Source organism: Vulpes vulpes, chromosome 6 (genome assembly GCF_048418805.1).
Source record: "Vulpes vulpes isolate BD-2025 chromosome 6, VulVul3, whole genome shotgun sequence".
Taxonomy (NCBI): Eukaryota; Metazoa; Chordata; class Mammalia; order Carnivora; family Canidae; genus Vulpes; species Vulpes vulpes.
In genome coordinates, this window is record NC_132785.1 from 4,531,445 (window position 1) to 4,653,518 (window position 122,074).

Below are 122,074 nucleotides of genomic sequence, written 5' to 3' on the forward strand. Positions count from 1 at the left end.
CCTAGACCAAGTACAGTGATGAAGGGAATTGGCTCCCGAATCAGGCTAGCTAAGTTCTGTGCTCACTCCACAAGTCAGCAGGCCATAGAAATAGACCCATCAGAACCCCGGGTTTGCAAGAGCAGTTTCCTCACTGAAAGAGAGATGCTAGGTAGACAAAAGCAACATATGTCTATCTTTCATGATTAATTCTGTTTCAACTTGGAAAAGATGGTAAAACAAAAAACCAACAACCTTGTGAAAGTAATCTACCAGTTTAAAATACAAATATTATATTTTATGCTATTCTAATCTACTTCTAGTTATATTTTTGTTGTATTTTAATTCCCATCTTATTCCACCTTACATTTAATGCGATTATAGTTTTATTTTCCCTTAGCACTTCCAACTCCCTTGCTATAGAACTTTTTCCATAAGCATACAAAGATAATGGAGAATTTTCCATCAGAAACAGGCCCCCTGAAGCCTCATATTCTTCTCCAGCCCCCACACTATTTCTCTGCTCCTCTTTATGGCAAAAGTCAAGATTAAGTATCTCTTCTTTTTACCTTTCGTGTTATTCTTAATCTATCCCCATCAGACTTTCATCCCACTCACTTCCTCAAACCTTTAGTCAACAAAGTCATGAAGTGGCATCTCTTTAAGTCTCATAACCAACTATCAGTCTTCTCTTTGTTCATTGTCCAGCAACATTTGACACAGTCTGGTGATCTAGGAAGACTTCCTTCTGTTAGATTTCACAATATTTTCCTTTCCTTAGTGTCCTCTTATTTCAGTGGCTGCTTCCCCCATTTCCTTGGCAGCTCTTCTTGACTTCTACACCTCTATCTCAGAGCTCAGTCTTTCACCATCTTTTGCTCATCTGTTTGCTCTTTAGGCAAGTTCTCCAATCCCATAGCTTCAAAGGCTGTGTAGAACTTATGAACTCTCAAACTTATATACAGTCCCAATCCCAATTCCAGGTTCATATATCCAACTAGATAGATAGATAGATAGATAGATAGATAGATAGATAGATGATAGATAGATAGATGTGAATAGAGTGGAATATATATTATATATATGTATAGTAGAATATATTTCTCTCTACATATAGATAGTATATATATAGATAGTATATTTCTCTCTATATATATAGATAGATATCTATATAGTATTACAATTTGTGTATCTAAGGGGCACCTCAAGTTTAACATTGCCCTCCACCCAAAAATATGTTTCCCTTATCTTTCACATCTCAGTAAATGGTAACTGTAGTGTATTGCTTAGGTCAAAAACCAGAGCTGTCCTTGACTCCTGTCTTTCTCTCACACTCCACATTCAATCCATCAGCAAGTTCTACTGGGTCTACTTTCACAACATATCTCCAACCCAGTGGGTTTTTTTTTTTTTCAGTTTCAAATTTTATTTCATTAACTAGACGTTGAAGAAAATGTGTATTTCGAATCTTTAATTAAACTCATTCATCTAAAACATGTTTACACACAGGACTGATACAGGATTTCAAGTAACTTATGGTAGAGTTCACTGTCCTTTTAAAAGTACGCTTCTTTCTTCCACAAATACTGCGTTGAAAAGCAAACAAAATTTTCTTTTATACTGCGTAAGAGCTAGATGCAAAGTTCTGATGCAAATTTACTTCACTGTCAATTCTGATGCTGAAGCTGAGAGGCAGAGATGTCCATAGTTCGGTTAAATGATGCAAATAAAAGGCTTCTGTTTCTCTTAAATTAGAAGCCTTCGTTCATGGTCTCTCTCAGTAGTACCAGACGTGGCTCCCATATGAGGATACATTCAAGCTTGGTTACAAAAATAAAACCTGCATCATTTTTCATTTGCCAACCAAGCACAAAGTTATTTTATACTGACTGTATATTTTAAAGTATACTCTCAGATATGGCCTCTTACAGTATTTAAGATATAGCAAGGACATGGCTGATTTTTTTAATAAAAAATTGGCACTAATAAGTGGGTTTGTTGGTCTTTTCTAATTGTATAATTTAATTTAGTACAAAGTTTGTAAAATATCAGAGGATATATATATATTGTTTCTATGACACGGTATTGCATTTATATCTTTTTACTACAGTGACCTGTGACAGCAGCAGCTTCATGTATTTTTTTTACTGAAATTGTAAAATATCCATCTTAAAGGCATCAACTATTCTCAAGATTGTGTACAGGATATTCCTTTAGTGGTGGAATTAAAATGTACGAATATTTGCTTTTTCAAAAAAATGTATTTTCTGTTAAAGGTTTAAAGATTTTTGCTATATATTATGGAAGAAAATGTAATCGTAAATACAAATGTTGTACCTATATTGTGCAATACTTGAAAAAACGGTATAAAAGTATTTTGAGTCAGTGTCTTACATGTTAAGAGGGACTGAAATAGTTTATATTAAGTTTGTATTAAAATTCTTTAAAATTAAAAAAAAAAAAACTTTCACCAAAATCAGGTAGTCCAAACCTAGATTATTTTAACAGTTGCCATCTGGACTTCCTTCTATCCCTCCTACTTCCTACAATTTCTACCCAACTGCTAAACACACTTGAGTTCTAAAGTCTCAAGCTGCTTACCATGACCTGTGCAGCACTACATACTCTGGTAGTTGCCTATTTCTTCAACCTCCTTACCTATCTGCCTTTCATTTTCTCCACTGTTTGCTGGATATTATGTTGTTCCTCAAATATCCCAAATCCATCTCAAAGGGTATTTGCTTTTCTATCTGCCTGGGGATCCCTTTTCCCAGTTCTCAGAGATGGATTCCCCTTGTTATTCAGGTCTTAGCTATAATCTTAAAAACCTATCTAAAGTCCTCCCCACCCCACCTCCCTGTCTTCTTATACTGACATTGTCCTTGGCACTCACCATCGCCAGGCCAAATATTATATATTAATTAGTATACTGTGATCTATCTTCCCAAGGAGAATGGAATCTCTGTAAAGGAGAAATATTCTATTCACATCTATATACCCAGCATCTAGTACACTTCCCGGAAAAAAAAAAAAATGGTAGGCCCAAAATAAATAATTAATGAGTGAGGCAAATGCCAGAGGCCTTTTGAGAAAAATGGGGAAAATGGTAACTGTCAGGGTAACTGGAACTGGAAAGAGATTAGAGAAAACATCTTTCTGTTCAATTAGAGAGTTTTTATTAGAGACAGAACATCACTAACCCAATTATGTTTGCAGGAATCTAAGTGATTTTTAAATACTGTTAAAAAGGTACAAACACTGAGAATGTCAAACTTATGACAGGAAAATGACAGCTGAAATTTGTTAGGAATATGTAATGAACATCTTCTGACTGAGTAGGCTATGATTAATAAATTGCACCTTTGAGCTAATATGTTTAAGTAATGCATATGAAATTCGATAGTTTCCAGTTATCTTTGTAAATTCATGTTGTGTGGTATTTCTTCATTTAATATTAAAGGCTATTAATATCTATGATTTATTTATAATTTAAATTTTGTCTCAATCTAAAATATTCAGTCCATTTTCTTATAACCATTCATATTTAATTTGCTCATCTATACACAGTTTTCAGACTGTCCAAGTGTTGATAAACTGGCTTCTTTTCTCACAAATGGAACACAATTTTAAAAAAGGTAATGGGGATTTTTTGTTTTGATTTTAAAGATTTAATTTATTAGAGAGAGACAGTGAGTGAGAGAGAGCAGAGCACAAGCTGAGGAAGGGGCCGAGGGAGAGAGAGGAACAGACTCTCCACTGAGCAGGGAGCCTGATGTGGGACTGGTTCCTAGGACGCTGGGATCATGACCTGAACTGAAGGCATGATCAGACTGAGCCTCCCAGGCACCCAAAGGGAATGGCGTCTTAAAACCTTAAGAAACTATACAATAACCATCTCCCAGAACATCAACCAATCCATATTCCCCTTTCATAGGTTCTGCTTCCATCATCCCAACTGAGCAGGTACTAAGTCCACAGCGCTGCTGTTCTCCCATATAAAGAGAGAAGTGGGTAACTGCCCCTAACTGAGCCATTCAGGTGGTCTTTAATTCTGAGATAGTCTTCAAAATCCTCCAGCAAGAGAAATTCAGTTTCCAGGAATAAAGTAGAGACATATTTTTCCCTATTCTTTTCACTGAATCGAACTACAAACCCTAGATGTTTGCATGTAAAATCAAAGTGAGGCATTGTGAATGGTGGAAAGGAAGCAGACCAGCTAGGTTCATTTGAACCCAAGGAACAACACAGTGGTGAATTCCTTGGGTTTTCTTTTGGCCTCCTATATTTCAGACTGGATTCTAGAGAGGATAGAAACCTGGAAGTACCAATAGGATTAGATAAGAAAAACCCCTCTCTAGCCAAAGGAAAGGGGCAGTGTAGAAGGATCAGTGATTTTTTTTAATAATAACTGCTCCACTCTAACAAAACATCAAAAAATTAAACTATGGTCACATCTAGCAAGAGCAGAGTGGAAAGCCTAGACTTCCACTCTTGCCAGACACCTAATGGACCTACCGAAGCTGTTATTAGAGAAGGCTGAGTAGGTTGCTAGAACACTTATCTCTGAATGATAAGCAGCTCTAACTCAATTTGAGTGGCAACCGTACGGAGAACACGGACTTCTAATGTCCACATGGCAGTAACAAAGAGGCACTCTCCTCCACTTCCCTATAAAAGCAGGTATCAGGGGAAGTCACTAAAACAGAAGGTTTAAGTAAGATCCAGAATATCTTAAAGTAGCCAAATGTCAGATTTCAGTTGAAAAAAATCACACAAAGTGACAAGATCTAAAATTGAAAAGAAATAATCAATAGGTATCAACACTCAGACAATAGGCATATTAGAAATTTGACTGATTTTCAAGTAACTATCACAAAAATACTCCAAGAAACACAGTTGCAACAAATGAAAAGCAGCGTCAGAAAAGAGAACAAAGAACCAAATGAAAAAATTTTATAACTGAAAATTAAAAGATTTTAAACCCTGAATGGGTTCAACAGCATAGTAGAGAGGATATGGCCGGGTGTGTGTGTATGGGGGGGGGGGGGGGACAGTAAACAGAGAGAAAAGAAATTAGCCAGTCTGAACACAGAAATCTGTAACATTAAAGTCATAGGTTGTAAATAAGGAAAAGTCTCACATCAATAATCAAAATTCCCACATCAAGGATCCAGAGAAAGGACCTGGATGGCTCGGTGTTGTAACATCTGCCTTTGGTTCAGGGTGTGATCCTGAGGTCCTGGGATCGAGTCCCACATTGGGCTCTGCATGGACCCTGCTTCTCCCTCTGCCTGTGTCTCTGCCTCTCTCTGTGTGTCTCTCGTGAATAAATAAATAAAATCTTAAAAAAAAAAAGAATCCAGAAAAAGAGCAAAAATAAACTATAAGAAAAGAATGAAGCAATGAAATAAAGGGCATAATCAAGAAAATTGAGAAGCAAAATTGAGAAAAAAAGAAAATCAATGAAAGAACTGATTCTTTGAGGAGAAAAAAATTTTACAATCCTCCATTAAAATGGAAAACAGACAAGACACAAAATTATCAATATCAAGGGGGAAAAATCCAGGATATTACTAAAACCCCGCAATCATAAAAAAAAGTATTTACTATGAACAAGTTGATGCACATAAATTTGACAATTTAGATAAACCAGTGAGTTGAAAAATACAAGCTACCGTAATTCACCCAATACAAAATAGGTAATAGTTAATAGGCTTTAAAAATTAAGTTAGGGATGCCTGGGTAAGTCAGTCCGTTAAAGATTTGGCTCTTGATTTTGGCTCTGGTCCTGATCTCGGGGTTGTGGGATTGAGCCTCGTGTTGGGCTCTGCACTTAGTGGGGAGTCGGCTGGAGATTCTCTCTTCCTTTCCCTCTGCTCTTCCTCCTGTTCACTGTTTCCTCATGTGCACACTCGCATGCCCACCCTCTTCCTCTCTAAAATAAATAAATCTTTAAAAATATTTGATTGAATTCTTAATTCTTTAACTGCTCAAAAAGTAATCTCTAGCCCCAATTGTTTGCACTATGGAATTCTACCAAACCCTAAGAATTATTATACCATCTCTTCCAGACAAAACAGGAAGAAAGAACATCCCATTGTCTTTTCTGCAACTATTATCCTGATACCAAAACCAAACAAAAACAGTAGGAAAAAAAAATTAGAACTACCAACCTATACCCCTCATTTATTGCAAAATTCTTAACCAAACATTAGAAAATAGATTCTAGCAGTAAAGAAAAAAAATCATATACTATAACCACATAGGGATTATTCCAGTAATGCAAAGCTGGTTTAAAATCTGAAGGAAAAAAAAATACACATAATCCATTTTATTAACAGGCTAAAGTAAGAATATCATGAGATCATATCAATTGATGCAAAAAAAGCCATTTAACCAAAAAAATAAAAGGAATTTGTGGGGTGTGTGGTGGGTAAGGGTGTGGGGCCTCAACTTGATAAAGACCACCTGTAAAATACCCACAGCTAACATACTCCATGGTGACCCTGGGGTCACGCCCTGAGCCTAAGGCAGATGCTCAACTGCTGAGCTACTCTGGTGTCCCAGGTAAAGAGTTTTTAAACTTGGCATCAAAGTAACCCATGGAAGGAAAACTATTTAAATTGGATTTCATCAAAATTAAAATTTTTTTCTTCGTGAAAGAGTTAAGGTGATGAAAAAACTGTCTATGGGAGAAAAGGTTTGCAAGCCACATATGTGATAAAGGACCAGTTTGCCAAATACGTAAAGAATCCTCAGAACTCAAACAGTAACATTCTAAAATTACAATTAAAATTTTAAAGCCCCACATCACTAAACCGGAAATGGGCAAAAGATATCTGCCGTCACTTCACTGAAAAGGATATACAGATGGCAAATAAGCAGTGGAAAAGATACTATCACGAACAATTAGGGAGCTCAAATTAAAACAATGAGATCACTACACGCCTGTCAAAACTAAATAAAGAATAGTGACAGCACCAAATGCTAGCAAGGACACACAGAAATCAACCACTCACACCTTTCTAGATGAACTTTTAGAGCTATTGTCAGTGTTAGTTTGGCACTTTCTTAAAAATCTAAACATGCCACCACCTTGCAACCCAGCAGTAGTGTTACCAGACATTTATCCCCTGTTAGTTCGTGTTGGCACAAATACCTGTATATCAATGTTTATAACTGATCTGAAGTAGCAAAAAAGTAGACACCAGATGTACAGCAGATAAATGAGTAAACTGTGGCACATCTATACCACAGAACACTATCCCAAGATAAAATGCAACTGCTGATACACATAAGATCCTGGCTATATCTACAGAGAATTAGCTGAGTTGGAAGAAAAACCCTTTTCAGTACATTACATTTTGCATAATTTCACTTATACACCATTTTTGAAATAACAAGATTATACTGAAGAACGGAGTAGTAGTTGTCAGGGGATAAAGAGGGAGTGGAGGCAGGAGAAATTGGGTATAGCTCTAAAATTGATAAGGCAAGGGATCCTTGTGGTGGTGGAAAGGTTCTATATCCTGACTGTGTCCGTGTCAATATCCTGGAAATACTGCACTATTGTCTCGCAAGGTGTTACCATTGGGGGAAAATAAGTGTATACAGGACCTGTTAAGTCTTACAACTACATGTAAATCTACAATTTTCTCAAGATTTAAAAAAAAAAAAATACCAGCAAGTCTATTGGGAGCTTGAGCTGAGAGGATCTAAATGGAGGCTGGGAGACAAGGTTGGACCAGGTAACGCAGAAAACCAAGTTTGCAGTGAGTGAGTTGAGAATCAAGCAAACAGCAGGTAAGAGTGAGCAACTAGAAAAAAGTAGCCTTCTAAACAGCTGCCTTGATTTCTCCTGACAGTTGAGTTCTTGGTTCCACGTTACTGGAAGGCATAGCAGCACTTCCCACCTTTGCGATGCGTACGACAGGTGTCCTTGTGTCTTTCCAGCTGAAGTTCCTTTGGGCTTAAACTGGGGTGGATGGGGTCTATGACTCACTGCCCAACAATTCCTAACAAGACTGTCATGTTCAAATTACCTCAACTCTCGGGGGGCACTTGGCGGGATGAGCGCTGGGTGTTGTGCTCTATGTTGGCAAATTGAACTCCAATAAAAAAGTATACAAAAAAAATTACCTCAAACTCTCAAAACAAAGAAATGTAAAAAGCAAGCAAGGGTATACATGATAGATTTCTTTTTGTTTTCTTGCACCAGGACACTAAATTTTTAAGGCTAATATAATATGCAGTAGTAAGTGCATAGAAACACTGATATTACTAATATTGATTGTAACCGTGAACAGGCACCTGCCAAGACTAACTCATACGTTAGGATAGATGTCCTTTATGCCCCATTGCAATGAGAAAATTTCCAGTTATTTTTTTTTTTTTAGTAGTAAAACCAAGCTGTTCTGATCCTACCTCTTTTTCTCCTTGAATTAGCTCATTTTCAATAGTTTTTAAAACAAAGGAATGTTTAAGAGAAACAATTGTTTGCAGGACGTCTTCCAATCTGGATAGTGTAAGTGATCAATGTATACTACTGGGTTGTGTGCACTATTAGTGAAACATAATTATGTTGATGTTCTTTTTTATGCTTTTAATGCCCCCCCCCCCCAATTCAATGCAACATGTGATCCGGATCCCTTCTTAGAAAGCAGAGGAATAAGTCAAGTAATTCTCTGAGAAGCATGTGTCTCAGATTTCTTTAAAATAACAATTACCCTTTCATCTCCTAAAAATCAGAATTAGGACGGTTAGCTGTAACTGTTCCAGAACACATTATAATGAGCATCACTCACCCACACGTTTATCTATTTGACACAATTATGGTTCTCAGTATTATACAATGAGCCAGATTTACCGAATAAAGACAGCTTTAAAGACCCCCATAGACCCCATCGGGGGACATCTGAACTGCAGGATATCTCAAGATTTGATGTAAGCGTACCGGGTACGTGCAAAAAAAGTCAACAGAAATTAGTCCAAAGTAAAATTAGTGAGTTTGTACTTATGATTTTGTGTTTAAAATCTCATCACATTATGAAGTTGAACATGGAGCCTCAGAGGACCTGTCTCATACATTGTTCAGAGGCAAGTAAAGGTAAGGTGGAGACTTTACAAATTATCAGAAACTGTTTCTAAGAAGAATGACAAACGCAAACCAAAAATCAAAGTTGTATTTTAGAAATTAGGTATCTTTGACCTGAAAAAGCACTTCTGGATAAGGATATATGAATGAAGTAAAATGCATTACGCCCACACAAGCTATGGCTGCAAGGATGAAACTTCATTTTATCTCTGGCAGTAAAAGAGGTCTTAGACCCCAGAAAAATATACCTTCAGGCAGCTTGGCATATTTTTAACTCCGTAAAATTACAAAAACATTATCCATTTCATTTTCTGTGAATGAGACCAGCTTTTAACTTGCTTCTTTTCATGTGGAAATGGGATTAAAATAAGGTGAACAAAGCTGCCTGATAGTAAAATGTGAAGCACCTTCCTTACCTTGATTCCTTTTCAAACAAAGCACTTATTAACAACTATCATAATTATAATCCTATTTGTTCAATGTATTGAGCATCTGTTCCACGCCAGGCACCATAGTTAGCACTCTCCTAACTGTATTTAATCCTCACAACCACCTAAGGCATTACCACCCCCATTGTATAATGGAAGAAATCGAGGCTCGGAATGTTTTGGCTAGCCCAAGACTACAGACCGGGCTACCATATTGGCAACCAACATCCAACACACCACATGTGTGCTTATAAAAGGGAAGATGATGGTTGCTTCTGGGATGGTTGCTTCTCTGAGCCTGGGAAGTGGAGACTGAACAACAACAAAAAAAATTGTGTGTATCTACTGTTTGTTGTTTTTAAAAAAAAAAAAAAAACAAGGAGAATGGATTTCTTTTATAATAAAAGCTACTGAATTCCTTGATCTGATAAAACACCTGCTGTATGAAAAACTTCAAATTCCTGGAGAGCTCAACACACAGCAGGCATGGAGTCAACACTGGATAGAACTGAAGTGGGTTAAAACTGATTATTCCTTTAAAAATGAAAGGTACACAGCAATTAAAATGTATTTCTGTCATTAACAAAGTATCATTAGGACTATACATGAATATACATAAACCGTTATTCTTCAGTTACCTTATCAATATTTTATATATATTAACATTGCCCTCCCGTAAATATGAATGATTCTCGACTTCTACTGTAGAAGTGTATTTCCATGGAGTTTGTTTTACTGAAGAAAATTTGGCCTCACTCCTGAATCTAATCTAAGGTAGAATTTTGAAACAAAACAAAACAGAAACACCTCCAGATATTTGTTTGCAAGGACCAGCAATAGAAGCCCTACTAAATAAAACTTGTTCAAAACAGTAACTCAGCAATTCCTCCTCCTAGGCCTATGCTGGATAGAAAACCGTTGACCGAGACACATGTAGTAGATTAACAGCACAATTCATAATGGCCCCAAATTAGAAGCTAGCCAAAGGCCTAGTGAGAGAATAAAAAAATAATAATAATAAATAAATTTTAAAAAAGCTATACACTGTGGAATGCTATAAAGCAGTCAAAGGCTCCGTGCAATAAGGATGAAGGTCACAAGATGTTGACAACAGCCAGACACAAAGAACTGCACACTGTGCAATTCCACTAATATAAAATGCAGAAACAGATGAAACTCATTTTTGCTGTTGGAAGTCTAGATAGCAGTTACCTTTAGGTGGGGAAGAGGAGCGGGGGAGTGAAAGGAAGAGTAAGGAGGATTTCTTGTATGATGCTATTCTGTGCGTCTGGTCAGATGGGTACATTCAGTTAAGGGAGATTAATCATGTGGTACACATGCGTGAGCTTTGCTTTATTACACAGCATGATGATAAATCTAAGATGTCCATCGGGGCACCTGGGGGGCTCAGTTGGTCAAGTGGCTGCCTTCAGCTCAGGTCATGATCCCAGGGGCCTGGGATCGAGTTCTGCATTGGGCTCTCTGCCCATCTGAGAATCTGCTTCTCCCTCTTCCTCTGCTGCTCCCCCTGCTTGTGCTTGCTCTGTCTAATAAAGAAAATCTTTAAGATAAAAATAAATAAAAAGAAAATGTGTATCAAATAGTTATTTGGCAGTTTGAAATTTAAAAACCAAGGAGATCCCTGGGTGGCTCAGTGGTTTAGCACCTGCCTTTGATTCAGGGAGTGATCCTGGGGTCCTGGGATTGAGTCCCATGTCAGGATCCCAGCATGGAGCCTGCTTCTCCCTCTGCCTGTGTGTCTCTAACTCTCTTTTTTTCTCTATCATGAATAAATAAATAATTTTTTTAAAAGTTATTAAAAATTTAAAAACCAAGAATATAGGGGCCTGGGTGGCTCAGTGGTTGAGCATCTGTCTGCCTTTGGCTCAGGTTGTGATCCTGGGGTTGTGGGATCGAGTCCCACATTGGGCTCCCTGCACCGAGCCTGCTTCTCCTTCTACCTATGTCTCTGCCTCTCTCTGTGTGTCTCTCATGAATAAATGAATAAAATCTTTAATAAAAAAAACTAAATTAAGTTTAAGAAAGACATAATTTAAAATATACAAAGAATGAATGAATGAGAGTGAATGATAGGGGTTGAGATCCCAACAGGAGCACTGGCCAAGGAGATTTAATTTCAATCTCATCCTTAAACTTCCCAAGGCCATCTGTGTCACATATTATTTCACCTCTTGAAATGTTGTCAGGATTATGTAACATTAACTAAAGCTTAATAGTTGGCGCACAGTTTACAGTAAGCATTCGTTTCTCTCCCTTCCTGGATTTTAGAACAAAATGCATGTTTCATAATGAAGTAGCTTATTATTCTTAAATGTAATATCAAATGCAGGTAATTTTACCAAGAAATGTTTAAGCCAGTTCAGAAGTAGGTAATTCCAGAGGATTTTTTAGATACTTCTAATTTTCCTGATTTTCTGGGGTGGGATAGCAAATGGTAGGTGGTGACTAAGCTACCACACTGACATCTCCAGCAGCCATAGCGATGTGGTGTGTACGACGTCTGAAAGAGCACTGGCTGCGATAGTTTTCAACAACCAGGAGCTGTGATTCTAACTCAGTGGGATATCACTAAAATGTGTCATTGAAAGAAAAAATGATCAAATTCCAGCAGCCAAATTCAAACACAGCAGAAAAAAAATATCATATCTGGGTATTGAAGGATTCCAAGCTGAATGGCTGTCAGCATGGTTTAAAAGGCCAATTCTCAGATGCAGCAAAAATTGGCACATGATTAGTCATAGCACATTGACCGAACGCTTGCTGTATATTGGGCCACCGACCTCACCACCCAGTTCTCACTGGGGCTACAGAGGAGTTTTGAAGAGGATTAAGAAGGGCCAGGGTTGATAACGAGGACAAATATGCACAACTTAAAACTGACCAACATTATTTACAAAAAGAAGAGAAAAAAAATCAAGAGACAATTCAACAATCTATATTTGAATCAAAAGATCAAGGATTAAGGAGGAAAATTAGATGTTGTCAACAAAATCAAATCCATTCATCACTCAACCTTCCTGCGTGTTTTTAGCACCCTGCTGGTCCCTTTCTGCTTCCCCAGGCAAAAATGATGCTTTGTTTTTACAGTAATACATACAGTCAGGATATAATCACTGCAACTTCTAATTACAATTATATAACCATGCCTAGAAATGGAGGAAATAGAATGGAAGAGAGAAAGGAGTGGCTGGGTCAATAAAGTGGTTTTATATTCCACCATCATGATGTTACTTGGTTACTAGGGGTCAATTGCAAATGGCTCTACAAGTCCTGAAATGTGACCATCCCCAAAATAGATACTATCAAAAACGGGGGGAGTTATGGCATGTCATACAGCCATGAAAGATTGAGCTATTATATGACAGATTCTTGAATATTGTTAAAAAAGGACGACTAAAGACAACAGCAAAAAAATATCCTAACTTCGCTCTTTACCTTTAAATCTTTAAAGATCTAATTTTCTGCGCCCCCCCCCCCCCTCAAAGAAAAAGTAAATTTGATGGCTCACAAAAATGAAATCAGGCCTACGGCTGAGAAATCCGTGAAGAGGTGTGTTTACCTGCCAAACTTTCACATGCTGGATAGGACATGAAAAAAGGAAGTCTGACTTATTCTTAGAGTGACTATAATGTGGGGGGGGGGGGAGAATTTGACAATTATAAGGTGATAGAGAATCAGTTCTGAAGTAAGGGGTCAGCAGTTTTCTTTTTCTGTAAAAAGACAGATAAACAGTTGAGAGTATGTAAGCAAAATGGTTGGTTGCAACTACTCTGTGGCTGCATTGGAAGAAGTCATAGCCTATATGTAAGAAGGAACATGGTCATTTTCTAATAAACCTTGATTAAAACAACAGGCAGGGGACAGTATTCAGCCCGAGGGCCACAGATTGACAACCACTGCTTTTGAGACTATTAGGATGTAGTTTCCACAGAGGAGGGGGGTTAGCACAGACTGATGTATGGAAGTGCTGAATCACTATATCGTACACCTGAAACTAATATAACACACTGCAAGTCAAATAATGAGAATAAAAATTTAAAAATTTAAAAAGTTTTTAGACTTTTTAAACCGTGGTAGAAAAGAGCAAACCACCCTTTCACTCAATCTGGCCATGAGCAGATAACCTGACCAGCCAAAAGCTTGAGCATGCATATTGTGGAAGACAAAGTTCTTCAAGGCTCCCTACAGTGAGAAAAATCAGAAGACCTTCTCTTCAAGTTTCAACACACATTTCCCCTGTTTCCCTTAGCTTCGCAATTAAAGTATCAAAACCTTAAAATGAATGAAACGTAAGGCTTTGACACACAGAATTGGTAGGAAAAGAAAGTCAGACTCAATTCTGACTCACACAGAATTCACCCAGTGCAACAAGACGACTCTAAAATGCATACTTAAGACAATTTTGCCGCGTTGTCTTTTCAATGGCACCATAAAAAACACCAAGGGGTGCCTGGATGGCTCAGCATTGAGTGTCTGCCTTTGGCTCAGGTCATGATCCTGGGGCCCTGGGATGGAGTCCCTGCATCAGGCTCCCCGCAGGGAGCCTGCTTCTCCCTCTGCCTGTGTCTCTCCCTCTGTCTGTCTCACATGGATAAATAAAGAAAATCTTTAAAATAGTTAATAAATAAGTAAATACATAAATAAATACATAAATAAATAGAAATACCAAGAGTTAGAAACAAATGTAGGCTTTACAGCCTACTGCAAACTTGAACAAAAAATAAAATCAAGTAAAATAAAATAAAATAAAATAAAATAATAATAAAGGCTGCCAAATTCAGGAGAAAAGTGGTGTGGGAAATGCCAAAAGATGATGCTTGTGGCTACAGATTTCAAAGCTGGAAGTATCCGTTTTTCCAGGAGATGGCCAAATCTGAGAGAGAGGACCAACAAGCCCTTTTTTGTAATATACAGGATAGAATAAGGATGTTGTTAACAGCAGCTTTCCTAACCCCATTTGGGATAGAGAAGGCGGGGCTGAATGAGAAATCAGCAAGTAGCAGCCTGTCAGGGAGGCAGGGAGTCTACAGCAAATATTTGCCTCACCGTCCTGCAGTACCCATCTCTAAATGGCTAGAGAGGAGTAAAGCTGTAAATCTCACACACAATGTGTGATCAAGAACTTAAGCAAACAATATGTAAATTGCACTAGACCTATGGAGAATTTCTAAAAAAGAAAAAAAAAAAAAAAGAAAGTCTATAATGAGGGGGAGGAGGATGGGGACAACTAGCACACAGACTCCTTGCCCCTCTCAAAACATTTCCATGGAGAAAATTAAAATTTTGACCAAACATAGGTCATGAATGTGTAGGTCTCAATAAAGCTATCACCTATATAAACAACAGCTCGAAGCTGTGATTCTAAGATCTCAGGCAATCTCAGTAAGTTAACAGGGACATCCAGAGATAAAGCAGGAGCTGGCTCACGGCAGCATAAAATACAACGTAGTTACAGAAATGTAGAGCATATTGAAAATAGCAAAAATAGACACTGCCAAATCAAAAAGACAAAAGATTAAGTGAATAAAATGAAATATAAATAAAGCATTAGTATGAAAATGATGGCCATTAAGAGAAATTAAACCAATAGGACAAACACCTAGTTGGTATCCCTAAGGACAATTAAATACCAAGAAAATGTTTAAAGGGTTCTCTCCAGGAGACTTTGGAAGGATCATGGCCCTGCCAAAACCTTCGTTTTATGCATCTGGCTTCCAGAACTCTAAGAAAATGTATTGTTTTAAACCACACAAAAAAATTTGAGATATAATTCAAGAAAACTTCAGAGGAATTTAATCTACACATTAAAAGGGCACACTATATGATGTACTGTATGTTGGTTAATTCAATTTAATTTTTTTAAAAAAAGGAAAAAGCACACTATGTTCCAAGAAAAACTGTCAATGATCTGAATGATCATTAGCAGTACATTTCCAGGTAAAATTACTGGACAGCAAAAGTTTAAAAAAAAAAAAGTCCATTGAGCATTAGAATGAACAGAAGGAATAAGACACTTAAAATGGTAAAAAAAAAAAAAAAAAAAATCAAAGAGGGTGAGAATATACATGGTTTCCCTTTATTGGCCATAGCCAAGACATGGAAGAAGGCTAATTGTCCACTGATGGATAATTGGATTAAGAAAATGTGATATATACACAATGGAATATTATTCAGCTTTAAAGGAAATCCTGCCATTTGGGATAGGTGGACCTGGAAGGCAAGGTGCTAAATGAAACCAGCAGACACAGGACAAATTCTAGGTGATACCATTTATGTGAGCAAATCTAAAATAGTCAAACACAGAAGCAGAGAGCAGAATGATGGATGCCAGGAGCAGGGGCAGGGGAGCATGGAGGGAGGGGGGAGGAAAACAGGGAGTTGTTACAGGGTACAAACTTTCAGTTGTGCAAAATAAGTCCTAGAGATCTATGATATGGCATAGTGCCTCTAGCTGATAGCACATTGCATACTTCAAGATTTGCTGAGAGGGTAGATCTTATGTTAAGTGTTCTTATCACACAAAGAAAACAGAGGGAGGGAGGAAACTTTTGAGGGTGACAGGCTTATGACAAATTGTTTTGATAGCTTCATCAATATGCACTTCTCTCCAAAGTTATCAAGCTGTATACATTAAATATGTACACTTTTTATATATCATATCTGAATAAAGTGGTTAAAGAATTTATGTACAATATTCAAGAGAAGGATAAGAATCTTTGATGAAATGTTAAAAAAGCATGTCTGTATTTATGCTTTAACTTTTAACACTCAGGGAATATAGTTCCATGAGTCACTTTTGAAGAAACTGCTAGAGAACAATCTTCAATCAACCAAGAGATACCAACATTTATTTTGCCATAGTTGTCTGGTTAAGCATTCATCCTAGCAAACTGTAGGATTAAGCCTAAAACAGATGTGGGGATTATGGTCACAAGATATGATCCAACATTAGAAGCCTCAGAAATTCTTAGAAATGATATTAACAAAACCAGAAGGAAAAACAGAAAAAAAAAAAAACCACACCAAAAAGAAAAGCAGCTCATAGTAATAGGAACGTGCTGATTTTTACCTTCTTTATATCTTATTATTTAAAGCTCTTTAGTAAAAGTATACGTATATACTTAGGATATATACATATTAGAAGTCACAAGAGATGTAAAAAACCTTGATCACAGGTACAGATCTGTGGGTCTTGGGTGCTAAATTCTCACAATACATTACTAGGTAAAGTATTTTCTCCTAACAGCCTTTGATTTTAGTTTATGGCAAATGATTTAGACAAAGACATTTGATCTTTGAGAAGCTACCTGGAACCAAGTCATTAAAATAGTTAAAGTTCACACTGATGGAAATGGTAAATGAGAATCTCAAACTAAGGAATAAAGATATTCCAAGTGAATGTTGGGATTTCTAGCCATTACAAAGGTGGTGGGTTCCAAAAATTGCTACATTTTTAAGCCTTGAAAGTTTCTACAAATTGAAAACAACTTCACAAATATTTATAATTATAAATTTTACTTATATTTTGATTTATAGTGAGGCACAATTTTGTTTAACGACTGGTTGTTCATAAGATGTAAAATATTAGAGCTGTGAATTTAAAGAACCTTATGTTTTGGTCAATTTTATTCTACATTTAGAAAGTTAATACCTATTCTTCTCAAATTATTGCCAAAAAAAGGAAGAGAAAGGAATACTTCCAAGTTTATTCTTCAGAGCTTACCCTGATACCACAACCAAAGATACCATAACAAAAAATTGCAGACCAACAGCTCTGATCATAGATGCAAAATCCTCATTAAAATATTAGCAAATCTGGGGTGCCTCAGTCAGTTAATCATCTGCCTTCAGCTAGATCATGATCCCAGGGTCCTGAGCTGGAGCCCCAGGTCAGGCTCCCTGCTCAGTGGGAAGTCTGCTTCTCCCCCTCCCTCTGCAGTTCCCCCTGCCAGTGGCTCTCTGTCAAATAAATAAAACCCTTAAAAATATATATTAGCAAATCAAATTCAATCCATTAAAAAGATCATTTAGCACAATCAAGAGGAATTTCAGAAATGCAAGGATAGTTTGATATCCCTTAATCAATACAATACACATTAACAAAATATAAGATAAAAATAGTATGATTTCAATAGATTCAGAGAAAGCTTTTGACAAAATTCAACATCTGTTCCTGAGTAAAACTCTCAAAGTCAACTTAAAGATAACATCTCAACATAATAAGAGCTATCTATGACAAACTCACAGCTAACATACTAACAATGGTGAAAGACAGAACTTTTCCTCTAGGACAGGTGATAAAACAAGTAGGTCCACTCTTACCCCTTTTATTTAATATAATACTAGAAGTCCTACCGATAGCAGTCAGATGAAACAAAGGCATCCAAATTATTAAGAAAGTCAAATTGCCCCATTTGCAGGTAATATTCTATATATCAAAAACTCTGAAGAATTCAGAGAATTAGAATAAATGCATTCAGTAAAGAGGCAAAATATAAAAAGAATCAATACACAAAAATCTGTTGTATTTCTCTATATGTGTAAACTGGCAGAGACAGAAATTAAGATAACACTCCTATTTTTTTAGCTGCATCAAGAATACTGAGGAATAAATTTAAGCAGGAGGCAAAAGACCTACACTCTGAATGAAAAGAAATATGAATGAAAAGAAATTAAGGATGAGCAGAAATGGAAAATATGGCATGCTATTGAATTAGAAGAATGTTAAAATATCCATTTTTAAAGATTTATTTATTTATTTATGATAGACATAGAGAGAGAGAGAGAGGCAGAGACACAGGAGGAGGGAGAAGCAGGCTCCATGCCGGGAGCCCGACGCGGGACTCGATCCCAGGACTCCAGGATGGCGCCCTGGGCCAAAGGCAGGCGCTAAACCGCTGAGCCACCCAGGGATCCCCTAAAATATCCATTTTAACCATCCAAAGGAATATACAAATTCAATGTGATCTCTATCAAATCCCAATAGCATTTTTCACAGAATGAAAATAATCCTACAATTTGTAAGGAACAACAAAAGCCCCCAAGTAGCCAAAGCTATCTTGCAAAAGAAGAACCAAACTGAAGGCACAACACTCCCACATTCATGATCGTAACAGTTTTACCTTGAAACTGGAAGATACTGAAAATTGGTTATATGAGGATGGAGAAGACCAGCCAAAGCAAGTTTATGTCGATAAATTGGCGGAATTAAAAAATCTAGGTCAACCTATTAAGATGCGATTCCAGGAATCTGAAGAAAGACCAAAATTATTTGAAGAACTAGGGAAACAAATCCAACAGTATATGAAAGTAATCAGCTCTTTCAAAAACAAGGAGGACCAGTATGACCATTTGGATGCTGCTGACATGCTGAAGGTAGAAAAAAGCACGAATGAGGCCATGGAGTGGATGAATAACAAACTGAATCTGCAGAACAAGCAGAGTCTGACTGTGGATCCAGTTGTCAAGGCAAAAGAAATTGAAGCTAAAATTAAGGAGCTGATGAGTGTCTGTGGCCCTATAATTTCAAAGCCCAAACCCAAAGTGGAACCTCCAAAAGAGGACCAAAAAAATGCAGAGCAGAATGGACCAGTGGACGGACAAGGAGACAGCCCAGGCCCTCAGGCTGCTGAGCAGGGTACAGATACAGCTGTGCCTTCGGATTCAGACAAGAAGCTTCCTGAAATGGACATTGATTGATTCCAACAATTGTTTATATTAAAACAGACTATTATAAAGCAAAAAAAAAAAAAAAAAAGAAAAAAGAAAAAAAAACGGAATTAGGAAGAAATAGAAAATCCAAACACAATAATTACTGGTAACAAAATTAAATCTGTAAACAAAAAAACTACCAAAAAAATAAATGTCCATGACCAGATGACTTCAAAGGTGATTTCTATCAAACATTTAAAGAAGAGTTACCTTGGGGCAGCGGCTGGCTCAGTCAGAAGAGCATGTGACTGTTGATCTCTGAGTCAAGAGTTTGAGCCACCATGTTGGGTGTAGAGGTTACTTAAATAAATAAAACTTTTTTAAAAAGCTACCTATTCTCTTCAAACTATGTCTAAACCAGACACAAAACAAGAAAACTACAGGCAAATATCCCTGATGAACATAAATGCAAAAATCCTTAAAATATTAGCAAATCACATTCCAAAATACATTCAAAGATCATGCACCATGATTAAGGGGGATTTATTCCATAGATTCAAGGATTTCACTTGTATTTGGAATTTAAGAAACAAAACCAATGAGCAAAGGGGGAAAAAAAGACTGTTTCTTGCTTTGACTCAAACTATAGAAAACAAACTGATGGTTACCAGAGGGGAGATGGGTGGGTGGCTGGGTTAAAAGGTCATGGGGATTAAGGAGCTTGTTGCAATGAGCACCAGCTGATGCATGGAAGTGTTGATTCACTATATTGTACACCTGAAACTAATATTGTAGGTTGGTTGATTTTAAAACTTAAAAATAAACACACTATAAAAAATAAGAAGTGGCCTCATGAAGGTGAAAATTTGGCTTTTCTGATATACAGTTCTACTCCTGAGGAAGCCAACACTTCCTATTCATGTTGACTATGTTAATCTATGGTTATTAAACCCACTGGAATATAGAAGAACCAAATATATGGTCTACTCATTTTATTCTGACAAAATTCAAGAGGAAGAGCTCCAACGTGGGTACAGACCAAGGGCACAATCAGGCCACAGTGCTAAAAGATTGAACCTTCACTGAAAGAAGTGAAGACATTCAAAATCTACCCTCTGAGAAGTGAGCTCTCATATGCTTTTTTTTTTTTTTTTTTTTTGATGCATTTCCTCCCATAGGCTGCTTTTCTCTTAGCGCTCGTTCAGTAAAATTGGCCCAAAGCGTTTTTCTCCCTTGGAAATTACTTCAACTATCAGTTTCCTCATTCCCTACTATTCCCCTACCAGTGTTCAGTTGGAAATGGATTGGGGCACAGAGGAGAGGCTTGATGACTGTTAGGTATGACTCTCATCACTCAAATAGAACTCTCAGATCCCATTCTGGATCACTAAATGCCCTAGTTAGGAATAAGTGTATTTGCCAGGAATAATCGCCAGCACACATCACAGACAGCTACCAGGATGGCTGTACCCACAGTTGGTGCCAGAAAAAAAATTGGGATCCTGCCTAAGTATCTTTGAGATACACCCAATAGGCATCTGCAAAATTTTATGAGGTAATTCTTTGGGATCAGCAAATATATTTGTCTCTATTAGTTCTGCATCATATACACACACACACACACATGCACACACCTATATATTTATATATATATTTTTATGTATATATATATATTTTAAACATTTACTCATTTTTTAAAAAGTGAAAAAGAGAGCACATGCATGAATAGGGGGAGAAGCAGAGTAAAGAGAGAAGCAGACTCCCTGCTGAGCATGGAGCCCCACACTGGCCAATCCCATGATCCCAAAATCATGACCTGAGCTGAAATCAAGAGTCTGATGCCCAACCAATTGATTCCAAGTGCCCCTGTGCTTTTCTTATAAGAAGTTATCCTCTCACCCTATATTAGTCTAAAAATATATTTGTTTATCCCAAACCTATGTCACATCTGGTAGTAAATTAGGTATTTCAGGAAATGCACCTAGTAAGAATATATCAAGTGGCCTCCTGGTGACTTGAAACAAAGGTAATATCCCTTGACGCACCTTAGTATGACTCAAGCACCACATCCAATCTGACCAAATAAACAGGGCAAAAAAAAAAAAAAAATAGGTCAATCAAGTACTACATTTCACTAATAGACTAGATTGTGATTTTACTAGTCTGGGTAGAAATCCTCATTTAGAAAGGCATCCATTCCAAATAGTTCCAATGAGGTCATTAACAACATTGCCCTGATCTCTCTCTCTCTCTCTCTCTCTCTCTCTCTCTCTCTCTATATATATATATATATATATATATATATATATATATATATATAGGACGGGCAGGTGGCAGGACCCAGACTGGCCAGTTGAAGTACTCCATTCTTCCAGCCACCATGATTGGTTCAGAGATGGGCATATGAACATCAGGTCCACTTTCCTTGTGTATGATAAAGAGAGATCATAGTTAAATCCTTTTTTATAAGTTTCAATTATGGAAAAAATGACACCATCAACAGCCATCTTTCCCAGCTATGTGAAGGAAGTTGTGTGCAGTGAAAAGAAAACCAAGTCAGCCCAAAGAAGAGCTAATTCTTGAGATAGAAATACAGTCTGAATCTTTTTAGCCCCTAGATCTTGCCATGCCTGAAGTACCAGTTCTATTATTGGACTTATTAATTACATGTGACTCTTCTTTCGAAGCTTCTTTGACTTACATGTATGCCACCTGCTGATAAAATCTTGAATGCTACAACTGCTGTGCCTTAAGAGAACAAGCTATTTTTTTTTTAATCTCACCTTCAAGCCAGTGAATCCCAATCATCATAAGTATATAAGATCATCCCTGGCTCTTTTCCTATGACCTTTAATCATTAAGTGATAAGTAATTATCGTGTTATGACCTTCACATGTACATGGCTCAGAAAACTTATAAAACCCAAAATGACCAAAACTCTTTTGCCCAGATTGTTGTGATCATTTTAATCTGTTTCCTTTCAGTTTGAAAAAGACATACAGGTTCCTAAAGGTAAGATAATATTCCAAGGGGTCTTTCTATTCTACTCTAATTGAACATTAACTTGTGAGTAATTTTCCAGATAAGGAAATACTTTAAGTCTATGATTCTTGAAAGTTTCACAGTTGTTCATTTGCTATCTCAAGAAAACAAGTCCATCTACAATTATACCTTGGAATAAGCTTGACCAAAGAGGTGCATGACCTATACTCTGAAAACCAAACCACTGATAAATTGAAGACACAAATGGAAAGATATTCTATGCACATGGATTAGAAGAACACTACTAAAATGTCCATACTACCCAAAGCAATCTACAGATTCAATGCGATTCCAACAGCATTTTTCACAGAACTAGAGTACTAAAGCTTGTATGGAACCACAAAAGACCCCAACTAGGCAAGCAATCTTAAGAAAGCTGGAAGTGGGGATCCCTGGGTGGCTCAGTGGTTTAGTGCCTGCCTTTGGCCCACGGCGTGATCCTGGAGTCCCAAGTACCAGGATCGAGTCCCACGTCAGGCTCCCTACATGGAGCCGCCTTCTGTCTCTGCCTGTGTCTCTGCCCCTCTCTCTCTCTCTCTCTCATTACTAAATAAATAAAATCTTAAAAAAAAAAAAAAGAAAGCTGGAGGTATCACAATTTCAGATTTCAAGTCATATTACAAAGCTTTAGTAATAAAAACAGTTTGGTACTGGCACAAAAGAGCAGACATATGGATCAATAGAACAGAATAGAGAACCCAGAAGTAAACCTGTGCTTATTTGATTAATTAAGACAAAGGAGGCAAGTGGGGAAAAAACAGTCTCTTCAATAAATGATACTGGGGACCCTGGACGGCTAACATGCATAAGAATAAGACGCAACCAGTTTCTTACACCATACACAAAAATAAACTCAAAATGGATTAAAGACCTGAAACCATACGGCTTCTTGAAAAAATAATCCCTTGGACACCAACCACAGAAACATTTTTCAATAATAATAAAATAATAAATAATAATAATAAAATAATAAAAAATAATCCCTTGGACACCAACCATGGAAACATTTTTCTAAGTGTCTCCTAAGACAAGGGAAATAAAAGCAAAAATCAACTATTGGGACTATACCAAAATTGAAAGCTTTTGTACAGTGAAGAAAAATATCAACAAACTAAGAGTAACATAGTGAATGGAATATATTGACAAATGACATATGTGATAAGGAGTTAACACCTAAGTATACCAAGAACTCCTACAACCCAACACCAAAAAGACAAATAATCCAATTAAAAGCTGGGCAGAGCACCTGAACAGACCTTTTACCACAAAGATACAGACGGCCAACAGACACATGAAAACATGGTCAACATCACTTGTCATCAGGGAAATGTACATTCAAACAACGAGATATCAGCTCACACCTGTCAGAATGACTTAGCATTCAAAAGACAAGAAGTAACAAGTGTTGGTGAGGACGTTTAGAAAAAGGAGCACTCACGCACGGCTGGTAGGAATGCAGCTTCGTACAGCCACTCTGGAAAACAGTATGGAGGTTCCTCAAGAAATTAAAAATAGGAATACCGTATGATCCAGTAATTCCCACTACTGGATATCTACCCCCCAAAAATGCAGACGCTAGTTTGAGAAGATCTGTGTACCCCTATATTTATTGTAGCATTAGTAAGAATAGCCAACAAGTGGAAGCAACTCAAGTGTCTAACAATAGTTGAATGGATAGTGTTACATACACATACAAAGGAATATCACTCAGCCATAAAACAATGAGATCTTGCATTTTCAACATGGGTGGACCTAAAGGGTATAATGGTAAGTGAAGTAAGTCAGATCAAGAAAAACAAATACCATAGGACTTCACTCATATGTGGAACCTCAGAAACAAAAACAAAAAGACAAAAAGACCGTTAAATACGAAGAACAAACTGGTGGTTACCAGAGGGGAAATGGGTAGGGGGTAGGGCTGGGTGAAACAGATAAAGGAGATTAAGAGCACACTTACCAGGATGAGCACTAGGTAACAGAGAATTCTTAAATCTTTATGTTGTACACTGTATGTTATACTCTGATGTAAATAAAATTTTGTAAATGTTTTATTTTTTTGGCTCCCAAGACACCACATTCTCTGCTTTTTCTCCTTCCTCATCCTCCCCTCCCCAGTGTCCTTTGCAGGTTCTTCCTCACTTCCCTTACTTTGAAATGTTGAGGTAGCTCTGGATTCAGTTCTTGGGCTGCTTCTTACTCTCCTTAGATGGGATGAGATTTCTTAAATATTTCATGATTTTCAATACCCATCTATATACTCACAATATCCTAATTTATATCTGCAGCCTGGACCTCCCCATTCTCCTCCAGATCCTTATATTCAACTGACATAGTTATCGGTTCTATCTCCAGTTTAACATGCCCAAAACTGATCTGACATTTATCCAAAACATGTACCTCCCAAAGCCTTCCCCACTTCAGTTAAGGACAACTCCATCATCCCAGTTGCTCAGATCTGAAACCCGAGTCATCTTTGACACTTGTTTTTCTCACATGCCCACATCCTGTCCTTCCACTTCCCACTCTCAGAAGCTCCTCCCCACCCCCAATACCCCATGTTGCTCTTGTATATTTTAAGATTTTCAGTGAAACTGCTTTTAGGGTCACCACCAAACCCATGTTCCTAAATCTAATGGACTCATGTATACTTTCATCTTAATGGACAACCCAATGCTATTAGGCTTCTTAGGTTTTTTCTTGAAAACACTTTCTTCTGTTGGGCTCCAGATGTAAGACCAGATGTCTCACATTTCTCAAAGGAATTTTTTGTTCAATCTTCTACCTCCTTCAAACCTTTAAAATCTATTCCTTCTCTCCAAATCTCGGTCATTCCAATAATTAGCTCCTCCTTCTATTGCATTGTGAATGTCTCCCTTTCTTCTGGATCATTCCCATCACCACAAAAATGTATCCTATCTTGAAAAAAAAAATCCTCTTTGCCTCTTATCCCATCAATTACAACTCCATTTTTATTTTCCAAGAATATACTGTCTATACTACTTAATAGGAAAAAAATAGAGAAGAAGAACTGGTATCTATGCAGTTGGGCTCTTATCGCAACTGCTCCAAACAGTTCCAATCAAAGCCAAAAGCTTCCATATCTACAAACATGATGGTCATTTCTTATTTCTTATCCTCAGCTAATCAGGAGCCCTAGACTGTTCAGTACTCACCTTCCTTCACTGTCTTTTCTCTACTTGACTTCTGGGATCCCACTCTGTGCCCCTCTTTACTCACTGGCTGCTCCTTCTCATTCTGCTTGAGTAGTTTCCTCTGGACTTCCCCAACCTCAAAAAACTGGAGTAATCCAGAGCCCATTCCCAAACCTCTTTCCCTTTCTCTATTTCCACTCAACCCCCCTAGATGATCTCACCCAGTTTCATACCGTATGTATGACCAACATGCCGTTGATCGCCAAGTTCATACCTTTTCCCTACACCCCTATGCTCCTACTTGCTCCACCAACTACTTAAGTATAGGAATTAAGACAGGAACCTTATCTTCAATGCTATACTCAACAGTACAACAGTGCCTGACATAGCACTCAAAGGTTATCTGTTATTTTTATGAGTATTGTTAAACTAAATTCCCTTGTGAGAAGATTTCAAAGATAGGGAAGAGTTATTAGCTAATTCCAAGCAGTTGCTGCTTTTGAATCAACACAATGGTATGAGAGAAAGGCAATTAAAAGACCTTAATGCTTTTTTCCAAGCATGCAGTGATCAAGCAGTTTGGTTTGTTCCAAACTTGAGAACTGGCACATCCAAAGGAAGGAATGGATTATGTATCATTCAGGAAATCTGTGAAAATTTGTTCTCATTCTCAGACTATTAGTAAGACTTGGATAGCTTAAATCTCAGGGACATATTCTTAAGAACGAACGTGGAGTTAAAGAATTCTGTGCAGCCATCTCAAAATCAAATCAGATATAGTCCACTGAGCAGAGGTAAAGGTTTGCACAGTCTTGAAAAGAAACCTGAAAAGAAACCTGAAAAGATCCTAAAAAGGCTCTAGTCCGTGTTTCTTTGAACAAGAGAAAATAAAGGATTTCCCAAATATCCAGGCCACGTAACAGTTTTTCAAACTATAATCTACAGAACGTCTATGCATTGCAACATGGATAAATCTCACAAACATACTGTTGAGCAGAAGAACCCAGAACCAAAATGAGTCTATCCTACATGCATCCACTTAAATCAGTTTTAGATGAACATGAGAGAACTTTCACAAGCGATGGGAATGGTGGCTATCTTGGTTTGGAAGATGGTTATACAGGTGCATAGTTGTCAAAATTTGAACTATTTACTTAAGATCTTTACAATTTAATTTGGGTTGCATTTTACATGCATTAAATTAATAAAAGGGTCCTGAAATCAGAGTTCTGGGGCATAGACGGGGAGTGAGAAAGTTAAGGTAAACAGATTTCGTCACTGCACCACCTCTCACTACATTTAATATGTTGCTATGCACTGTAGATGTCTAAGAGAAGGCTATAGGATGCATTATGTTCCAAGTCTACTTGCTCAAGGAATTTCCCACACACATACACTAATATCTATAAGCCACTAACTTAACTGGAAAAAAATTAAGAGCTACAAATACCACCACAGCCATTAAAAAAAAAAAATTTTTTTTAAGGATACCTGATTTAAGTAATCATCTTCTAGCAAACACTTCCCAGAATAAACTGGTTGCAAAACATATCCCTAAATAAAGTCCAGTTAGGTACTCAAATTCTGCCCCAAATAAGTTTCCTGTTGGGGTTGTTGACCTTAAATTCCTTATGAAAGTAGTTAAATAGTCAAGCCAGCTGTCTATCAAAGAACTTCTAGTGTATGAGAAGAATCTACTCATCAACACACAATTTTTTTGTTTTGCTTTCCGTTAGACATTAAACTCATCCGGGGTGGCACCGAAGCATTAAAACACAGGTTTAAATATGTAGGCCTTAGGTTCCCCAGGAAGCCAACTCCGACAGACTTGTGTGTGGGAGATTGATTGCTGAGAGCTCTCGATCAATACCTGCAGGGGGGTGAGTGGGGGCAGGACAAGGCAGAGAGAGGAGATTAACTGTCATGCCGTCCCAGCAAAGGCCTCAGCAGATCCCATGGAAGCTCTGAAGGGTGGTCCTTCAGCATTGTCCAGCCTTGAAGCAAAGAAGCCAAACTTCTGCATCCTCACAACCGGACCAGTTGTACGCTGGCTGGCCTAGAGGAGAGGCATGACTAAGGGCAAGGTGGCCTCTTTGGCTGAGGGTAATTTTCACAGTGACAATCAACTGAGAGCCATCAGTCACCAACACGTCCACAGCAGGGGGGAGAAAGGAATCTCTGTCCCCAAGGGGGGGTGAGCTACACACCAGTGTTCACTACAGCAGCCAATGTACACCCCTCTTCAAAATTCAAAGGTGTTTGACGTCCAAGAAACCATTCCTACCAAATCTAACTCCCACGCTATTAATAGGCTCTGCTTGAGTAGTAGCCAGGGGTCTGATTTTTGAACATACTGCTTTGTCTTGGACAAGTGTTCATAAAACTCCAAATAATCTCCAATGGCTGCTAACAAAATTATTTCACAGTATAAGCCTCACACCGAGGAATTCATTTAGTAGCTTTGCCATGATAGGAAACCTAGCTGTCCATGAAAACATGAAGCCTGAGAACATCAGATTTCTCTAAGAAACACAGCAATTCATGAAATGAAATTTATCAAAAAGCTTTAGTTTTCTTTTTTTTTAAGACTTTATTTATTTATTCATGAGAGACACAGACAGAGGGAGAAGCTGGCTCCCCGTGGGGAGCCTGATGTGGGACTCAATCCCGAGGCCCCAGGGCCCCGGGGTCACGGCCTGAAGGCAGATGCTCAACCACTGAGCCACCCAGGTACCCCCAAAAGCCTTAATTTTCTAAGAAAATATTTTTAATCACGTCTCCCTTTGCCTGTCTAATATAGTTAAATTAGTATCCCATGGCACCAAGTAACAAAAAAGGAATTAGAGATCCTTTGCCTCTCCCTGGTCATGCTTTTTAATAAAGGCCATCGACTCATTTATCCTTTCAGAATGCATTGACCGAGGACCTTCCATTAGGAGATACCATGCTTGGTCTTGGAGGTAAAGAGATGTCTAAGAAGTTCACCATCTAATACGGAAATACATGTGAACAGGTAAATTATCAGTGACACATTTCATTCAACAAACAGATCTAAGCACTACGTGTGTGACAAACGTGGTCTTCACCCACAGGCAAGCTGAGACTTGATAGAACAGAAAGCTTCTGAAGGTGCCACAGTCTTTGCCTTCCCCGGGGAAGGAGAGCGGTGGAAAGCTTGATCACTGTAAACCAATGATTAGCCTTGTTTTTCTTTTTGGGTTTTTTTTTTTTTACGATTTTATTTATTTATTCATGAAGAGACACAGACAGAGGGAGAAGCAGGCTCCATGCAAGGAGCCCAACGCGGGACTCGACCTCGGGACTCCAGGATTAGGCCCTGAGCCAAAGGCAGGCGCTCCATTTCTGAGCCACCCAGGGGTCCTGATTAGCCTTAGTTTTAATGCTCAAATGCCTGGTATGTTTTAACTCTCAATCAATCCTCTACGCTAGGTATTATTTTTCCCTATTTACAAAGAAGGAAATTAAGGCACTGGGATTCAGCAGCGTAGTCAAGGTCACCCAGGTAGTGAGTGGCAGCAGTGGGATTCAGGGGACTTACCTTCTGAACTGAGGCCTGACAACCGAGTAGGAATTGCCAGGTGGATACTAAGAGGGGGTGAGAGCATTCCAGACACAGGGAACTGCAAAGCCAAATGCTTTAAAACGATCAACCCGCGAGTTCCCGCGAGTTCCTCTGCATGTAGGCTGCTTGCAGAAGAAATCAGGAGTCCAGGCCTGGGGAAGTGGGAGCATAGGGGACAAAGAGGGGAGTTGGGTCCTACCAGGGAGAGGCTGAAGGAATGGAAGCACAGTTGATGGGAGCGATGTCCCTTTTGTCTTAAGGACACCAAACAGGAGGCTTAGTAGAAGCCTCACTAACTTGAAGAACATTAGTTGGGTTAAGCACGTTGGGTTAAATATTTAACGCCCTCATTTTAGCTTGACAACCATCCTGAGGGAGGTACCCCTATTATCCATTTACAGGTGAAAACACAGAGTCTTTTTTTTTTAAGATTTTATTTATTCATGAGAGACACACACACACAGAGAGAGAGGGAGGGGCAGAGACACAGGCAGAGGGAGGAGCAGGCTCCATGCAGGGAGCCCGACTGGGACTCTCCATCCTGGAACCCCGGGGTCATGCCCTGGGCCAAAGGCAGGCGCTCAATGACTCACCCAGGAGGCCCCTGAGAACACAGAGGCTCCGGGAGGACTAAGGACCAGGGTCTACTGTTTGACTTGCAGAGCTGGGTTTCAAGACTAAGGAGCCCGGGCTCCCAGCGCACAGCTGGAGGGGAGGGGGGAGGGGCACGGGGCGGATCCTCACCCTCACCCCACCCCCGGGAGGGAGGCGCTGCAGCCCAGAAGGCAGCTGGGACCTGGGCTAGAGGACGGGAAACCCGAGTGCACGCAAGTGGCAGTGGACACTAGGCCCCCGCAGGTGAAGGAGGGGGTGCGGCTGGAGCCACCTGAGTGCACCCACCCAGGGAGGGGTGGAGAGATGCCCCAGGGCCCGGGCAGGTGGGGGGGCGGGGGGGATGCGGAGGCCCCAGGTAGGCAGCTGGGTATGTAGAGGGGAGCGGAGAGGAGTCACCAGGACGGGCCCAGCTTGGTGCAGAGACGCGGCGAAGCACGCAGGGAGCAGATCTGGGGCAGCCCTAAACCCCCGCCACGGGGGCGACACTCCTCAGTGGGGTCGGAACAGCCCCGGAGGCCCGGTGTCCGCACCTGCACCCGCGGGCGCAGCTCCCGGTCCCAGCAGGGCAGGAGGGGGCCGCAGAGCCTCTGGGAACCCCCACGTGGAGGCTCCGAAGGAACGAGCTCCCGGGCGAGGCGCTCCCAGGGGAGACCGCTCCGTGGCACGGCACACGCTTTTCATAAGTTCCCAAACAGCAAAAACCAGCCCTGGTGCCCATAGTCAGGGGGGCGCCCCGGGTGCCCGAGCGCCCAGCCCCGCCCCCGACCCCCCCCCCTGCGCCCCCGCCCCCCCCGCACCTGCGCCCCCGCCCCCCCGCACCTGCGCCCCCGCCCCCCCCCGCACCTGCGCCCCCGCCCCCCCCGCACCTGCGCCCCCGCCCCCCCGCACCTGCGCCCCCGCCCCCCCCCCGCACCTGCGCCCCCGCCCCCCCCCGCAGCGCACCGGCCCCGCCTCCGCGTCAATCGCCGACTCTCCAGCGTCTCACATTAAATAAAAAAACCCACAAACTTCCCAGGTTAGCGTGGAGCGGAAAAGAGAAACAAGGGTGGGGGTGGGGGTGGGGGTGGGGGTGGGGTGGGGGCGGGGTGGGATGAAAACCACCAACCCCGCGGGGCCCGCCGCCCCGGCTGTGGCCGCCCCCGCCGTCTGACCCGCGGACCGAGGGGGGGCCCGGGCGGCCTCCTGGGCATCCCCCCCCCGCGGCCACGGGGTCCCGCGCTGGGCTCGCGTCCGCGTGCTGGGAGGGGCTCCGGGGGGGTCCCGGGGGCTTCTCTGCCGAGCCCACGGGGGCGGAGGGGGGCGCCCGGCTGGGCCCACGGGGGGGGTCACCGGGCCGAGCCCACGGGGGGGGAGGGGGGGGTCACCCGGCTAAGCCCTGGGGGCGAAGGGGGCGCCCAACTGAGCCCGGGAGAGGGGTCATGGGGCTGAGCCCACGGGAGGGGAGGGGGGGCGCCCGGCTGAGCCCACTGGAGGGGCGGACGGGGGGCGCCGGGCTGAGCCCTGGGGGTGGTACCGAACTGAGCCCTCGGGCGGGGAGGGGGGAGTGGACACCCGGCTAAGCCCTGGGGGGAGGGGGCGCCCAACTGAGCCCGGGGGGGGGTCACGGGGCTGAGCCCACGGGAGGGGCGGACGGGGGGCGCCCTGCTGAGCCCTGGGGGGTCGCTGGTTTGAGCCCAGCGGGGGAGGGGGCTACCGGGCTGAGCCCACGGGGGTGGAGGGGGGAGTGGTCACCCGGCCGAGCCCTGGGGGGGAGGGGGCGCCCAACCGAGCCGGGGGGTGGGGGGGTCACGGGGCTCAGCCCACGGGAGGGGAGGGGAGGGGCGCGCCCTGCTGAGCCCTGGGGGTCGCCGGGCTGAGCCCACGGGAAGGGAGGGGAGGGGGGCGCCCTGCTGAGCCCTGGGGGTCGCTGGGTTGAGTCCAGCGAGGGAGGGGGGTCGCCGGGCCGAGCCCACGGGCGGGGGTGGGGGTGGGGGTGGGGGGCGGGGGGGCGGGAGCCCGCACGCCCAGACCGCGCAGGGCTGCAAGCGGCTCCCCTCGCGCACGCGGTTTTGAAGTCAGCAGAACAGAAACCCGATTACCGCCCCATTATGCTGCGCGACGCGGGAGGAGCAGGGCCCCGGGAGCAGGGCAGCTGCCGCGAGCCGCGGGACGGCGGGGCCGGGCTCAGGTGCGGCCCCCGGGGACCGACCTAGTGCCCGCCGCGTGGCAGCGCCGAGCGCACCTGCTCCGGGGTCGGGCCGGCGCGCGGCCAGGCGGTCCCGGTGTCCAGGAGCATCTCCCCGCGGGCAGTCGCCGCCCCTGGCTGCTCCCGGCGGCTGCTCTGCTGCTCTCCTCCTGCGCGGGGCGCGGGGCGCGGGGCGCGGGGCAGCTCCGACGGCGGCCGCGGCGGGTGAGCCCGAGGCTGGGGACCGCGGCCCCGCGCACCTGCCGCGCCCCGGGGCGTCCGACCTGCGGGTCCCCCGCCCGCCCCGCCCCGCCCCGCCGGGGAGCGCACGCCGCGGCCGGACTGCGGAGGCCCAGCCGCGGGGCCAGCGTCACCCGCAGACCCAGGCAGGGCCCATGGGACGCCCGGGAACCACAAAACTTTTCTTTTCCGGCCGGGATCCCAGCCTGCTCCCTGAATGCTCCAAACTCTGCAACGTCTGTGCTAAAAAGTTCAGTCTGCTGTTTTTGACCTTGCTTTGAAGGAAAACCAAAAAAGGGGAAAAAAAGAGGAAAAAAAAAAAAAAGAAGAAGAAGAAGAAGAAGGAAAGAAGTGAAACCCAACAAGGCTCCACTAACGTTGTGAAGGAAGGAGATCCAGAGTCACTGCAGCTCAGCTCCCGGGGGGACAATGGGAGAAAGGAGGCGACCGCAGGAGCCCAGCAGGTGCACCCGCTGCCGTGTCACAGAGACAGGGGACAGGGAGATGCATGGGCAGCCGAGGCTCTAACTTGTTACTTTCTCTGGACTTGGTGTGCTACGGACCTGCTGAGACATGGATGTGCTCTTTGAGGATAATGCCCCTTGGAGCCCAACCACCAGCTCCTTAATGCCATCAAATGGGGACCCAAGGCTCTACGGCAACGACCTGACCGCTGGAGACACGAACACTTCGGATGCATTTAACTGGACAGTGGATGCAGAAAACCGAACCAACCTCTCCTGCGAGGGCTGTCTCTCGCCACCATGCTTCTCCCTACTTCATCTCCAGGAAAAAAACTGGTCGGCTCTGTTGACAGCGGTCGTGATTATTCTGACCATTGCTGGAAACATACTCGTCATCATGGCAGTGTCCCTAGAGAAAAAGCTGCAGAACGCCACCAACTATTTCCTGATGTCACTTGCCATAGCTGATATGCTGCTGGGTTTCCTTGTCATGCCCGTGTCCATGCTAACCATCCTATATGGTGAGTGGCAGCAGCCTCCCAGCTGTACCCGCCGGGTGCACGCAGCATGTGCATGCTCCGAGCAGATGAGCCGGGCCCAGGGGCCCAGCTGACCACCAGGGTTTATTTATAGACCAGGGGCTCCCCTGTTACACTCCTCCAATCTCAAAGTGAGCTTGCACGTTCGAAAAGCTCAGACAACCTATTATCACCGGAGAGTGTTGTGCTTTGGGACAAGGACACTGTAATGTAGTCACTTTAAGTGCCCCCGACAGAGTCGTCCGGCAGTAATTTATCTGTCATCCTGAAGCCACTTGCTTTCCGCCTCTATGTATGCCCAGATCTTCCAGCCTTCAGGACAGAACAGGTGGTTGTTGTTGTTGCTGCTGTTGTTGTTGTGTCTTTGTCACACACAGTTTTCAGCACTTCTAACGGAGTGGGTAAGACCTTCCCAGGTCCCTGGGAACACTAGTGGGACAGAGTTGGGTTTAATGCTAAGATATGCACCCTCTGCCTTAGAGTGAATGAATTATTCTGGTTTCTGCTGTCCCACCCCCCACCCCCCTACTCCACCCCCCCCCCCCAGTAGCTAATTTGGAAGTTTGCCTTTGAATGACCCCCTCAACTCCTGGAGAATAACCATCTCCTGTCAACTCCCCGCAGTGTGTTTGGGAGGAGGGTGGAAACCGGTGGGGAAGGCACTGATGAGTCCTGCGCTCTCCACCAGCCCGGGGACAGTCAGACCCCTCGGCGGGGAGCAGAATGCCATGCTCTTTTCCAATTATGAGCAACACAGCCGGATTTCTTTCAAAAAGAACATTTAGGGAAGGAAAAAAATATATATTTAGGCTGCTGACACAGGCCCGTAGCCGTCCCCCGGAGCTAGAAATGCTTTGTAAGAGCTGGGTCTTGGGGGGCTCAGAATACACAGGTGTATGCATCACCCCAGTGCGCGGAGAGGAGGAGGGGGGTGCAGGGGGGGAAGGAGAGGGGCCAGGGGGAGCAGGTGCCGGAGTGCACGGGGTGGAAAGCGCTCCCGGCAAGGCCAGCCCCCCTCCCTGCTGCACCGCTCAGCCGTCACCCCAGAATGATTCCATCAAATTCGCCTGTGGTTCCCAGACACGCCTCCTAGACCCCACCGCCGCCGCGTCCAAGGCAAAGCGCGGGAGTGGGGCCTGGGTCCCAGGGGTCCCGGAAGGGCACCCAGCCCGCTGCAGGGGGGATGGGGGGCCGGGCCGCGGGGGGCAGGGGGGGCGCGACCCCGGGGCAGGTGAGGAGCGGAGGCGGCGAGGCCCGCTCGGGGTGCAACGGCGCCCCCTAGCGGCGGGCGCTCGGCAAGCGGCGAGTGGCAGCGGGAGCCGCGCCCCCTCCCGGGACCGCCCCCCACCCCCACCCCCAGCCCGACTCCCGCAGACCTGAGCCCCAGGGCCGACCTGGGCTGCGAGCTCAGCGAGGGCGGCGAGGCTCTCGTTTCAGCTCAAGTTTGTGCGTGTGGGTGGGTGTGCGCGTGCAAACAGAATCAGAGAGAAGGGCTTAGGCTGGGACAGCGTGCAGGATGCAAGCCTAAGCCTAGCTGGGGGCGCTCGGGAGATGGGCTTGCAAACGCAGGGGTCGTCCAGCCTCCTGGGCCTGGGCTTGTGCAAAGAAACGGCGACGCTCTGTGACCTGCCTGCCCTGTCACAGGTGCTCGGTGCAGCACGCTCGCTGGCGCGGCCACCAAAACACCTAGGGCTTGTGGGACCCCTGATGCCCCTCTACATCAACGACAGGGCACGTAGCATATGCATCGTGCACCCGCCTCCGGTGGTGCTTCGCCTGTTGGCATCCTCGGGGAGCTTTGGATCACTGGGGCCAGCTCTGCCCCCCTCCTGAGCACCGGAGGAAAAGCGCTCCCGCTGATTCCAGTGTTACCCGGGCCAGCAGCCCCACCCGCAAACGTGTTAGAAATGACTCTCTCCTGCCCCCGGCACAGTCCAGAATCACAACCTCGGGGGGGGGGGGGGGGGGGGGGCAGCAGCACCATTTTATTTTATTCTATTTTTTAAAATTTTATTATTATTTTATTTTATTTTATTAATTATTTCATTTTACTTCATTTTATTTTTACTTTATTTTGTTTGTATTTTATTTTTTATTTTTTTTATTTTACTTTTACTTTATTTTATTTTTTATTTTATTTTATTTTTATTTTTTATTTTATTTTACTTTTACTTTATTTGATTTTTTATTTTATTTTATTTTTATTTTTATTTTATTTTACTTTTACTTTATTTTTTATTTTATTTCATTTATTTTATTTTATTTTTTATTTTATTTAACTTTTACTTTATTTTATTTTATTTTTTATTTTATTTTACTTTTACTTTATTTTATTTTTTATTTTATTTTATTTTTATTTTTACTTTATGTTATTTTTTATTTTTTATTTTATTTTACTTTTACTTTATTTTATTTTTTATTTTATTTTATTTTTATTTTTTATTTTTATTTTATTTTACTTCTATTTTATTTTATTTTATTTTTATTTTATTTATTTTATTTTTTATTTATTTTTTATTTTTGTTTTATTTTACTTTTACTTTATCTTATTTTTTATTTTATTTTATTTTTATTTTATTTTTTATTTTATTTTATTTTATTTTTTATTTTAATTTTTTTTCTTTTAATAATACATTTATTTTTTTATTAGTGTTCAATTTGCCAACATACAGAATAACACCCAGTGCTTATCCCGTCAAGTATCCCCCTCAGTGCCCGCCACCCAGTCACCCCCACCCCTAACCCTCCTCCCCTTCCACCACCCCTCATTCGTTTCCCAGAGTTAGGAGTCTCTCATGTTCTGTCTCCCTTTCTGATATTTTCTACCCATTTCTTCTCCCTTCCCCTCTATTCCCTTTCACTATTATTTATATTCCCCAAATGAATGAGACCATATAATGTTTGTCCTTCTCCGATTGACTTATTTCACTCAGCATAATACCCTCCAGTTCCATCCACGTCAAAGCAAATGGCGGGTATTTGTCATTTTTATTTTACTTTATTTTATTTTTTCATTTTATTTCATTTTATTTTTATTTTTTATTTCATTTTTATATTACTTTATTTTATTTTTATTTTACTTTATTTTTCATTTTATTTTATATATTTTTTATTTTATTTTATTTTATTTTATTCTACTTTGTTTTATTATTTTCCAGCATCACCATTTTAAGACCCTGTCTAGGACCCTCTGAGATTTGCTAAAGTTTGAGAACCACTGCTCTTGAACACTTATGACGACAAGAGCACCCTACTTTTCTGCGTGGGTTACACACACACACACAGACACACACACACACACACACCGAAATCTGAGCTGAGTACCTAAAGCTTTATGTAATTATTTTTCCAAATAAAAATATTCCCAATCTGGACTTTTTAATCATTTATTTATTCACACCAACAGCATTTGAGAGACCATCAAATGACATCCCCGTGTGCGCAGTTCTAATGAGGAAGAGGTGGGCTGAACCCCAGGGAACCCAAAGTACATCAAATATGTGAATTGAGTACAGGCGCTGCCCTGCAAGAGGCACTGTAATAGAGGGGCTCGAAAGACAGCGGGACTTCTAACTCATTAAAAACAAAGAGAAGAGGTAGGTGCTAGGGGGCACAGGAAGAGAAATCCCACAGACAGCCCAATTTTTATTTAGCACAACACACTGGCTTAATTCCAGCCACCAGAAATTTCTTAAACCCTGTGTTCTTCAGCGAGTGTGATCTTACCATACTTAGGTACAATTGTTTTAGGCTCTTTAAAATATTGAAGAGTCTCGTGTTGCCCTTTGCCACCCCCTGCGCCTGCCCCCCCATGGAAACCCTCCTGGCAGGGTGGGCTCCCCACACCGTGGGCCACCCCAGGTCCCTCACTGACGCTAACCTTCCGCATCACAGGTTACCGGTGGCCTCTGCCTAGCAAACTGTGCGCCGTGTGGATCTACCTGGACGTGCTCTTCTCCACGGCCTCCATCATGCACCTGTGCGCCATCTCGCTAGACCGCTACGTTGCCATCCAGAACCCCATCCACCATAGCCGATTCAACTCCAGGACTAAGGCATTTCTGAAGATCATCGCTGTCTGGACCATATCAGTGGGTAAGTGGGGACAGAACTGCAACGGGGGGCGGGGGGAAAGGCCATTTGCGCCTTCCAAAGAGACTCGTTCTGTTTTGTGGCACTCAAACCTGACACGGTGACTATGGGGGTTTTGTGGTCGTTGCCGCAAGGTAGGTTGTACTGTGGCAATTACCAGATTTGCTGTAGGAAGAAAAAGTCTATGAAGGTCCCTGGCCCGCAATGTAAGTCTGCACAGTGAAGAACAGGTACACCTACGGAGCCAACCTGGGGAGTGTCTGTGCTGGGGCCACTTCCAAATGCTCTGCGCCCCCATCTCACACCTTCAGATTCACCACTCTAACCCCTGAGCTCCCCCAGGGACCTCCTCGTTTATCATCACTGGACTTGTTGTCAATTCGAGACAGCAGATCCCCATGCTGGAGGATACACAGCTTCTGGAGGCCAGAGAAGGTACCAGGTGCCGTGACGCAGAGGGAGAAGGTGAGGACGGAGGGGCAAGGCCCCCACAGGCATTTCCGCCTGCCCAGTACCTCCTCCTGTTATGTCACCACACCCCAGAAGCTTCCAGCACACTTCACTTACTGAGTTCACATCCACCTCTCACCAGGATTGACCTTCTGTCAATATTGCTTGTCACCCAACAAGCAGGAAAGCCCAGGTCATGGAAGCCAAAGGGACAGCTCCCAGGTAGCTAAGTCAATGGCACCTGTCACCTCCGGAGGCTTGGTTTATAACCAAAAGTTCCCTGGGGTTTCTTCTCAAGCTGCAAAGCTTTTTGGCCAACAACACTGCACCTGCTTATGACCACAGAGATACCAGCATCTACTGACAGGACAGATCGCAGGAGTTGACACCAAAAACGGAGTCCACCCCCAGCTTTGTAATAAAAATCCAAGTTAACAACAGACACACTAGGACATTTGGTGTGTTTCAGTTCCTGTTGTTTGCCTTGCTGCTGAAGAGAGACTCTGTGGAGTCGGTAGCTCCATTTTTTTTAAAGATTTTATTTATTTACTCATGAGAGACACAGAGAGAGAGGCAGAGACACAGGCAGAGGGAGAAGCAGGCTCCATGCGGGGAGCCCGACTAGATCCCGGGTCTCCAGGATCACACCCTGGGCTGAAGGAGGCGCTAAACCGCTGAGCCACCCAGGTTGCCCAATAACCCAAGTAATTTTTATGGATGAGCCACAAGTGAAATGGGGTCCGGCCAGTGAAATGACCTCCTCAAGACCCCACAGCTTGGAAATAGGACAGTGCTGATTTTATGACGGAAATGCTAGTGGTTGGAAGACCTTATGCTTATTTGATCGGTTAGAGAACCAAAGCATAGAGAGGTCTTGCGGCTTGCGGATCAGCTCTCCAACCAGTGGCAGGGCCAGGACCCCAAACCTCCGGCACCAAGTTCTAACTGCTGACTGACCGCCTACTTTAGGAAACCATCTCTGCTATACACACACACACACACACACACACACACACACACACACCCTCATGGTTTCAGGGCCTGGGCGATCTTGGGCTCATTCTAGTAGGAGCGAGAGAATGAAGGCCCCGTGGCTCTCAATCCCAGCCACACCAAAGAATCCTTGGGGAGCATTCTGATTTAGTTGGTCCATGGTAAGGTGACCAAGGTGCAACCAGCAGTAAGGACCACCTCAACACATGTGCTTAGCAAAGGTGGGCAATCATGCAAATGAAGCAAACCATGCCATTGTCAGGTGGCTTCTAGTTTTACGCTTTTACGCTCTCCTGTTGGTGAGACAGACCGTGGGAGAGTCACCCATCTTTGACCTTCCGTCTATCAGTAGACGGAAGAGGAGAAACTGGTATTTCGTTTTCTTGATAGATTTAAATTTGAACGGACCTTGCCTTCCTGAAATATATTCATAAATTAAATTAGTTTGGGATTACGTTGTTAGTTGGGTTATTATTCTTACAAAGTTTCTTTCCCTAGCTATAGTAAATAAATTTGGGTCATTACTGGTTTTTTTTTCCCCCACTGTGGTCTACAAATATTTAAGTAGGAATGTTCTTTTAAAGGTTGTGTAGAACTTAGTTCTAAGTCTCTGTCCTCCTGGTACCTTTTCAAATATTATCTTTAATTGCAACTCTAGGCTTTCTTCGGTTGCTATTTGCATCTTGTAGCTTATCTTGGGTTATTAGCTACGTACAAAGTTGAAATTATCTTTTATATTGATTCATCGTTATTAAATGTAATTCTTGGGATCCCTGGGTGGCGCAGCGGTTTGGCGCCTTCCGTTGGCCCAGGGCGCGATCCTGGAGACCCGGGATCGAATCCCACGTCGGGCTCCCGGTGCATGGAGCCTGCTTCTCCTCCCTCTGCCTGTGTCTCTGCCTCTCTCTCTCTGACTATCATAAATAAAATAAAATTAAATTTAAAAAAAAAAGATTAAATGTAATTCTTCTTGCCTTAATGTCTACTTCATCCGATATTAGTAGAGCTATGCTTTGGGTTATCATTCTCTGAATATATCTTATTCTATCTTATTACTGTCATTTCTTTCTGATTTAGTATTTAAAGTATATTGCTTATAAACAGTGCAAGTTTGTTTTAATCCAATCTTTATCTTTTAATTGGAAAATTTTTACTCCATTTATATTTAATGGAGCCCAGGTACATAGTATTCGGATTTATAAATTCTATTATTCTTTCTATTGTCCCATTTATTCTATACTCTAGTTTCTATCCTTGCCTTTTTGTGGTGTGATCAAGAATTCATTGGTCTCCTTTATAAGCTTGTTATTCATTCTTTTAAAGTCTCGTAGTGATTTTTTTTTTTTACTTAATAGTCTAACACGAATTACTTTTAACATTTCTTAGACAATGGAAAACTGTCGACTATATTAACTTCATTTACCCACGTCTTTCGTGTTTTTTCCTATTGTCTAATTTTAAGTACCCTTCTAAAACCCGTAGGACCTAAGTGTTCTAGTCACTATTTCCCACCTATTGACCCTTCCTGTTGCCATTCGTTGCTTTTGTCATTTCCATGATTCTGCCTGAGTTCAATACTCCTTACTTCTGAAGAATTTTAGAATAACCAGGTAGTTTGCTTTCAGTTTGCTGTTCTAAACATCTTTATTTTTGCCTTCATTTTAAGCAAACTTTTGCTTAATACACAATTCAAGGCTTCTACTTCTCCAACTATTTTTTTAAAGATTTTATTTATTTATTCATGAAAGACACACAGAGAGAGAGAGAGGCAGAGACAGGCAGAGGGAGAAGCAGGCTCCATGCAGGGAGCCTGATGTGGGACTCGATCTGGGGACTCCAGGATCATGCCCTGGGGCAAAGAGAGGCGCTAAAACCTCTGAGCCACCCAGGGATTCCCCTTCTCCAACAATTTAGAAGTGTTATTCCAAAGTTCTAGCTTATAGAATTTTGTTTGATTGTGAGGACTCAGCTGTCAGACTTACCAGTGTCCCTTAGAAATCACCATCTCTTGCCACCCTCTGCTGCTTTAGGATTTCTTCTTTGTATCTTAGCAACTTTAATGTGATGTGCATAGATGTGCATTAGCTTTGGTTTTGCCCTGCGTGATGTTTATATCCATCCTTTGCTATTCAATGTTTTTGGTTAATTTAGCAACATTCTTGGCCGTTATCTTTTGCAGTATTACTTCTTCCACCTTCTCCCTCCCTGACACGTTTCTTGGACTCCAGTTTCACAGAGGGGAGAAATCTTACCCATGGTTATGCCTCAAGCAACTTTTCTACATTTTTTCATCTTTAAGCCTTTAGTCCATCCAAGTAGTTTTATTCCTTTTTCTTCTGGATTAATTATCCTCACCCCACCTACTTATAATTTGCCGCTCAACAAATGCATTATAGCCTTAATAAGTCACTGTATTTCCAGTTTTAAAATGCCCATTTGATTGTATTTAGTTCTCTGGAATGATTCTCCATGTTTTCACCTGTTTTCTTAAATGTTAATCACAGGTGTCTGGATAGCTAATCACCTGGGATATTCTATTTTCTGGGGTCCTTTTCATTTTGGCTATTAGTACCCCTTGTATTTTTTTATTGAATACTGGACACTGTTTTTTAAAAAATGTGAATATTCTTGCTCAGAAAGAGGTGCTTTGGCGTTAGCAGGCAGTTACAATAAATGCCCTTAACCCAATCAAGGATGGAGTTCATTTAAGGCTGGCTTTTCATAAACACTGGTGTTTAGTTTATCCTTACACCTAGGGTATATTCCTTCATGACCTCAGATGAAAGCCTGAGGTGTTCTCAGCACTACGAGACTGCTACTAACTCTTTAGCTACTCAGCCTTTCAGTCTATCCCCCTAACGACTGATAGATGACTAACTGGGAAATAGTCTAATACCTTCTTTCTCAATTCCCTTCACTCCAGAATCTTAATTCCTGAAATCCTGGCTAAGTATCCGGAACTCCAAATTTTGATCTTTCTAAATCCTGGAGACAAGGTTTTGGGCCTTGAGCTCTGCTTTATTCGAAACTACTATTACAGACCTCTTCCTCATTTGAGATTCTTCATTGCATCTTTTCTCATCTTATTTTTCTCCCATCTTTGTTCCTTTCATATTTTTACATTTTTAAAACACAATCTTCCTACCTCTGCCTTTTGAGAAAGAAATTCAGCCTGTCTATGTCAACTGTCATGATTGACAAAAATCACTTTTATTCTTCCCGTCTTCTACTTCAAAGATTTTCTCTGTAACAGTTCATTTTCCTTATTTCATGTGTTTACTGACTTGTATAAGGTCATCCTTTCCCTTCACCCCATGCTAATAAGTTTGAATTATTTGGCTTTTCTGTTCATTATTGCAGTTCCATCCCAAATCATTGCACTGATATCTCTATTAAAAGATCATAAAGAACCAACGAGGCTGTTTTTTTTTCCTCATTCACCCTGAGTCTCAATTTAGACTTCTGTGTAATTTTAAGATAACTTAGTAGTACAATAGCTTTTTAAGTAAATCAAAGAAATGGACAAACTATAAAGACATTGCTGACTACATAAGAAAGAATTTTATGACTAAAAATAGAAGCAAAATCAAAAGAAAAATTTCAGTGCATGAACAGACCAAGGGTTGATATTCCTAACCTACAAAGAGGACCTACATTCCAATCCACAAAAAGACAACCCAATAGGGAAAGAAATATGAATATGAACAGAAACATGAAATGGACAATATATGGAAAAGTGGACAACAGATGGATTGGAGAATGCTCAGTTTCTTCAACAGTCATGGAAATGTAAGACGATGTATTACCATTGTTCACCTAATTAGGCAAAATTAAAATAAGTGGAAACACCCAGAGTGATACCCTGTGTATGCTCATATCCTACTTGTGTGAATATAAATTGTCCTTGGACAATCTAGCCAAAGTTGTTATCATTTGACCTACCAGTCCTACTTCAGACCGTCTTTCCTACAGAAAAACAGAAGTACATGTAAGGACCTTTAATGCAGTCATCTCAGAAATTAGCAGAAAAGTAAGAAGGTTGGATTATGGTTTGCTGTACTGGCTCTATCCTATTTACACAGCATTTCACAGCTCTTAAGCATATTGAGATAGAGTTATTGGATATTTGACTAGAAAAACATCCATGACCGTAAGTGCAAAATGCAAGATTTCAGGGAGGTATGGATGATCTGAGCCTAGTCTGGTTAAATAGGAATGATTTATAGAAATCTTATTAGCAGGAAGAATCTGAGGACTTTACATTTGTCAAGAAGGGGAAATTAGGAAGAAGGAAAAAAAAAAAAAACAGCAGGATGGTTGCTTTTTCCCTGTAACCTTCTGTATAGTTTTGTCGCAAATACTGTCAATGTTTCATTCTTAATCATCATAACATCTGTGCCGTGGGAGGGAAGGCTTCATGGAGCAGCTGGCTGACCCTCCAAGTTGGCTAGGACCTAACAAATGGCAACCTTGGGAACCACAGCCCAGATGACTCAAGTTTTCCTGCACTTGGTATTTGAGGTTTGCCGCTGCGTACCCCCCCCCGCTTACTGCTACCAGCTTGGTCATTTTACTGTTGCCAAGGCTTTCATCCAATTCTGAGGAAAATGAACGCAATTACAAATCAATTGCACTTGCTATTTGTGAGCTTTCAGCGAAGAACTGATGACAGAAAAGATTGACGCATTAGATTAAGAATGACCCTAGGATTCTCTGGATTTCATCATCCTTCCACAAACCCAATTCCCATGATCAGAGGTGACCGTGGCTTCGCTGCGGCATATAAGACGAGCAAACCCTTTCTTCGCAACAATTGACTTGCTAACACCGTGTGAGAAGAGAAAATGCTTTATTCCCTGACTCTCTTTAGCAGGTAAAGGTACAGGTTAGATAGATAAAGGACGATTTTTCACTTCGTCATATGATGGCAAAGACCCCAAATCAGAAATCTGTTTGCAGGTCATGGAATAATTTTGAGCTATCGTGGGTCCAAATAGAATGGATTTTTTTTCCTTCCCCCTCAAGGTTTCCATAGCTACTGTGCTCTTCATTACTATTACTTTGCTAATAGAAGAAAGATCAGCTGTTTCATTAATTCAGAACCGATGTCCTCACAACAGACAGCTTCGCATAAACCCTCGATTGAAAGCTTGGGCCACCAGGTACAACCCCTTGCCTTTAGGCTGGTCAGAAATTTACCTTCTTAGTACAGATTTATCAAGAAACTTTGGGGGACCGTGAAAATAATAGCTCAGTGTAGTTTTATTTTTTTAATGGACAATTCGAGCATTTTTTTTTTTTTGTCTATGAACAAATTTCCATCTTGTATAGTTGGCTGGACATAGATCTTGGTTATAAGCTAAAAGTCTGGAGTCAGACAATCTGGTCTGTTCTTCCTAAGCTGTGTGACAAGTTACTACTTTCTCTGCACCTTAGGTTTCCAATGAATAAATTATAGTAACAGGACCCAGGTCACGGGGTTTAGTGGTTGAGTAAATCTAGTTGTGTCCTAAGTGTTACAACATGTAAACTTTTCTGTACGATTTTTGGTATCTTCCTAACAGATTAGTGGGATTAGCTTTTGTCTCTTTTCACAATTTATCTAGGTATTCCCGATGTGTAACTGGTCATTTGACCTTGGTGGGTTCCCCCCCCCATGAATTTTTTTTATGACTTTTTATATGATCTGTGTATATTCTTTATTTTAGGTCTTCTGAATTTTGAATTACTAAAATTGCCTTTCCCACTACAAAGTTTTTAAAAAACCCTTATTTTTATAGGTTTTTTTTTTTTTTAGGTTTTATATTAAGTCTTTGAAGCATCTAGAATTTAATTCTTTTATTCTTGTGGCACAGCTACTTATACCTTTTATTTCCCCCACCGATCTGATAGGTCACTTTATCATAACCCAAGGTCCCATTGATATTTGGGTTTATTTTTTAACTTGTTCTGTTGATCAGTTTACTCTTTTACCCAGGGTGTACTTTCATTTGAGAATATATAATGGTATTTATTACCTTAGATCAATTCCCTCATTCTTTCTCAGACATTTCATGACCATTTCCACTTGCTTTGAGTTTTAAAATTGAGCTTCTATCTAGTTCCAGGGGGGGAAAAATGGTTTTATTGAAATCCCGTGTAGTTTTATAAATCAACTTTCTAGACCTTTCGGGTGGTGTGACTGTGTACTTTTTTGGTCTTTTCTATTTTTCTGTGTGTCATGAGCAGGCTCACATTCTCTGTAGAGTGAGGCAAATATGTATAGACAAACATAACTACCTAAAATTTTAGCATTTAGAAAATCACATACACATTTAGGTCCAAGAAGAACAATAGAATAGGATAGAAAAATTAAGCATAGTTCAGTATCTTCTGAAAAAAAAAAATACTTGCAAAAATCCAAAGTGAATCAGCTGAACAAAATGCTCTTAAAACCAGTGTTCTATTGGCCTTTATATGCTGGGGCAGATTCCCAGCTCCACTGCCTGAAACAAAGACTCTAAGAAGTCCTTCTGGGATTCTCTCCTCTGGGACCTGGCAGGTTCATGCCCAACTCCCTTATCGCCAGGAGTCAGCCAGCCTAGGAAGTGGAGTCCAGAAATTGCTGAAGCAACCAGGGCAGGAGGTGGATGGGTTACCTGTTCTCTCTCCCACTGCGGGGACATCTCAATGTAGGCAAGCACCTACCAGGACACAAAGGCAAAATCGAAGAATTAATCTAACTCTTCCTTTCCCTTGGTTTCTTGACTCATTTTTTCTCCTGGGTGAAGCAAAATGGTCTTTTTTTTTTTTTTTTTTTTTTTTTTTTTTTTTTTTTTGCTTCTGCCATAATGCACTGTCCTTTCCAGAAGGCTAGGTGCGAGCTCTGGGCACCACCTCAGGCTGCAGGTGAGTGGGTGGGCCAGTGTCTGGGAGCTACCAGCTTGGAGCAGGAGCAGGGCTGCTCACGGCCACATGGAGATTGCAGTCCTCCCCAAGAGTATCGCAGCACCAGACAGCTGCCAAGTGGCCGGCCATACTCTCACAGCCCTGAAGTAAAGGCCCTGCAGAGCCACCACCCACTCAGCCCACCTTCTCTTGTCCCTGAGAGTGCCATGATCCTTTCCCTTTTCTCCCCCTACAGGTGTAGAATTTAGGAACCTTCCCCTGCTGACCAGCACTTCATACTTAGAAATATCACAGAAAGGCTAGGCTCTTGGTGGACGTATCCTTGGTTGTCCTTCAGCACACTTGCCCCTGGGTACGAGGCCATTTAATGGCCCATGTAGCTCGAAACCTGCCAGAATGACAGCTGACTTCTTTCTGCATGGCAGATTCCGCCATAGCTATGGGACAATATGCTCAGTAAACCAGCACTTAGCATAACTCTCTGGGGCTACTGGAAACTGGTGAGAAAAATTAAGAAGTGATTTGGTGGTAACGAAGTGCTTTATGCCTTGTCGGTCTGCTGCTGTGGCCTGCTTCGTGGACACTTTGGCTCTTTTGAACATTCTATCAAGGCAAATGAAGAAGGAAAGGAGGGATGGGACTGAGACTTCTGATGCTTCTTGACATTGAGAGCAGAGAGCTGGCATCCATATACTGCCCCTTCCTGCCCACGGGCTGGGTCAGGAGTCCGCAGCTTGTGGAGGCTTCCACGTTCTCCAGGTCCAACCATCCTTCCTGGGCTAGAAGATAGATAGATGACCCTCAAGTCACACGTTACGGTCGATCATCGCTAAGTTATCACCAGCACCCTTCGTGTCCTAGTACCTGTTGCTTCAGTGGCCTAAAAAAACCCCAGCCCTGGATCACTCAGACCACCACTGCTTACTGTTATCGCACCCACGTAACAACCTACAGCTGCCGGAAGAAGTCACACGCCGAATCCCATGGCGCCACATAGCTCTGGTTTCCAACTTTGCCTGGCCCCTCATTGTGGTCAGTGCCTTGGTTTGTCCCTCCTGGACCTTTCAAGTTTTTTTCCTATTTAAGTTGTCTCAACCTTAGACCTCCATTCTCCAAGCGTAAGACCTTATCCTGTTCTCTTCTATGAAAGGCCATCAAGCCCTTTTCCCTACTTCTGCTTTCTAATTCTGCTTTTGTCAGCTTCCAAGCAGGTATTCCAGGACTATCCATATTCTTCTGTACTTTGTCTCTACTTCCTATCCTTCCCCAAAGCATTTGTTTTCCCCAAAGCATCTTTGACTCCTCCTCATCCATCTCTCTGATTTACATTTATTCCCCTAAAAATTCTACCCTTGCTTGCTCCATCTTGTCACGTTCACACCTCAAAGCACCAGCCAGCTTTCGCCGCCCTTCTCTTTACTGTTCTCAAGGTCACCAAAGCCTTTCTGCTTTCCAGTCCTATCTAGAAGACTTTAATAATGTAGTCAAGTAATACATGAATATGGTCTCAATGTGCAAACCCAGTGGCCCAGACTACAGAGAATGCAGAGTCGCCCTTCATCTCTCCTGCCTTTCCAGGCCCGCACCGCAGTCGGAACTAACCTTGAACCCCACCATCACCATTCAATGCAGAGCATAAGCAGGAGAGGAGCAAGGAAGTCACACCCAGCCAGGCTCCCTCGGATTTCAGCCTTTTTGAGAAGGCCCCTCGGTCCTCTTTCACTAGGATACCCTTTGACTCTGTTTGCACTTCAAAATGCTCCCTTCAAACCCTGCTGACCTTTGCTGCAGTTTCTCTTATTTTGGCCCTTCCTTCAAGTTGTTTTTTCTAAACCAGGTCCCATTTGCTGTCCTCCACTTGTGAATTACTAAGAAGAGCGCACTCTTTTCATGGGTTGCTCTAGTTGATTAAACACCACAGAAATGCGCTGATCACAATCAGCGGAAGGAATTTGAGGATCATGTACACACGTGTCTGGATATTGTCCTGATTCAAAAATGTTTCTCATTCTTTATCTACGACCCTTTTGTGTATTTAAGTCTATGGATTGATCGCTTTCCAAACTCTCTCTTTCCTCTGCTCCTTTATTAACTCTCAGATGAACCGCTGGAAGTTTACGTGAGGAACTGTATTTACAGGCTACACTCGAATGGTTGAGACACGACCAATTCCCCCCACATTTAGGGAAACCACTCAGTTTACATATTTGATATAAGAACTTTGGAAACTACCCAGGATATAGTAACCCGTGGTTTGTTTATTGAGGGATGCTTTCTTAAACTTCTAATAGCACAACTAACCTTTCTTTTTTTTTTTTTTTTTTAAGTTTGTTACTCATTAAAATTTCATCTCATCCAATGAAAGACACTCAAGCCTATCTGGAAGAAAGTTGATCCTCATTTGTTTTGTTTGGTCCCCCTGGTTACCGTGTCTTTGTTTTAGGCTCTAGCTACTGAATCCCTAGTAAATGCCGGTGATGAACCACAAACATGTATCTGTGGTTTCTCTACTCGGAGGGAAAAGAGATGTTCTTCATATCTCCCATCACCACCCTGTGCCAATCCTGCCAGCATTCTCTTTTTTTTTTTCCTGCCAGCATTTTATTACGGCTCTGACCACTCCATTCTGGCATCACCATTCTTAGATGCATAATGAGCCATTACTTCTTGGATGTTCATGATGCAAATTTACCCACCCTGAAGACCCTATTTCTTTTGATTTGTCCTCTAAAGCCATTTACCAAGGAATCAGACACATAGCAGACAAAGTATGAGTGTAGTTAGCCATATATAGAAGCTCGATTTGTTGTACGAAGGAATAAACGAATGAGAAAAGGATATAGGGAGACTTGGAAGAAAGGGTTGGGGAAATAAAGGAAGGGAGAGAAATGGGGTTTCTTGAGAGGCTCTTATAGTTTTTCCCTGACAGCAAGTCATCTTTAATATGTCCACCTATGCCAGCTGTTTTATGTACAGGATCTCACTTGGCCAAGTACAGCAAATGTGTATTTGCATACACATCTCTAGCTTTTTCAGTATTCAGATTTAATGTCCGTTTCCATAGAAACAGGTCTGGCAAGGCTGGTTCACAGAAGCTAAGAATGAGAGACATAACATGAGAATTGTGCTAACTTCAGGCAAAAGCTAAAAGTCATACTTTTGTCTTTTCAGTAACTTGGTGCTTTAAAGTCAGCAGGAGGGAGCCTTATTAAGTCAAGCAAGAAGCATTTTCATTTTTATTACTGAGGGTTCTTTTTTTTTTTTTTTTTTTTTTTTTTTACTGTTTACATTTCTCATAAAATTGAAAGCAATTACAGAACAGTGTTAATAGGCAATGTTCCTCAGGGGAATGGAAAACTTTCAGATTCTGGTTATGGTCTTCTGAACAGCCCCTGCCCAGCCAACTATCTTAGCCACCGCCTGTTCATCTGCCTATTTTGAGGTATTTCATGGTTTAGCCAAATGTTAGGAGTATTACACTTGAAAAACTCCAACAATAAGACTGAACTGTACAAGTGAAATATTTCTCTAAGCATCTCTAGTAATCATTCTCAGACCAGTTCCTGAAACTGTGGAACAGACAAAGTGCTAATCCATAAATGAAGACCATTTCACCCGTGGGCGAGAGCTTCCTTCGTGTCTGTGAAGGCGGACTCTTCTGTAAGGAAACAATGGAAGCACAATAAGATTGCTGTAAGATGCGCATGCCTAGGGCCCCTTCCCAGACCCTCTGGTTCAGTAGCAATGGAGAAGGCCAGGATGTGGTTTGCCTTATGGAGCACTGACTGCCTCAACTATCAGGGTAGAATATGAGGGTTTTTTTTTTTCATGGATATTCTCATGGACTACTTTGCACGTTCTTTTCAGCTTTCAGATTTGCACATTGCATGTCCATGTACTTGTAAGGAACCTATAAGCATTTCCACTAGTAGTGCACAGTTGTTCGGCCGTGCAGAATGTACCAGGCTTTTAACTTCTTAAGGGTAGGCAGGAACCATGTCTTACTTGGCTGTGTTCTTCACCATTAGTACCAGTAGGTGTTGGATAAATGTTTGCAGAACTGACCAATGAGCCAATCCTGATTTCCTCAGTTTTGTTTTTTTTCTCCCCCTCAGTTTTCATTTCAATTTTGTCAAGGTAATAAGGTACCTTCTCACATAAAGGAGTATCATGTTATTGGAGAGCTATCACCGCCCATCAATAACTACTAGAATTTAAAAAGAAAAGTACAACTGAGACGACATAACTAATTTCCTCGGAGCTCTTTTGAAACCATTTAGAAAATCTTAAGTCTCACATGGGAGTTGTGTAGAATTAAAATACATTTTGATAATCCTTTCCAGCTTTATAATTCCGTTTTCTACTCTTGGATCTCAATACCTAAAACTGTCAGCAAGCCTCTGAACAGCGGTGCTTTTGTTTTAGTAGCCAAGAATTCTACTTCTAGGTTTCCATTCAACCTTCAAAATCATACTCAGAACCGGTTGGGGATCAAAATATGGAAAAGCACTGAAACCTCCTACTAGCTTGACCAAACTACAGCGTAAGCTGCAACTCCTATCTGTGCACCTATCTGGAAAGTTTACCAATTCTTCATAATTATTTTGAAACAGGGATGGTTCCTGGCTGAATAAGCTAATGCATAGACCCTATGGAAAGAGTAACACTAAACAGCCTATCTTCAGAATATTTCGCTTTTACTTTTTCCATAGTGGTTGAAGGCAGAAAAGACAATTGCTTATTTAGCTTCCCGATCACTGGCTCAGCAGCCTGAAACAACAAGATAGAAATAGCAACAGCCCAGGTGAGGGCCAAAGAGTCAAAAGTTTTTTTATTTTTTTAATTCAGCACCAGTTTCAAGTAAAATTGAATAGACCATGATCATAAAAGAAAGTAGGATCTTATGACTGATTTCCTTTTGTTTTTCCAGCTAAAAATTGACCTAGTTAGTTTATGGGCTTTTAACAGATTTTTCACGAGGCTAAAATAAGAAATCTGAAATCAGATTGTTTTCATAGTTCTTTAGGAAGCTTTTTCCACATTAGTTCATGCTAGAAAGTTAAAGTCCAAATACTCAAAGTTGAAATAAATTCTTACAATGTAAAAGATCCTAAAAGTTGAAAGGGAGGAAAGAAGAGATGATGGGTTTGGTTAATTTAGTAGCAATAAACTAAGCATCTTAGAGTGGTCGTGAAGCACCAAGCTCCTCTGTCCATGATACATTGCCATTCAGAGTTCAGCACCAGGAAGCAGCTACACTGACAGGAAGAGCAGCGTATTGACACCCAGGCAGGTGCGCTATCACCCAGCTTTTATGAGCACATGGGCTGTGCCCACCTCCTCACTTCAGTGAGAAGTTTGGACTACTGAATTCCTAAGCTCCTGATCAATTCTACAGTCCTGTGGTCTGTAAACTGAACCCTGAAGTCTTGGCTCTAAGTGAGACTATATAAGGAGAGCCCAAGCAAAACTTAATTGGAATCGAACACCTCTAAACTGATTTAGCTGTATTTTGTGTTAGCCCAACTTAGATGTAATTCATCAGTTTAAAATTGAGTATAACTGATATAGCTCCAAGATAAAATCTAGCTCAAAACCCCAAAAGGTAGTTAACAGGTCACTATTCATAGAGACCTAAGGTATTGAGCCAACCAAAATCTTCCCTGTTAGAAACGGTTGAAATCATTAATCCTGGAACTATTTTCACTTGTCTCCCACATAGAATATATTTTAGCACATAACCTACATGCAATTCTCTATCCTGATACTTTTATAACTTGTATTAATTCATTTCTATTTTTCCATTACCTGCTCTATTATTAGGATTTTAATGGCTACAACTTATTCCCTCATGTTGGTAAAGCATCATCTGTTAGCTCTCCTTCCAATTCTGTTTCTAGTTTTGGACTAAAAGTAGTTCATTTGGCATTAAATAGCATTTGCTTTATTCTGTCCTTACAGTCAGCTAGGTTTTAGTTTCATCCTTTCAGTTTCACCTGCCTGGAATTTCTTCAGGTATATTTACTTTGGTCCAAATGGCTGCTTCACTGTTTTCCTATTTAAGGAAGTCTGACCATTTTTAGAAGTTGCTTTTCTTTTTAAAAAGTCACAAATAAAGGCATGTATTTTCTTTTTTAAAAAAAAACTGTGGCAGGGCAGCCCGGGTGGCTCAGCGGTTTAGCGCCACCTTCGGCTCAGGGCCTGATCCTAGAGACCCGGGGTCGAGTCCCACATCGGGCTCCCTTGCGTGGAGCCTTCTTCTCCCTCTGCCTGTGTCTCTGCCTCTCTTTCTCTCTCTGTTTCTCATGAATAAATAAATAAAAATCTTTAAAAAAAAATTGTGGCAAAACAACGTGTCATGTCACCAGTAAGTATATAGTTCGATGGCATTACATTCCAAACTTACCATCCCAAGCAGAAACTGACCGTTAAGCAATTCTTCTCCATTCCTTCCTACTCCATCCCCTGGTAACTGCTAATCTACTTCGCCTCTATGAATCAGTCTTTTACATTTCATAGAAGTGGAAGTGTATTTGTTCCGTTGAGTCTAGCTTACCTAACTTAGGTTTTCAAGGTTTATTACACTACCTATTAAAACTCCATTCCTTCCTGTAGCTTAATAGTCTATTGTTAGGTACAGCTTGTTTATGGATTTGTCTGATGGTAGACGTGAGTCACCTTTTGGCTAATGTGAATACTGCTGTATTGAATATTGGCATACGCAGATCTGTTGGAGCCCCATTCTCAATTCTTTTGTGTATCCACCAAAGAGTGGAATTACAGGCAGTATTCTAGATTTATTTTTTCGAGAAAACTGCTACTTTGTCTTCCACAGAAACAATCCCTCTTCACATTTCCATCAGCAACATAGAAGGGCTGCCGTTTCCGTTTCTCCACGTAATCAGCAAAAGTTTTTTTTTTTTTTTATTTGCTTTTTTATTGCAGCCATACCAGTGATGTGAAGTAGCAATTTTTTTTATTGCAGCCATACCAGTGATGTGAAGTAGCAATTCATTGTGGCTTTGATTTGTATTTTCCTAAGAACTAATGTTTCATGTGTTTTTTGTTTTTTGTTTGTTTGATTTTTTACTTCTGTGTATCTTCAATTTCTTTAGGTCCTCTACTTTTTAACTGGTATGTTTATCCTTGATTTTTTAGAAACTCTTCACATGTTCTGGATATAAACCTTTCAGAGAACATTTGCAATCATTTTCCCCTATAGATTATCATTTTATTGATAATCAAAGTTAAATTTGTGCACATTGAGTACATTGAGTCCAATTTACCTTTTTCTTCTGTTCCTTGTGCTTTTGGTGCTTTATTTCTATAACTTTTTGTTCCTTTTATCTACGCTTTCTTTCTAACTCCCTTCATATTCCCTAAGGTTTATCACCATAAGTTATACTATTGTTAGATAGTAATTCAACCAGTTATTGAGGATTAAAAGGATTTACAAAAAGTTGTTTTCCTATCATTTAAAGTATTGAAATTCTGTGTGGCAATATTAAGAGCAGTGAATAATTTTTTCATTTTTAGAAATGGCACTATTTCAGTAGCCAGTAAATGTTCATGTAGTTTATAAAGGACCTTTGAATGCTTTCAAGGATGAAGAGCCACCCTAGACTTCTTTGGGGAAGTATCTGTAGATAGAGCATAAAAATGTGGTGTAGAGGATGAAATAGGAACTCAGTCAAATGTGGGGAATTTAAGATACACTATACCCGTGAATACACTCTCAAAAGAACCAGGTATGATAATTATGCATTCAATGGTGCTAATTCCTTTATTTAAGAGGTAAAAGAATCTAACAATATTTTAGGCAGGTGTTAGGTAATCTAACTCCTTCAGTTGGAGTTTGCTTTTGCTCATATGGTGGATTCTTCCCATTACAGGATCTTCTAAATAGTTATTTGTTCTTGGCCATGCGTTCACCGTCAAAGACCTTATACAAATATTGTCTCAATACCAAGCTGTCAGAGCTTTGCATTCTGTTTCATCTACAGATTGCATTTCCAGCCGCACAGCAGCCTTCAGTAATTCCATTCAGCTTGACTCTCTGACCCAGCTCCAGCAGGTTTGCACTCCAAGGATTCTGAGCTTTCAGATTATGCAAATGTTTTGTGCTTCCTGAAGTCTGACCTCTCTAGGGAAAAAGAGGTCCCCATAGCTTTAGAAAAATGGAAAGACAACACTTGAAAATGGGAACAATTTCCCCTGATTTTCTCTTAAATTCACAATTTGTACTATCTAGGTTTCCAATTGCCTAGGGAAACCAGCTATTTAAGAATTGACCATCTCTTTGCAGTAGACTGAGACAATCTAATGGAAAGGAACCTGAGCTTAACAAACCCAAATTCTTTATGATGAGCAGCAAGAAACCAGCCCCTTGCTCCAGATGGAAATGTTATTGGTCATCTAAGTTTGTTCTCCATTCAAACATTCTCAAAAAAGATACTTTAAAGGAGCAGCAACTCAGAATTCTGTGGAGAATCATCTCAGTTTTTCTTTTAAGGTTTTAATTCCAATGTAGTTAACATACAGAGCTATATTGTCTCCTCAGTTTTATGCTATGCTGCACATAAATATGCCAGGCTCCATCACAATATTGATATAAATTGACAAGTGGTAAATGGTAAAACGAGATTAAGCAAAAAATGACACATTAGCAGTGTCAGGGGACAAGATAATGGGGTTGCCTTCACTTTCTAGGATAAAGGCCGGTTGGCACCAATTATACGGTAGATAAAGTATTGTATGTATAATCTATGCCAGATACTTTGCCCACCCTACATCTAGCATATCGTAAGCATTTTCAGAGTAGCAGCTGTCAATGTTATTAGTTCCAGGCAGCAATTATTTAGAGTATATATGGAAACTGTTTAATGTATAAAACTATATATAAAATACATAAGAAATATTTTAAAAAAAAACAAACAGTTCTTCTGTTTCTGGACTCAAACCCGTACTACTTAGAAAGCTTCCCCCCAGACTAGAAATGAACCAATAGGACATGTACCTTCAAGCCTTTGCTCAAATGTTCCTGGGGAAGCCTACCTGACCAATCCTCCCTCCCCAGAAAGGAAGAAGCCTACCTCCCCACCTCCCCCTGTCTACTTCCCACCCATTTTACCCAGCTTATTATCTTCTATTGTATTATCTTCTATTGTATCTTCTTATGTGTTATCTTCAGCTTCCCCACTGGAAGCTATGTCCCATGCGGGTAGGGGTTTGTAATCTAGCACATGATCAATCTCCAGCCCCAAACAATGTGTAACCACCCACAGTCGGTGCTCAGCAAATTTGTTAAAGGAGAGAACTGAGGCTCAAAGAGACGGAGTATGTCAGCAGGATTTCTTAACAAGGTAGGATTGGGACACAAAGGTAGATCTGCTGACTCTATTACTATTTCCACCGTATGTCACTTACTTTCAGAGCCTCTCCCTGCCCCAGGCTTCTAGGTACATGTTGTGAGCTCCACCTAGGAGCTGAGAGAACCCAGGAAAAGGAGGGATAGAAGTCTAGGCAGAGGCTGAAGAATGGGTCCACTCTGCAGGTAAATAGACCACCTGACCCAACTGTATGTGTGAATCAGCCTCTTGGGTTAGTAACAGATGCACTTCTCTGAACTTTATAAAAGATGAGTTTTCAGAAGTCTAATCTCTCCGAGTCAGGACTTCCCATAGTAATAAACACTTTATATAGAACTTTAATCTACAAAGCAATTTCTAAAACTCTCCCAAGTGAACCCTCTTAGGATTTCCAGGATGTGGGCAAGATAAAGATAAAAAAAACTTGAAAATAATGAAGTATGTGAGAATGACAGCTCATGAGATGGCTGGAAAGCCCAGAAAAGGTAACCTGGGTCTGAGCATCCCAGTGTTCCCATCACTGCTAACAACTTTGAGGACTTTCACTCTAGTGTCTGCATATCCTACTGTCAGTGATAGATGCTCATCAATATCCAATACATGAGACATATTTCCACTCATAGCACAAGTCTGTATACATCCACGTACCAAGATTTCCCTTGAATCAAGTAGTTCCGTAAAGCTATCCATCAAGTAGCCGCCATAAATGTGTGCTCTTTAAAACTAAAAAATGAAACTAAAATGTAATCCCTCACAGGGTTACATTTTCAGTGTTCAGCAGATGGCTGTATATCCCACACAGATATAGGACACTTTCATCACAAAGTTCTACTAGACTGTGCCACTCTAGATGTAGCGCATGTGACACAGGACCATTTAGAGATTGCATCTCAATCTGATAGAGCCATAATAGTTTCATATGGCACTCTGCTGGCAGCCCTGGTGCTAGAACTTGTGCCTAATAGCTCTTTGACACTTTTCTCATGAGCTTTGAGCAGTTGCTTTATCTCGTCTTGTCTTATGGGGCTACTAGGAATTTTCTTTTCCATCAGGTCATACTCACTGACCTTGAGTCTTCAACAGCTGAGCCTCTTCCTTCACCACCTAGAATAGTTTTTGTCAGCTAGCTGGCAGTTCCTGGCCATGTGAGCCTTAGGACAACCTACTTTACTATCATCTCATTCTTCGATTGAGAATTTTATGATCTATGTCCAAGTTAAAGTTACAGATTAACTAGAAGGCCGGAAGATGGGGAGGAGTAGCAAAATATTTTCTAGTATAAATGGGTCAGATACAGAATTAGGAGAACTTGAATTTGGCATTCGTGATTTACCTGCAGACCAGTCCTGTAACTTCTCTCAAAATCTCCTTTGTTGTCATTTGTAAAAGTATAGAAGTATTCACATGTGCTGGAGGGCTGGGGGAATATTTTAACAGCATGAAGTAGAACTACATCACTGTTAGATCTTGAGAAATTAAACCCAGATTCTCCAAGCCCAGAAAACCTTTCCACAAAAGGTAGCCAAGGGTTATTAATGAAGCAGCATTCGTCTGGATGTGCTCCACATCATAGGTAGGCAACCTAAGAGTGCCAAGACGAGGAAATCTCACCCTTTGGTACAGCCAGGCAGATACAGCCTGTTACCTATGTGATCTCAAGTCACTAGTCCTCAAGTTTAGAGGGTTTACCAGCAACATTTGTCACACAAAGTTCATCTTAAACTCACCTGGTAATTGTGGTGACCATCTGTATTAGCTAACTGGCTGTATACAAATGTAAATTTTTTGTCTTCATGACAGGATATAGTTTTGTAACTCAGAGGGAGGTATTGGCCAAAGTTAGGCTCCCACCTTCCCACAGAACTTGGTAGATGTAGTATCTCTTAATAATTACATTTCAAAAGGATGGCTCCCTGGTACTTGTGAAAAAGCTCCCTAATTCTAAAGACCCACAATAGGCTTGTAAGAAGACTTAAAACTCAACAAGGCAGAGGAAGAATTTAACAGTTACAATTTTATAAAAGCAAACATCCTAAGAAAAGGGAGATGTCTCTCCCCTTTTTTTATTTTTTTATATAATAAATTTATTTTTTATTGGTGTTCAATTTACCAACATACAGAATAACACCCAGTGCTCATCCCGTCAAGTGCCCCCTTCAGTGCCCGTCACCCATTCACCCCCATCACCTTTTAATTAATGGAATTAAGACTTTGGATTGTCATTTGTATTTGCCCTGCAGGCATCCATACACAATGGGTTATTTCACATCTGTATCATCACGTATAATGAACTTTTCTCTAATTTTTGGGAAAGTAAATCTGGATTAAAGAATCTAAAGTGCATATTAATTTTTACTCTCCTGTGCACATAGTAAACTAGACCAAAGCAAACTGACCAAAGAGAAAGTTCAATGAATGCAGGTCCTTGGGATCTTCCATTCGGTTGAAGAACTGTATCATTAGTGTACTTCTGCACAAAAGACCATAAGCCCAAAATCAGTTTAGGCAACTTTAATATTTCCACCAATAATGTATTTGATGTTATTTGTAGAAATGTCATTTTGTACATCAAATATATGAGAAATATTTGTAGTGTAGTGATACTTAAAGTTTTATTCTATGAACCAAAGAACATTATTTTTTTTGGATGAGTTGCATTATAGGCCTTATTCTAGGTCTCTGCCTCGTTCATTAGGTTATTGAAAAAATCTGTGTAACAATTATACACTCTCACCAGCTTTGTTGTGGTTTAGGCAAACTAAAACTACACCATACTATTTCATAATAGTTGATTCTAGTAGGTGATAAAATTCAGTCAGTCAAGAGTCCTAGCATTCATCTCCAGAACAGTCAGCTATGGTCCACATAGTCTAGGTTTCATGCTCAAAGAAACCGTTAATGACCACCAAGTAGTCAGAACAGTACCAATATTTTTATATACTCATTAAATATATGTACCCGTTAACCCAGTTAATTTGTAGTTGAACACATGAATGTTTAAACACTAGAGGCTTGATGCATTATTTTAGGTATTCAGAATTCAGAGGTAGGAGTTATTTAAGGTCTTTTAATAACTTCTCAATGGTTTCCCATTTTTCATAGGAGGAGTTTGATATGCATTCATTACACTTAGCTGCTAAGTAATTCCTTCTGGCCCCCAGACACCTGCCCATTTCTCCACCCTCCCTTTGCCCCACTTCTTCCTTATTGCTCTTCAAATCTGCCTAGAATTTCCCCACTTACCAGGCTTGCTCCTACATCAAGGTTGAAGTATTTCCTACTCTACCCAACATTCACTTCACTTTCTACTATTCCTTTAGGTTTTGACTGAGTTTGTCAAGTGGTATGTTTTACAACTGGACCCATTACCAGTTAGAGGACACTGAGTTAGTGGACCCAACATAAGTCATCTTTGGAGGTTAAGAGAAGCACTAACAACTCTATTTCCCATCCACAGTCAGCCAAATTCTCATTTTTCTTCCTATTTCTGGGGTTTCTCATTAGGGGGCCTCTATGTTGTTGAAAGCCACTCTTGACCTATCCCAAAGTGAATTCTACAATATCATTTTCCAGCTAATTTTCCTTATTCTGTTTATATTTTATTAGACTTGGTACCAAAATATAGTTTATCTTCCCCAATAGACTTGGAGCCAATCTTACAGTGCCTATCTCTATACCTCTGATTGTGGTACCTACCAGCAGTTACTTAATGATTTAAGTAATATGCAAAATCCCTATGGCTCCCCCTCCCCAAAGACCTACTTGCTATGAGTCTATTTCTTCCAATGTGTGATATGTTTCAACTGCTTGGTTCAAAACTATAGATGTATTGCCTATATGCTATGTAGTAACTGTTGGGTGTAAGTCTATGTTCAGAAGAGAATTTCTTTCATTGTAGCCACATCTGACAAGGAACTTACTGGCCCTCATCTGGTTCTCTATGTTGCATGCTTGGATAGAGGTCATTTAAGTCCACAGCTAATTTATTATGTAAGAAACTAGGATCCCAGACCACTGACCCAGAAACTGAAGGACAAGCAATAGCAAGACAATCTATTTTTGTCACAAAGGAGGCTGTCCCCACGTATATCCAGTATTTATCATCTTGGGCTCTTTGGCAATATGTAAAATGTATAAAAACAAATTGATTTTACATGGGGAATTAGTGATAAGGGAAGTTGGCAAATAGAAATTAAACCAGAGAAAGAGCCTCTTCAGAGGAGCAGAACAGGTTAAAAAGATAAATAAATAAAAATTTAAAAACAAAAACAAAAACAAAACAGCTCTTCTAACTCTTACAAGGGTTATTTTTCCCCCTCTTTCAAATGCTAATTTACACATAATCCATTCTACTTGCTTCAATCACCCAAGGACTTCTATTCAGGTTAAGGTTTTAGTAAGAAATAAAATCTAAGTTTTATTAGGCTTAAGTTCTAAGTTACTAAGTTCTAACTTACTAAGTTACTACCTCTTCCAGAAATGCATGCTTTTTAGGCAAAGTGCTGGGGTAGGGGTGGAGGTGGGAGTGGGGTGATGCTTGATCGATACATCAGATGGAAAAAGTTTAGGATGGTAGGAGAGAGAGCTAATCGGAGAACAGGCCTTTGCAGTATCTCCCAAGCTGTCTCCTAGAAGCAGGTTCACTCTGCAAACAGCTGGCTGCGGGGTGGGGGGTAGAGGGAGGAGAGGAACTCTGTTGCAGCTCCTTGTTGCTGAGGCCCATGTCTACAGGTAATGGAAGTTTAATAATGGTCTGGGAGATGCGTGAAGGAAAATTTTTACAATCTCAAAGTATGTCAAGGAGAAGGAAGCTGCTTAGGAAAAAATAAAAATCGCATCCTTTTGTACATCAGCGCAAGCTTCCAGGTTTCAGAAATGCTCACACTCAATAGGATTTTATCTTATTTATTCTCCTTCTCACTTCTAAGCTTTTCTCTTCCATTTCCCTCTGAACCTGGTTGCTTTTCCATTATTTCAGTTACAGTTCCTCTAAGCTGTTAGGAAATAACTAGGACCTTTTAAAAGGATAAATTCGTGTATTTTCCCCCACTGTCAGCTTCCCATTCCTGCTTACAACAGAAACATCTGGCAAGTCTAATTTTAAATAATCAACTTTTCCAATATGGTAATTAAAAGATATAGATCTGAATTTGCATTTATTTGTGGAAATTCTTCCTGCGAGCCATTCATTTTTCATCAAGCGCCCTGTGCTTTTCATTACTTCCTTCCTCACCTCCTCCCCATGGTCACCCTACCTGACTAAGCAGCCCTATTTCACTCCAGGCTCCAGCTCCGTGAATGTAAAACTATTAGCAAATGTTAATAGTAACCCGTCGGACTTCATTATTTCAGTAATGGAATCTGTCAGTCAGCCACCATGGCTGTTCATGACCACTTTGTTGATAAATAGGGGGTAACTTCAACAATATTCATTTTAAACAAATAAAATCTGTTCTGATTAAGAACTCATTCTGCCCAGTGGGAATCCAATTAAGCCAGCTTCTGGAGGAAGGTTCGTTCAGCATCTCCCCACTTAGCCATAGAAACCTAGTTTGATTTCTAGGAAGCTCTCCTCTTTGGAAGCAAAGAAGTCTTGTTCTTCCAAAAGAAAGGGTGATGGCTCTGCTCTGCGGGCCTGGCTTGCCGCAGACCTCCCTCCCTCGGACCCTCACACAACCCATATATACAGACCCACCCACTTGCCATATCACACACGATGGTTTTTTTTCTTTGGTTTGTTCATGTTACCGTTGGGGGGGACCTTGAGTTATGGAGGTTTCCATGAACTCTATAGCAAAGCAGATTCTGGTTCAAATTAGACATGTAGCCAGGGGTGACAGTCAAAATATTTCCACCGAAAAAAAATATATATATTTCCACCAACCTGTATAACGCAGACACCAAACAGTGAGAATGACAAATAGGTAAACAAAAAACATGATTTGTAGCTGATGGAAGTGCTCTGAATGCACAGTACATAGTTCCTGTTATTATGAGGATACTATTTAGAGAAGGTATTCAAGGAAGTCTTTTCAGAACATTTCAGCTGAAACTTTAAAAATAGATCAGCTGTAGCACATCTTGAGGCATTGGACAAATGATCAAGAAGCTTTTTGTTGCAGATACCCGATGTGGGAATGAAGTATGTCCCACCAGTTCTAAGTCCTATTTTTTTTCTCTCTCTCTCTCTCCACGTATTGAATGCTGATGTCCCTTCAGAAGACAGAAAGTGGTTGTACAGAGTGGACCCCTACGCCTTAGTACTGATAGGGAAAGGTCAAATGACGTTGCCACACATTCTTTACTACAGATGGAAATTGAACTGGCTGTTTCTTGTGGTGAAGGCAACTCCTAGTCCTTTAGTGACTCCTGACTTTAGTGAGGTGGAGACCTGGCCACTTGCACTGCTTTTCTCAAAGCTACTCCTTGCCATCACCCATCTGGTGCTGTCCTTGTCAAGTGGCCTACCATCAGCGGAGTCAGAGCCCTGAGTGTACACTCTTGCCATCTTGCCTCCCCAAGTCCATGGCTGCACCTGTCATTTCTACGGTCTCATCATCACCTGTATTGGCTCCCCATTCATCCCCTCCACCTCCATGTGGGACCTCAAGTTTGCACAGGAACAGTACTACGCTATCTTACCCAGTGTAACTGACCCTGCCCTCCAGTACTCTTGTTTGTCCCTTGTTTAAATTCTAAGGCACAAAAAAAAAAAAAAATTAAAAAAAAATTCTAAGGCACAAACGTGATCGGGCCTCTCCTCTGCCAACCACCTCATTAGCTCGTTCCCAGTCCTGTAGGTACAGAAGCAAGATCATGCAAGACCCAAATCATCCCCTGCCTTCCTCCTCCACCTCAACCCTTCTATGCCATCTGCAGCTCCTCATCGCCCTCTGGTCTCTTTCACCAACATGCTCCTTTCTGGAGGACCTCCCCCTGCTTTAGCACCCGACCACCGCGATTCATCCTTTGCAACTCAGCGCATTCCTCCCTTCTTCCCAGAGTCCTCCCCCAACTCCTCCCAGAGGGATCCCTAGCACCTTCCTTCTCCATCTATCACAGATCTGTTTACCAAGGAGCTCTACTTGGATATGCCCTGGCTTCAATTTAATGTGTCCCAAGCTAACTCATGTCCTTTTCCCTAAAGCTGGTCCTTCTGATTCTTGAGTTCCCTGAGGCACACCACTCTACTAAACTCAGAAACCTTCCCCTCTTCCCTTTCTCCCTCGTACCCATGCCCACTCACCAAGTTCTATCAGTTCTGTTTAGTATCTCATGTCTCCCCCACTTCTCAGTCCCCCCCCACCCACTGTCCCTGGTGTTTGTCCCTTCTCTCCCTATTTACTGTGTCATCCCTTTACAGGTCTAATTCCCTGCTAATCCATTCTCCACACTCCCAGGCAACTCGTCTGATCCTTTTCTCTCTGCCGAAGATCATTTAATGGCTGCCAGTTGCTCTCAGGATGAAATTAAAACTTCCCAAATAGCTCACAAGGCCCTTCGAGGCGTGGCTCTTGCATACCTCTCCAGGCTCCTCTCTCCAGGCTCCTTATCTCCTAGTGAATTGCTTTCAGTTCATATGATGATCTCTGCTTCTTCGACTCTAGGGAATTTGTCAGCTCTTCTGAATAAACCCTTCTTATTTTGAGGTCTTAGCTCAGGATCCTTTTCTATAGAAAGCTTTCTTGATCAGTCCCCAAAGCAAGTCAAGTGTCCCCCTTAGTGTTCCTCATGGCACCTTGAAACGGCTCTCATCCCTAGAACTTATTAATATGAATTATTAATGCCTCTTACTGAACTGTAAACTTCATGGTGCCAGAGACTGTGGCTGTTTTGACCAAGTATCCACCCTGCTTAGTATCACGCCTGACACTTAGGAGACATTCAGGATTTATTTGGGGGATGAATAAGCAATTAGATAATGATATCTCTTTCAGTTATATTTTTACTTCCTTCTTTGTTGGGAAAAATACAGATTAAGTAATTCAGTTTATTGAGGCTTCACTGTCAAGTCAGGAAGTTGTACCCAGGTATGTGATTTCAAGTCTTTTCTAAATCATGTGGTTGATTACAAAGCCACAGGGGATTGCTGTTTTCATTTTATTGAATTTTTTTTAAAAAAAAAGATTTCATTTATTTATTCTTGAGACAGAGAGAGGGGCAGAGACATAGGCAGAGGGAGAAACAGGCTCCCTGCAGGGAGCCTGACACAGGACTCGATCCCAGGACCCCAGATCACAACCCGAACCACAGGTAAATGCTCACCCACTGAGCCACCCAGGTGTCCCTTAAAGATTTTTTTTATAAAGAACTCTCCAAAATGGGGACTTTTACCAAACAAACAAGTTTGGTAAAACTTGTTCCTCATCCACTGTAAGAACATCAGTTTTCCCAGAGAAATGTGTAACTGGAGATAAAGCAGCACAAAGAACTGCTTTATTCCATGCCTTTTTTCTCAATCCAAGGAGCCTTTAATCTCACCTTCGAAGTCAAGAGATGGACCAGCAAGGAAGAAGGTTTAAGTACAGGATGGCAGCGAGAGGAGGAAAGATCATTTGCCCCAATGCCCAGAGCCGTTGATCTTTAATAACTCTTTTTAGAGCCTCTACCTACATCATAGCTTAAGTAGGATTTAATGTGGTATATTAATCTGTAATTATCAGAACGGATCTGGCTGTAATTGTTATAGATATTCGAGTTAAATGTTTGAGGTTACATGTATTTTGGGTCATTTTTTCCAGGTCTTAAGATTTTTATAGGCTCTTCAGAATGCCACAGTGTCCCCATCTACCCACCCACTTCAGACCTTAGGGAGGAAAGCTTTAGGGTTCTGTTCCTCCTCACTCATCCCATTAGGTTTTACCTGGCTACATGGAATAGATAGGAACACCCCAAAAGCATAAGGGAAAGCCCGGGACATAGGTGGCCAACACGTCCCTGAGTTGAGAGCACCTCCCCATACCCCACAAGGGAGTAAGTGAAAATCCTTATTCTCCCCCCACTCTGAGGTTCATAGGCACACAAAAGGCTCCCCACATAAACCAGTCTGAGTTGGATCATATGAAACTGCCCTTTCTAGAGGTCAAAATGGTTAAATATCAGCCTTTCACTCTTCAACCTAGTAATTCAGTATGGGTCTTTGGAGTCAACCAATCCATAGTATCCCTTCTAGTAGAGTGAGGGGAAAGGGGTGTTTCCTAGGGTTGCCATAACAAAACAACACAAACTAGATGACTCAGCCAACAGATTGGTTGTCTCAATTCTGGAGACTAGAAGTCCAAACCTAAGATGTTGGCAGGTTTACTTTTGAGGGCTGTGAGCATCTATTACATGCCTCTCTCCCAGGTTCTGATGGTTTGTTGATGGTCTTCTGCATTCCTTGAATCACCTGATTTCTGCCTTAATCTTCACATGTTGTTATCCCTGTGTGCTGGTCTCAGCCCCCATTTCACCTCTTTCGTAAGGTCACCAGTCATATTGGATTAGGGCTCACCCTAATAACCCTACCTTCACTTGTTCATCCACAGAGACCCTATTTCCAAATGAGGTCACATTCACAGGTACACATTCACAGGGATTACGACCTTAACAGCTTTTGGAGGAGCCCTACTCAACCTATAAAGGGGTAGGAGGTCATCTAGGGTCTACCGGCCAAAGGCGCAGATCAGTTTCAGCCTCCCGTGTTACCAGGTGTTTATTATAGTCCCACATCTCCACCCCATCAAATTCTGTCAGTCGGGTAGACTAATAATCTCAGGGAGATGCCAGAAAGAGCTGAAGTCAAATAGGGTCAAACCTGGAACTGTGAGATTTTTATTCCCATCTAGTCTGAAAGAGACTCAAAAACAACAAGCCACTAGTTTAAGTCTGGACACAAAGTTGCAGCAGCTTCTACCTCAAGCCAGTCCAAGCCTGAGTGAGCTAAATTACATGAGCTCCATTACAGAACCTTCTAGTAGCATAACACAAAGCTAATAAGCTCAATTCGAACAAATTCTAATAAGCAGCCCTAACAGAAGGAAGCACTGAGTGTGGCTCCTGGCCACTGAGGAACACCGAAGCTGTGACATTTCGTAACAGCACCCACTAGATGGTTCTTTTATTCTCAGATGGTTAATTCCCTGGTCACTCATCAGTTAATGTTTTGTCCTATTCACACCACAAGAGTTAAAATCCAGCTAATACGTAGGATTATCTCCTGAGAGCCCACTGCTAGTACGTACTTTTCTATTTTATCCCATTTAATCCTCACAAGAACTCAGGGATAACTTTGTTTTGTTAGCTAAGAACCTAATCCCAGACTTGGCACTGTGTCCCGTGTCTTCTCCAGTACCGCCTCAACTCGAGAATTCTCTCGAGTGAAATACATAAGGCACTGACAACCAGGACCTTTCAGGCTGGTTTCCCTTTAATGGCCCAGGTTTAAAAAGAAGGGCCTCCAGGGATGCCTGGGTTGCTCAGTGGTTGAGCATCTGTCTTTGGCTCAGGGTGTGATCCCAGGGTCCTGGGATCGAGTTCCGCCTCGGGCTCCCCATAGGGAGCCTGCTTCTCCCTCTCTCTGTGTCTCTGCCTCTCTCTCTGTGTTGCTCATGAATAAATAAAGTCATTAAAAAGTAAAATAAAAAGAAGGGCCTCCAGATGCTGTAATGTAGGCAAATTGACCAGGACTGCTAATCACCTCTTCTAAATTGTAGAGGGAAATTGGTGAATTGGAGAACATAAAAGCTTTGAAAAATTTTTAGGAAAGAGAAGGTGATCGAAACCATACAGGGCAGACACATAACCCGGATGAGAAAACCAGAGAGCCACAGGCAGGATAGTCTGGGCAGGGCCCACCTGCCGGGTGACCAAGCAAGGCAAAGAAGCAACAATGGTGGCCCAGCACCTCCTCCAGCTGGTTGGATAACTTCAGGATAGCTCTAGAGCCACCTAGCTAGAGCTGTCATAGTGACATTAGAATCACCTATGGAGTTTTATGACCTCCTGGTGTCCTAGGCCTCACCTGGGTCTCATAAAAATTCAGACCGTAAGTTCAGTCCAACTGTATTTCTAAAATTTGGTTCATTGTGCTCCAAGGTCAAGAACCACAGAATTAGGGTATGTGGGGGAGGGAAAGGAAGAGCCAGCTGGCTGGTGGTAACTTTCTGTCCTCCCGCTTCTCCCAGCCCAAGGGTTAGGGGACCGGGAGCTAGAGCAGCAGCCCAGACAGGTGTCCACGGAGGTATCCGGGCAGGATATGGATAAATGGGGGAGGACGAGGGTCTTTGAGCCCACGTTTCAATTCTAGAGGCTGTCTGCCCAAAATTCCTTCTTCTTCCCCAGTCAGAATCACCAGGAGGAGGATAGGGTAGGGCTTCAGTTCCAGCCCCTCCTCCTGATGTACAGAGTCAGTTGTGGTTGCTTATATCCTCAGGGGAGCATTTACACACAAGAAAAGAAAAAATACCTAGGCATAGAAAACCAAGTCTCTATAAAAGAAATAGAGCAAGTAGACCAACCTTTACCCCACAATTCAGAAGCAACATACCTTACAAAGGGGAAAAAAAGAGGTAAAAAGAAGGCCATAGCAATACTGGATACAAAGATAGGTTGACAATGAGAATTCCAAGACCTTTTGGTGGGGGGGGGGGCGGGGGGGGGAATGAGACCTTAGAGTTACAGGACATCAATGACTTAACTAGTTAAAAAATAAATAAATAAAACTTATTTGTATTAGCATAGTTTAGCATTGTAAATTATAGGACTAACATATTCGTGCCCCCCTAAATTAATCCACACTTTCAGCAGTTTCAATTACAACATCAGAAGGATTTGAGAAGCTTTGTGAAATCATTGTAAAATGTTTATGGGAGAAGAACCATTCATCACACTCTTGCGCAAGGCAGAGGAAGGAACAAGGGAGAGAGCCAGGGCTTCCATCCCCCAGTCCAGGCTCACTTCACCCCACTTGGCTACAGCTCTGAGTTGCATTTTCATAGCATAAATAAAAGTGAAAAGCAATGCTGTTCTTATTGTGAAAGTTATCTTGCTCACAGAGATTTAAAAGTTAATACAGAGTCTGAATATCATCAAAACCCATCAAGTTTGTCCCTTTGAAGAATTCTCATGGTGAAGACCACCCCAAATGCACCACACAAGAGATGCCACTAAGAACAGTGGGAGCAGGGGAGCAAGCAAACGCAGTGGTCCTAGGCTAGAGAGCACTGCCATCCCCCTCCCCACCCACAGCGACACCCAAATACTGGAGTAGGAGTGGGTCCAGACACGTTCATTTGTTTCCTTTTGCTGCTGGAAAAACTCCCACAAACTTAAACATCGCTCTTGTCAGCTCAATAAAACACAAATTTGTTATTCATAACTTTAGTTCAGAGTCGAAAACAGGCCTCCCTAGACCCGAATCAAGGTGTCTGCAAGCCCACGTTCTTCCTGGAGGTCCTAAGGCAGAAGGCGTCCCCCTGTGACCTCCACCTTCCACAAGCACCTTTCTACTTGCAAAGACTGAACCACCCCGACATACCTCTCCCACCTGCTCTTCCACTTTTAAGAACGCTTGTAATTACACCGGGCCCACCTGGGTACCCCAGGCTCCGCGCCTTACCTAAAGGCCAGCCACTTAGCAAGCTTAACTCCCCTTTGCTGTGTATGCAGTTTCCAGGAGATAGATGGCGACTTTTCAGGGGGGATCGTTTTCTCCCACCACAAAATGCATCGGGGTCAGGTATTTTGTGGGCTGACGTTGGTTCAACAGTGTCTTTGTTACTGTCACAAAATTTAGAAAAGTGTTGAGTGCATCATGAGCAAGGTCACAGTTTACTTGACTGGATCCGCAACCACCCCATGTACCCAATATATTGTCAAAAGGAAAGCATCTCCCCCATCCATCCCCCCCCCCCCCCATTGGTCAAAATCCATCCTAACCTTATAAGGTGAGGTGGAGAGCTGAATCAATTTTTCAGATGTTCCTGTTTCCATTAGATATTCTATATGAAAGTCTTCTTTTGGTCTTATGCTAAGTGCCTCCATATACCATTTTAACACGTGGATGGCTTGGCAAATCAGCTTCTCTGCAGGAAACTAAAGTTAATTAATTAATGTGTTTCGTGGAGTGTGTGTGTCTGCATGTGTGTGTGCTTTCACCTGAACACACAATTCATCAAGGAGCTTGTCCCTTATCACTTTCCTGCATTTCCTTAAAACTATCTGGCTCATTAGATTTTGGCTGTGGCTTTTGCTTCTTAATGTCCTTCGAAAATATAAATTGCTTCCGTATTCTCAGAAAAGTGCTAGCCAGGGGAAGCCGGACTCTGAAGCGGTGAAGCTATATTTTTACGAGGACACACACAACATAGCCTTTGCATATCCAGGTTCAGTGGCTCAGAATCATTTTTATATTACGGAGTATTGGGGCATTGCCTCTCTTCTGAAACATTTGCATCGTCACCACAATATAAATTTTCTATCCATTTTCAGGGGGTTTGTGCCTCCCCCCCCCACCCCACCCTGTTCCCGGCCCTAAAGTCATCTAAAAGGTTAGGCTGGAAGAAAAAACATTCAACATCAAAACAGGTGTGCGGTGCTAATCAGCTGGAACCCGTGGAAAGAAAAGCAGCAAAGAAACCACGACGGATTAAAGGCTAACAAGTCTTATTCATTATATCTCAAAGATATAGCATAAAATACTGCTTAAAAAAAATATAAATGGTTAAAATAGTAAATTTTACATTATGTATATTTTGCCAACATAAAAGAGGAGGTGCAGACATACCTCCTACATACAAATTTCCATGTCTTTCGACACTTAGGGCATGGTAAGCTCTCATAATTATTTTCTACAACACCTGAAACAACACAAGCACAAAGAAAAGTGAACAGTGAGTGGATGTTTAAAACCATGTCTCACAATGTAGGATTAGTGAAAAGCCAAGCACAAAAGAATACATACTGATGACGCCATTGTATAGTTTATTTATTTTATTTTATTTTATTTTTTTAATAATAAATTTATTTTTTATTGGTGTTCAATTTACCAACATACAGAATAACACCCAGTGCTCATCCCGTCAAGTGCCCCCCTCAGTGCCCGTCACCCAGTCACCCCCACCCCCCGCCCTCCTCCCCTTCCATCACCCCTAGTTCCTTTAAAAGCAGGTGGAGCTAGTCTGTTGTGGGGGGGAGGCAGAAGAGCAGTGACCTTCGGGGAGGAGGAAGGGAGGCGTGCCCGGGAAGTGTCTCCAGGGCGCCTGTGAGGTGCTGGCTCCGCTGTGTGTCAGGTGCACGGGTATGCTCACCTTCAATAACTCACCCAGCTGCACACTCCCACCTGACGCGCCTTTCTGTGTGGATGTTAACCTTCAGTAAGCTTTGAGTGTCTACCTTAAAAACAGAGAGGAAATCATCATCTTTTAAATGTTAAAATTGGGACACCTGGGTGGCTCAGTCGGTTAAGCGTCTGCCTTCAGCTCAGATCGTGATCCTGGGGCGGGTCCTGGGATGGAGCCTCAAGCAGCAGAGTGAGCTCCCCAAGCAGCTCCCCAAGGAGCAAGCAGCAGCTGCTTCTTCTTCTCCCTCTGCCCCTCCCCACCCTGCTTGTTCTCCCCCCCAACCCTTTCTTGCTCTTTCCTTGTCTGAAACAATTAAAATCTTTAAAAAAGGGTAGAATTGTTAATATCAATGTCGTATTAATGTAAACATGTTAAATTGGAAAAAAAGAAAAACAAGAGGGATGTATTTAAGGCTTACAGTACGTAATGACTCCTTACCCGTGAGCTCCTAAGCAGCAGGTCCCGTAGCCTACCTCGTTCATGACTCAAGGCCCTGACTGGCCTTCCCATGGAGAGCATCCACGTGACCCTAAATGCAAAATTTATGCACAAGCACAGGAAGAAGGACACCTGCAGTCGTACTCATTTGATCAGTAGGACACAGGGTGGATGTCAGGATCCAGACCTGAGGATGCAGGATGCAGAAACCAGGCCTGGCTGCCATGACTTGTTAAGTAGCAGGTTCCCTGCGGTGAGGTAGTTTGCCCTCCCTCCAAGCCCGCGGGCCGGGGGGCTCAGGGGTCCTGAGGCCGCAGAGCAAAGCAACACACCGACCACGGAGCCAGGCTGACTGCATCTTGAAGACCTAGTTCCAGCACTTACTGTGGGACCGACTGTAGGCAAGTTACTTAGCCTCCCTGTGCCTCAGGCTTTTCGTCAGCAAATAAGGAGACGACACAACCTAACCCCCGGTGTTGCCAGGCGGATCCAGTAAGCCGATTTGTGTAAAGTACTCGGGACACTACTTGGAACACAGGAAACCTCATCCAAGTATTTGCTCCCACGACTATTTTTATTAGTATTATTATCTACCATCATCGCCGCATGGTGCCCCTGATGTACTTAGGTTTATCAAGATAAAGTGTCATTATTAACTCTGGGATATTAGAGAAAGAGTAATATCTATAAACCTATATAAAAAAAAAGCTCTCATGTTAATAGCTTCACCTTTATCATCTAAAAAGACCTATTTTATCAGGAGTTTTAGTGCCCCAAGTGACTGATATTGGGGCGAATTCTTGCTCTTGCCCCATAACCAAGATAATGAAGAAGATTGTGATTTAGTCATAATTGTTCTTTGTCCCCAAGGCCTCTGAATTTGCCTGTTCATTTCTTCCACAGATCCTGATTTAGCATTTAACATTTAAATGCTATGTGCCAGGCGCTATCTTAGGAGAGCTCCTTGCTTATATAGAGCTCACATTCATGAAAAGAGACAGCAAACAAGCAAATAAATGAGCCAACAAAAAATTTCGTGTAGTGACAAATGCTACGGAGGAAACAAACCAGGGAGGCGTGTCATAGAGTGACTCAGGGAGGGAGGGGAGGGGGGCTAACTTACGTTAACCTCTCAGGAGGGGCCTCACCCAGAAGGGGGCATTAAAACTGACATCCAATAATAAGAAGAAGCCAGGCATGGGGTTATCAGTGGAGGGCGTGTTCCTGGTAGTGGGATCGGCAAGTTCTAAGGCCCTAAATGTGGAAACCAGCTTATGGGGTTGAAGGATTAGAAGGAAGCTAATGCAGCATCAGTAGCTCATCAAGAAAGACTGAGTGACAGGAGACAGGGAAGGGGAGGTAGGCAGGACCTTATAGCCAAGGTAAGGAGTTCGGACATTGCTCTGAGGGCAGCGGGGGACCTCTGAGGGTGTTAAGCAGGGGTGGGGGGGTACATAGGCAAGGGTAGAAACAGTGAGAGCAGTAAGGACGTTCTGGTGGTATCAGTGTGGGGTACAGAGGCAGCTGTGGAGACAGATGGAGGTAGACAGATTCGGGCACCAAATATATGTGGGAGGTAGAATTAATAGGATGCAGTTGAGTTTTTTTGCAGCAGGAGAATAATGGAAGGAACGACTCCTAGGTTTTTAAGCTGTGCACCTGGATGGATGGTAGAGCCATTAGCTAGGATGGGGAGATGATGGGAAATGGGCAGCTGGGGGGTAGTAGTGGGAGACAGCGTGTGTTCCAGAGTTCTCCTGTAGGGTCAGGGTTGCTTATTCGAGACATCCAACCTGAGGGGCAGGGTAGGGAGCTAGATAATTGTTTATTCCTTATTAAAGAGTCATTTGTGATCTTGAATAGGATCCTTTTATTGAAGAGCTTCGTGAGCCTTGGGGTAGAGGTTTAATTTGTTTTCCATTCCCTATCTCTTGTTTCTATTCCTCCCTCCCATGTATAAGATCTCACAGAATGCTCAAGTGCATCTCAAGGCTCTTTACAAATAAACACTCTTAATCCTTAAAGCCTCACAAACTATGAGCTATAAAATGAAAGCAATGAAAAAGCTGAAGGCCCTCTTGACTAGGGATCTGGAGGCCATGGTCCTAACACAGAGTGAGGAACACAAGGAAACCAGTGAGTCCTGTGCTTGAAAGCTAGTCCATTCATTCACTGACGGAAAGACCTAGAGCCAATTATGGAATATCTTGAAACCTCAGTTATCTCCACTTGAAAATGGGGATAATAGTTCTTGCCTTATGGGTGCCTGGTGAGGATGAAATTTGCTGACATCCGTGAAGGTTTATACGGTGTGTGACACACGGTGGACACCTTTAAATAGGTGTAAATAGGACATTGTAAATAGGAATATTTCACTCTTTTTGCCAATGAACCACTCTTCTATCAGTGTAAACTTTCATAAAGCGTTTAATATCTTATACTTCTAAGACGTAAATATAAATATCGTATATTTAATATCTTGGCTCGTCAACTTTGAAAGGAAGCAGCTTCACCAGATGATCATTAAGCTCCATGATAAGTCTTAGGAAACAAAAACAATGACAACGAAAGATGATCTTCTTGAAAACCGCCATATAAACTTCTTAGTGAAAGCTGCTTTTTAACCTGACATCCGTGCATCTTTCCGCAAGCCTGCAGGGCATCTGGAAGCAGAAATTACGCCAGAGAAATGTCTCTCCGCCGCCACAAAGATGTTCTCCCCCACACCACTAAAATTTCAGGACACAAACACTTTGCAGAGGATGGAGTAAATGAAATCCCACTGAGTGGTGACTTCGGATCACTCACTGCAAATCCAGTCTGAGAGAAAGCAAAACCCAAAGCTCTTCATCTTCAGGCTTCCCTAAACTGGATGGGAAGTGTGGAGGTCTAGGTCAACCAGATGGATGAGTAATGAAAGGGCTGGGAAGGTGTTGCTGTAGAGAAGCTCCTAGAATCCCACCAGTTCCAAGAGGGAGTGGCCATGACCGGAGGGGGATCCTGAAGTTTAGCTCAGATTAGAAAAACGAGTTGCTAGTTGGAAAGTGTCTGTGTCCCCTCCTCCACAGGCAGGGTTGAAACAAGAGTTTATCCACCTGTGTGACAACAGCATTGATCCGAATCCAGGGTGAATGCATCTGAGACCCAAGCTGAGAAAGACCTTGCTTGATCATTGGACTTAGGAGCCAAAACAAAAACATATCTAAGCCTGTGGTAGAAATAGTGTCAGTCTATCAATCACAGGGACGGTGACCCCAAGAGCAAAGCCAAGATGAGAGACGTGAAAGAGAAGAACCCCAAAGAAACTTTAAAGTTCAAACCTGTGCCAAGCTAAATGAATAATGAACAGTTTCTCTAGCCCAGAGACATGTTTGCTTTGGCTTGCACAATGTGTGATTTTTTTTTTTTAACTGAAGCTGATTGTCCTTAGACACCATCGGGTTTCCCAGGCACCATTCTCCCTATCATCCTAAACCGCAGGACGAGCTCGGTTACAACACCATGCTAGCCCCACGAGCATTTCATAGATACTGGTATGTAATCTCCAGATTGACTCATTTTTAAGTATCAAATACTTGAACATATGCTGACTACTGACATGACAGAGAAAGGGGACGATCACAGGAAAAATGATAAAAATAGGAAAAGGCCAAAAATTCCAGCCTCGCCATCTTTGGAAAAGGCATCCTCCCAGCCCAGCCCAATCACAGCAGCTACGAATCATGCCATACAAAGGTCAAGTTAAATGGGTGCCTGTCATATTTGTGGCTTCCTGTGTCTTTCACTTAACCTTTCTATAGCTGGGGAAATTCCCAAGAGCCAGAGCTCAAGTTCCAAGCTTTCCTTATAGCTAGGACATTGGCTTTTAGCCTAAGTTCACCCAAATTGCAAAACCGTGATGTGGAAAAGGGCAAAGTGAACAAGAAGGATGAGCAAACCACCTCCGTTTTTGCCAGCATGGAGGTGGCTGAGGTGTGAGGCTTCCAGCAGTTGCATAATTAGTCCCTGGTGTAGAAGTAGCAGTGGAGAGGCAGGAGCTTCTGTTACTGTTTCCCCCTGGTGCTCAGTGGACAAGGAAAACAGTGGAAATTTCCTCATCGAAGCAAGTCCAGAGTGCAACTTTACTCCTGGAATTTTTAACCTGGAGCTCGGCCCTGTCAAGAATTCTTTAAACTAATCAATTATCATTTTATCAAACCCATTTTCGGCTCAATCAGCCCAAAATCAGCTTCTGCTGCTTAAAACCGAAGTAGCCTAAGTGATAAAACGGGCGAAGCCAGACACGTCTTTGAGAACCTTTCCTTGGGGGTACCTTGGGAGAAAGCCATTCGCACAAATTTCGATGAACCCTAATACCTGTGAAAGAAGCCCCCGATTTTATAAGGCCATCCTCGTCCTCACAGGGGAGGCGCACAGTGGAAATCTCTCTTTATTCTTGCTCTGTGAACCCTAGCATGTACTTTCTAAAGCAATATCACATTGCACACGTATTGCTTAGGACTCCTGGCAGTTGACTTGTTACCATCCGCAGAAGAGGTCATTACATTCTCACCACTTGTGAGTCAGTTATGGAAAACTGCAGCGCTGAGGAGTCCATTATCAACCATCTGGGAGATGGTCTTGCTCTGCAAGGCCTCTACGTTCAGTCATGGACAGGATCCATATTAGTAGACCTCTCTGCGAGCAAGCAAGGGTACAGAGTTTAGAGCTAAACTATAAAGATGACATCAGGCTGGTTTGCACTTCTGCTACAACCAGACAAGGGGCATTGGAGGCTCGGGCTACGGAAGGGACTTGTAGACAGAACGAAGAACTCAGCATATTAAGGGAAGCTGTGGAAGATGCTTGTCCGTGATCTCTATCTGCCAGACAATACTGCATTTGCTACCAAAGAAATAGCAATGCCCATTGTTCCTTCATGAGAATCTTTTAAAGGAGATGCTGTTAAATAATCGGATAATCCTCATTTATAAAAGGTGAAGAATCTCCCAGGGATTACGTGGCTTGCTTAAAGGTCATGGGGGATCCCAACTTGGGTTTTCTGATTTCAAGCTGATGGCTTTTTCTCCTACATCAGTGGCTTTCAAAGTGTGTTCCTGGGGGTTCTGGGTTTACCTGAGATGCTTTCAAGGCATCCATGAGATCAATACTATAATAATAATAATAATAATAATAATAATAATAATAATAATATAATATTCAAAGGGAAAAAATATCACTGCCTCGAAGGGGCATCTGTACCATGTTCTCTGAAGCACTATCACAATAGCCAAACGTGGAAACAACCTAAGTGAATGAAGAAAGTGTGTGTGTGTGTGTGTGTGTGTGTGTGTAGTGTAATATTATTCAACCATGAAAAATAAGGAAGTTCTGCTTATTTGTGACGTGGATGGACTTATGGACTTTGAGGCCATTATGCTAAATGAAGTAAGTCAAAGAGAGACAAGACTGTATGACCTCAATTGCATATGGAATCTAAACATATCAAACTCATTGAAACAGAGTAGAATCGTGGTTACCAGGGACTGGAAGGTGGGAGAAATGCGGAGATGTTGGACACAGGGTACAAACTTTCAGTTATGAGATAAATAAGTTCTGGGGATCTAAGGTACAGCAGGGTGACTAGAGCTAATAATACCATGTTCTATATTTGAAAGTTGCTATGAGAATAGAGCTCTGAGGTTCTCACCATAACAAAGGCAGCAAAATGGTAACTGGGTGGGGTGGAGGGCGTGTCCATTAACCTTATTATGGCAAACACGTCTCAATGTATAGGTGTATCGAATCATCCTAAATTTACACAACATTATGTCAATTAGATCTTTTTTTTAAATTTTTATTTATTTATGATAGTCACACAGAGAGAGAGAGAGGCAGAGACACAGGCAGAGGGAGAAGCAGGCTCCATGCACCGGGAGCCCAACGTGGGATTCGATCCTGGGTCTCCAGGATCACGCCCTGGGCCAAAGGCAGGCACCAAACCACTGTGCCAACCAGGGATCCCTGTCAATTAGATCTTAATAAAGCTCAGAAGAAAGAAAGTACTACCTTCCCTTTTCCCTTCCATCCCTTTAGAAGGATACAGTGGAATTTAATGGAGAACAGACTAAAACGGAAGCATCTAGGAGAATCCAGCTGCCTTCTAGTAAGCCAGACATTAAAAGGGACCATCGAAACTGAACCAATGCCCTTCTTCACACTATTGGATTTGTTCTGGGAGATATAATTACTTTTCATAAAAAATGTTTTTTATGTTGACGTGCAATGGGTTTATTAGTCATTTTTGATGAATTGATAAATTAAGTGTCCTCAGTTTTCATTTATAATACATCAAATATTTATAGGTATAACCCAGAGAAACAAAGGTTCTTTGGAGTCCTCGATCATTTTTTTTTTAAGACTTATTAATTTATTTTAGAGAGGGAGAGAGAGATGAGCAAGAGTGGGGGCGGGGGAGAGGCAGGGAAGAGGGAGGAGGGAGAGGGACAAGAAGACTCTGTGCTGAGCGCAGAGCCCATGTAGGGCTCCATCCCACAACCCGGAGACCATGACCCCGAAATCAAGAGTCAGATGCTCAACCGACAGAGCCACCCAGATGCCCCTGGAGTCCTGAATCATTTTTTTTTCTTGTTACTAGATAGTTTATTGAAACCAAACTGATAATACAGAAAAGAGACTGAGGTGGCAGCTCCCAGAATCTTGGTGGATTACAGATGCAGAGTGGCTGGAGACAAATCGTTGAGCCCACACTTCAGTAACAGACCGATCAATCAGTTGCATAAATACGGAGAACGAAAGACACGAGACATTTCACAGCTTTTCGCTTTGCGTTTGTTTTAAACATACGTATGTTACAACTTTACATTTTAAATTACTATTCCATGTATTTTGTGACAATGGCTAAGGATGCAATGGTCCCATCCCCCTGACATAAGGAGAGTTTGGTCTGCAACATAGAACATCTCGGTGAGACACCAAACAAACCCTTAACACATAACACATCAACAGATCTTTAAAAATCAGTTTAACACAACACTCTTCGGTTTATGGGAGGAAGAAAGAGAAGTGGAAAAGTAAGACATTAGGGATGTTTTCAATTGAGGAGACTTGAGAGCAAAAAATTTGAGACCTGCTCTCCTACATTAGGCTACATTAAAAAAAAAATTTCAGGCTAACTACAGATTTCCCTAGGTTGTATTATTTTTAGCCAACGGATGCAGGCGCTAACCCTAGTTTTTCTGCTTGCATCTCTCTGCCATTCTTCTCCCTAGTCTTGTTTTGGGTTGATGAGTTCATGAATGACAGCAAAAAGTCTTGGATTATAAAGCAGTGATCTTAGACTCAAGTACTTTCTTCCTCTCAACTTCCTAAAGTACCTAGTTCACTGTATGTGCAATTAATATTTGATTAATGGATGAATGACTGAAACTGACTCCTATCACACAGAGAGGAGCTCCTTGACGCCTCTGGTAAATAGCACGTGTGCTTTCCCCTGAGTTCACAGGTGCGTGCCAAACACGCGGGACTCAACCTCAGCAAGGCCAGGCGCACTAGAGCCCTGGATGCACAGTGGCCAACATCCATCGCCCCCATCCAGATCCTACCACCGCCCAGATTCTATTCACCCATAAAGACCCGAATCAGCAACCCTGTCTCCTCCACCGCTCTTTCCCGGAGACAGTAACCCGCAGTGAACATCACATTCTGATCAGCCTACATCAGCCTTTAGCCACATCATCTATTTTGCCTCTTGCTCTCATTCCACTCTGCACCATTGTCTTTGTAGATTAGGTGTGTGTGTTTTTGTTTTCCCTACAAGATCTAAGGCTTCCTGAAGGTTCTCAAAGGCCTATTATGGCACCCAAAAGTCTAGCATAGTGCTAAGTACGTTATGAGCACTTCATCTTAAAAGTTTACAAAATAATTCAGACACATGACCTCACTGTTTTCTCACCAAAGCCTTCTATGTAAATTAGAGAAGGGCCCTGTTTATTATCTCTACCTTACAGAGGGAGGCTTTAAAGTTAAGCAACCCGAGGTCACCCAGCCAGTGACTGACAGTCAGGATGCACACCTACATCTTGGGGGTGGCCACTCTGTGCTATTCTCACTGTATCATGCTCTCATTTCTCAATACATACTTACTTAATTAATCTGATAAAAAAGAGCTTTGAGAAAAATAACAGCTCTAAATCCAGTTTATGAGTCAAAATATACAAGAATAAACTCAGGTCTCCTGATTCCCATGCGGGCACTGCATTTTTACAGCATTTTTCCCCTTGTGATTTTAGCTGTTAAGGTAGTCAACTCATGCGCTGGTTGATCTTATACGTACTTCTCATAGAAAAGTACACAAATTAGCATCGTAGTAATATCCATCTTCCTTCTTTCTGCCTCATGTGGCTAATTAGCAGCCACATTTACTGTTGTTTTCCCAGAAAAAAAAAATGAAGGGAAACATTATACAATAATTCAGTAAATTCAAGCTGTGTCTATAAAATTGATTATAACCCACATTTATTATGACTCTTTTCCCCCCCCTCTCATTCACTGACTCATCAATCCCACAAGAATTTGCTAGGCCCCTATTTTGAGCAGAGCTGCATCAGATGTGGCTTGCAATAAGCAAAAGATATCCCTGCCATTAATGAGATTATCATCTCATGGGTGAAATGACACTCCTAGAGAAAAATTCTAAGGTATTAGGAGTGTGAATTAGCACAGTATAAATTATTTATAGAAGCAATGAAGGAATATAGAGGACATTCTCCCTCTTATTACAGGGAGAATTTTTTTTAAGATTTTATTTATTTATTCATGAGAGACATAGAGAGAGAGAGAGGCAGAGACACAGGCAGAGGGAGAAGCAGGCTCCACGCAGGGAGCCCAATGTGGGACTTGATCCTGGGACTCCAGGATCATGCCCTGGGCCAAAGGTGGCGCTAAACCACTGGGCCACCCAGATTGCCCCCAGGGAGAATTTTAGGAAAGCTTCAAACAGAGGATGTCTTGAAAGAAAGACGTCATGAGCTATGTCTTCAATAAAGGATATGGTTTGGGAATATAACCTCCAACTGTAGCCCCCCAAAACCCAAATAATCATATAGTCAAGGCGAAAACAGTGTGTTTCCTATGCAAATGTAGCCACAAAATATGGTTGCCTCAGTCCCCCATGCCCAGCCAGCTGCCACCCCTAGGGCATGAAGAAGTTCTGGAATCCCCACTGGTTAGTAGACCATTTCAGGAAAGAAGATAGAACCAGAACTGGTACAGGGTAAAATGGAGAAATGAGCCTGTCCCTTCCAGTTACTATTCATAGTGCACCTTCCCCCACGGGAAACCCAACATGCCACAGATACCACATCTCTCCGTGACCAGCATCCCTGAGCTATGATGGGTGTGATAGGTAGGTCTTCTCTCCTGTGACTGCTTTCCTTTCCAAGGCCCAGGCCCCGAGGAGTCTCCCTTGCTGTGCGTCTCTGTACCATGGCAACTTGAGCTTAGATTAATAGTTAAGCCTCTGAAGTTTCACGGGTGCAAAAAAAAGGAGGGGGAGACCTCTCTCATTCTAGCAGTGAGACACTGCAGTGTACCAAGCAAGCCCCTGGGAAAAGACCCAGGTGGAAGCAGGCAGATCTTGAGAGCCCCTCAGATCACACTATGTGATTAGCTGAAAAATCAAGCTATGCATAATTCCATTCTAAATAGTTCAAGAGATACATAAAGAAAAGAGAAAACACCACACAACTAGGTCAAAATTGAGGACATGGAGTGAGCACATTAAGACCAGGTCCCAGAGACCTTGTAGGATGGGCTCAGTGGTTGGTAATGGCTTGAGCATTAGGGACACTGTAGTTCTTCATTTTGTAATATGATAAAGGTGGTGCTTTGGGAAGGTGTGTGTAAGAGATTCTAGGGGAAGGAGAACTGAAAACCTCTAGGACTGAATGATGTGGGCATCTACTGCGAGCCAACTTTCCAGATAATGTAACTATTTCTGCACACATGCTCTAGACCAGAGTCTCTGAAATGAGGTGTCACATGTGAGACTCATTCTCCAAGCTTTCAAGAAGAATCACTACAAAATATGTCCCTTTTAAAGCAAATGGAAGAAAGGATGTGATCCTTCAAAGATGAAACTCAGTAATATAAGGCAAAGATTATTTTTTCTTCTTTTAGGATTTATTTATTTTGGGAGGCTGACAGGCAGAAAGAGAGGGAGAGAAAGAATTTCAAGTAGACTCCTCACTGAGCATGGAGCCCAAAGTGGGCTCGATCTCATGACCCCGAGATCATGCCTTGAGCCAAAGCTTAACTAACTGAGAGCATCCAGGCACCCTGGAATTTTTTTCCTTCTAAATAAACCTCTGTTAGTGAGTATGTTGCTAAAAGAAACCTTTCCAATGTTGATAAGTAGTGTAATACCCATCTATTTAAAAAGAGTCAGTGGATGACAAGGTGAATTGAAGAATTTGAAAAGTTTCTCTTATGATTTCAACAGAAAAATGAGGCTCTGATAACTTACCATATCTTATCACTCAGATTCTATTTGGGCGTCCTTACATATTGACATGGAAAAAAGATGGGACATGGAAGTCAGTCTGCCTCGGGATGAAAGACATGGATGGGCTGCCAGTGTCACAGCGACAGCTGACAATCCATAGCCTACGAGTTAGAATTCAGTCCCTTTACCTTTCAAGAATGCAAGGTCATGATATGAAAGCACAAACTTCTGGGCTACAAAACCCAAAGGGAAAAGAATGAGGGTCTCAAGAGCAAGATACTGCCTTTCCAGGACTCTATGGCATGGCAGCTGGGCCACCAGCCCCGACGGTTCATAGCTGGTCATACTTCAGGGAGACTCTCTGAGCATTTCTTCTGAGAATCATCTATTGCCTGGGACAGAACCCAAGCTTTAAGCCTTTTTAGAGATTTAGTCATAACAATCAAACCATTTAAACAAGGATATGTGGCTTTATACAATAACTTTACCCAACACATTTTTTTTTCAGATAACTCATGCCCAAGTTGATGGAGAGGTGGAGGGCAGATTTCTTCCCCTCTCCATCATTTCTCCACTTGGCTTTGCTTTGGGAAGTCAGCCTGAGCCGATTGCAAAGTAATAGATGTGCTCAATAAAGGCAAAGGGAGCGGCTGTAAAACTACTCAATTTAGCTTCATTTCAAAATAGACATTATTTAGTTATTTATTAGAGAGGGAGGGGAGCAAAGGAGAGGGAGAGAAAGAGAGAGAATCTAAAGCAGCTCAGAGCCAGACACAGGGCTAGATCTCACGACCCCGAGATCCACGTGGCGCAAGATCTTGTGATCCTGAGATCATGACCTGAGTCAAAATCCAGGTGCTTAACTGACTGAGCCACCAGGCGCCCCTCAAAATAAAAAGACGTTTTTACTATGCTTTTCACCCCACACATCCTAGGTTCTCAGCTCTAGTCGTATATCAGTATCACCCAGGTATTCTTTTGTTTGAATAACAACGTTCCTGTGGGGTCTAAGCGTTAGCATTTTTTTTTTTAAAGTACTAATATCCAGGGATCCCTGGGTGGCGCAGCGGTTTGGCGCCTGCCTTTGGCCCAGGGCGCGATCCTGGAGACCCGGGATCGAATCCCACATCAGGCTCCCGGTGCATGGAGCCTGCTTCTCCCTCCGCCTGTGTCTCTGCCTCTCTCTCTCTCTCGGTGACTATCATAAATAAATGAAAAATTAAAAAAAAAAAAAAGAAATTTTTTAAAGTACTAATATCCAAACCTCTGGGACTGGGGCTCATGCAATGTCATTTTTAAAAGCTCCCTAGGTGATGCTAATAGGCAGCCAAAGTCAAGAATAACTGCCATATAAAAAAGAAAGTTGGAGTTGATTATAAGGATTTTAGGTTTGGAATACCTGTCTGGCCTCAAAGAGTGAATAATGTCTCATCGGAGGAAATTTTGACTTTGAGATTAAGGAATGAAAAAAAGAAAGTACAAAGATGCAGAAAATCATCAGAGTGTGTGTGCGTGTGTGTGTGTGTGTGTGTGTGTGTGTGTTCTGTACTTAGGACATTGATATAACTTAGTGTTTATTAGCTACCTTGCTAATCTGATGAAAGCTCTGTCTTTAAAAAAATGTACATATATGGAAATTTCAGGAACATCACACACTTCTGACACCCATGTCAGGGACCTCTGGTTTAGTCATAAACTTTTTAAACTACTTTTATAAATAAGCAGGTAAAAAAAAAAATCATCTAAAAGAAATGAGAGACCTAAGAGGGAGTCTTGATTTTGCTCCTAAAGGGTTGTGTGAATCTAAATAAATCATCTAAGCTCGCTCCCTCCAGCTTTTTTCACAAAGTGAAATTTTTATCCACCCATAGAACAAGGTGGGTAATGTTTTTACAATTTTGTGAAAAACAAAAGATGGAAAGTCGATGAATATATGGGAAAGTACTTTGAGAACTTATGATTTATTATTAGGGATGTGAAGAATTAATCTAAAAAAAAAAGAATTGATCTAAGATGAAACATAGAATTTCTTGAGTAACAGACAGGTTATCTGGCTCTCGCTTATATGGACACCGGGCTGTCAGAAGACCATACCTTATAAGGGATTTAGAAATGCTGGAGCTTTACACTTTGTATTAGAAGATTGAGTCCCAGGCCCAGTTCCGTGTCTGCTCAGCCTCTCTCCCCCTGCAGTGTGGTGACCGCCCTACAGAACTCACTCATGGTGCTTTCTGTCAAGCTGCCAGTAAATCCATTCTTGTAACTTGAAACGATTCAGTGTGAGTCAAAATACAAAGGAAAGAGTGATTTCAGAGGAAAATGAAAGCTATGAACCAAAATTCAGGCTTTTTCATGGGGGCCCTGAAGTATCTGCTTCTTCTCCCCCACCCCAAACTCCCATAAAAGCTGAGGCCCTGAGGACTCCTACTGTCCCGTTCCCTACCAGAGGACCACCACCTCATCAGGCAACCTTCTCATTTCCCAAGGAAATGCTGTCTCGGGAGCATATTCAGTCCCAAGATACTAAAGTGTAAAAATGTAGGGTTGAGGCTGAAGCTCATCCTTCACAGCCCCTGCTTCAGAGCGAAGGCCATTCACCAGACTGTGGTCACAGGTTAACCGTAGGCACAAACTTGATGTGCCAGCGAAGCAGAGCTACCCTCCGAGGAGGACCCAGCCCCGGCCTACAGCTCCTGGGTGCCAGTGTTCCCCACTCATTGCACTGTCCGAGTCCCAAAGAAAAGAAATGAAAATGTGCATGGAGGCACCAATACTGACAGTGGATCTTCCCGGCTATTTCCCATCCATTCCTCAGGAAGATACATTAAACAAAATGCAGAGTCACGTAGTTTGAGCTACTGTCTGTTGGTTCGAAAATGCTTTATATGCAGAAATTTCAAGTGAGAGGAGATGTCAGGTCTCCAAAAGCAGCTATTATCAAACAAAGCAGCCAGAAAATTAATGCACTGCAGATGGCTGTGACCGCAACCTTGGAGAGGAGCCAGCGTCTTCATCTCTCTCTCGGTCGGAGAGTAGTTCTCAACCTCGTGTCGTACCCACAGAGCCTCCTAAATGTTCTCGTTCTTTGATGTGAAATTCTTTCCCTTCTTTTTACAGAGTATCGCTTTAACTGTCTAGTTATTCTTCTAGAAACCCTCGCTGACCCATCACCAGAAGGGAGGCACTGAGAAAGAATGGCATAGGACAGGTTTTGTGGGGTTTTTTTTTTTTAATGTCAGGACATTTTTTGTTATGTGTTAAGAGGAAGGGGCCATTTAAGGAAGGCATCAGCTTGCTTCTCCTCCTCCAAAACAAGGACTCCCTTCCAGACAGCCTGCTTGGGCCTTCTTGCCATATCCATTTTATTTTTTTTTTAATTTAAAAAATGTTTATCTTTTTCAGACAGTAAATATTCTTAGCTTTGCCATAGTCTGTTACAAGTACTCAACTCTGCCATTATAGCAAGAAAGCCTCCATAGACAATGTGCAAACAAGGGCGTGGCAGTGTTCCAATAAAACAGTGTTTACTGGGTACTTGGTCTCCTAAGCCTGTGTTATCTACACTTTCCCAAATTCTTTGTGAATTCCTAACTTAGAGCAGTGTCAACAACGAGCTTGTTGGATGTGTGCTGGGGTGTCCCATTCTCAAGGAAGGGGAGAAGCAGCAGAAAGGGAGCTTTGGGCAAGCTGATCCTGTTGCCACATCTTGGCCATGAAGGATCGTGGGCAAGTCATGCATTCCCTTGAGCCTTTGCTTCCTCATTGGAAAAGTGGGAAGATGCCACATCCATTTTAAAGAGGCTCTTTGTCCCTGGCGGCTGGAAAAGGGAATCTCTACTTCAGTAAGAAGGCTCCATCGTCCCCGTCTATCCCTGGCCACAGAAGTTGAGCCATTCTGGAGAGGTGGGAGTGTGAGGGTGAGTGTGAATGTGTGTGTGTGTGTGTGTGTGTGTGTGTGTGCTCCCAACCAACGACACTCTTCTGATTTCTAGATGATTCAAGAATTTGGTATGGGTTTTTTTTTTAAGATTTTATTTACTCACAAGAGACCCAGAGAGAGAGAGGCAGAGACACAGGCAGAGGGAGAAGCAGGCTCCCTGCGGAGAGACCGATGTGGGGCTTGATACCAAGACCCCTGGGTCATGCCCTGAGCCCAAGGCAGATGCTCAACCCCTGAGCCTGCCAGACATCCCAAGAACTTGGTGTTTTAAGCAATACCTTCAGAACTGCCACTTACATAAATCACCAGGTTGCAAACAAATAGGGCAAAAGGCTCTCAAGGTAGTGACTTCTCTTGCATTAGGAGAATGCACCCCTAAGAACGTGATGACAAAATAATACACCTTTGTCACACAACTGATATTCTGTTTACGGACATCATGACTAATAGTAGTGGCTGTAATTCATCACGTTAGAAGAGCGATCAACAGTTCTGGCTGTACAGAATTAAAATTGATTGAGGCCCTTTGTCACCCCGGCAGAAGCTAATAATTACATCATTACTAAAATGTAGCCAAGAGCCAAAACTCTTTGACTTCTCTTGGTTTAAGACAAAATAAAATGAAATCAAGTTAAGGTCTTCAATTTGAATAATTCTGTGGAGAAGGCTACTCCTGTGTTTATCTACCATTGATGGGACATCCGCTCTGGACTAAGGACTGTCCTAGGTTCTTTGCATTATCTGATTCATCTTAGCCTCCCCACATCCGCGGAGGTCCATTGGTGCCAACCCCATAGATGATAGAGGATAGATGAGGAAGTATGGGGATGAAGCAACCAACCCAGGAGCACAGGGCCAGGAACAAAATTCAAATCCAGGCCTGTCTCACTCCAAAGCTTCCATTCTCATCAGTGAACAACTACACTGTGGAACAAAGACCTTCTAGATGGGTAGAGAAAACACCTTTCATAGATACATGTTCAAACACTTGGAACACAAAATATTCTTGGAAACCATTTCTTAACTTTTCTATGAAGAGTTTTCTGGGGGACACCTGGGTGGCCCAGCAATTGAGCATCTGCCATGGGCTCAGGATGTGATCCTGGGGTCCTGGGATCGAGTCCCACATCGGGCTCGCCCCAGGGAGCCTGCTTCTCCCTCTGCCTTGTCTCTGTCTCTCTCTCTCTCTCTCTGGGTCTCTCATGAATAAATATATAAAATCTTAAAAAAAAAGAGAGAGAGTTTTCTGAAGGCTACATAAAACTGGTGTGTATCCAGAGCCTGAGAGGATATTCCTTTTGCATCCTTGTTCTTCCATCCCTTCCTGGCCCACAGCATGTTACCAACAACATGCCAGGGACAGAGAGGAATAAAGGAGATAAAGAGTCATTAACCACACTAAAGGTCCTTAGGACCAGCTGTGACATCATTTATCTCCACCTTCCAAGGAGGCTGGCCCATGGCCTAGCATGGACAAGTAACAAATACTATCAATTACGTCTGTGAGGATCATGGCAAATGTCACAGAGAAAGATTTGAGCTAAACATTACATTAACTCAAGCTAATGTCCCCCTCCTTGCAAGGACAGCCAACATGAGGTGAGGTTAGGATGGTCAGGCCCATGGTTGGATGGAGCAGTAGGCACAAATTAGATGATAGAGCGTCAAGGGAAGCTCTTCCGGATGGATGACAAGACTCAAGCTAGCGGTAGCTCCCAACTCTGGAGTGAACTTGTGTTCTTGGCTGCACTGTGACCACCTACTAGACTCTGAAGGGTGGTCAGAATCAGTGTGCAGGACGCTCCCTGCAGGCCAGCTCTGAGGGAGGGACTGGAAAGAAACTCCACTCCGACTTTCTCCCCGGGGTGCCCCTGTGGCGTCTACCCTTGTCACAAAAGAAACAATCCTAAACTAAGTTACACAAAGTAGTCATTGGATTCAATTTTCCTCTCCTTCCTTATCTCCCTGATTTTTTTTTCCTTTATGGCAATCACATGATTGCCAGGAGAGGAAGATACTCCCACTGCCCCCAAACTGCACAATGGTGGTGGAGGCCCATGGAATCTCCCTTAAATAAGGTCCTACGTCATGGGGGATAATTTAGCAGGATTAGAGGCCAAGTGTTCCTTTTACTCACTTTGTTCCCTCCTTTGCCTCACCTCTTTCCTTAAGGGAGCTGCATGGGTTCTCCAAATTTCAGTGATAGAACAACTGACCATGCACTCTTGTTCCCATGTCTTCTCTCATCTTGTACCATTTGTCAATAAAAGAAGCGTTCACGGCTGCTTATTATATGTATTCCACCCTTATGAACATTCTACTACTAAAAATATGCAATGATTTTTATGGGACATTTGGAAATCTGAACACTGATTCTATAATAATATTAAGGAAACTTTAAATTTCTATTTAGGAGTAGGAATGATGTTGTGATGATATGAGGTTTTTAAAGAATGTGTAGTTTTTATATCTACATAAGAAAATATTAGGATCCCTGGATGGCTCACCGGTTGAGTGTCTGCCTTCCGCCCAGGGTGTGATCCTGGAGTTCCCGGATCGAGTCCCACATCGGGCTCCCTGGATGGTGCCTGCTTCTCCCTCTGCCTGTGTCTCTGCCTTTCTCGGTGTGTCTCTCCTGAATAAATGAATAAAATCTTAAGAAAGAAAGAAAGAAAGAAAGAAAGAAAGAAAGAAAGAAAGAAAGAAAGAAAGAAAGAGAAAGAAAGAAAGAAAGAAAGAAAGAAAGAAAGAAAGAAAGAAAGAAAGAAAGAAAGAAAGAAAATATTTACAGGTTGGATGACATGATGTCTGGGATTTGTTTCAAAGTAACACGGGAGGGGTTAAAACAAGATTGCCCTTGAGCTCTTATTGTTGAAGCTGGTTGATGGGTTTACTGTGCTAGGTTTGTTTTCATTTTTCAGTGGGTTGTGTTTTTTTTTGTTTGTTTCTGCATATGTTAGAACTTTTTGATAGTAAAAAGTTTTTAAAAAAAAGAATCAGGAAAAAAATTTAAAAATAAAAATTAAAAAATAAAAAAAGAATCAGGGACACTTGGGTGACTCAGCTGTTGAGCACCTGCCTTTGGCCCAGGGCGTGATCCTGGAGTCCCGGGACTGAGTCCCAAATCGAGCTCCCTGCAGGGGCCCTGCTTCTCCCTCTGCCTGTGTCTCTGCCCCTATCTCTGTGTCTCTCATGAATAAATAAATGGAATCTTTAAAAATAAAGAATAAAAAGAATCAAATTTATTATTTATTAAAATATTTATTATTAAAAATAAATATTTATTTATTATTTATTTAAAAATAAAAAAAATTATTGGTGTTACTTCAAATTCACACTAGAAAATCATTTTTTCTAAGAATATTTTAAAAATATGTGCGATTTTCTCTTAACTATAGAGAACAAACTGAGGGTTGAAGGAGGGAGGAGGTGAGTGGGGGATGGGTTAAATGGGGGATGAGCATTAAGGAAGGCACTCGTTGGGATGAGCGCTGGGTGGTGTATGCAAGTGATGAATCACTAAATTCTAATCCTGAAACCAATATTATGTTGTATGTTAACTAACTAGAATTTAGATAAAAATCCGAAAAATAAACAAACAAATAAATAAATAAATATCCAAGACAAAATTATTAATTAATTATGTGTAATTTTCCCAATTGGATGTTAAACAGAATAGGAAGATCTAAATCTGCACATAAAACACTGCCCATACGTATATATTTACATGTGTGCATGCGAACGGAAGAAGAAACTACATAACATGTAAATTATAATTCCCCTGGCTGGCAACAATACATATTATTATTCCCTATTCATTGTTACTTTCTATTTTTCAAACTTTCTGAAAAGAAAAGATGTTTATAATTTTATGAGGATATTTTTATGAGCTAATGAAATAATGTTAGGAGAAAAATAGCTTCAGAACTGTGTATGAAACCCAAGTATTTAATGTGTGTGAATGCTGTGTGTGTGTGTGTGTGTGTGTGTCTTTATCTAAAATAAATAGCATCCGATTGTGAATGGTGATTATCTCTGGATGGCAGCTTCACTGGTCATTTTTATTTTTGTGTGACTCCATGTATTTTCTTGAGTTAATAAGTGTAACGTTGTAATCAGAAAAAAATGCAAGATTGAAAAAATTTATGAGTTAGATTTATTGTACTTTTTTATTGTATTTTTTTGAAGATTTTATTTATTTATTCATGAGAGACACAGAGAGAGAGAGAGAGGAACAGACACAGGCAAAGGGAGAAGCAGGCTCCATGCGGGGAGCCTGACATGGGACTCAATCCCAGGTCTCCAGGATCACACCTTGGGCTGAAGGCAGCACTAAACTGCTGAGCCACTTGGGCTGCCCATTATTGTACTTTTTTAAAAGATTTATTTATTTATTGTAGAGAGAGACAGTGCATGTGAGCAGCAGGGAGAGGTAAGGCTGGGGAGAGAGAGAGAAGGAAAGAGGCAGATTCCCTGCTGAGGGTGGAGCCTGACAGGGGGCTCAATCTCACAACCCTGAGGTCATGACCTGAACCAAAACAAAGAGTTGGACGCTAAACCAACTGAGCCACCCAGGCACCCCCCTGTACTTCCTTGTAAGTAAAGGACTATCTCTATGGGCCAATGTGACGTACAAGGACGGGAAACCATACGTTATATATAGCTTATATTTTATATATGTGTGTATATACTACAACTATATGTAACGAATATGTCACTACAGATAACTATATATTAAATTTATATAATAACCACATAATATCTGTAAGTTCAAGAGAATTTTAAATTCTCACTGCAAGTATATATTGAGCTTTTAGACAACGTCGATATAGAATCCTGTGCGCAGCCACCGTTGTGTAGCGGTGCTCCCCCATAGACAGCCCCTCAATACTCATGTGCTCTTCTCTGTCCAACTACAGGTATATCTATGCCAATACCAGTTTTCGGGCTACAGGATGATTCCAAGGTCTTTAAGGAAGGGAGCTGCCTACTTGCCGACGATAACTTTGTCCTGATCGGCTCTTTCGTGTCGTTCTTCATTCCCTTAACCATCATGGTGATCACCTACTTTCTAACCATCAAGTCGCTCCAGAAAGAAGCCACCTTGTGTGTGAGTGATCCTGGCACACGGGCCAAGCTAGCGTCTTTCAGCTTCCTCCCTCAGAGCTCCCTGTCTTCGGAAAAGCTCTTCCAACGATCAATCCACAGGGAGCCAGGGTCCTACGGCAGGAGGACTATGCAGTCCATCAGCAACGAGCAGAAAGCTTGCAAGGTGCTGGGCATTGTCTTCTTCCTGTTTGTGGTGATGTGGTGCCCATTCTTCATCACGAACATAATGGCCGTCATCTGCAAAGAGTCCTGCAACGAGGATATCATTGGAGCCCTGCTCAACGTGTTTGTCTGGATCGGTTACCTCTCCTCGGCGGTCAACCCACTAGTGTACACACTGTTCAACAAGACCTACAGGTCGGCCTTCTCCCGGTATATTCAGTGTCAGTACAAGGAAAATAAAAAACCATTGCAGTTAATTTTAGTGAACACTATACCGGCCCTGGCCTACAAATCTAGTCAACTCCAAATGGGACAAAAAAAGAATTCAAAGAAAGATGCCAAGAGCACGGATAATGACTACAGCATGGTTGCTCTAGGAAAACAACATTCAGAAGACGCTCCTACAGACAGTATTAACACAGTGAATGAAAAGGTTAGCTGTGTGTGATAGACCAGTTGCCATAGCAACGACAGAGGGCACACTGGGCAAATTTTCACCTATCTGGGGGAAAAAAATAAAATAAAATAGGGAGACTGGAAAAAAAAAAAAAGCCAGTCTAGTAGAACCAACAATAATATTTATATGCCTCATTTTATTCTGTCAATGGAAGAAAAAAAAAAAAAGCAGGGTTAAATGACACAAAACGTGCACTTCAAAAATGTCCTGACAGCATTTCGGCTGTGAGCTTTACAATACTTGTTTTTAACATTGTAAATGATAGGTCTTTAAAATAATTAGCTTTTATTGTATAATTATAATGAGGCCACAAATAATTCTAAATTACCTTCTATTTCAAGTGGAAACCTTGCTACCGTGTTGTTAATTGATGGCACGGGTTGGTTGCCTACTGCTGTAAATAACAATCGCTCTACGTAGTGAAAACTGGTTGACTACAATGACCTCGTAAAGAAAAACCCTCTTTGAAACTTACTATGCTATATATTTTGAACAACAATAAAAAAAAAAAAGACACTAAGGACAGTGTTACGAAATCGTATTGCTAAGAGCATTAAACGAAATACTTGACGACTTTTTCATCCCTGCTTTTTCACAGATGTCATTTGGAAATACCCAACAAAGTTGCTGGCATTTGCTGCACTTCGAGTTAATTCTTCTCAGAAGTGAAAAAGTTTCAAAGTGTTATTTAATTATTTAATCACTACTGCTGCTTTCTCTTCTACTACTTGTGCTTTATGCTCAATCTCCAGCGTGGTCTTGTTTAGTGTTTGTTCTACTAGGTAAACTATCAAAAAGGATAATTTAACATTGCCAAATACGTTTCTGGAAACTGCTTCTCCTCAACAGCACCATAGCGGTGTTTGGTAACTCGCTCCCTGATGACTGCACCGTGCATGCCCCCCCTTTGAGCAGTAAGCAGTATTGATGTCACTGTGTCAAGATTGAGGAGTAAACTCAGGTTTTTGGCTACTGACAGCGGTAGAGTCTTGGGATGTCTCTGTAAAAATGCACGTGGCTTTCCTGTGGGCACCCGTCAGGTAAATTGATGCTCTCAGATCAATCAATCTATATTCTCTACTAAAACTGTCCAGTTTTGGTCTCACAATCATCCACTGGGTGTATACTATCTGTGAAGAAATGTCCTAGGTACCAAGGATCTAAAAATAATTGCAGCAAGCTCCCTGCCTTTAAAGAAAATGGCCTAATTGGAGTGGTCCTTGTCAAAAATATTAATCAGCAGACATTTTGAGAATTGGTTCTCAACTGTTTTCTTCTTACCTGGTTCAGAAAAAAAAGGCTTGTTTGGACTCGGAGGGCGGTTTTCTCCGTAGGTTTTCCTAGGTTGCCAAGGAATACCGACCAAAGGAGCGAGGCGGGGAATACTACAGGAGGCCAAAATTTGCAGTTAGTCTAGAAATACACACCTCAGCCTGGACCCAACCTATCCCTACCAACATTTTAAGGAAAATTTTTGTTTCACTTCCCTAAACACTAATTATTACTCACTGACCCTGGACTCCCTAATACAAAAAAAAAATTTTTTTAAAGCAATAATATAATGTTTCATAGAAAAGTTTGCTAAAGAGAGAAAGATTAACAGCAGTTAATTCACCTTGATATCACTCTAGATTAACCTTACTGAAACAGATGTTAGATGAGATGCGATTACAATACTGAAGCATTTCCATTAAATGAAAAACTTTTTTTGAAATTAAAAAAAAAAAAAAAGAAAAACTTTTTTTGCTCTAAGCCACTTGAAAAAAATTTTTGCTCTAAGCCCCTTGAAAAATACTACAGCTTTGAAAACTGAAGACCGTGGGCCAGGCCACTGCGTAATTTGGAAATGCGTTGAGTCTCTCCAACAGTGCCCTTCTGGACACACGGGAAGGTCTGTATTTCAAAGCTCAAAATTACAGTAAGTCACTCCTATCCGGGCTGTATTCGAACTGACCCACTTTAATGATCATACGAACAGATAAAAATGCACGTGATTCCAAAGCTCTGCTCCCATGTATTTGCCATAGTTTATAACTGCCCAGCTCACTAAGTGTCAGAGAAAAGATCACAGATTTTTAGCCCCGGATACTCAATCTTGACCAGAATGAACAAAAATACTGCCTGACAGACGTCTTTTGACTACAGATATATTACAAATGTGTGTGCTTTTTCTTTCCACGGGTATCTATCGAGTGTATATAGACAAACATGTATCTGTGTATATGTACAGACACGCTCTCATGCACTTTATTCGATATTTATATATTTATATGGAGAAAAAGCAAGAGTCGTTGAGGCAAACACTCAGTATATAGATATACACACGTTTGCATGTCTGTATCCCGTCAACTACAATGTGAATTCATGTTCTAAATGTGTCTCTGACCTTCCACTGCTGTCAAAGCGGATTAAGATGTAACAGAAGCATCGGCTCTTTAAATAAACTGGAAGTTCACCTCAATTTTGTGGCAAGACTTTCACCCCATTCTGTGAGGGTGGTGGAAACAGTGGTCCTTATGTATAGTTGAGTGACCCTGAATGAAATGGTACCTTTGGGCCCCCTTTCTCAGTCTGGGGACTTTCTGACCACTGTGGCTTTTTAAAATACACCCCTCACCCCCAGTGACACACAGTGCGTGAAGGACTGTGGATCTGTGGTCAAAGGACTCACTCCTGATCCACAGTGTTCTTAAAATACAATGAGCGACAGGACCCTACTTTACGTTCAATGGTAGATTCTTGTAGATTTAAAGAAAGGAATTAAATGCCATATAGTTAGGGGGAAACACACAATTGAGACAATACTTCATCCACTTGGCCGCAGCGCCACCTCATGGTCAAATCCAACGAAGAGCTGCTGTAGCCAAATCCAACCAAGTTCCTGCCCTGCTTTCCGCAGAGGGTGCTTCTCCCATTTGTGCACCAATGAAACTTATTTATAAAGTGTTAAATTATTCTGTGCCATAGATCAGAAATGCAGTGACGCTTAGTCTGTGTAATGGTTTTCATCGAGGTGATTCTAAAAGACTTCAAGAAAGAATGAATGAGTATAAATAAAGTCTCCTCAAAAATCAATGCAGTTTGAATGAGTATAAATAGTCTCCTCAAAAATCAATAGTTTCGTTCACTAAAGGGAGTCACCCAAAGCTTCCACTCCTCCGACTGGGAGCTTATGTGTCACCGAAGTGTTTTAAGAGGACGAGGCCTGTGCTTCTGAAGGTCAATGACTGAGCTAGGATCTACCTGGTTGAGTCTGATTTATGCAGGTGATCCAGTTGGCGGTTACCTGCAGCAGACAGATGCTCTCCACGTTTGGTCACTGTATCTGGTACCCCAGAGGCTAGAAACCTGGAGAAAAAAAAAAAAGAAAGAAACGTGGAGAGCCAGCGCCGCACCCCCAACACAGGTACTGGTGGGTATGTATGTCCAGGTGCACCCCCAAGACATGGACAGGTGCATTCACACAGACGTCACACCCATCTTCACAGGAGATAATTAAAATAAACCAAGAAAACACACGGTATCCTTGAATAAACTGAAAAGCTGCCCTGAGTCATCCTTCCATATCTAAATGTAGGAAAAGTTCGGGAAACAGGGACAGTAGGTATCTCTGCCAGGGGTTTATAGCTCCATGTATGGGCTACCCACCATGTGCCAGAATTAAGCCAGTTGCTTTGCTTGCTCTACCTATGGAATCTTCACAACCATCCTGTAAGTAGCTATTATTATTTCTTAGTTTTCATAGGTAAAGAAACTGAGATTCAGAACAGTTAGTAACATGTTCAAGGTCACACAGCTAGGGGGAAAAAAAGGTGGCAAGTTCCAGCCTGGGTCATCTGACTCTGAAGCATAAATTCTTGCCCCGACCCAGCGTGGCACAGGAGAACAAACACAGAATTCAGAACCAAAAGATGCAAATTGGCATCTCAGCTTTGCCCCACACTGATTATATAACCTGGGACAAATCATTTAATAGCCCTGGGCCTCAATGTCGTTGTCTCTAAAAATGGAGCTTCTAGTACCTGTCCAGGCTAACTGACTATCATTTAAATGAGGTCATGGCTGTGGCCGAGCATGATAACCTGTAAAGCACTTTGTAAATGTCATAACTGTATTGTTATTGGAAAGAAAAAAAACCCAAAGCCGGTACATATTATTAGCCACCAGGGCAAATTTCAGATAAAACTGTGGAATGGTCAATATTATTATTCAACAGCTTCTACTATCCTTCTTGTAAACATTCTCATTTTTAAAAACTTTTAGCTTCTGCTCTGTCCTCACCATGATGCAGACTTCCCTTCACGAAATGTTCCTTTTTCTTGCTTACATCAAAACGTACCCATTCTGCGACCCATTCCATCACGTTGCTCGTCTCTGCTAGAGCACTAATAAGTCGTTCAAGCTGACAAACCGTTGCCTATCACTGAGGTCCCTTTAGCTGTCCGCATTGATCATAACCCAAAAGGTAAAAGCGTTAGAGCCAGGAAGTCAAGTGAGAAAGAAATTTAGGGACAAGAAGTATTCTCCTGGCATCACCCAATGACCCACAGAAAAACAAGTACCTTCGAAACTTCATAATGTGTACAAAGTTTTCTAACTTAACATTAAATTTTAACCCACAATCATAATGATGATTTTGAAGAAAGCATCTGTGATTTTTAAGATTTCACTCTGAACTGCGAACAAACAACTAAGCTTATCTCAAGTTCTACATTCAGTAGACATTTGCCCCCATTGAATATGCAGTGAGACAAAACTTGGTTAATTTTTTATTATTTTTGCAGGTGGTTTGCAAAATCAAATGGTTCCTTGCTTCCCCTTAATGACGTACACCCCAATCTTAGCTCTGTTCTTCCCTTTTGATATTTAATAACGGTATGCCCACCTGAGCCAACACATTACGGGAAGTTTTCACACCCGACTGGAACCTCAGGATTTGATATGACCCCATTGCCCCGGAAGATTGAGGCAGGACACCTAGGTCCAATCTGTTGCTACTGTCTGACCCCGGACAAATCAATGCCTTTTTTCTTCAACTGTATAATAGGGAACTACAGCCAATGATCTTTTCAAAAGGTCTCTTCTAGGTCTATGCTTATCTCATTGCTAGGGAGTCCAGTCAAGGCTTTGATGAACCAAGACACAGCTTCATGAACAAAGAATATTCCGGAACAATTTTCACATTCCCTTAAATTCTTCAGATGTATTGCAAATAAATGACAGCTGTAACTTTTATATGGGAGTATCATAAGAAAAATTAAATTAAATTAAAAATTAAATTATGGATCCAAGGACTTTCTAAGATATGAGATCAAGAGTCAGATATCAACACAAATGACTGCTATGGTGGCATTTTTCTCACCATCAGCCTCATTTCTACACAGTTTCTAGCTGGTACAAGATATCTGGTTGCTCTTTTAAACAGCCCCCAGCCTTCCTAAAGAGCAAATGCTATCACTAGTCAAGTTCAACTTCTTTGGAGGGTTAAAACTTAAAAGCTCAAAAAAGATTGAGATACCACGGTGCAGCAAAGGTCTCTTTTTTAAAAAACAGCTAGATTTTTGTTGAAAGTGAGCCAAGGTCATTTAATTTTTTATTTGTAATTAAGATTATAACATCTTCAAAGGTGTTTATTCCAGCTTCTAGAGAGCAGCACAATTTGTACTTCCTGTCCTACATTTATTTCAGATATTGAAAGGAAATAATATGCCATTATTCAGATGATCTTGTCTTAGTTGGGGTGACCCCAAGTACAGAGCCAAGACAAAAACCTGAGTGCAGATCATGTATGTGGAGTGTGATCCCAAGTAGCAGATAAAGTTAGGGAAGAGGTAGAGTCTCTTTAGGGGTATGGCATCAAGGATACCACAGACAATGAAGAATCAATTCCACAGCAGCAGCAGCAGATGACTTGGAACTCTACTACAGCTGGCACGAAAATCAAAGGTGGGCCACAAGCAACTGGTTGAGAGCTTGCATGAATGTTTTACCTCATTGGTCATTAACCACAACCTCAAAAATCAAAATGCATCCTCAAAAGAAAGTGGTGTTATTATGATTAGTAACAATATTTAAGTGAACACACATTCGTATTGTACAATCATGTCTAAACCTATTACTGAGACCCTATGACCAGCAAACACATTTCCTATAGAATGAAACTTGATCATTCCTTTCAGCTTTGCTAAGAAGGTTCTGGATAGCCAATATCATTACCACAGGAAACCTAGAGAAGCTCTCTAACATCCTAATACACAAATGACAAGTTCTCTGTATGAGTTCTACTTATGCAGCCTAAGTAATAATTCTGAACTACTGAAATATATGGAACAAAAAGAAACATACTCAATAAATTTAAAAGCCAGAGGAGCTAAGACATCATCTGATGCAGGCTTCTCATTTAGCAGAAAGGGTGATCAAGAGCCAGGGAAATTAGAGAAATTATTCAAGGCCACCTGGCCAAGCAGCATCAGAGCCAGTAATAGGATCCAAGCCTCACATCTTCCAAACTCTTACTTTTCTCCTTCTATATGAAAAAAAGGATCTAAGAAGGGCCCATTGGTCTATAGTTTGTATGGCTTATTTATTCATATAACCAAAAATGTATTAAAGCAGGTTGAAATATCAGTGCTGCAAACTCATTTATTCTCCCCCACATGTTTGTTAGTGAGGGTCTACGATGTATATCTTTTTTTTTTTAAGATAGATTTATTTATTTATTTATTTATTTATTTATTTATTTATTTATTCATGAGAGAGAGAGAGGCAGAGACACAGGCAGAGGGAGAAGCAGGCTCCATGCTGGGAGCCCAATGTGGGACTCGATCTCGGGACTCCAGGATCGCGCCCTGGGCCAAAGGCAGATGCTAAACCGCTGAGCCACCCAGGGATCCTCTACGATATATATCTTATACCTCAGACACCGATGGAGTGTAGGAAGTATCGAGATGAAATTACTCCCTAAAAAAATTAATAAAAATAGCATGTTTGGTGGGGAATTATCCTGTCCTCTCTACAAAAATCATGTTTGCTTTGCTGAGCCCACTAGCTTTGTCACAAATTGACCTAATTAATATGTGGACAACTTAATACATGTACCCAAAAATAACGCTTCTTAAAGAGAATGCATCTGAAAGATACCCTCAAGGCAATGCCTCCACTCTCTGACTGATGTTTCTGTGGCTGTAGACCCTAAGCAGATTCACGTAGGCCACTGGCAAAAGTGTTAAAAATAATGAATTTGGAAGTTAGTTTTAAAGAGGGAAAAACTTAAAATTAGATCTAATGTTTAGGATCCCTATCTCCAGGCTCCACTATCAATGTTCTACATTCTACAGGACACAGGTTCACATGGGGTATATAAAGAATATCCAAATTATGGGAATTGAGTCAACAGAGATAAGCAAGCCAAGAATTGTCTTAACAGGAAAAAAATTTCAAAAAAAAAAAAAGCAAATTCAAAACTACTTTGCACAGCATATATATATATTTAATAATTTGTCTCTCTGATATACTGAAAATGAGAAATATCTATAAGTATTTAATTTCTAAAAATGAGATGGCGGGTCTTTTTCTGAATTAGCAGGAAATAGGAAATGTTAGTTATTCATGAGTGATTATGAGTATGACAAATTTAATTCAACTAAACATATTCAAGACTGAAGAGCAAGAAGAGTGATTTGCATGAAAATGTCACGCTATTCTCAGCCTTCAGTTCACCAGAGAACTTGCCTTTGATAAATTCGTCCCTGTACTTGTCTACAGAATGTGGAAGCTCTGACTCACATTTGCTCCTCCATCTGTCCACCAGATAGGCCTGACCAACTAGCACCACTCAAAAAGAATACATCTTGTCAACCTTAGAATTATGAGAGTCATGATGCAAATACCATGTTATCTCAATTTATGTTAAGCACAATAAATAAAACTTTGAAACTAAACTACAGGTACATTTATGTAACATTCTGCTTTACAAGATTTGCTTAATGAATTTGAATTTGAAATACAAATTGGAGGGACGCCTGGGGGCTCAGTTGGTTAAGCATCTGACTCTTGGTTTCCACGCAGGTCATGATCTCAGGGTCATGAGATGGAGCCCGGACTTGGGCTCTGCAAGGAGTCCATTAAAGGTTCTCCCCTTTCCCTCTTCCTCTACTCCTCCCCCCTACACCCCCATTTACACACTCTCTCTAAAAATAAACAAATTAATCTTAAAAAAAAAAGAAATACAAATTTGAATTTGCCAGTAAATTTGAAAGACAAGTTATTTCCCCTTGGAGAAGAATATTTTTTTATTTGAATTCAGTATTAACTTGTGTTGCTACCTGTCCTACTTGCTTCTAAGAATTCAGGCGAAGTACACCTACCTCCTTGTAGGAAGATGATACTGTGTATATAAACATAAATTACAATGCTTTGATATTTTTTTTGAAGTAGTGAAATTAAACCCAGAACCGTCCAATCTACCTTCTTTACAGTAGGAAATAAAGCAGAAGGAAGAATATAAGGAAGACACTGACACTACTATTTATTGAACGACTATTTTGTACTAAGGGACTTCACATGTGAACACATTAACATGACTATCTGCAGGTCACCGTAGCCAGCGAGCAAACTGTGTCCCAAAGGGAAATTTGTCCAATTTGCCTAAACTAAGGAACAGAACCAGAATTCAAGTTCAGATTTCCGTTAAGCTTTTACTGTTTCCTATTTCCACTGTGGCAAAGATCAGAAAACATTGTCTATAAAGAGTCAAGTAGTATATATTTTAGGTCTTGTGAACCACAGGGTCTGTCGCAACCATTCAGCTCTACTGTGGTAGCATGAAAACTGACAGAGACAACAAGCAAATGAGAAGATGTGGCTGTCTCCCATTAAAACGTATTTACAAAAACAGATAGCAGGCCAGATTTGGTCCTTGGGTAACAGCTAGCCATTTGGGGTCTATGCTGTCCAGCATCAGCAATAATCACAACAGACACGACAACTATAACATTCTAGCATCAGGGTTGTGATGTTCAAAATTCATTTGAACCCTCCGTTGAATGCTAACGATCGTGTTCCATCCTTTAACATATCATTTCATTTAATCCTTAAAGTATCAACACTACAGTCTGTATATAAGGAAACTAAAGATTAAGGGACTTGTCCAAACTCTTACATGGTAAATGGTGGAGCTAGATTTTGGATCAACAGCCATATTCTCAGCCACTTGCTTGGTTTCCTCCCTACCCTAGACGTAGGAGAGCACATCTCCAATATGCCTGCATCATGTCCCAGACCTCCCAGGCTAAGTTAAATCAAAGAAAGAAGCTCAACAGAATTCTAACCTTATTTAAGCGACAGCTCCTCCTAAATATCCTAACGTACAATGCCGAGTAGATTAGACATTGCTGAATAAACATAATTTTAACCTGTAAGTATAGTTCATCATCAATATGATTATTCTTACCTAAAGGATCTTCCCTGATCTTATAAGATACAATCACCATATACCGATTGCTATCTCTTCTCATGGCTCACCTTCATGCCCAGAAATTATATCCAACATTAAGTTCCTCCTAATGAAAGCTAAAAGAATAAACCCTATGTCCTTCATACCAGTAGAATTATGCTCAAAAATAAATTTCTGATATTACCTTCCTACTTCTTGCACGAATAAATAAAAGAAAGAATATGAACTGAGAAAAAAACGCTGTTTAAAATGAGCACTAGACATACTGGTTAGTTGAAAAATCTCAAGTTCCTTCAGAGAACCTAGTTTATTGTCAGTAGACCCATAGGAATGAGTAAGCAGCAATCACAAATGTCAAAAAGACCTCACAGAAGCCCAGAAAGAAAAGCCCAGGTTCACACCAATTCTAGGGCCTGAGGTTACACAAGCACTAGTTCTTCTACTCAATCATCCATGGGACCCAGCTACTCTCTCTCAGCCTGTTCCTCTCTATGCCTCTTTCACTCTTCCTGTGTCTACCACTTGGCTTCCTTCTAACTTCCCTTTACCTTTTTTTTTTTTTTGGTAGTTTTATGGTTTTTATTAACACAAATATGACACGCACATAAGCTGTCAATTCATTTTCTTCGTTATGCAGTCTGGCATTGGGATTGGTGACTCTGGTGGCCAATTGGGCTGCCCTTTCCACAATGGCTTTGCAGTTCTTGGAGGATACATTATGAACAATCTCTGCACAATAAGATTTGTTGCACATCAGCAGCACTTCAAGCTCCTAGACATTGTGGACTAGGAACTTCCAGAAGCCACTGGGCAGCATGTGCTTTGTTTTCTTGTTGCTCCCATAACCTATGCTGGGCGTCAAGATCTGGCCCTTGAATCTTTTGCGTACCATACCTATTGTCAATGCCTGGTTCCCGCCAGTTGCGCTTAATTTTGACATATCAGTCTGACTGGTGCCAGATGAATTTCTTGGTCCTCTTTTTAATGATCTTGGGCTCCACCAGAGGTCTGAGGGCTGTCATGATGCCCAGCAATAGATGGCTGCCCCCTCTGCAGGCAGCGCCGAGGAAGAGACTCGCTTACCTTTACTTGTGACACCCTCCCTCTTGGTCCACTATGACCTCTCTCTACTGCATGGACTTCCATCTTCTACACCTGCCACTAGTTACTTGATCTTAGCTATACTGTTCCAATTTCTAAAAGATGGTGATCCATTTGGCCCAGATCCTCCCTATATAGGCAGAGACTTTGTTCTGAGCCCCCCTTCTAGTCCACTACCGTAGTATGGCCCGATGCTCTTCCCAATCCAATCAGCTGTATGGACTGGCACAGAATGCATACTCCAACTCCCACTAGATCCCTGGACAGAAGAAGAATTTTCCCACAAGGGGTTAAGAAATGTCCAGCACTGTGTCTCATCAGCACCTAATATGAGAAGGTAAGGAATCTATTGACTTACGAGTCTAATAAGGAAAGCCATCTCTTTCAAATAGCGCTCCCATTTCTCACCTTACATTTTTTTTCCTGGTAATACAACTACTTCCAATTTCCTATCTGTTACCTAGCTGGTCTAGAAAACAGGATAGTCACATTTTAAAGACTGTTATCAAAAAGCGAGCCAGCCAATTTTCTTTTATGGGGCAATCTGCAAAACAGTCATTGCTAAATAATACAGAAGCTTACATATGAAATCCAGGAAATACAATGGGCAGGAGATGAACCAAACGCAGTGATGCTTTTCCAATACTTGCCCTGGGAACTGTGATTTGATTACCTCTACAAGCAGCACTGTGTGCTATGATTAAAATAGCCATGTTACAATCTAAAGAAAATTAGACAATTCAGAAGGAAAAATCTACAAAGCCTCAGTTGAGGAGAAAATCATTTAGCAGCTGAGTTGGAAACATTTATGTTATTGGGCAAACAGAGTCCTCCAACCATCTGACCCGTGATGTTATGAAGACATATGCAGGAGAAGAAAGGCACAGACTGGCAAGAGTAGCCTGCAACCCTCAGTAGGATGTCCAGTTTATACCCGTGAGCAGAGAAGAGCATGGATTTAATTATCTGTAAACCAGAACTCTCAGAAGAAACGAGGGAATTAACTACAGGATGTTAATAAAAATAAGCTAATGAAATATATTCCCCTGCAATGCTGCAAGAATTATTTGAATTATTCCATATTCCTTAGACTCATAATAACAAGAAGTTACATCAGAGATCTTGGAGGCTTTATATTAGTGAACATTGCACCAATTCAAAGTTCATGGTTAGGCCATTATGGGAGGTTGTATTTTAGGTCTAATGGCATAAGATTTAGGAAAATGTTAGAAAGGGCGTGGGCTTTGGAGTTATGTAGACATTAACTTGGATTCTGTTTCTACTCTTTACTGGCTGTTGAGAAAATAATTAACGTCTGTAAGCCTCATCTGTTAAATGGGGATGATAATGCCTTGTGGAGTGATAAGAATGAGAGATGGATCTTTGCACTGGACCTATTCTAGGTGATGACCATTAACATTACTAGCTAGAGAGGAGAGACGCGACCCTCCTTGTTAAGAGGACCTGCCTGTCTCCTACACAAAGGAAGACAAAAATGAAGGCAAAGGGACATCTAGAGCTAACAAGTCACGGGCAAAAATCACACACAAGATCTGGCAAGTGTCTCGATCTAATCTGTCCCTGTCTTGTTCTTTCCCTTGGTGTTTATATGATAAGGTGAGTTATCAAGGGAAAAAGGCAATCGACTATTGTTAGGGGCTCTTTTACTAGAATGGACTTAAAAGAAGTCACCTCCTTTCCCTACTTCCACCTGTCTCTAAAGGTCTGAAAGCTCCTTCCCATGAGGGGGCCAGGAAGATGACCACCAAGGTCATGTCTCTCAGAAGCATGGAAGACGGAACTCGTGCTTTAAACTGCAGGTGGGGGTGATGGCCTGCATCACGGTTTCCCTGAGCCTTGGAAAAGTACAGGTTGAGTATTTCTACAAGTGAGCAAGATCTGCCCTCCACCCCATCCAGGACCCTGGGACTTAGGAAGGTTTCTCTCAGGCTGCCGCTGAATGGCGGAGAACAGAAAAGCAGATGCTCTGGCAGAAGAGCTCCAGGCCTGGAGCAGGCACGGAGGGCATAAGCTTCCCACCCTCCCTCCTCAGCACAGCCGTAGCCATGAGCATCTCCAAGTTTCTGGACTATGACCTTTGGATTCTTACAAAGTAAAAGAAAGGACTCCCTGACGATAGTGACCAAACTGGGCTTTTCTCCAACCTTGGTGGGTGAGGAGATGGGAGGATGGTGCAGGGAGGGGAACTCATGCCTACATTTATTTTAATTTAGAAAAATAAGTAACTTGGGGTTTTTTTGCTCTTAAGGGTCATCATTTAAGTAGCAATAAGTAGGAAGAATGAAGGAAAGTTCCATTTCCTTTTTCAAGTCTGCCCTTTGATGATATAATAGACTATCAGTCCTGCCTGCCCATGCAGAAAAAATGCCTCATTCCACTCTCGTGAAGACATCCCTGGGCAGAGCAATCCCATCTAAGAGAGGAACTCTTGTACTACTGGCTGACGTTTTCTTGGCACAGCGCGGTCCAGCAATCTCAGCTCTCCAGAATAGAGTTCTGGAGACAAATGAGTGAAAAGGGCTTTTGAGTAGCCAAAGGAACCTTCATCAAGGCCATCAACACAAGTCTGCTCTTTATTCCATAGATAATGCCCCCCACTCCCAAAGCAGAGTCAGTCTATAATGTAATAAGCAACATTCCGTCGTCCCCCACACCTTCATAAACGTGAAGCGCCGTGTACCTGAGGATTGCTGTGAGCATCAGAAGAGGGGGTGCGCTTGATTACTCTTGGAGGGTTTCTTGTTACAAAACAGATTAGGAGCTGAAGAGGGACATAGGGAGGAAATAGGATCTAAAGAACAGTTCAGGTGTGCGGCTGCCATGGCCGAGGGCTAGGCGGTAAAACTATAAAGTGGATAATAGAAGAAAATCACCTGAAGTCTAACAGTTCCTTTCTGCTACAAATCCTACATGCCTCAAAGTCCCCCAAAATAACAGCTTTTAGCTTTCAAAAATACCTGGTGAGTTGGTTTTAAAGTTCAGATTTCAGAGTCCCCTTCTGGAATTCTATTTGGGGCCATTTAGGGCCTCTGGAACCTGAAGTTTTTGAAGAGACCTTGGGTATTTTTGTAACAGTAAGGCTTTGGACCACTTTTCAGAAACACTGAACTAAAGGTACGACTATACTCCAGTTATTCCTTTCTTCAAATAACATTTATTAAAAATGCACCAGGTCGGGATCCCTGGGTGGCGCAGTGGTTTGGCGCCTGCCTTTGGCCCAGGGCGTGATCCTGGAGACCCGGGATCGAATCCCACATCAGGCTCCCGGTGCATGGAGCCTGCTTCTCCCTCTGCCTGTGTCTCTGCCTCTCTCTCTCTGTGACTACCATAAATAAATAAAAATTAAAAAAAAAAAAAAAGCACCAGGTCCTGAGTTGGATGCTGGGAATATAGAGATGATGGAGTCATGGTCTCTGCCCTTGGGATTGCCCACGGCCTAGGTGGAGATACAGACAGGTGGATAATATCTGCAATAACGCCATCAATATGGTGCTGATATGTATTTATATATACACCAGCTACGTTGGCAACACACAAAAAACAAGAAACTCTACCTTGGCGGAGCTGAGAAGCTTTCACTGGTGTGGAGATGTTTGATTTGCATCACGAACAAGTGTGAACTCACCGAGCTGACCCAAGGGAAGAATGTTTAAATCACAGGTGAGCTCAGAGGTTGGAAAAGAGAGAACATTCGGTAGGCTGTTAAGTCTGACCTTGAGAGTGAAGGAGGGAGAGGGGAACAGCAGCTGAGGGGGAACTGGACAGGTAGGGGTCGGGCCATAGAGAACCCTGAACTGCAAACTCCTCATGTGAAGAATCTCTCCGGCGGGCAGACAGGAGCCATTGACAGAATTAGTGGGAAAAAAATACCACGTAACCAGATTTGCATCTTTGATCTTTGGGGCTCCAGCCAGATCCCACTGTTGAAGGTGAAAGTGCTGATGGTTTGAACTATATGGGCTGGATCCTTATCTAAAGCAATTAAGTAGCAAGGCTAGAGAAGCCCAAAATTTGAAATGTGCTGATATGAAGAATAAATTAGAGATGGGATGACTACAGCCTCAAGCCTTCCTGGAACTATTATGTAACAGGCACACCATCTTTTAACTCTAAGTCCAAAATCCTTTATCCTCAATTCCAAAGCCAAAAAGCTCTAAAAACTAAAAAAATAAAAAAATAAAAAAAATAAAAAATAAATTATTCTTAATAATGTATGTGGCACTAAAACCTGACCTGACCTAGAGTCATTTATGACAAAACCTGCCCTGACCTGATATGAGACTCTGCATAATTTTTAGTTATCCCACTAGACATGACTATTCGTATGTTTGCTGCAGAAATATTAAAGGATATGATTCTGGGGAGCAATTCTAGCTCCTGCTGGTGATGGTATGGAATATGTGGCTCAGGGTCCAGATTTCCTGTTTAAAATCAGAACAATCTGAATTCATGAACCACACATCTAGCCTCAAGGGTTTTGGGTAAAGGGTTGTGGCCCTATGAAATCAGAGCCAAGAGCTTGTCCTGACCTAAAGCATCCACAGCATCAGAAAGAAAAGGAGGTCAACAAGACTTGGAGAGAGCGTGAGGGACAGAAGGAAATCCCATTTATGGCTTGGGTCTAGAACACTAAAGACTATCACCCTCCAGAATGAGGAAGAAGGAACCAAAAGATCAAGGAACACTTTCTAGGAGTTAGGAATCTTCCAATTCACATTATTCATTTTTTTAAATGGTGTTCAGGTGCATATATTACACATACCTAGAAATCCACGTGTCTGCAATATCTCAAACCTTGATAAATGAAATCAAAACAGTAACTCCTTACATGGCTGTGTGCATTAAAGTTTATGGAGCACTGCCCTATCACAATGGCACTTAGCCCTCTGAACAACCCCAAAGCATTTGTGTGTGTGTGCATGGACTCATAAACTTAGCTAAGTTTTAATTTTTTTTAAATAAAGCATTCAATTTATTTTTGCATATGTAATGTTTCAAGACATATACTCAGTATCAGAAAGGCCCCTGTGGTACGGGGGAAAGACTTGATAATCTGGGGGAAAGACTCTATAGGGCCACGTGAAGTCTGATTAGTGTACTTCCCTGTCAGTGTGGAAAATGTTAAGATCTATCCTGAATTCATCATAGTGTAGCACTATGGGACAGCTGTAGGGGGACAAAAAGGCAGGCGGTACCTGTCTCCTCTCAACCATTCCAACAATATAGTTTCATCACTGTTTTCTTTCAATCAGTAAATTTTTCTCCCTTCCAAAAAATTTATCATGATCCACAATGGTACACCTATTAACCCCGATTGTATTTGTATCTCAATCTCCTGAGTCAATAACAAATCTAATTGTTCATTCTTGATTGCGTTTTTATCATCCTATATTTATCAAATGGTTCCATGGCACTTTGTAGTGTCCTTGCCAACTGTGATGCTAAATATTTGTCTCAATTAACCTGATAAAGGTCATGCTAAGACTGTGTACACATTGCCTAAATGAAGGGAAACGCGTCCTTGACAAAAGCTGTCAATCTCATCAGTGACATTTTTTTAATATTATGCAAGTAACATAAAACTATATTATTGTTGTAAAAATGTCAAATATACCGCAACACACAGTCAAATAAGAAGGTTCCCTTCATGGCCATTTAGGCTCATGTCATTGACAATAGTTGGGTGTTAAGTTATTTGTGCTCCACACCCTCTCCTGTGCTCCAAGAGTAGTTCAAAGGAAGAGTTCAATTGTTTTTCCTTTTAGGTTCTTGTTCTCTCTCTCTCTCTCTCTCCCTCTTTCTTAATACATTTAATATCTTCTCCATCAGGAAACCCTGTTAGCTCAGTCTTCAAAACATATCCTTTGGGGCACCTGGGTGGCTCAATAGTTGAGCGCCTTGCCTTTGGCTCAGATCCAGATCCTGAGTCCTGGAATTGAGTCCCACATCAGGCTCCCTGCAGGGAGCCTGCTTTTCTCTCTACCTAAGTCTCTGCCTCTCTCTGTGTGTCTCTCATGAAAAAATAAAATCTTAAAATATAGATAGATAGATAGATAGATAGATAGATAGATAGATAGATAGATATAGAGATATATATCCTTTACTCACACTGTTACCACTTTGGTCCAAACCACCATTATCTCTCACCTGGATGACTACAGTAGCTTCCTTCCTGGTCTCCTGGCTTCTGTTCTTACCCCATTCTAAAAATCTATTCACAGCATATCAGTAAGAAGGATCTTTCTAAAAAAATGAATAAATAAATAAATAAATAAATAAATAAATAAATAAATAAATAATAAAATAATAAAATAAAATAAAATAAGGATCCTTCTGAAAATAGCATTCTGCTCAAAACCCTCCAATAGCTCTCCACTTCATGCAGAGTACAAGGTCCAGTCCTTTAGGAGCCCAGAAAGTTCTATACAATCTTATCTCTCTGAGCTCATCTTCTGTAACTCTCCTGGCTCTGCACAGCCACACTGGCTTCCCTGCTGTTCTCAAATACGCCAGATCTGAGGCTACTTGGGGTCCCCAGAATGAACATAGCTCCAACACCTTAATTTTAGCCCTGGAAGACTCACTGTAGATGTCTGACCTCCAGAAAGGAGAAGATAATAAATTTGTGTTGTTTAGGCCACTAGATATGTGATAATTTGTTATGCAAGTAATAGGAAACGAATACATAATCTGCCTTTCTTTTATAGTAGCCCCAGGCAGGCACCTGTTCTAGACGCAAGTGGTAACAGTTCTTCCAACTTTGAAATTGTACTAATTTCCTAGTGAATGTGTAGATTACTTGCTTATTTACTTATTTGCTTATGTATTTGTTTGTTTATGCTTGTATAATATATGGCAACAGGACGCATAGTCTGTTCAGTAGACATAAGGCATTGAAAAACAGACATTCAAATAGAGAAAGGGCAGAGATATGTTTTTTTAAAAAAACTTATTTATCCAAAAGTTATCAAAAATCTCCCACGGGCCAGAGGCCATAACCATGGCAGGCACTGTGTCCCTGAGAGTGCAAAGGATGCTAATTCATTCAAAGACTGAATTCATGTCTGTGGTTGTTGATCATCCATGAGCCATCTAGCAATCTTTGGTCGATCATCTACTACTACTCGGTGCTATACTAGATGCTGAGTAGCACAAAGAAGTATCAGGATTCACGATGACGCATGACCAGACTAACAGACCAGAACTTACAAGCAAGCAATGTAAGGCACTATAGAGTTTGCATTAAATCATAAGGATAGCAGATCCATGTATATGGACCGGAGTGAGGGCTGCATTCAGCAGGACCTCAATGGAGGACTGGCAAGATTCAGATGAAAAGGGGATACTAGGGCATCTGAGGCAGGAGAACCAGCAGGAATAAAAGCGTGAAAGAGAAAATGAGCGCAGCAGAAGTGAAGGAGACTGAGGAAATCAGCTTGGTTATAGCGCAGGGCTTGACAGGGAACAGTAGAAATAAAGTTGGACAGGTATGGCACAACTTTTTAATTCTGAGCTTTAAAAGCCAGGCAGAGGCATTTGGACTCGATGTATAAAAGTAGGGAGCTGTGGCATATATTTCCCCATTTTGCTTGGAAAATTTCCAAACATCAAAAACAGTTGAAACAATTGTCCATAAACATCCTATAAGCATCATGTGCGCTGCACAATTAACCTGTTGTATGTTCACTTTATTCTTATCTAAGCACCCCTATACCTATTAATCCTATTAATCCTACCTATTAATCCATCTTGTGTGTTAGGACTTTTTAAAATTGTGCTAGATCTTTTATTCTTATTCTTCTGGACGAACCTTGCATCCTTGGCAAGTTCACAATAATACCTTTGGAATTTTGAGAAACATTACACAAAATTCGTTAATCAATTTAGAGGGAATTTTTTAGAGACAATTTTTAATTGTCTATTTTCCTTCTCAGGAAAACAGTCTCAGTAATGTTTTGTATTTTGTATTTTCTCCTTGCATAGTGTTCACAAATTCATGATCAAGCTTGTTCTTAGATATTTTATCAACAATGTGAATATCTTTTCCCATTTCATGTTTCTAACTGGTGGCCCAGGTCTTTTCTTTCATGGTCATGCTTAGCCATTCTTTGCTAAGACCTCATTATAATCTGGGCTCACAGTGCCAGATGCAGGGCTGAGATGGGGGGGGGGGGGGTCTTTACATACAAGCTAGCAATCTTCCCAACAATTCATTTAAAAAATATTCATAAGATAAGACTTGCTTCTCCGTAGTTATTATATATTCTTTTGCTAACCTAACGTTTGGGAGAATGACTTATTCAAAAAACATTTTAGAGTTCAGAGAATAAAAGACCTAGCAATTGATTTTAAAAGGAAATATATATCCCTCTTCAACAGTTGGTAACATTCATTTCCTGAATAAATATTCTTCTGGGAGAATAAAAAACCAGGATACAAAAGTTAGTTATTTAAAGTCAAAGATAAAAGGTGGTGAGTGTGATAAATTGAAAAGGAAGTGGAAGGCTACATGGCCCCTAGTTTCAGCAGCACAAGGCCATCTTTCCCTGGTCTCATAGCCTTTGATTCAACTATGAATGAGCAGAACTTTTAAATAAATGATGTACTTATTTTACAGCTAACCATAACATATAAATATTTTCATTTTGCTTTAAAATTAATTTCATAGTTAACAGATTCAAATGCTTCCAAAAAATTGAACCTATAATTAGGAATCTCATGGCTTCCTGTTTCTTCATACCCAACCCTAACATAGATGGTGCACTTTATTAGATTTGCATAAGCTCCCAGTATTTCTTTACACAAATACAAATATCTATTTACGGTTTTCCACTTTTATATATAAAAAGTAGTATACTACATGCATTGCTCTACACCTTACTTTTTTCCTTGAACTAGAGATCATGCCATACACACAAAGAACTTCCTCACTCTCCTGTAAGGCCTCATAGAATCCCATTTTGTGACATGGCAGTTTTATTTAACCAGCCTTTTACCGATGGAGACTTGGGTTATTTTCGTTGGTTTACTATTATAAACAATGCCGCGATGAATAGCTTTGGATGTAAAATATTTCATACATTTGCAGTCATATCATGGGGTTTTTAATGCATGTAGACACAATATTAATGATACAAAAGCTAAAAGGAGATGGGTTGGGAAATGAAAGTGTACTGTCACAAAATTCTCATTTTCATAAAGTGACATAACATTACGTCAAAGTAGACCATGATAAAATAAGAATGTGTATTGTAATTCCTCGAGAAACCAGCTTAAAAATACAGAGGCTAAACTGAAAGACAGTAGAACACTGACTACGGAACACAAAACCCACAAATATTCAATGAACCCAAAAGCAAGCTAGGAAAAAAGATGAGAAAAATAAAAACCACAGGAGACAAATAGAAAATAGCTAATATAGAGACCTAAATCCAATCATATCAATACTTCCATTAAATGAAAATAGACCAAACGTTCTAATGAAAAGACAAAGACATTTCAAAATGATAAAGGGTCAATTCATCAGGAAGGTATAACAGTAACAAATGTTTACCAGAGCTTCAAAATACGTGAGGGAAAGCTGACAGAGCTAAAGAAAAAAGAAGCTAGATCCGTAATCAGGTTTGTACCTTTCAATACTCTGAACAACATTATTGACCAACTTGGCCTCATCGATATCTATGAACAGTACTTTCAACGACCACATCATACATATTATTTTCAAGGGCACTTGGAACATTGACTAAAACAGACATTATGCTGGCTCATAAAAGGTCTCAATAAATTTCAAGTTTGAAATCTGTCACGGCATGTTCCCTGACAAGAAGGGAATTAAATTAGAAATCAATGACAACCGACGGCTAGCAGATGGAAAGGAGAATTATTGGGAGAAAGCAGGGAACTTTGCCTTGGATAGGAATTGGGGATTGGGGGCGAATGCATTAATTTTAATATGTACAGAAAGAAATACAGGAATATATATGTACAGGAATGTGTGTGTCCATCCTACTTTGGCCTCCTGAAAGGGCCCAGAAGTAATCACATGCCAGAAGCAATTAGCACACTCAGCTCCCAGATCTTAATTTATAAAAATGGGCTTCCTTGGAGAAAAGGCTGACTCTAGCCCTGGGGCAGGGATAAGACTACAGCATCTTGTTGCTCCAGAAAGTAAGAAATTGCTCAAAGAATGATGGAAACATGTCAAAAAAAGACAGGAGAGGCCCTGGCAAAATCTGGGACAACTCCAGTATCAAAATAAGTAAGCTGAGTAATGGATCACATAATCCACTGAAAGACAAAAATACATGAGTACATTTTTGATATAAACAAATGAATGGATGAATAAGCAAACAAATAAAGGAGAAGGGAAAGATCTTCCTTATATGAGAATGTCTGCTAATAAATCTAGAAGAAACAGGAGCGCTAGAAAATCATCAATGAGCGCTAAAACTACGAGATAAAAACTTCGTAAGAAAGAAGATATTCTAAAATGAACTGGCCTGTGTTCTTCAAAAAAGACAAAGAAAATCTGAGGATCTGTTCTAGATTAAAGGAGACTAAAGAGATGGGGCAGCTAAGTGCATGACCCTGGACCGTTAGCGGTAAAACACACACACACACACACACACACACACACACACACTTTGAACAATCAAAAGGGAAAACTGAAAAATCCAGATATGAACTGTGGATTACATAGTAGTGTCATATCAATGTTAAGTTCCTGATTTCAATCATTGCACTAGATTATTTCAAAATTTAAATATCAAGTATCTGTGATAGAGCAAAAGTGGTAAAGGATGTACAAGAGCTCCTTGTATTATTTTTGCAACTATTCTGTAACCTTTAAATTGTATCATGATAAAATGTTACCCCAAAATTAACATCCTCAGTTTGCTGAAATTCCTTTAAAATCTTTTCTACCATTCTTGTAATATACCTCCATAATCTCTACCATCCTGCTATTAAAGCAAAATATAAAACCAGTTTAGACGTCCACCATCCCCTATGTGTAGCAGAGCTATCAATCACCCTGCATTAGATAAGGTAACGCACAAAAAGCAAACTCATTTGTCATATTGAAACTGTTGGGGGCATCTGGGTGGCTCAGCGGTTGAGCGTCTGCCTTTGGCTCAGGGCGTGATCCCAGGTCTAGGGATCAAGTCCCACATCGGGCCTTTGCCTGTGTCTCTGCCTCTCTTTCTGTGTCTCTCATGAATAAATAAATAAAATCTATTTTTTAAAAAAAGAAACTTTTACCATTGATACGCACTATGTTCATTCAAAGCCTGTGTATGGGCATTTTATATGTGGGAATGACTATTTGATTCAACTTTTAGTTTACTTCTGAATGTGGGATTTAAAACGTTATTTGTGATTATCATCCATTCACATAGACATATTCAATAAACATTTTTTGTAAACACTTTTTCCCTTTTTATGCTATGCTGATTATATTTACTGAAATGCAATTTATATGTGTTGAGCCTACCAATTAAAAGTTGGAACTTATATTTTTGCCTTTGTGGTGATTTTTTTGTTTTGATTTTCTAGAAATTCATTTCTATTATCTTGGTGCGCGACATTGGCTATCATGTGTGGTTTTCCACCACAGATAGTTGAGGAGGCACTGGTTAAAGTTCTGATTTATGCATCAACAACCAGCTTCCCAGAGGTTTATTTGCTTTCTGAAAGGATTAGATCTCTTTCACTAAGAGAATAAAGCATCCAATGGATGATAGGGTTTGTTTTTATTTGTTTGATTGATTCGAATAAGCATTCACACTATTACTGAATTATGATGTCACTTACACCCATTTTGGCAATTAAAGAGCCTGAATATGTGGGTTTCATCTCTGAAATGATCAGCTATCCTCATACACAGAGGGATCATTCAAGACCACAGCCTCGTTCAAGAACACCCACCTCCACATTGTTTCACTTCTGCAGGATGCAGTAATTATCAGGGGAGTATAGATGCAGCTCAGTACTTGGGAGGGATGGAGAAAGGGAAGTGGGGCACCTCTAGGAGGTTAAAATTCTTAACTGGTTATATCCACATGGATATTTATTTATAGTTTTAACTAGGAAAAGGTTTTCTCTCATGTCCTCATGGAAAGCCTTAAAATTCCTTTCTCCAGGGGAACTATGCTAGGCATGGCAAGCCAAACCCACACAAATTCTTCTCTAGAAGTCATTATTTCTGCCACAAACCATGTGGCACCACTGTAGAAACAAAGTGACATGCATGCTGATTTAATAAATACTGTCAGTGGAGAATTATTTACTGCTAAAAAAAATACCCAATACTTAGAAATAGGCAAAAAGATTACTGGGAATGCCCTTGGTAGAGACTGGGCATGTTCTAGTGAACATTCTGGGAATTATTTGATTCTATGGGAGTGTGCATCTGTGATTGACCTTCTATTGAGTAGGTTATTCTACAACCCTATAGGGGTAACAGCGTGTAGCAATTGATGCAAATGATTCCAGTTAGCAGCAGTGCAAATTATTCACATTTATAGTAATGCAAATTAATTTTATCTAACAGAGAATATAAATCTCTGTAACTCAAGTTCCCATTTGAACCAATGTTAACATTTTATTGTCCTCTCCTTTAGTTAATAAATAGTTCTTGATTCATGTGTACTTTTTAGTTGCACATTTGATGATAATGATACACATTTTCATGTGTATCATTGATAAAGGAGTGACACCTTTATTAATAATAAAAAATTTCCTTGGAGAGAAGTTAGACCTGTTGAAGGGGCTGAGACAACCCGGGCGTGTGTTGACCAAAGCCCCCTCGTGAGGATGTAAATTCAGAAAAATGAAAAGTGAGAAATATTTGTGAAATTCTGGGAAGAAAATGCAGTAGGACTTGGCGGTTGGTTGGGAAAGTAGAATAAAAAAACAATCAAATATATAATTTCTTGGAGTTCCTTGTTTGAGAAATTGGTGATACTATAGTATTGAGAACTAAGAGACATCACGTCACTAATGGAATGTGAATAGTTAAGGACTTAGAAAAAAGATTATTATGGGGTCTGATCCAGTGGGAATATGACCAAGAGTAAACTAGATGGGTATTTCCCAAATTGTGTTTCAGATGACAAAAAAAAAAAATCTATCAGAATACTGTAAGACAAAAACAGTACTATAACCCCCAAAGGGAGATACGTAATGTTCACTAGCTCCTTAAAGACTCAGTGAAGTCCTTTATTCAACCTACCACTCCTACATTTAATCACAAAAACATGAATCTAAATACATTCCTAAGGAATTGGAAGTTTCTCAGTGTCACTTTGAGAAACATGGCACCAGGTTTATAAAGAAAGTCCATTTATTAAACAAGTTTTGTCAAGCGATGATAAATTTTAAAGTGAGACATAAATTTTTATGTGATATCTGACTGATACCTAAGTGTATTCCCGAAACATCCCAGCCTCTGGTTTTATATAAACTAGTTCATGAAAATTCTACAAAGTTGGCAGTTTTGCAAGAGCGGTCTTTCAGATATGATAAAATTCTCACTGCTTTCCTTATCATTTTCCATAAGTCCAAAACAATCTCAGCATTTTTTTCTATTCTTCCATTTTTTTAAAGATTTTATTTATTTATTCATGAAAGACACAGAGAGAGAGAGAGAGAGAGAGAGAGAGAGAGAGAGAGAGAAGCAGGGACACGGGCAGAGGGAGAAGCAGGGTCCATGCAGGGAGCCCGATGTGGGAGTCGATCCTGGGACTCCGGGACCATGGCCTGAGCTGAAGGTGGCACTAAACCGCTGAGCCACCCAAGTGTCCCTATTCTTTCATTTCAAATGGAGTTCCATTCTATAAAAATCTCTAATATTCACACATTTATTCTTACATTATTCTCATTTTCCACTAACTCATCTAACTCACACTCTTTTAGAGCTCTGCTCTCTCCTTGTCTTATGGGTTCCAAAAAAACATTTTTAGGCATAGCTCATTACCTCTGTCTCCTACTCACAACATAATGCTTCGCGAGCGCTTATATAACATTGCTGACTTCCAGGTTCTGTGGTTTAACTTAGTAGAAGGTTGATTGGAAACGACCAGATTTTACTAAGAATCAGGAGATACTGGTTATGCCTTCTCAAATTCAGCTGAGCTTTACAGACCTAAAAGCAACAGTTATGTCCGAACACATCAGATTCCATCCTATGGGACATGTGTTGCTTCTCTTGCAAACCTCGGTCTGCTTCAAGGAATTAGACTCACTCAGCATTTGCGTTGGCATCTATCATCTGGATTCACGGCAACCTAACCTTAAACTTGATTTCCAGCTGTGCCAATGCCTTGACTCAAGTCATTTATTCTCTTATGAATCAGTTTGTGCTCTGTGAAGAGCAGATTAAATGTATCCAAAGGCATTTGATTCTGAGTTAGTATGTAAAGATTTGCTTTACTAATACAGAATATTTTTCATGTTTTTAGAAAAAGGAAGCTTTTTAAGAACAGAGACTTTGATTTGTCCATTTCTCTAATTCCAGTACCTAAAAAGGTACCTGGCATATGGTAGGCAAACAATAATTATTGGTGGGTAAAAGAATGGATGAATGGATGACGGTATGAGTAGAGATCCAGAAGGTGTGGCAAATGAGCTTCCCCTGCCCAGTGTTGCAAAATAAACCCATGTCCTTGTACCTACTATCTTATATTTTAAAAGTCAATCCCTTATTGCTTTCATAAGATGTAACTCGAGGATGACATTGATTTGTTCGATCTACAGTGCTTTGGTAGCAAAAATAAAGGTGCATACCAGTATCTTCCTCACTAGGATCACCAAGAAGCAGAAGGGAAAAACGATTAAACACACAAACTCTGGATTCTGATTAATGGAAACAAATCTCAGCTCGGCCGCTTACTAGCTCTTTGTACCATATTAAATAATTTACCTATGTTTCAGTTTCCTCATCTACAAAAACATAAACAGGAAAATACTTCTCTCATAACCTCATAGGACAATGTACGTAAAAGAACCTTGGAACAGGACCCGCTCATAAGGAGCACTATATAACTGTCTACTTTTATTAGTAATAGTACTGTGCACTCTTGTCTTAGAAAAATGCAGAAGCTGTGGTCCATGTATACAATGGAATATTCCTCAGCCATTAGAAATGACAAATACCCACCATTTGCTTCGACATGGGTGGAACTGGAGGGTATGATGCTGAGTGAGGTAAGTCAATCGGAGAAGGACAAACATTATATGGTCTCATTCATTTGGGGAATATAAAAAATAGTGAAAGGGAATAAGGGGGAAAGGAGAAAAAATAAGTGGGAAATTTCAGAAAGGGAGACAGAACATGAAAGACTCCTAACTCTGAGAAACGAACTAGGGGTGGTGGAAGGGGAGGTGGACGGGGGGTGGGGGTGACTGGGTGACAGGCACTGAGGTGGGCGCTTGACGGGATGAGCACTGGGTGTTATTCTATATGTTGGCAAATTGAACACCAATAAAAAATAAATTTATAAAATTTTAAAAAAAAATTTTTTTTAATTAATTTTTATTGGTGTTCAATTTACCAACATACAGAAAAACACCCAGTGCTCATCCCGTCAAGTGTCCACCTCAGTGCCCGTCACCCATTCCCCTCCAACACCCGCCCTCCTCCCCCCTTCCACCACCCCTAGTTCGTTTCCCAGAGTTAGGAGTCTTTATGTTCTGTCTCCCTTCCTGATATTTCCCAACATTTCTTCTCCCTTCCTTTATATTCCCTTTCACTATTATTTATATTCCCCAAATGAATGAGAACATACACTGCTTGTCCTTCTCCGATTGACTTATTTCACTCAGCATAATACCCTCCAGTTCCATCCACGTTGAAGCAAATGGTGGGTATTTGTCGTTTCTAATCGCTGAGTAATATTCCATTGTATACATAAACCACATCTTCTTTATCCATCATCTTTCGATGGACACCGAGGCTCCTTCCACAGTTTGGCTATTGTGGCCATTGCTGATAGAAACATCGGGGTGCAGGTGTCCCGACGTTTCGTTGCATCTGAATCTTTGGGGTAAATCCCCAACAGTGCAATTGCTGGGTCGTAGGGCAGGTCTATTTTTAACTCTTTGAGGAACCTCCACACAGTTTTCCAGAGTGGCTGCACCAGTTCACATTCCCACCAACAGTGTAAGAGGGTTCCCTTTTCTCCGCATCCTCTCCAACATTTGTTGTTTCCTGCCTTGTTAATTTTCCCCATTCTCACTGGTCAGATAAAGGGCTAGTTTCCAAAATTTTTAAAAAAATTTTTAATTAAAAAAAAAGAAGTACAAGCACAAAAAAAAACATGCAGAAGGATTGTTAGAAATGGCAAAGGTTCATTTTGATTCTCAGGTACCAAAACACAGAGAGTCTCTGTTAGAGTAAAAATAGCAGAGCATCTTTAGTATCTGACCTCTTGGCCTTCTTTCTTTTATGGAAGCATACCAACTCCCACAGCAGGGCCTCTGCACTAGCCACCCCTTCTACTTAGAATGGTCCTCCACTGGTCTCAGCTAAAATTTAGTCTCCTCAGAAGTGCTTCTCTGACCAATGTTTCTGAAGTAGAGGCTTACTACTATACCCTACTTAATTCTCTGAATAGTACTTAAAACTGAAATTTTCTCATTTATTTTTTTATTTTTATTTTACTTTCTGTTCCTCCTTCTAGAATGTAAGTTTGATCAAGAACCTTGCCCGTCACTTGATGGGAGGAGCACTGGGTGTTATGCTATATGTTGGCAAATTGAACTCCAATTTTAAAAAAAAAAAAGAATCTTGCCTGTCTGTTTCACCATTTTATCCCAATAATAATAGTACCTGGTACATAGAAGAAAATAAATAAATAGACTAAAATGAATGCAAAAGTGACTGAACCTGCCTCAAATTCTTGGAAATTATTCATTGCTAAAGTCCGGGTAACTTTTATTCCAGTTGTTGCATCTCTTGAAACAGTATTTTTGAGGAGGAAATTACTGTTTAATTAGCTAAACTCAGAATTGATTTTACACAGTTCATAAAACCTCATAGGATAACCTCATAAAACAGCTTATGAATTAACTCAGAAGAAAATTAACTGAGTAGAAAAATAAACGTATACATAACTATGAGATGTAAATCCTATTTTCCTATGATATTCAAAAACTTGACCAGTCTCCCATATAGTATTTGCAAGCTAACACATAATAACAGAAAGCTAAAACACCAAACACAATAATGTTTAAAAAATATACAATCAGAGACATACATTATTTCAGATGTCAACCTAGGGTTGTTAGATGTATTATTATCCGGTAAACATAAAATGTTAAAATGTGCAGAACTCTCTTCTTTAGCTAGTTCTGTGTTTAAAAAGAATCTGTTAGATGTTTTATTAAAAACAGTTTATAAAAGCAAAACCAGATTAAACTTAAAATAAAGCCTCTGATTACTCCCAAATTCCTAGTTTCTTTTGCCAGGCACAGAAAGATGAATAGCAAAATAATTCACTCTAATTTTTAAACTGCTTCTAGGTCATATGCAGAAACAAATACATATTTAGTCCAACCCCCAAATTATCATATTATTAATTAAAGCTATAATTCTTACCAATTGATCTATAATTTGACCTTTCGTCTCCATCCTCTAAAAATGATTAAAGGCAGATTAATTGTCGTAAGAAGTGAATGTTCCCAAACAAGAGAGAGAAATAAGAAACAAGGGGCACCTGGGTGCCTCAGTGGTTGAATATCTGCCTTCAGCTCAGGGTGTGATTCTGATCCTGGGATCGAGTCCCACATCAGCCTCCCTGCATGGAGCCTGCTTCTCCCTCCACCTATGTCTCTGCCTCTCTCTCTGTGTCTCTCATGAATATATAGATAAAAACTTAAAAAGAAAAAGAAAGAAGAAAAAAAAAGGAGAAAAGAAAATTTATATTTTAAAAGGCCTTCCTTCAAGTGAATAATGCTATATAGTAATTGAATAGAACTTGGTTCTGATCATCCTAAAAACCAGGATGAAGAAAGAAGTACAGTGCATAGCTCTCGCCAATAGTCAGAAGTGCATCAGTTTATTGGGAGAAATAAACTTTTATCCACATCCTTAGTGCTCAGAGAAATATTCATAGGAGATTTTGTAAGAGGGCACTGAACTGCTTTACAAATATTATAAGGAGCTCTTTCAAATGTTACGTTTTCATTTCCACCATCTACGTAGGAAAATAATGCCAAAGCACGGTTCTATAATGCAGCCACCATGGAAGCAGGGAAATGCAGACAGATGGTGGATTGCAGGGCAATTTTTCTATTTTCTTTAACACATGGTGCGCATGAAAAAGAAACCGCATTCATCAAAACATCCCATTCCTAGAGAATTGTAACTGAAGAGTTATTTTATGTGATTTCTAAGTTCACATCAGGCGTTTGTATAATGTGCTTGAAATTATGTATCACGAAATGCAAAGCGTCCCACTGTTGAAGAACATTGCCTAATGAGAAGACACGTTGACGGGACGTAAAGTGACATAAAATGTTCTGTTATCTTGGCAATATGTATCAGGAGGCTTAAAAAAGGGAATAGATTTCGACTTAGCAATTTTACTTCTAGGACTGCGTCCTTAGGACATAGTTAAGAAAGTGAGCAAAGGTTTACTTACAAGAATATATACATCATCAAATTCCTTATAGTGGTGAAAAACTAGGAGCAACCTGAGCACCCAAATAACAGAACAGCAGTAAAATGCGTTATATGGAAAACTATTTATCCATTAAATAACCATTCCATTATATGGAAAACTATCCATTAAATATTTATCCATTAAATATCCATTAAATTTATCCATTAAATATCCATTAAACTCCTTGGCAGAAAAAAAAAATTATCCTGCAAAAAGTTCAAATACAGGTTAGTATTAGGAAAGTGGTGAGGAGGTAGTTTCTTTCCTGTGCTGGACGGTGCATAAATTTGGCAAGCCTTATAGGAGGGATAGCAGGTAGATTTATCAGAATTCTAGATGGGCATGCCCATGGAGCAGCAATTCTATTTATGGGAAATATGCCCTGCAGAATTGCTTACTGTCTGCGTGCAGATGTACGGATGCACACGTTCACTGCTATGTTGTTGTAATGAACAAACTCATAAATGGCCTAAACATTCTTAATAGGCGTGGTGGTTTATCCACAAAGTCTCTGACACTTCTCCCATCCAGAGATGCAGTCTATGTCCCTTCTCCGGAAATCTGGGCAGGCGTGTGACTATTATGACCAATAGAGTGCAAGAGAGGTGACACTAGGTCAAAAAAGGCTATGCTGCTTCTGCCTGGTTCTCTGGGGGCACTGCCCTCTAGGGCTCTCAGGTACCATGGGGGAAGTCTAGCTCCACTCAAGCCGCCATACTGTGAGGAGGCTCAGACCACACACAGCGGTAAGTGCTCTGGCCAAGAGCCAGCAACAATCACCAGCCACGGGAGTGAAAATACCTACCTGTGATTCCATTTCTCGGTTGTTGAGTCCATCTGGCTCTTGGGTGTCCCCACTGAGACCCCAGACATCATGCATCAGAGACAAGTCATCCCCACTGGATTCCATCTCCATACCTAATCCAATGAGCACAACACAATGGTACTCCACATGACTAAGCTTTAGAGTAGTTTTTAATGCTGCATTGCTAACCAGAATGGTAAGGCATTGGTTAAGTAAAATACGGTACATCCATTGAATGAAACTCTATACAGCTGTTAAAAAGTGAAAGATGGTGTAGTTTTAGAAACTATACATAATACGGCCCTAGTTTGTTTTGTGTTTTTTAAATTTAGTTTCAACCTTATTGAGGTATAACTGAAAATTATGATCCAGTTCATGAAATAGAGAAATAAACATTGCACATGAGACCTACAAACTTCTTAGAAAACAATTTAGCCACCTCTTTATTTCAAGAGCTGTAAAATCCAAAATAGTTGACCCAATAATGCCTTTTGTAAGGACGTATCTTTATTTTGTATTTTAAAACTTCATATACAAGTCTAAGAATTATTCTTTAAAAAGGTCAACTAAAAAAAATCCCCCTTGAATAAAAGAATAAAGCAAAAAAAGAGAAAGAACACAAGCATTCAACACTAAAAAGGGGAGAAAGTATGATAACCAGAGGAGTGGAGATTTTCATTTTTTTAAATGATACAAAAATATAAAATCTAGATAAAGCACATTGTCCTTTTTGAAAACATAAATTACCAAATTTTAAAATATAAAATCTATATAAGGGGATCCCTGGGTGGCTCAGCGGTTTGGCGCCTGCTTTTGGCTCAGGGCACTATCCTGGAGTCCCGGGATCGAGTCCCGCGTCGGGCTCCCTGCATGGAGCCTGCTTCTCCCTCCTCCTGTGTCTCTGCCTCTCTCTGTCTCTCTCTCTCTATCATAAATAAATGAATAAATAAATCTTTTTAAAAAATCTAGATAAAACACATTGTCCTTTCTGAAAACATAAATTACCAAATTTTAAAAAAGAATTATAAAGATTAATAAATAATCGTGCTAGAAGGTGAAAAAGACTTCACTTCTGCTTCCAAAAAACTGTCAGGCACAAAAAGTTTTGCATTCAATTGTTTTCAAATACTCAATGAACAAAAACACCTATCAGAGTAATTAAATTTTTCTTAGCCCATGGGATTACTGGTGATTTAATTTTCCATTTCCCCTATTCTATATTTTCTAAGAGTCCTACTTTTCAAACATATTCTTCTACTATTAAAATAATTAATGTTACATATAACAATATAGCTAAAATATACTAAAAATTTAGATGGCTCTAACTGAAATTATGAAAATGGGAATATATAATTTTTTTATCAAGCTTTGAAATCAGTGAAAGGCAGGGTGACGGTGGTACTAATTTAGTTAGGGACGTTGAGGTCTTTAGAAAGAGATAAGAACAGAAATGTAGCCTGCTTCTCAGGCCAAAGCTCCTGGACCTGCCGACAGGCCTCCTTCCCAGAAAGACAGGGGGTGCTCCAGCCTCCCCGCCCCAGTGCACGGTCCCCGGGGTGCACATCCGGTGCTCCCACCTCCAGAGCCACACAATTAAGGGGCCTCCCTTGGGCTGTTGCCGCAAAACCTGGGACACTGGACTGTGTAAAAGCTCCCCTCTCGAAAATACTGAGACTGTGGAGTGTGGCAGAAGGAGAGCCCAAAGATGGCACCCACCAAGGAAGGAAGAAAGGTCTAGAAAAAAAAAAAAAATCTTGGAAAATGGTGCCCGCCAGCAGCTCTATCTCTGAGAATCCCAACAGGCCCTTGCCCCACCAGGGATGCTTTCAAATTAGCAGATGAGGGGGGCCTGGGTGGCTGGGTGGTGGGATCAAGCCCCAGGATGGGCTCTGTGCTCAGCATGGAGTCTGCTTGACATTCTCTCTCAGCTTCCCCTCTGCTGCCCACCACCCTGCTCAGGCATGCTCGTGCCCTCTCTCTCTCTCTCTCTCTCTCTCTCTCACTGTCTCTCTGAAATAAATAAATAAAAGCTTTAAAAAATAAAATAAATAAAATTAGCAGATGGATCTCTTTCACCTAAATTCTGGGTACTTTGCAAAGAGCTGCTTCTGCTCTGGGCCCTGGGGCCTGGGGCCTGGGCCTGAGTCTGCGGGAGCCCATCCAAAGACCGTTCCTCAGTTCCTTTCTGGTCTCAGGGACGTGAGCCCTGTTCATTTGCGAAGCCAGATGCAGGTGTTAAAAGTTGAGGATGCCTGATGTGGGCCGCAAACTCTACACTCCTTGGGGAGAAACTACGAGTTTGTGGGATCCCTCGTGATTGTTGGGTCACTGTGGGAG

General features: G+C 41.3%; 1 protein-coding gene and 1 pseudogene across 2 annotated transcripts; one reads left to right on the forward strand and one right to left on the reverse strand.

The window, feature by feature from the left end:
• Positions 1 to 32,032: 32,032 nt before the first annotated feature.
• Positions 32,033 to 92,155, forward strand: HTR2A (5-hydroxytryptamine receptor 2A). Of its 2 annotated transcripts, none has more exons than XM_026017221.2 (3): positions 32,033 to 32,954; positions 36,867 to 37,067; positions 88,886 to 92,155. In XM_026017221.2, the coding sequence occupies exons 1-3, from the start codon at positions 32,543 to 32,545 to the stop codon at positions 89,683 to 89,685; spliced, it is 1,413 nt and encodes a 470-aa protein (XP_025873006.1). In that variant the 5' UTR covers positions 32,033 to 32,542; the 3' UTR covers positions 89,686 to 92,155. The 2 variants fall into 2 exon arrangements, with proteins under 2 accessions (XP_025873006.1, XP_072616667.1); XM_072760566.1 differs by having other exon boundaries at positions 32,619 to 33,300; positions 88,886 to 89,888.
• A 7,537-nt stretch (positions 92,156 to 99,692) lies between these two features.
• Positions 99,693 to 100,170, reverse strand: LOC112933936 (large ribosomal subunit protein eL32-like; annotated as a pseudogene).
• Positions 100,171 to 122,074: the final 21,904 nt, after the last annotated feature.

Excerpts from the sequence above, each read along its gene's own strand:
- HTR2A (XM_026017221.2), top strand. The coding sequence starts at position 32,543 with ATGGATGTGCTCTTTGAGGATAATGCCCCTTGGAGCCCAACCACCAGC. Across the intron at positions 32,955-36,866 it reads CATGCTAACCATCCTATATG|GTTACCGGTGGCCTCTGCCT; the intron begins GTGAGTGGCAGC and ends TCCGCATCACAG. Across the intron at positions 37,068-88,885 it reads TGTCTGGACCATATCAGTGG|GTATATCTATGCCAATACCA; the intron begins GTAAGTGGGGAC and ends GTCCAACTACAG.